This window comes from Oncorhynchus tshawytscha, linkage group LG12 (genome assembly GCF_018296145.1).
Source record: "Oncorhynchus tshawytscha isolate Ot180627B linkage group LG12, Otsh_v2.0, whole genome shotgun sequence".
NCBI lineage: Eukaryota > Metazoa > Chordata > Actinopteri > Salmoniformes > Salmonidae > Oncorhynchus > Oncorhynchus tshawytscha.
Window position 1 is genome coordinate 20,015,676 of NC_056440.1, and position 144,179 is coordinate 20,159,854.

General features: G+C 42.9%; 2 protein-coding genes across 4 annotated transcripts; one reads left to right on the top strand and one right to left on the bottom strand.

Moving 5' to 3' along the window:
• Positions 1 to 24,754: 24,754 nt before the first annotated feature.
• Positions 24,755 to 48,168, bottom strand: LOC112262670 (tetraspanin-15-like). 2 transcript variants are annotated; one of them, XM_024438350.2, is made up of 9 exons: positions 47,958 to 48,168; positions 47,795 to 47,910; positions 40,826 to 41,011; positions 40,453 to 40,527; positions 40,172 to 40,267; positions 38,619 to 38,735; positions 37,614 to 37,664; positions 36,806 to 36,922; positions 24,755 to 26,470 (listed from the first exon to the last, which is right to left on the bottom strand). In XM_024438350.2, the coding sequence occupies exons 2-9, from the start codon at positions 47,879 to 47,881 to the stop codon at positions 26,105 to 26,107; spliced, it is 1,095 nt and encodes a 364-aa protein (XP_024294118.1). In that variant the 5' UTR covers positions 47,882 to 47,910; positions 47,958 to 48,168; the 3' UTR covers positions 24,755 to 26,104. The 2 variants fall into 2 exon arrangements, with proteins under 2 accessions (XP_024294118.1, XP_024294117.1); XM_024438349.2 differs by having other exon boundaries at positions 47,795 to 48,167.
• An 8,207-nt stretch (positions 48,169 to 56,375) lies between these two features.
• On the top strand, positions 56,376 to 97,163 carry LOC112262672 (substance-P receptor-like). 2 transcript variants are annotated; one of them, XM_024438351.2, is made up of 6 exons: positions 56,376 to 57,210; positions 71,923 to 72,117; positions 87,631 to 87,781; positions 91,565 to 91,761; positions 94,339 to 94,547; positions 94,602 to 97,163. In XM_024438351.2, the coding sequence occupies exons 1-6, from the start codon at positions 56,801 to 56,803 to the stop codon at positions 94,715 to 94,717; spliced, it is 1,278 nt and encodes a 425-aa protein (XP_024294119.2). In that variant the 5' UTR covers positions 56,376 to 56,800; the 3' UTR covers positions 94,718 to 97,163. The 2 variants fall into 2 exon arrangements, with proteins under 2 accessions (XP_024294119.2, XP_024294120.2); XM_024438352.2 differs by having other exon boundaries at positions 94,339 to 94,521; positions 94,612 to 97,163.
• Positions 97,164 to 144,179: the final 47,016 nt, after the last annotated feature.

Sequence of the window (144,179 nt, forward strand, 5' to 3'; positions counted from 1 at the left end):
CTGTCTTGTATATATTCACTGATGCATCTAAGGACCCTAAAACAGGGAGGACAGGTGCAGCTTTTAGTGTTTCTGAGTTGAAGGGAACATTGATAAAAAGAGCAACAGATCGTTTATCTGTTTACACAATGGAGTTGTTATCTGCTCTGTCTCATCTGCAGCACTGATGAGTTTAAATGAATTTGTGTCAAAGGAGCATCCAAGATGTATTATATGTGATTATGCAGTGCCTGTTTAGGATGAGACAGCTGGGGGTAATGCTAGCAGTGGCGTGTATTCATGGGTGCCATGAGAAGCCATACTTCCCCAAAAAATGTACCAATATATAAATTCTATAGCATAAAATAATTGATCTTGCATCTCTCTGTGTTTCATAATTTTCCTTCAGTTTGCAAGAGGATGAATGTCTCTCACAGGAGAAAGCATCCGAGCGAGAAAAACAGCGCCCCTCTGTCTCTCTACGTGTAGGTCATCTAACTGATGCTGTCTGGTCCAAACCAGCATGACATCGTTGCCGCCCATAGCATTGAAGGCAAGGGAAGCAAGCTGAGCACTTGGCCACCCTTGATACATTTTTTTTTTAAATTGCCAATCAGCGTTGAGCTAAAGTGAGTGAGCTCAACTGTGAATTGTCCTGGCGCACCAAAAAAAAAGTGTCAATGGAAGCCAGCTTGGATTTAGCGTAAATCCTATCAAATCCCATTGAGAGCATATTTCATTGACAGAAAAAACTTGAATTGTTGCATTCCAGCTAGCTAAAATGGTCTGGTTCCTAAATTAGCCATGGATGGAGATAAGGATTTGGACTTGTGGTTTTACTTAATTCTCTGTACTGGCCAATATTTATAAAGGCAATTCTGATCCAACCATTAATTCATACATTGTTGTGCCCCTGGCCTGGGAGGATGGAAGTTCAGTATGTAGCTAGATATAAAAGGCTAATGTTAACAAGCTAACGTTGCCCATGAATGGAAGTTGGACTAGCGAGCAAGCATTTTAAACAGGTAGCCTAGGACAACAACAAATTAAAAGGTGTACTGTATGACAGAGTGATAGACCGTTCCTTACAAGTAGGGTGAGTCAACATGTTTTTCTACTTGCACGAACGTGCGCACACACACACACACAGAAATCAGAATCATGGACAGCCACACCATATTTAGTTTAAGTTGATTGGACTAAATCGTTTTTGGTATCTTGTAGTTGTCACTGTATTAGACTAAGCAGAGGTGATTTGATGATGTTGATATGTTAAAGTTGAAATGGTGCTGGAATAGTGGAGGCAGCTCCTGTTTTCTTTGTGACTTGTGGTGACTCTATAACTCTGTGTTGTCGTATGTTGCCATGCCATGCTATGTTGTTGTCTTAGGTCTCTCTTGTCGGGATGTGTGTTTTTTCCTATTTTTAAACGGTTTTATTAATTATTTATTTTATCCTAGCCCCTGTCCCTGCAGGGGGCCTTTTGCATTTTGGTAGGGCATCATTGTTCTTAACTGATATGCCTAGTTAAATAAAGGTTACATCTAAAAAAAAATTGTTATATCTCTGTAGTTCTAAATCAATAGTTGTTTAGTTGTCCGAAACTAAACAACTATGGTGGAAACATTAACTTGCTTGACCATGCTGTGCAATATGCTTTGTGGACTTCACTGGACAGAGGTCGCTATCCAGTTTTGTGATAAAACAAAGGTGTGGTGAATGTATTCTGCCATTGTGCCTTCTAATTGTCTCGGCCTTTAGGCCAATATATCACGGTCGCAAGGCAAATTAATTAACATGTTGTAAAGTAAACAAAGGGGGTGCCCGCTCCAAGCAGGCTCTCAAACATCCTAGTATGATATGATGATGTTGAAATCCTGATATGGAAATTTCAATCCTAGTATGATATGATGATGTTGAAATCCTGATATGGAAATATCAATCAGTAAAGCAGAAGCCAATGGGATAAAATTAACAGTGGTTAAAAACAAATGTCAAGAGTTGTGGAACAGGGAGGGAAAGGGAAGAGAACTGTTTAAGATCCAGGAAAAGGTGGGGGCAGGGACGTCCTCAGGTCGAGAGAGAAGGGAGAAAAGTGTCATCAAAAGGCTGAGACTGGGATACACAAGGCTCAACAGTATATTGAAATTGGTAGGAAAACATCTGACTGGGAGGAAAGATCACTGTCAAGAAGAAGGATGCCTTGGAACATCCAACTTTGACATCACCCCATTGAAATTGCGTTAAAATGGTTAAGGAAAGGGTGTCACACCCTGATCTGTTTCACCTGTCCTTGTTATTGTCTCCAACCCCTCCAGGTGTCGCTTGTTTTCCCCAGAGTATTTATCCCTGTGTTTCCCGTCTCTCTGTTCCATTTCGTCTTGTATGTTCCATGTCAACCAGCGGTTTTTCACGTTCTCCTGCCTTTGCTATTCTCCTTTTTCAATTCCTCTCGGTTTTGACCCTTGCCTGTTTCTGGACTCTGTACCCGCCTGCCTGACCATTCTGCCTGCCTTGACCTCGAGCCTGCCTGCCACTCTGTACCTCCTGGACTCTGAACTGGTTTTGACCTGTTTCTGGACTCTGTACCTGCCTGCCTGACCATGCTGCCTGCCTTGACCTCGAGCCTGCCTGCCACTCTGTATCTCCTGGACTCTGAACTGGTTTTGACCTTTTGCCCATCCACTTCAAATTTTCTTGCCTACTCATTTTAGGATTATTAAACATCTAAGACTCCAACCACCTGCCTCCTGTCTCACCTTGTGTAATGATAAAGGGTTAAGGTAAGGGTTTTGGTTGGGATTATGGTAAGGTTTAAGGTTAGGGTTTATGGGCGTGCCAAGGATGCCGGATAGCACTAACTATTTCGAAGGGTATATAAAATCTCCACTGATTTTAGTAACAAAACACCCCCAAGTAAAACTAACTTTTCCCTTTTTTATCAAAGCGCAGGTAGTCTGATCATTTCCGCAAACACTCAAGCTGAACAATTGTTGCATGAAAAATACAGGCCCCTTGATAGGGTCGACAAGTATGAAGGTAGGTCTACTTACCAGAATGCTTTTGAGCTGTCTGTCACTCCTCTCCCCATTCACATGGTGTCCTTAGTGACCATTGCTCAGTGGCCTACACTGATGGAGAGGCGGGCTGCATTGCAAGCATAGGCAAATAGAAATTGCCTAAGCATTAGATGTCCAATGCAGTTGTTTTTATCTCAATATCATTTCTGGCTAACAAGTACATTACTGTGATTGTTTTCTATTAAAATGGTAAAAACAAATAGCTTCTTAGCAAAGAGCAATTTCTTAAGCAACAATTTTGCTAGGACTTGATTGGGAGTGGCCTAAGTGGGGAGGGGAAAACTGTTGTCATGAATTCACATTGGAAGAACATCTCTATCCCACCAAAACAGACACCTGCTTGGAAATAGGCTACAATGACACCAACATTATGTGATAAGGAATAAAGCAAGATATGGCCTACTCAACTCAATTTTATTTCACCTTTATTTAACCAGGTAGGCCAGTTGAGAACAAGTTCTCATTTACAACTGCAACCTGGCCAAGATAAAGCAAAGCAGTGTGACAAAAACAACAAAGTTACAAACAAATGTACAGTCAATAACACAACAGAAAAATCTATCTACAGTGCAAATGTAGGGAGGTAAGGCAATAATTAGGCCATGGAGGCAAAATAATTACAATTTAGCATTAACACAAGCGATAAATGTGCAAATGATGTGCAAGTAGAGATACTGGGGTGCAAAAGAGCAAGATGATAAGTAACAATATGGGGATGAGTGTTACAGTTTTCTTCCGTCGAAGGAGAGTCGGACCAAAATGCAGCGTGGTATTCTCGATACATATTTAATGAAGATGAAAAAACATACAATACAAAAACAACAAACGTAACGCAAAAACCTAAACAGTCTATCTTGTGCAAACACACACAGAGACATGAACAATCACCCACGAAACACTAAAAGAATATGGCTGCCTAAATATGGTTCCCAATCAGAGACAACGAGAATCACCTGCCTCTGATTGAGAACCGCCTCAGGCAACCATAGACTTTGCTAGAACACCCCACTAAGCCACAATCCCAAAACCTACGAAAAACCCCCATACATAGACACAACACAAAATAAACCCATGTCACATCCTGGCCTGACCAAATAAATATAGAAAACACAAAATACTAAGACCAGGGCGTGACAATGAGGTAGTTGGGTGTGCTATTTACAGATTGGCTGTGTACAGGTACAGTGATCGGTAAGCTGCTCTGACAGCTGATGCTTAAAGTTAGAGAAGGAGATATCAGTAATTTTTGCAATTCGTTCCAGTCATTTGGCAGCAGAGAATTGAACCCTGTGGCACCCCCATAGAGACTGCCAGATGTCCGATTTGACACACTGAACTCTATCTGAGGCAGACATTTGAGAAGCCAAGGCTATTGAGTCTGCCGATAAGAATGCTGTGATTGACAGAGTCGAAAGCCTTGGCCAGGTCGATGATTACGGCTGCACAGTACTGTCTATTTTCGATGGCGGTTATGATGTTGTTTAGGACCTTGAGCGTGGCTGAGGTGCACCCCTGACCAGCTCGGAAACCAGATTGCATAGTGGAGAAGCTACGGTGGGATATGAAATGGTCGGTGATCTGTTTGTTAACTTGGCTTTCGAAGATTATAAAAAGGCAGAGCAGGATGGATATAGGTCTATAACAGTTTGGGTCTAGAGTATCTCCCCCTTTGAAGAGGGGGATGACTGTGGCAGCTTTCCAATCTTTGGGGATCTCAGATGATATGAGAGGTTGAAAAGGCTAGTAATGGGGATTGCAACAGTTTTGGCGGATAATTTTAGAAAGAGAGGGTCCAGATTGTCTAGCCTTGATGATTTTTAGGGATCCAGATTTTGCAGCTCTTTCAGAACATCAGCTCTCTGGATTTGTTGAATGAGAAGCAGGAGAGTGTGGGCTTGGGCAAGTTGCTGCAGGGGGTGCTGAGATGTTGGTAGGGTTAGCCAGGTGGAAAGCATGGCCAGCAGTACAAAAATGCTTATTGAAAATATTGATTATTGTAGATTTATCGGTGGTGACAATGTTTCCTATCCTCAGTGCAGTGGACAGCTGGGGAGGTGGTCTTTGAGTTTGAAGGTACAGTATCACGTTGAGTAAATCCCAAGAGAGCTGCTCTTATCTGCCCTTACTGCTTGAGAATAAGCGATTGAATGGAGCTCATGATTTAATATAATTTCCATATCTAATCTCAAAGGCTAATATGGAAGTATATCTCCTTTCATATGGATGACAAAAATGGCATTTATAATTTGAGTCCTCGGGAAAGGATACAATGACCTCTGCCTTTGCTGTGATAATATGTATGGCCATGCTTCAGTAGGAAATTAATTATTTTCTCTTATATGGACTGTCTCGCTACTTCAGAGGTAGACAAAAAGAAAGGGGATTCCTAGTCAGTTGCACAACTGAACGCATTCCACCCAACCCCTTTGAATCATAGAGGTATGGGGGGTGGCTTCCTCAATCAAGGTCCACATCATCAGCACCAGAAGAGATTTTGTTACCTCAGGGATTCAAACCAGCAACCTTCCAGTGACTGGCCCAAGGCTCTTAACCGCTAGACTACCTGCCACCGGCTGACTTTTGTTGGAGCAGATGGTTGGCTGGCCGAAACAACATAATTATAATAATTTGTACACTGCAAATTGACCACAACTAAACCCAAAATAGCGATTATATATGAACAATAAAACACGAATACAGTTGAAGTCGAAAGTTTACATACGCTTAGGTTGGATTCAATAAAACTTGTTTTTCTAATTGACATCCTTTGAGTCAATTGGAGGTGTACCTGTTGATGTATTTCAAGGCCTACCTTCAAACTCAGTGCCTCTTTGCTTGACAAATTGGGCATCAAGACGTCAGAAAAAAATGGTAGACCTCCACAAGTCTGGTTCATCCTTGGGAGCAATTTCCAAACGCCTGAAGGTACCACGTTCATCAACAGTAGGCAAGAATAAACACCATGGGACCACGCAGTCGTCGTACCGCTCAGGAAGGAGACGCGTTCTGTCTCCTAGAGATTAACGTACTTTGGTGTGAAAAGTGCAAATCAATCCCAGAACAACAGCAAAGGACCTTGTGATAATGATGTAGGAAACAGGTACAAAAGTTTCTATATCCAAATTAAAACAAGTACTATATTGACATAACCTGAAAGGCTCAGCAAGGAAGAAGCCACTGCTCCAAAACCGCCATAAAAAAGCCAGACTACAATTTTCAACTGCACATGGGGACAAAGACCGTACTTTTTGGAGAAATGTCCTCTGGTCTGATGACAAAAGAATAGAACTGTTTGGCCATAATGACTATCGTTATGCTGGGAGTAAAAAGGGGGAGGCTTGCAAGCCTGAAGAACACCATCCCAACCGTGAAGCATGGGGGTGGCAGCATCATGTTGTGGGTTTTTTTTTGCAGCAGGAGGGACTGGTGCACTTCACAAAATAGAAAGTTATATGGATATATTGAAGCAACAACTTAAGACATGAGTCAGGAAGTTAAAGCTTGGTCGCAAATGGGTCTTCCAAATGGACAATGACCCCACCCCAAGCATACTTCCAAATTTGTGACAAAATGGCTTAAGGACAACAAAGTCAAGGTATTGGAGTGGCCATCACAAAGCCCTGACCTCAATCCTATAGAAATTTGTGGGCAGAACTGAAAAAGCGTGTGTGAGCAAGAAGGCTACCCGAAACGTTTGACCCAAGTTAAACAATTTAAAGGCAATGCTACCAAATTCAAATTGAATGTATATAAATTTCTGACCCACTGGGAATGTGATGAAAGAAATAAAAGTTGAAATAAATCATTCTCTCTACTATTATTCTGACATTTCATTCTTAAAATAAAGTGGTGATCCTAACAGACCTAAAACAGGACATTTTTAGTAGGATTAAATGTCAGGAATTGTGAAAAATTTACTTTAAATGTATTTGGCTGAGGTGTATCTCAAATTCCGACTTCATCTGTATATCTTGACTACCTAGGTTTTCAAGCCCCTGTTAGAATCACCTGTGACAGCGATTACAGCGTCTTTCTGTTCACATCTCTAAGAGCTTTGCACACCTGAAATGTTCAATATTTGCACTGTAATGGGATATTTTTAAAAACCGTGTGAAACTGTCCTATTATAATGTCCTGTTCTTCTGAGTATAATTTGGTATTGAACACCAGCTTGCTCCTGTGTCCTTGTAGGAGAACTGAAAGTCCCACCCAAGAACAGGAAACTATAAAGATACGTGCTTATCACCCAATGCTTCGGAATTCAGACTATCTGCACTGCGCTGTGTAACTCTGTTCTCATGAGTTCACAAAAATAATGAATCTTTGACTTGGACTCCAGCAAATCCTTATTTTATAATATCCACCACAGCACGTTATTCTTTTTTAAATTCTTCAAACTCTGTCAATGTTTTGTTTTGTTGATCATTGCGAGACCGACATTTTCAAGTCTTGCTATAGATTTTCAAGATGATTTAAGTAAAATCTAACTGTGCACAGGAACATTCAATGTCGTCTTGGAAAGGAGCTCCTGAGTGGCGCAGGTGTCCATAGCTGGCCACAATTGTTAGGGGAGGATTTGGCCGGGGTCATTGTAAATAAGAATTTGTTCTTATTAACTGACTTGCCAAGTTAAATTTAAAAAAGTATATTTGGCCTTGTGTTTTAGGTTATTGTCCTGCTGAAAGGTGAATTAATCTCCAAGTGTTTGTTGGAAAGCAGACTGAACCAGGTTTTTTCAGATTTGTTTCCTGTGCTTAGCTCTATTCCGATACTTTCTATCCTAAAACACCCTCGTCCTTGCAGATGACAGACATAACCATAACATGATGCAGCCACCACATGCTGGAAAATATGAAGAGTGATGTGTTGTGTTGGATTTTTCCCAAATATAACACTTTGTATTCAGGACATGTTTTGCAGTTTCATAGTGCCTTATTGCAAACAGGATGCATGTTTTGGAAAAATGTTATTCTGTACAGTGTTCCTTTTCACTCTGTCATTTAAATTAGTATTGTGGAATAACTGCAATGTTGTTGATCTCTCCTCAGTGTTCTCCTATCACAGCCATTAAACTCTGTAACTGTTTTAAAGTCACCATTGACCTCATGGTGAAATCCCTAAGCGGTTTCCTTCCTATCCAGCAACTGAGTTAGGAAGGACGCCTGTATCTTTGTAGTGAATGGGTGTATGATACAGCATCCTAAGTGTAATTAATAACTTCACCATCTACCAATAGGCGCGCTTCTTTGCGAGGCATTGGAAAACCTCCCTAGTCTTTGTGGTTGAATCTGTGTTTGAAATTCAGTGCTCAAATGAGGGACATTACAGGTAATTTTATGTGTGGGGTACAGAGATGATTATAGTAATTCAAATCATGTTAAACACGATCATGCAACTCATTATGTGACTCAAATGTTTACTCCTGAAATGATTTAGGCTTACCATAACAAAGGGGATGAATACTCATTGACTCAATACATACTCAATTCAGTTTTTAATTTTTAATTAATTTGTACAAGATTCTAAAAACATAATTCCACTTTGACATGATGGGGTATTGTGTGAAGGCCAGCGACACAATATCAAATGTTATTGGTCACATACACATATTTAGCAGATGTTATTACGGGTGTAGCGAAATGCTTGTGTTCCTAGCTCCAACAGTAATATCTAACAATTCACAACAATACACACAAATCTAAAAGTAAAATAATGGAAATAAAGAAACATTAATATTAGGACAAAAAATGTCGAAGTGGCATTGACTAAAATACAGTAGAAGAGAATACAGTATATACATATGAAATGTCTAAAGAAGTATGTAAACATTAATAAAGTGACTAGTGTTCCATTATTAAAGTGACCAGTGATTCCATGTCTATGCATATAGGGCAGCAGCCTCTAAGGTGCAGGGTTGAGTAACTGGGTGGTAGCTGGCTAAAGGTGGCAATTTATTAACAGTCTGATGGCCTTGAGATAGAAGCTGTTTTTCAGTCTCTCGGTCCCAGGTTTGATGGCCCTGTACTGACCTCACCTTCTGGATGATAGCAGGGTGAACAGGCCTTCACTCGGGTGGTTGATGTCCTTGATGATCTTTTTGGCCTCCTGTGACATAGAGTGCTGTAGGTGTCTTGGAGGGCAGGCAGTGTGCCTCCAGTGATGGGTTGGGCGGAACGCACCACCCTCTGGAGAGCCCTGCGCTTGTGGGTGGTGTAGTTGTTGTGCCAGGCGGCGATACAGCCCGACAGGATGATCTCAATTTTGTATGGCGCTGGAGAAGAAGCCTGATGTTTTACATGTCTCCATCCAAATGTGTTTTTTTGCACGTTTATTTGTGTTGTTTTGTAACTTATTTTTTCACTCATTTTGTACATAATGTTGCCGCTACCGTCTCTTAAGACCAAAAATAATTTCTGGACATCAGGACTGCGATTACTCACCATGGACTGGCAGAATCCTTTTTTCCTTTAACGTGTCTGACGAGCCCGACGCAAATGATATACTGCTTTCTCGGGAACAGGCCCAGATCCCCGGGATTTGCGTGAAGAGGAGGTGAAGAAAAAGGGGCACAAGGGCGGGATGCCTTCTGAGAATTCGTAGGCGATCGAATAAACCCCCACTTCCTTCCATTCGGCTAGCAAACGTGCAATCTTTGGAGAATAAAATCAATGACCTACTCGCAAGACTAATCTACAAACGGGACATTCAAAACATTGAAATCTTATGCTCCACAGAGTCATGGCTGAACGGCGACACTATCAACATACAGCTGGCTGATTATACGCTGTATCGGCAGGATAGAACAGCAGCATCTGGTAAGACAAGGGGCATAGGACTACGTATTTTTGTAAATAGCAGCTGAAGTTTCGAGCTATTGCCCGCCTGAAGTAGAGTATCTCATGATAACCTGTAGACCACACTATCTACCTAGAGAGTTTTCATGTGTATTTTTAGAACTGTTTACAGAACTGTTTACATACTGTACCACCACAGACCTAGTAGCCGGGGACTGTAATGCAGGGAAGCTTAAATCTGTTTTACCAAAATTCTATCAGTATGTTAAATGTGCAACAAGAGGAAAAAAACTCTGGAACACCTTTACTCCACACACACATACAAAGCTCTCCCTCGCCCTCCATTTGGAAAATCTGACCATAATTCTATCCTCCTGATTCCTGCTTACAAGCAAAAATTTAAGCAGGAAGCACCAGTGACAAGATCAATAACAAAAGCGGTCAGATGAAACAGATGCTAAGCTAAAGGACTGTTTTGCTAGCACAGACTAGAATATGTTCCGGAATTCCTCCGATGTCATTGAGGAGTACACCACATCAGTCATTGGCTTCATCAATAAGTGCATCGACAGTGACCGTACGTACATACGTACCCCAACCAAAAGCCATGGATCACAGGCAACATCCGCACTAAGGTAAAGGAAAAACTGCCGCTTTCAAGGAGCGTGACTCTAACTCGGGAGCTTAACGAAATCCCGCTATCCCCTCCGACGAACCATCAAACAGGCAAAGCGTCAATACAGGACTAAGATCGAATCGTACTACACCGGCTCTGACGCTGGTTGGATGTGGCAGGACTTGCAAACCATTACAGACTACAAAGGGAAGCACAGCTGAGAGCTGCCCAGTGACGCGAGCCTACCAGATGAGCTAAACTACTTCTATGCTCCCTTCGAGGTAAATAACACTAAAACATACATGAGTGCACCAGCTGTTCCAGAAGACTGTGTGATCACGCTTTCCGCAGCCGATGTGAGTAAGACCTTTTAAACAGGTCAACATTCACAAGGCCGCAGGGCCAGACAGATTACCAGGACGTGTACTACGAGCATGCGCTGACCAACTGGTAAGTGTCTTCACTGATATTTTCAATCTCTCCCTGTCCGATTCTGTAATACCAACATGTTTTAAGCAGACCACCATAGTGCCTGTGCCCAAGAACACTAAGGTAACCTATCTAAATGACTACCGACCCGTGGCACTCACGTCTGTAGCCATGAAGTGCTTTGAAAGGCTGGTTATGGCTCACATCAACACCATTATCCCAGAAATCCTATACCCACTCCAAGTTGCAGCAGATCCACAGATGATGCAATTTCTATTGACTCCATACTGCCATTTCCCACCTGGACAAAAGGAACACCTATGTGAAAATGCTATTCATTGACTACAGCTCAGTGTTCAACACCATAGGGCCCTCAAAGCTCACCAATAAGCTAAGGACCCTGGGCCCAAACACCTCCCTCTGCAACTGAATCCTGGACTTCCTGATGGGCCGCCTCCAGGTGGTAAGGGTAGGTAACAACACATCCGCCACGCTGATCCTCAACACAGGGGCCCCTCAGGGGTGCGTGCTCAGTCCCCTTCTGTACTCCCTGTTCACTCATGGCTGCACGGCAAGTCAGGACTCCAATACCATCAGTAAGTTTGCCAAAGACACAACCGTTGTAGACCTGATCACCGACAACGACAAGACAGCCTATAGGGAGGAGGTCAGAGACCTGGCCATGTGGTGCCAGGACAACAACCTCTCCCTCAACGTGATCAAGTCAAAGGATATGATGGTGGACTACAGGAAAAAGAGGACTGAGCACGCCCCATTCTCATCGACGGGGCTACAGTGGAGCAGGTTGAGAGCTTCAAGTTCCTTGGTGTCCACATCACCAACAAACTAACATGGTCCAAGCACACCAAGACAGTCGTGAAGAGGGCACAACAAAACCTATTCCCCCTCAGGAGACTGAAAAGATTTGGCATGGATCCTCAGATCCTCAAAAGTTTCTACAGCTGCACCATTGAGAGCACCCTGATTGGTTGCATCACTGCCTGGTATGGCAACTGATCGGCCTCCATCCGCAATGCACTACAGAGGGTAGTGCGAACGGCCCAGTACATAACTCAGGTCAAGCTTCCTGCCATCCAGGACCTGTATACCAGGTTGTGTCAGAGGAAGGCCCTAAAAACTGTAAGACTCCAGCCATCCTAGTCATAGACTGTTCTCTCTGCTACCACACGGCAAGCGGTACCGGAGTGACAAGTTCAGGTCCAAGAGACTTCTAAACAGCTTCTACCCCAGGCCATAAGACTCCTGAACATCTAATCAAATGGCTACTCAAAGTATTTGCACGTCCCCCCCCCACCCCTTCTTTTACACCACTGCCACTCTCTGTTGTTAACATCTATGCATAGTCACTTTAATAACTCTACCTACATGTACATGTTACCTCAAATAACCCAGTGCCCCCGCACATTGTCTCTGTACTGGTACCCCCCTGTATATAGTCTCGCTATTGTTATTTCACTGCTTTTCTTTAATGACTTTTTACTGTTATTTCTTATTCTTATTCATATTTTTTAAAACTGCATTGTTGGTTAGGGGCTTGTAAGTAAGCATTTCACAGTAATGTAACAGTAAAGTTACCTGTGGTATTTAGCACATGTGACTAATAACATTTGATTTGATTAGTGGTCAAATTTCTTCAGCCTCCTGTTTGTGTGGGTGGACAATTTCAGATCATCAGTGATGTGTACACCGAGGAACTTGAAGCTTTCCACCTTCTCCACTGCTGTCCCATCAATATGGATATGGGCGTGCTCCCTCTACTTTTTCCTGAAGTCCACGATCAACTCTTTAGTTTTGTTGATGATGAGGAAGAGGTTATTTTACTGTCACCACTCATCCAGGGCCCTTACCTCCTCCCTGTAGGCTGTCTCGTCATCGTTGGTAATTAGGCCTTCTACGGTTGTCATCTGCAAACTTGATGATGGAGTTGTGTGAGAGGTGTCGTGGCAGAATCAGAATCCTTTAGGTAACATTTATAAATAAGATGTTTTATTAATTTTTATAGTATGCTTATGTGGGAAAAGTTACTTGGGCCCAGAGAGGGGAGAGGTAGGGTTAGTCTTATCTGTGAATGTGTCTAACTATTCCTAAACCATGTGAAGGGATGGTGTGATTAATGGGGAACCAGTTAGGTTCGCTCCACAATGTCTGTGTGCCAGTCACGTCTCTCTGTAAGCTTGTCCAGGAGGGGGTGTATATGCCATTGGATGAGGTAATGTTTTTGGTTCTAAGTGGTACCAAGAACGAGATAAGAGCTTTGGTTTAGGAGACCAAAAGGAACGATAATTTATAGCTAATGCTATAAATTATGGGATACTCCTTTTTCTGGTGTAGGTGGTGATACTCCTTTTTCTGGTGAATTTGTATAATGTTCCTAAGATCTGTTATTTGTCATGTGAGTTTTGATGAGTGTGTCTTGGCTATAAATGATACTAAGGACTGTTTTGTAAGCACTCTCAGAGAATTAATTTATAAACACTGAATTGATCTGAGAGTCACAGGGCTATGGTGAAGGTCATATAATTAAAGATGGACTTTATGATAACTCTGACTTGTGTGTGGTTTGCTCTCTCATGATTTGGTAATACAGGAAATTTCCACAACAGAGGTGTGTGTTGTCATGCAGTCATGGGTGAACAGGGAGTACAGGAGGGGGCTGAGTACGCATCATTGTGGGGCCCCTGTGTTGTTTCCTACTTTCACCACCTGGGGCCGACCCGTCAGAAAGTCCAGGATCCAGTTGCACAGGGCGGGATTCAGACCCAGGGCCCCCGAGCTCGATGATGAGCGTGGAGGGTACTATGGTGTTGAAGGCTGAGCAATAGTCAATGAACAGCATTCTTACATAGGTATTCCTCTTGTCCAGGTGGGACAGGGCAGTGTGCAGTGCAATGGTGATTGCATCATCTGTGGATCTATTGGGGCAGTAAGCAAATTGAAGTGGGTCTGGGGTGCAAGGTAGAGGTGATATGATCCTTAACTAACCTCTCAAAGCACTTCATGATGACAGAAGAGAGTGCTATGGGGTGATAGTAATTTAGTTCAGTTGTCTCTGCTTTCTTGGGTCCAGGAACAATGGCGGACATTTTGAAGCAAGTGGGGACAGCAGACTGGGATAGGGAGAGATTGAATATGTCCGTCAACACCGCAGCCAGCTGGGCTGCGCATGCTCTGAGGACGCGGCTAAGTGTGCCGTCTGGGCCGGCAGCCCTGTAAGGGTTATCACGCTTTAATGTCTCACTCACGTCAGCCACGGAGAAGGAGAGCCCACAGTCATTGGTTGCGGGCTGCGTCCATGGCACTGTGTTATTCTCAAAGAGGGCGAAGAAGGTGTTTAGCTTGTCCAGAAGCAAGACATCCTGGTCCACGACGGGGCTGGTTTTCTTTTTGTAATCCGTGATTGCTTGTATACCCTGCCACATGCGTCTCGTGTCTGAGCCGTTGAATTGCGACTCCACTTTGTCTATGTACTGATGTTTTGCCTGTTTTATTACCTTACTGAGGGAATAACTACAGTGTTTGTATTCGACCATGTTTCCAGTCAGCTTTAGCGTGAATGCTGACATCTTTTCACGGTTTCTGGTTTGGATAGGTTTTAATAGTCACAGTGGGAACACCATCCCCTACACATTTCCTGATGAACTCCGTCACCGTGTATACATCAATGTTATTATCCGAGGCTACCCGGAACATATCCCAGTCCGTGTGATCAAAACAATCTTGAAGCACGGATTCCGATTGGTCAGACCACCGTTGAATAGACCTTAGCATGGGTACGTCCTGTTTGAGTTTCTGCCTTTAGGAAGGGAGGAATAAAATGGAATCGTGATATAGTATGCCGAAGGGAGGGTGGGGGAGGGCCTTATAGGCATCCCGGAAGAGAGAATAGAAGTGGTCGAATGTTTTCCCAGCGTGAGTACTACAGTCAATGTGTTGATGAAACTTCGGTAGCATTTTCCTCAAATTTGCTTTGTTAAAATCCCCAACTACAATAAATACGACCTCCGAATATATGGTTTCCAGTTTGCATAAAGTCCATTGTAGTTCCTTGAGGGCCGTCATGGTATCGGCTTGGGGGGAAAATACATGGTTGTGACTACAACCGAAGATAATTCTCTTAGGAGGTAATACGGTCGTCATTTGATTGTGAGATATTCTAGGCCTGTTGAACAAAAGGACTTGAGTTTCTGTATGTTATCTCAATCACACAATGAGTGGTTAATCATGAAACATACACCACACCCTTCTTCTTCCTGGAGAGTTCTTTCTTCCTGTCTGCGCGATGTACTGAGAACCCAGCTGGCTGTATGGACGGGGACAGTATATCCGGAGAGAGCCATGATTCCGTGAAACAGAGTGTGTTACAGTCCCAGATGTCTCTCTGGAAGGAGATCCTCACCCTGAGCTCATCTACTTTATTGTCCAGAGACAATACTCGGAAGTGGTGGATAGTGTGTCCACCCCCTGAGTCGGACTAGAAGTCCACTCCGAATACCTCTTCTCCGCCGGCGGCATCTTGGAGCAGCCTCTGGGATAAGTTCAATTGCGTGCGAACAAAGGTTCCAATTCGGGAAAGTTGTATTCCTGGTCGCCTTGCTGGTGAGTTACCCCCGCTCTGATATCCAAAAGTTATTTCCGGCTGTTTGTAATAACACCAAAAACATTCTGGGCTAATAGTGTAATAAATAACACACACAAAAAAATACTGCAAAGTTGCTTAGGAGCTAGAAGCAGAGCTGCCAAGGCTGTCGGCACCATCTTGCTGGTTCTCTATATCTCAATTGAAGTCATTTTAAATTCAGGCTGTAACACAATTATTATTTTTTTAAAGTCAAGGGGTGTGAATACTTTCTGAAGGCAAGTATGTCTCTTATTTATTTGTAGGAATAGTTGTTGAACAGATTTCCTAAATAAAACTAATTTTTTGCTGAATTTCTGGTGATTGTATTATTTTTTAACCCAAAACTAAATTCCCCCCACCCCCGTACCTAGGCTACATAATCTATATTTCCATAACAATTATTTTGTTTCCAGTCTTACAAATGGTTTTATTCTATTTATAGGACTATATAATTTATTGCAAATGATGAGGCCATAATTGTCCACACAAGATGATGACAGCCTGTCTGTCTCTGTCATATGGGGCCTAACATAGAAACACACACCCACCCACACACACAGTCTATCTTCTCTATTAAAACTTAGTTAGCTGTAGTTTTTTTAAAGGTCTCAGAAATTATTTGATGTGAAGCATTTTATGAATACAATCAACGTCAAAAACAAGTGCAGTTTTAAAGCTGGGATCCGTGAAAGGTGAAACAGCGCCAGTGATCGCTCCCAGGTGATGTGGCAGTTTCACCGCTAAGGATTCCAGCTTCAACCCCAAAGACAGCTTTGGCAATAGCCAGTCACAGAGATAAATTAAATTGAATAGAAAAGCAGAACTAATTGCAAAGGAGAGGGGTAGGTTATGAGCAGTGGCCTAGCAGGATGCTAAAAGCTAGATGAAGACAGCAATAGTGAAAATGTAGAGAACTGTTTCAAAACACTGGATAACATTTCCATCATATAAGCTTCAAACTCTCATTAGTTTAGTCATTGTAAGAAATAATGATGGCCCGGTGTGCAACCATCCAGATACATTATGTCTGTGTCCCTACGTCTGAATCCAATTCCTTTCTTCAGCCGCGCCTGGCTCTACTGGACAATTACACTCACCTTCACCCTATGGCCAAGGTGCATCGACTCGACTATGAAATTGACTCTGGGTTAAATCCAGGTAAATACGAACCTGAAATGGATGACGGTGACATAGACCCATGGGTAATTGAATCATGAGTGCACAGACACTATTGGACACACCTTATGCCCCCTGGGACAGATTAAGCCAAGGGCTAGGCAGGGGTGGGCTGGGACCAGAAATTAGCCCTGGCATTTCTAAAACACCGGCCCATATTTTTCATAGAGGCCCCCACACAGGCCATTTTTTTTTCTCCCTGAAGCACCCATCATTAGCCAGATAATCCTCATTTTGCGCAGAAAAAAAACTAGTTAGACAGTTCCACTGGGCTGAAAATGGAAGAGCACATCTGGTATTTGCCTGAAATGCCAGATGGCCATTTCACCCCTGGACCAAAAAACAAGTGCTTTTTGGTCCAGGGACAGGTTTCATCTGTGTCCAGGGAAGGGATCAATTATTAAGCCAACCAGATGACAGATGCCATTGATTACCAGAAATAAATGAGTGAATGGGGAATTGTGAACATTATAAATTGTGTGCACAAATCACATAGAACAAAGGCCAAGATAAATAGCCATTGACCAGCATGTGACATATAGACCACCTGTTTCACACTGTGATGATCATGGCCTATCAATGGCATTAATTCACCTAAACATCAAATCAAGCTGTATTTATACAGCACATTTCAGACATGGAATGCAACGCAATGTGCTTCACAGGACAAAAGGAATTGAAAACAGAAATATTTCCTACACAACATAAGAGGATAGAAAATAAAATCAAATAACAATTGAACAACTAAAAAGCATCCTAAGGAAAAGCAAAGCTAAAATGGTGTGTTTCAAATGATGTGTCCACAGTTTCGACCCCCTTCAGGTTCTCTGGCAAACTATTCCAGAGGCTGGGGGCATAATTACTAAAGGCTGCCTCTCCATGTCTCTTGGTCCTAGGCTTTGGGATAGTTAAAAGGCCAGTGCTAGTTGACCTGAGGGACGTACTGGGTACATAACTCAAAAGCATGTCTGACATGTATTGGGGTGCACATTTGTGGATTGATTTAAAAACCAATAGAAAAATCTCAAAATGAATTCTAAAACTCACAGGCAGCCAGTGCAGAGACCTTAAAACTTGTCTTGGTCAGTACCCGTGCTGCAGCATTCTGTATGTTTTGCAGTTGACCAATGGCTTTCTTGGGTAGACCAGACAGGAGAGCATTTCAGTAGTCCAGCCTGCTTGTAAAAAAAGCATGGATGAATCTCTGTATCAGCTTGAGAGAGACGGCTACACCTTGGCAATGTTCCTCAGGTGGTAAAAAGCTTTTTTGGCGTGGTAAGATTGGACCCAGTGTCACGCCCTGGTCTAAGTATTTTGTGTTTTTCTTCATGTATTGGGTCAGGCCAGGGTGTGGCATGGGGTTTTTGTATTGTGGTGTGTTTTGTCTTGGGGTTTTGGTGTGTGTGTATTGGGATTGTAGCTAGTGGGGTTGTCTAGCAAGGTCTATGGCTGTCTGGAGTGGTTCTCAATCAGAGGCAGGTGTTTATCGTTGTCTCTGATTGGGAACCATATTTAGGCAGCCATATTCTTTGAGTTTGTCGTGGGTGATTGTCCTTAGTGTCTTTGTTCCTGTCGCTGTGTTAGTTGACACAAGTATAGGCTGTTTCGGTTTTCATTACGTTTATTGTTTTGTAGTGTTTTGTGTGTATTCGTGTTACGTTTGTTTGATTAAACATGGATCGCAATCTACATGCTGCATTTTGGTCCGACTCTCCTTCACACCTAGAAAACCGTGACAGAATCACCCACCACAAATGGACCAAGCAGCGTGTCAACAGGCAGGAGCAGCCCAAAGAGGAGATGTGTAAGAAGGATTTCTGGACATGGGAGGAGATCCTCGACGGGAGAGGACCGTGGGCTAAACCAGGGGAGTGTAGCCGCCCAAAGGTGCAACAGGAGAAGAGGCAACAGAGGCAGCACCAGCAGGGCAGCAGCAGCAGTGGGAGAGGTTGCACCACCTGGAGAAATGGACATGGGAGGAGGAACTGGACGGTAAAGGACCCTGGGATCAGCCTGGAGATTATTGTCGCCCCAAAGCCGAGCTGGAGGCAGCAAAAGCAGAGAGGCGGCATTATGAGGAGCTAGCACGGCAGAGCGGATGGAAGCCCGGGAGTCAGCCCCAAAAAATTCTTGGGGGGCTCACAGGGAGTATGGCTACGCCAGGTAGGAGACCTGCGCAAACTCCCTGTGCTTACCGGGGGGCTAGAGAGACCGGGCAGGCACCGTGTTATGCAGTGGTGCGCACGGTGTCCCCAGTGCGGGTGCATAGCCCGGTGAGGTATATTCCAGCTCCTCGGATCTGCCGGGCTAGAGTGGGCATCGAGCCAGGTAAGGTTGGGCAGGCTCGGTGCTCAAGAGCTCCAGTGCGCCTGCACGGTCAGGTCTATCCACTACCACCTCCACACCCCAGCCCTCCGGTAGCAGCTCCCCGCACCAGGCTTCCTGTGCGTGTCCTCGGTCCAGTACCACCAGTACCAGCACCACGCATCAGGCCTACAGTGCGCCTCGCCTCTCCAGCGCTGTCGGAGCCTTTCTCCTCTCCTGCGCTGCCGGAGTCTCCCGCCTATCTAGCGCTGTTAGAGCTTTCCTCATCTCCAGCGCTGCCGGAGTCTCCCGCCTGTTCAGCGCAGCCAGAGCCATCCTCCGACACAGCGCTGCAGGAGTCTCCCGCCTGTTCAGCGCAGCCAGAGCCTTCCTCCTCTACAGCGCTGCCGGAGTCTCCCGCCTGTTCAGCGCAGCCAGAGCTGCCAGTCTGCATGGAGCAGCCAGAGCTGTCAGTCTGCATGGAGCAGCCAGAGCTGTCAGTCTGCATGGAGCAGCCAGAGATGTCAGTCTGCATGGAGCAGCCAGAGATGTCAGTCTGCATGGAGCAGCCAGAGATGTCAGTCTGCATGGAGCAGCCAGAGATGTCAGTCTGCATGGAGCAGCCAGAGCTGTCAGTCTGCATGAAGCAGCCAGAGCTGCCAGTCTGCACGGAGCTGCCAGTCTGTACGGAGCTGTCAGTCTGCAAGGAGCTGTCAGTCTGCAAGGAGCTGTCAGTCTGCAAGGAGCTGTCAGTCTGCAAGGAGCTGTCAGTCTGTAAGGAGCTGTCAGTCTGTAAGGAGCTGCCAGTCTGCAAGGAGCTGCCAGTCTGCACGGAGCCGCCAGAGCTGCCAGTCTGTAAGAAGCCGCCAGAGCTGTCAGCCTACATGGAGCAGCCAGAGCCGCCAGTCAGCGTGGAGCAGCCAGAGCCGCCAGTCAGCATGGAGCAGCCAGATCTTTCAGTCTGCCAGGATCCGCCAGTCAGCCAGACTCTTCCAGATCTGCCAGTCAGCCAGACTCTTCCAGATCTGCCAGTCAGCCAGACTCTTCCAGATCTGCCAGTCAGCCAGACTCTTCCAGATCTGCCAGTCCGCCAGACTCTTCCAGATCTGCCAGTCCGCCAGACTCTTCCAGATCTGCCAGTCCGCCAGACTCTTCCAGATCTGCCAGTCAGCCACTCTTCCAGATCTGCCAGTCAACCAGACTCTTCCAGATCTGCCAGTCAACCAGACTCTTCCAGATCTGCCAGTCAACCAGACTCTTCCAGATCTGCCAGTCAACCAGACTCTTCCAGATCTGCCAGTCAACCAGACTCTTCCAGATCTGCCAGTCAACCAGACTCTTCCAGATCTGCCAGTCAACCAGACTCTTCCAGATCTGCCAGTCAACCAGACTCTTCCAGATCTGCCAGTCAGCCAGAACTGCCAGTCGGCCAGGATCCGCCAGTCGGCCAGGATCCGCCAGATCCGCCAGTCTGCTGAAACCACCAGCCAGCCAGGATCCTGTAGATCTACCTACCTGCCTGAGCTTTCTCTCACTCCCGAGCTTTCTCTCACTCCCGAGCTGCCTCAGTCCCAAGCTGTCCTTCAGTCCAGTGGGTTTCTGGGTGAGGACTACTAGGCCATGGTCGGTGGCGAGGGTGGACTATCCAGGGACGCGAGGAGAGGGGACTAAGACATTAACTGAGTGGGTTCCACGACCCGCGCCGGAGCTGCCACCATGGACAGACGCCCACCCGGACCCTCCCTATTGTTTTGAGGTGCGTTCGGGAGTCCGCACCTTAGGGGGGGGGGGTTCTGTCACCACCTGGTCTAAGTATTTTGTGTTTTTCTTCATGTATTGGGTCAGGCCAGGGTGTGGCATGGGGTTTTTGTATTGTGGTGTGTTTTGTCTTGGGGTTTTGGTGTGTGTGTATTGGGATTGTAGCTAGTGGGGTTATCTAGCAAGGTCTATGGCTGTCTGGAGTGGTTCTCAATCAGAGGCAGGTGTTTATCGTTGTCTCTGATTGGGAACCATATTTAGGCAGCCATATTCTTTGAGTTTGTCGTGGGTGATTGTCCTTAGTGTCTTTGTTCCTGTCGCTGTGTTAGTTGACACAAGTATAGGCTGTTTCGGTTTTCGTTACGTTTATTGTTTTGTAGTGTTTTGTGTGTATTCGTGTTACGTTTGTTTGATTAAACATGGATCGCAATCTACACGCTGCATTTTGTTCCGACTCTCCTTCACACCTAGAAAACCGTGACACCCAGGTGCAGAGAAGAGACCAGACGAGGAATCAATGGTTAAGGATCAACATAATACTTAACTGAGGAACGGTAGCAGCAGGATCACAGTATACTTGAAAAAACAACAAACACTATGTCTCGGAAACTCACTCAGCAAATGAACGCACACGGTAAACAATTCAAGCTTCTGCAAAAGACCACAGAAAAAATACCTCTTTTAACAGGGAAATCATTTTAAAGAATTGTTTTAAACCTTTATTTAACCAGGAAAAGCCCATTGATACCCAGTGTCTTTTTCAAGGGAGACCTTGCCAAGAAGTCAGCAACAATCAATACATTACAGAATTAAAACATACAACAACATGATCCAGCCTAGAAAAGGCATTAACACTCCTCTGTAACAGTCTCCCATCAATATTTTAAATTCATTCAGTGGCACTAACATATCTAGATGAAGCATGGATTGTTGATTATTCCATGCTTCTGGTGCACAAGAAGAGAAGGCAGTCTCAGACACCAACTGATCTGACATCATATTCTTTAAGTACCAACAGACACTTCCAACTGGTTGGATTACAGGAATATTGCTCCATTCCCCAACCTTTTGATGTTACCATACTCTCTCTATGTTACTCTCTCTATGTCTCTATGTCTCTCTATGGCTTTTCAAGAGTCCATTCTGTAGAGTGGAGAGAACGGGGGAAAGGTGTTTACGGGGGTCATAAACCTTACCCAACAGGGCAATGTCATGACACTGTGCTGTGGTGGGCACGAAAACAAGATTAGAATGAGAAAAAAAATACCTTTGGTGCTTAAATTTTTTTTTTGCTATTTGAAAACCAATTTCTCCAGAATTTTGCTTAAGAATGGAAGGTTGGAGATTTGCAGTAATTTGCTAAAAACTGAAGAATCTAGATTACTTTTCTTCAGAAGGGGTTTCACCATAGCAGTTTTTACTGCAGTAGAAAGTGCCTGTGAAGCGTGCACTTCTTCAGATATGCAATTAAAACCAATTTGAAGAAGGTGGTGGGGATAGGCAGGTTGAAGTCTTAAGTTATGATATCACCTTCCTGAACATGGCTGTCAACCAGGGAAAATAAATCCATAATGCCTTTGCGTGGTAGGCTGGGGCACATATCATCAAACTTCTCATCAGGTCTTGCTTGACTGATAGCCTGCCTAATGTTATCTTATCTTTGAAATCTGCCGCAAACTCATCATATTTAGATGTTGAGGAAAGTTCACATAGGTTTGGGGGGGTAAGACTTATCAGGCCATCAATGGTCGAGAAAAGGACTCTCGAGTTATTCTGATTACTAGTGATCAAGATTTTTAAAATGCACCCGTCTGGCATGTCGAATTGCCTTTGTGATGACCCTCCCACTCTGTCTGCTGAGTTCTTTCTCTTTGCTTTTGTTTCCCTTAATAGGATGTTGGTGGGCGGAGCCGGGAGTGTCGTCAGCGAAATGGGACACACCTGGGCCCGGGTGTGAGATGTAAATACAATAAATAAATAAGTAAATGAATCAAATGTAAATACTTCTTTCCCCCATTCATTGAGGAGACTCTCTCCATGCAGACACACTGTTGGATTTTGGTTGTGGACTGTTTGTTTTGTTTTGCTTTGCTTGCTTGGGCAACTTTCAACACCCCTCATTATCACATCTATGCACGCAACCACTCACTTACACTACTGACTACATACAGCATTGTTAATTGTTATACTGTAGTTTACTTTAGTTAATAAATATATTTTTGTTATTCCTTATCTCCACATTGTCTCCCTTTTTGTTGTGGGCTTCGAGCCGGTTCGTGACACCTTGTTATGCATGCCAAGTTGCTCTCTCAGAATATCATAATGAACCTGCAACTTGGACTTTCTCCACTTCCGCTCTGCCTTTCGAAACATGTAAGACTAAAAAAATCAAGTAATTTTGGCCTTCCATTATTGTTTTCTGTGATTTTCCCATCTGCCATCTTTCTCAAATTCTCGTATAGTCCTCGCTTCAGAACTACCACAGATAACAAGACACAAAAAGCCTTCTTTCCACCAAAGTTTGAACAGGCACTATCTGTACCAGCCATTGATTTTTCATCTGTTACATCTTAATCCCAGTCTAAAGCTCAGTCATAGATCAGCTCTAAGAGAGGGGATAGGGGACATGGGGGGTTTGTCCTTGAGAGGCTCCATGTCTGCTCTTGGTAATTACCAACAGCAGCATTCATGTTGTTATTATCATAATGGCTGTTTGGATGCGTCTCGTTCTTGCACTCAGCCCACCAAGTGTTATTTTGGCGACGCAATTCATTTCCTCCCATTGAGCCTCTCGCCTGTATATAATTATTCCACCCGCTTGCTCTTGATCACCATCACAGAGGTGAGAAGAGACACAGAGAGAGGTAGAATAGAGGTGGGTGGCACAGAGTCTCTTTCTCTCAGTCTGTCCCCCTCTATTCTAGCCATCTCTCTGCCCCTCTTAAGATATGTGTCATGTTCTGTTTGTAGAAATGAATTGACACATACCTGTATATGCATTTCATTGAAAGAGTCTTTCTTAGAATTCCATTATGATAGTAAAGTGTTTCCTTTTAATGTGATAAGCAGCAGCTCGGGAGAGTCGAACATGTCAAAGGGGATACCACTCTATGGCAGAGTCCAAAACAGCACCCTATTCCCTATATACTGTAGTGCACTGCTTTTGACCAGGGCTATGACTGACGATTCAAAATCAAATACAATTTGAAAGGTTGCGTTAACATATTTTGTATGTTTTCGCAGGTGCAGCAAAATGCCTACATTTCTAGCTCCAACAGTGCAGTAATACCTAACAAATACACACAAATCCCAAAAATGTTGAAGGAATTAAGTAATATCAGAATGAGCAATGTCAGAGTCCGGAATATATATATTTATATACTCATTCAAGGGTTTTCTTTATTTTTACTATTTTCTACATTGTAGAATAATAGTGACGACATCAAAACTATGAAATAACACATATGGAATCATGTAGTAACCAAAAAAGTGTTAAACAAATCAAAATAAATTGAGAGATTCTTCAAAGTAGCCACCCTTTGCCTTGATGACAGCTATGTACATAGGGCAGCAGTCTCTTAGCTGAGTACAGAGTAATGACTGATAATTAAAGCCAACAGATCTAGGATAGGCATTGGCAGTTACCCATTTCAGAAATGCATCTGTGAAATTACATTTCCCTTTTAAGTGAATGAAAAGTGCATAGGCTTCATATTAACTCTAAGCACATAGCAGCACATGCTACTGGTGGTGGTACTATCAATCTCTGGCCTGCTTCCAAGCATCTGCTGTAATTTGCCCTGTGTGCCAACCCAGGGTGTATCCCAAATGCCACCCTATTTCCTTTATAGTCCACTACCTTTGATCAGAGCCCATAGGGTTATAGTGCCATTTTGGGCACAACCATACTTTTCATGGGAGATGGTTGCATGCATCACATGTTTACAGGCAGAATACAGATGACATTACAGCAAAGAAATCAAGTTCAAAACGTCTTTATTAACAATGACAGTAGTGTTTATACAAGACCAGAGCTAAGATGAATCTAAAATAAATCAGATATGAAAAAAGATCCGAGCTAAACATGGATTGATATAATTTGGACTCATGGGCGGACAGGCCATCTGGCTATTCGGGCAAATGCCAGATGGGCTGGTCCATTTTTAGCCCAGTGGGCCTGTGTAACTTTTTTATTTTTGCGCAAAATGATAATTATCTGGGTAACATGGGGACCTCAAGGTGGGGGGGGATGGGCTGGTGTGGGGGCCACAACTAAAAAAATGGGCAGGTGTGTTAGAAATGCCAGGGCCGATTTCTGGTCCCAGTCCGCCCCTGTTTGGACTGGATTTGTTTTATCCCTTATAATGTATTATAAAAGTATAATAAATATGGAGGAAATTGTTTGAGAAGAGACTGAAAACCCCTGATGAGACCCTAGAAGAGCTGTAAACAGTTTGTTTTTTAAACTTCATTAAAATACAAAACACACATGCTTCCCACGTTGTTCCTGAATAGGCAGTTCATAGCATACATACCGGTACAAATGGAATCAAAGAGTTCATACTAAAAAAAGAAACATTAGGCTACACATCCTTCACAGACACGCAACGCAAGACAAGACTGACTATTCCTATTCCTCTGCTCTGACTAGAATGATCATCTCAAACTGATCATTTCATAAAGTCTGTATAGTAAATATACATGACGTAAATCTTCTTCTGACTACTGGGCTACATTTGAATACAGCCTGAGGTATGCTTTAACTTCAGCATTTGAGACGAAGCTCAAAATCAAAACCCCAAAAAATAGCTGGAACAAAATTATAGGAAATATTTAAATAATGCAGAGACGGCAGCTCCATTTGAAAGTTACATTTTAAAAACGACACACTTAAAGGGGTGCCTAAAAGCCACTGCAGCATCTTGTTCTTTTAAAGATTTGGATTTCAAAATAAAAAATATATAAAAACAGGAAAACGACTGCGCCAATAATGCCTTGCCAAAGTGCCATACCTCTGGTCGCTTTCCAGACCAACTACATGCATCGCATCAACCAATTGTTGTGTGCCACATCATCGACTGAGCAGTCGGGAATCAGATTGCTATATCATATGGTGCGGTTAGCTGATACGTTAAACACCTATCCAGGAATTGAGATCTGGCATGCATCTGCAATGTAGTCAACTAGGAACGTGACCATTATAACTTGTAATCCTGTCAGTTAATGACCATTGATTGGTCTGACCACCAAATAGAACCCCAGGTCTAACCTGTCCTTCAACAAACACAGTGACCAAAACAACAACAAAACAACTGAGAAAATTCACAAATCAATATTCCCTTCTTTTCTGCTTATTCTGCTTACGCCCAATGTCTACCTCATCCAGTCTAAGCCCAGATAGCTGGAGGTCTTGGAGGGATTGGGCCAGGGGCTTATGGACTTGGACGGGCAGGGGCCGCTGGACCCGGATGGGGATGGGCTTTAGGTCAGGGTCAGACAAGATGGGGTCTAAGGCTGGCAGAGGGAGGTAGCCTCCGTCTCTGGGCAGACACAGGCAGCATCCAGCACCAGCCAGGTCCAGCTCGCTGTACTCGAAGCCAGCCCTCTTGAGGATCTTGAAGTCCACCATGTCCATGGACTCACTCATCTCCACCAGAAGGTTCCAGAACATACAGCTCAGCATGATGCCCATCAGCTGCAGAGACACACAGGGAACAGAGCAGAAAGGCCAGTAGCATTTAGACTCTGACACTGGGACTAGTACACCACACAGCCCATCAGCTGGAGAGAGAAGGAACATAGAAGACCAGAGAGACCAGTTAGAGTTAGACTCTGATACCCTATTCACTTTATATTCCACTACTTTTGACCAGGGCCCATATGGACAGGTACCCACAGCCAGGGGGAAATATTACAGCTGTAGATACAAGGACCATGTAACTATGTACTTAAATATATTGCACTGTCATGTGTGTGTTTAATGTGCTTGTATGTACCTGACACTACAAAAGTTGCAGAGTCACACAAATATCCAACTTTTGAATTAATTAATATCTTACTTTGGTCCCAAGGTGAGCTATGCCTGGGCAAGCCAACTTGAGCGTGCTGTTGTCCATTCCCCAGTGCTTTAAAAATGGACTAGTTCACCTGAGCTGGCCTGATAAGAACCCCCAGTTTCCTTTTCCATTTGAGAAAGTTTTCTGCAGCCAGTCTGTGGTCTACTGAACCCTGGTGTACTGGACTGTCTGTCTGCTACTGAACCGGACTGTCTGTCTGCTTCTGGACTGTCTGCTTCTGAACAATCTGCTACTGGACTGGACTGTCTGCCTGCTACTGGACTGTCTGTCTGTCTGTCTGCTACTGGACTGTCTGTCTGTCTGCTACTGGACTGTCTGTCTGTCTGTCTGTCTGCTACTGGACTGTCTGTCTGTCTGCTACTGGACTGTTTGTCTGCTACTGGACTGGACTGTTTGTCTGCTACTGGACTGGACTGTGTCTGCTACTGGACTGGAATGTCTGTCTGCTACTGGACTGGAATGTCTGTCTGCTACTGGACTGGAATGTCTGTCTGCTACTGGACTGGACTGTCTGTCTGCTACTGAACTGTCTGTCTGCTACTGAACTGGACTATCTGTCTGCTACTGGACTGTCTGTCTGATACTGGACTGCCTGTCTGTCTACTACTCGACTGGACTGTCTGTCTGCTACTGGACTCATGACCTAATAGTGCAGCGGCTGCAGACTCAGTATGTGGTGTTATTACACGTCTCCAGGGGGGCTCGCATAGAAGTCTGGCTGCAAAACTTTCACAGCACAGGAGAGGAGTGAGGCCGGGGTAGGAAATGGAAGAGAGAGAATGGATGAAAGAGAAAGAGTAGAGGAAGAGAGAATGGGGGGACAAAATAAATTAGAGACAGACAACAGATAATCAAGGTAGATGGATTATTTTAAATATGTTATTGGACAATAAACAGATTTGGCTTATTAACCTATACGGTCCAAATAATGATGATCCAAGCTTCTTTGAAGATATATAAACTAATTTATCAACTCTACAAGCAACACTAGACTATTATTATGGTGGGGGATTTTAATATGGTTTTAAATACTTTCTTATGTCATTATCTCTGGCACCAAAAGTTTAAAAAGTGTTGATAGGGGACAGAATGCTGTCGGATCATCACATAATTGGCATAAATATATTACTCTTTCAGAAATTCTACGCGGGAGAGGATATTGGAAATTGAATCAAACCCTACTGGATGATAACTTGTTTTTAACTAGGACAGAATAATTTATAACTGACTTTTCCCGACATAACATACAGATCCTTACTGTATGGGACACTTTTAAATGTGTCTTTAGAGGCCATGCAATTCAGTACTCATCTATAAAACAAAAGCAATTTAGATCAAAAGAGTCCAAATTAACAAAGGAAATTGAAGGACTAACAGTAAAGTTAGATAGCAATAAAAACTGTACCATAGTGGCACAGAATATGATAGAGGAAAAATAAATGGAGGAACCTATTCAAGAAAGATCCAGTGTAATAAATTATAAAAATTAAGCAAATTGGTTGGAATATGGGAAAAATGCACCAGATTCCTTTTCAATCTTCAACATAGAAATGCATACCACTTTTTTGATATACTCAGAGGACCATTATTAGTATGTTTTAACCACTCCTATATAAACTGTAGATTATGGGACACACAACAGGGTCAGATTTCATTATTACTGAAAGGATCCAAATGGTATATATAAAGATCCAGTCCACAAAAAAAAAAAAAATTGGAGGCCTCTTACACTTCAGGGTTGTGAGGCAAAACTTTTAGCTAAATGCTTGGTGCATATAATTAAAAAGGTATTGTCGTATTATTCATCCTACTCAGACAGGTTGTTTTACATGGACGATACATTGGAGGTAATATAAGACAAATACTGGAAACAATTGGATAGTATGAAATATCGGGGAAACCAGGCCTGGTTTTCATAGCTTATTTTGAAAAGGCTTTTGATAAAGTACGACTGGTGTTAATATATACAGTGGGGAGAACAAGTATTTGATACACTGCCGATTTTGCAGGTTTTCCAACTTACAAAGCATGTAGAGGTCTGTAATTTTTTATCATAGGTACACTTCAACTGTGAGAGACAGAATCTAAAACAAAAATCCAGAAAATCACATTGTATGATTTTTAAGTAACTAATTAGCATTTTATTGCATGACATAAGTATTTGATACATCAGAAAAGCAGAACTTAATATTTGGTACAGAAACCTTTGTTTGCAATTACAGAGATCATACGTTTCCTGTAGTTCTTGACCAGGTTTGCACACACTGCAGCAGGGATTTTGGCCCACTCCTCCAGATCCTTCATGTTTCGGGGCTGTCGCTGAGCAATACGGACTTTCAGCTCCCTCCAAAGATGCTCTATTGGGTTTAGGTCTCCCAGCCTTGTGCAGGTCGACAATTTTATCCCTGATGTCCTTACACAGCTCTCTGGTCTTGGCCATTGTGGAGAGGTTGGAGTCTGTTTGATTGAGTGTGTGGACAGGTGTCTTTTATACAGGTAACGAGTTCAAACAGGTGCAGTTAATACAGGTAATGAGTGGAGAACAGGAAGGAAAAACTAACAGGTCTGTGAGAGCCGGAATTCTTACTGGTTGGTAGGTGATCAAATACTTATGTCATGCAATATAATGCAAATTAATTACTTAAAAATCATACAATGTGATTTTCTGGATTTTTGTTTTAGATTCCGTCTCTCACAATTGAAGTGTACCTATGATAAAAATGACAGACCTCTACATGCTTTGTAAGTAGGAAAACATGCAAAATCGGCAGTGTATCAAATACTTGTTCTCCCCACTGTAAATGCCTAGAATATTTCAATTTTGGAGAATCTCTTATAAAATAGGTTTAAGTTACGTATAGTAACCCTAGATATAAAATAGTAAATAATGGCTACATCTCAGAAAGTTTTAAACTGTCAAGAGGTGTAAAACAAGGTTGTCCACTATCGGCATATCTATTTATTATTTCCATCGAAATGTTAGCTGTTAAAATGAGATCCAACAATAATATCAAGGGATTAGAAATCCGTGGCTTAAAAACAAAGGTGTCATTGTACGCTGATGATTCATGTTTTCTTTTAAAACCACAATTAGAATCCCTCCACGGCCTCAGAGGATCTAGATACTTTTGCTAACCTCTCGGGATTAAAACCAAATTATGATAAACTTTTACATTATCGTGTAGTTTACCAATAAGATGGTCTGACGGGGATGTGGGCATACTCGGTCTACTTAGCCTGAAAGAAAAAAATTATTTCACTCCAAAAACTTTTAGTAGAAAGTGAGCAAAAATAGACAAGATCTTGCTACCATGGAAAGGAAAATACCTGTCTATTTGTGGAAAAATCACCCTTATTAACTATTTAGTCATTTCACAGTTTACCTATTTGCCTATGGTTTTGTCTACACTGAGTGACCTGCTTTTATATTATATGAACAAAAATTATTCAATTTAATTTGGATTGGAATGGCAAACCAGACAAAATTAAAAGGGCCTATTTATATAACAAATATGATTTTGGAGGGCAGAAATGATTAAATATTAAACCATTAGACCTCTCACTAAAGACATCAGTCATACAAAAGTTATACTTAAATCCAAAATGGTTCTCTAGTAAATTAGTAAGACTGTCTCACCCCATGTTCAAGAATGGCCTTTTCCCCTTTATTCAGATTACAACTGCTCACTTTCGTTATTTGAAAACGAAATCAACTCCAAAATATAATTATTTTCTAAACAAGCCCTAGAAAGTTGGTTGCAATTTCAGTTTAATCCACCTGAAAAGACAGAACAAATAATACAACAAATATTGTGGTATAACTCAAATATACTACCGTAATTAATTTTAAAAAAATGTATTTTTTGATATAATTTTTAAAAAAGGTCTAATTTTTGTAAATTATATCATAAATAAGACTGGTGGAGTTACATCACAGATGCAGCTAACACAGACATGGAAAAGCCTGCTCTACCCAAAATTACAACCAACTATCAAATCAAATCAAATCAAATTTTATTTGTCACATACACATGGTTAGCAGATGTTAATGCGAGTGTAGCGAAATGCTTGTGCTTCTAGTTCCGACAATGCAGTAATAACGAGCAAGTAATCTAACTAACAATTCCAAAAAAACTACTGTCATACACAGTGTAAGGGGATAAAGAATATGTACATAAGGATATATGAATGAGTGATGGTACAGAGCAGCATAGGCAAGATACAGTAGATGATATCGAGTACAGTATATACATATGAGATAAGTATGTAAACCAAGTGGCATAGTTAAAGTGGCTAGTGATACATGTATTACATAAGGATGCAGTCGATGATATAGAGTACAGTATCAACGTATGCATATGAGATGAACAATGTAGGGTAAGTAACATTATATAAGGTAGCATTGTTTAAAGTGGCTAGTGATATATTTACATCATTTCCCATCAATTCCCATGATTAAAGTGGCTGGAGTAGAGTCAGTGTCATTGACAGTGTGTTGGCAGTAGCCACTCAATGTTAGTGGTGGCTGTTTAACAGTCTGATGGCCTTGAGATAGAAGCTGTTTTTCAGTCTCTCGGTCCCAGCTTTGATGCACCTGTACTGACCTCGCCTTCTGGATGGCAGCGGGGTGAACAGGCAGTGGCTCGGGTGGTTGATGTCCTTGATGATCTTTATGGCCTTCCTGTAGCATCGGGTGGTGTAGGTGTCCTGGAGGGCAGGTAGTTTGCCCCCGGTGATGCGTTGTGCAGACCTCACTACCCTCTGGAGAGCCTTACGGTTGAGGGCGGTGCAGTTGCCATACCAGGCGGTGATACAGCCCGCCAGGATGCTCTCGATTGTGCATCTGTAGAAGTTTGTGAGTGCTTTTGGTGACAAGCCGAATTTCTTCAGCCTCCTGAGGTTGAAGAGGCGCTGCTGCGCCTTCCTCACAATGCTGTCTGTGTGAGTGGACCAATTCAGTTTGTCTGTGATGTGTATGCCGAGGAACTTAAAACTTGCTACCCTCTCCACTACTGTTCCATCGATGTGGATGGGGGTGTTCCCTCTGCTGTTTCCTGAAGTCCACAATCATCTCCTTAGTTTTGTTGACGTTGAGTGTGAGGTTATTTTCCTGACACCACACTCCGAGGGCCCTCACCTCCTCCCTGTAGGCCGTCTCGTCGTTGTTGGTAATCAAGCCTACCACTGTTGTGTAGTCCGCAAACTTGATGATTGAGTTGGAGGCGTGCATGGCCACGCAGTCGTGGGTGAACAGGGAGTACAGGAGAGGGCTCAGAACGCACCCTTGTGGGGCCCCAGTGTTGAGGATCAGCGGGGAGGAGATGTTGTTGCCTACCCTCACCACCTGGGGGCGGCCCGTCAGGAAGTCCAGTACCCAGTTGCACAGGGCGGGGTCGAGACCCAGGGTCTCGAGCTTGATGACGAGCTTGGAGGGTACTATGGTGTTGAATGCCGAGCTGTAGTCGATGAACAGCATTCTCACATAGGTATTCCTCTTGTCCAGATGGGTTAGGGCAGTGTGCAGTGTGGTTGAGATTGCATCGTCTGTGGACCTATTTGGGCGGTAAGCAAATTGGAGTGGGTCAAGGGTGTCAGGTAGGGTGGAGGTGATATGGTCCTTGACTAGTCTCTCAAAGCACTTCATGATGACGGATGTGAGTGCTACGGGCGGTAGTCGTTTAGCTCAGTTACCTTAGCTTTCTTGGGAACAGGAACAATGGTGGCCCTCTTGAAGCATGTGGGAACAGCAGACTGGTATAGGGATTGATTGAATATGTCCGTAAACACACCGGCCAGCTGGTCTGCGCATGCTCTGAGGGCGCGGCTGGGGATGCCGTCTGGGCCTGCAGCCTTGCGAGGGTTAACACGTTTAAATGTCTTACTCACTTCGGCTGCAGTGAAGGAGAGACCGCATGTTTCCGTTGCAGGCCGTGTCAGTGGCACTGTATTGTCCTCAAAGCGGGCAAAAAGTTATTTAGTCTGCCTGGGAGCAAGACATCCTGGTCCGTGACTGGGCTGGGTTTCTTCCTGTAGTCCGTGATTGACTGTAGACCCTGCCACATACCTCTTGTGTCAGAGCCGTTGAATTGAGATTCTACTTTGTCTCTGTACTGGCGCTTAGCTTGTTTGATAGCCTTGCGGAGGGAATAGCTGCACTGTTTGTATTCAGTCATGTTACCAGACACCTTGCCCTGATTAAAAGCAGTGGTTTGTGCCTTCAGTTTCACACGAATGCTGCCATCAATCCACGGTTTCTGGTTAGGGAATGTTTTAATCGTTGCTATGGGAACGACATCTTCAACGCACGTTCTAATGAACTCGCACACCGTATCAGCGTATTCGTCAATGTTGTTGTCTGACGCAATACGAAACATCTCCCAGTCCACGTGATGGAAGCAGTCTTGGAGTGTGGAGTCAGCTTGGTCGGACCAGCGTTGGACAGACCTCAGCGTGGGAGCTTCTTGTTTTAGTTTCTGTCTGTAGGCAGGGATCAACAAAATGGAGTCGTGGTCAGCTTTTCCGAAAGGGGGCGGGGCAGGGCCTTATATGCGTCGCGGAAGTTAGAGTAACAATGATCCAGGGTCTTTCCACCCCTGGTTGCGCAATCGATATGCTGATAAAATTTAGGGAGTCTTGTTTTCAGATTAGCCTTGTTAAAATCCCCAGCTACAATGAATGCAGCCTCCGGATAAATCGTTTCCAGTTTGCAGAGAGTTAAATAAAGTTCGTTCAGAGCCATCGATGTGTCTGCTTGGGGGGATATATACGGCTGTGATTATAATCGAAGAGAATTCTCTTGGTAGATAATGTGGTCGACATTTGATTGTGAGGAATTCTAAATCAGGTGAACAGAAGGATTTGAGTTCCTGTATGTTTCTTTCATCACACCATGTCACGTTGGCCATAAGACATACGCCCCCGCCCGTCTTCTTACCAGAAAGATGTTTGTTTCTGTCGGCGCGATGCGTGGAGAAACCCGCTGGCTGCACCGCTTCGGATTGCGTCTCTCCAGTTAGCCATGTTTCCGTGAAGCAAAGAACGTTACAGTCTCTGATGTCCCTCTGGAATGCTACCCTTGCTCGGATTTCATCAACCTTGTTGTCAAGAGACTGGACATTGGCAAGAAGAATGCTAGGGAGTGGTGCACGATGTGCCCGTCTCCGGAGTCTGACCAGAAGACCGCTTCGTTTCCCTCTTTTTCTGAGTTGTTTTTTTTTTTTGGCCGCTGCATGTGATCCACTCGGTTACACTGGTTGTAAGGCAGAACACAGGATCCGCATCGCGAAAAACATATTCTTGGTCGTACTGATGGTGAGTTGACGCTGATCTTATATTCAGTAGTTCTTCTCGGCTGTATGTAAAGAAACCTAAGATGACCTGGGGTACTAGTGTAAGAAATAACACGTAAAAAAAAACAAAAAACTGCATAGTTTCCTAGGAACGCGAAGCGAGGCGGCCATCTCTGTCGGCGCCGGAAGTACGCAGCTAATTACATCATTATCACAAAAATGGCCTACCATCTATAAGCTGTTAGTGTCTTAATGACCGTTCCACGGGTGCATGCTCATTCATGTTTATGGTTCATTGAACAAGCATGGGAAACAGTGTTTAAACCTTTTACAATGAAGATCTGTGAAGTTATTTGGACTTTAATTATATTTGAAAGACAGGGTCCTGAAAAAGGGACGTTTCTTTTTTTGCTGAGTTTATGTATGTACAGTTGAAGTCGGAAGTTTACATACACCTTAGCCAAATACATTTAAACTCAGTTTTTGACAATTCCTGAAACTTAATCCTAGTAAATATTCCCTGTCTTAGATCAGTTAGGATCAACACTTTATTTAAGAATGTGAAATGTCAGAACAATAGGATAGGGAATGATTTATTTCAGCTTTTATTTCATACATCACATTCCCAGTGGGCCCGAAGTTTACATACACTCAATTAGTATGTGGTAGCATTTCCTTTAAATTGTTTGACTGGGTTAAACGTTTCGGGTAGCCTTCCACAAGCTTCCCACAATAAGTTGGGTGAATTTTGGCCCATTCCTCCTGACAGAGCTGGTATAACTGAGTCAGGTTTGTAAGGCCTCATTGCTCGCACATGCTTTTTCAGTTCTGCCCACACATTTTCTATAGGATTGAGGTTAGGGCTTTGAGATGGCCATTCCAATATCTTGACTTTGTTGTCCTTAAGCCATTTTGCCACAACTTTGGAAGTATGCTTGGGGTCATTGTCCATTTGGAAGACCCATTTGCAACCAAGCTTTAACTTCCTGACTGATGTCTTGAGATGTTACTTCAATATATCCACCTCATTTTCCCATCTATTTTGTGAAGTGCACCACTCCCTCCTGCAGCGAAGCACTCCCACAACATGATGCTGCCACCCCCGTGCTTCATGGGTGGGATGGTGTTCTTCGGCTTGTAAGCCTCCGCCTTTGTCCTCCAAACCTAAAGATGGTCATTATGGCCAAACAGTTCTATTTTTGTTTCATCAGACCAGAGGACATTTCTCCAAAAAGTATGATCTTTGCCCCCATGTGCAGTTGCAAACCGTAGTCTGGCTTTTTTATGGTGGTTTTGGAGCAGTGGCTTCTTCCTTGCTGAGCGGCCTTTCAGGTTATGTCAATATAGGACTCGATTTACTGTGGATATATATACTTTTGTACCTGTTTCCTTCAGCATCTTCACAAGGTCCTTTGCTGTTGTTCTGGGATTGATTTGCACTTTTCGCACCAAATACGTTCATCTCTAGGAGACAGAACAAGTCTCCTTCCTGAGCAGTATGACGACTGCGTGGTCCCATGGTGTTTATACTTGCCTACTGTTGATGAACGTGGTACCTTCAGGCATTTGGAAATTGCTCCCAAGGATGAAACAGACTTGTGGAGGTCTACAATTTATTTTCTGACATCTTGATGCCCAATTTGTCAAGCAAAGAGGCACTAAGTTTGAAGGTAGGCCTTGACAGACATCCACAGGTACACCTCTAATTGACTCAAATGATGTCAATTAGCCTAACAGAAGCTTCTAAAGCCATGACATCATTTTCTTGAATTTTCTAAGCTGTTTAATGACACAGTCAACTTAGTGCATGTAAACTTCTGACCCACTGGAATTGTGATACAGTGAATTATAAGTAAAATAATCTGTAAACAATTGTTGGAAAAATTACTTGTGTCATGCACAAAGTCCTAACCGACTTGCCAAAAGTATAGTTTATTAACAAGAAATTTGTGGAGTGGCTGAAAAACAAGTTTTAATGACTCCAACCTAAGTGTGTGTTAACTTCTGACTTCAACTGTATATGGATATATATATATTCCCCAAAATGTTGAAATGATGCAGACAATTACATTGATAGAAGCAAGAATCTATCCGCAATATTAAAGCTGATCCACCCCCTTAAAAACAACGACAGACAGACAGACAGACAGACAGACAGACAGACAGACAGACAGACAGACAGACAGACAGACAGACAGACAGACAGACAGACAAAAGCTGTAAACTAGACAAAAACACAAACCAAGTGAATGGATAATAATAGTAAGCTACAAACCCTGAGCCATTACAACTGACTTTATAACACAATAAAATCATCCAGCTGCTTGTTGGTTATGAAAGCACTACAGAGGCATTAAGTGGAAGCTGGCTAAGATACATGTAGGATGGACCCTAATCAAGGATAGTACACTATATACGGTATAGGGTGCCATTTAGAACACGTCCATGGTTGAGATCTGGGTGAACGGAAGACAAAATACGAATGAAGTGGTGGACAGACAGAGACAGACTGGCTAGGAGGCTGTGAGAAACCTCTCAGGGATGAGGCGACTGGGTGACTAGACACACACACACACACACACCTGGGGCAGGTAAGTTGGTTGTCTGATTGGAGGCAGTTGAGCAAATGTGTGTGTTGGGTGTTTGTCTGTGTCTGTGACTGACCTGTGGCAGCCCTATAGCACAGCAGAGTCCAATAGTTGCTCCCACGTTGTCTCCCATCCACAGGTTGACAGCATGGATACAGCCCTGCACATGGATCACCTCATCCAGGAGCTCACGCTGACAGAGAAAGAGAGAAGACAGGTAGAATGAAAGAGAGAGAGACTACAGTACATGAGATGCATTTGACTGATTGTAGTTATGTTTTAAATATATGTCATCAAGGCAAAAGAAAGACAGTAATTTCACAGATGATGAGGCACTACAATGCTAACATGAACAATAGAAAAACAGTGGATTTTCTTTGTTTTTATCTACTACGACAAACTAATATTGTGCCTTAAACTAATAAACTATTCCCCACAAACACCTGAGATTTTCCATAGTACCAAAGAAAATATGGAGGTGAGAACATCTCAAGGACAGAAAACAGAGACAGCTGAATCAATATCACAACAACACCAGCCACTACCAGCTGGCACAATATATCGTGACTCAGTTAGTCTACCTTATTTTCAGCATGCTGCAGCTAGAGAAAATAAAATGTTTTGGGGCCATAAAAGTAAATGATCCTGCTGCTGCTCTTTTCCCTTTTGTAGTCTCTGAATGCGTCCCGATGCAGGCCCTGGTCAAAAGTAGTGTACTATGTAGGGAAAAAGGTGCCATTTGGGACGTAACTTCTGTCTCTGTGCAGAATGACAAACTCAGACTAATGAAAACACAGACTAATGAAGGCCAGAAAGTGAGCAGAACACTGGGGGGGGTTCACAGCCTATTAGGAGTGGAATATAGCAACTTATTTTACCCGTACCTGTTGGCTGAGAGTCTTGTAACCACAAAGAGTGTTGACAACCTCTCCCACCTGGGTAAAATGAGACAGGAAGAGATGAAGATCATGAAGAAGAGGATTCATGTATTGTCCATTCTTCTGTGCAAAGATAAGAAGGAGAAAAACTACAAACATTTCCTAAGTCAGATATGCTTGTAGTGGCCCAGTTAAAAATACATCTACGCACGTTGGACACACACACATCCCCTAATCTGTGTTTATAGCTGTTTGGTGCTTTGGAGTTGCCCTGCGTGGGCACTGACCAGACAGAGGAAGAGGAAGAGAGAGAGAGAGAGAGAGAGAGAGAGAGAGAGAGAGAGAGAGAGAGAGAGAGAGAGAGATACAAATAGATGGAGAGGAAGAGAGAAGGAGAGGAATAGATGAAGAGAGAGCGAGACAGAGAGGGAGAGGAAGAGAGAGAGAGATAAAGTGTGAGAGAAAAAGAGGGCAGAAAGAGATAAGCCAGAGCGTGAGTTAGACAGGGAGAGAGAGAATGAATCATGAGCTCAGTAAATTAATTTGATTAGCTCCCACTCTCTCCACTGATGCTGAGGTCTCGGGTCTCTTCCTGTGCCTGAGTGGCTTTACACATTTCACTGTAACCAATTCAGCCAGCGCTAATTACCTAGTAATGAACCATGAGGCCAGGGGAAGTACTGGCAGGTGGAGAGAGGCTTTACTGAGAGCTAAACATGGATCCCTCCAGTCACTGCATTCACACAGCCAGCCAATTCCGATCTTTTTCTGTTCCCTTGTTGCCATACAGTTCTGTGCGTGGGGAGCCTAGATGAGCACTAAATGAGATCCACAGAAACATGTCTCCCCCAGAGATGTGAGAGACTGATAGGCTGATAGGGAGGGCAGGTATAATATTGGATAAGGTTCATGTGTTATCGGATCCTAACTTTCAGAGCTCCTTTCATTCATTCACACACAGTCTAGATGAGAGGTGAAAAGTGAGGAGTCGAGAACAGTTTTAGCATTCACCTTGTGGGGGACACAGCATGTATAAGGGACGCCACAGGCCAGTGGCCCGGTGCCATTGCAGAAATGGTATTGATTGACACCCCAGTCCTTGTAGTCGTCCCCACCACAACAAGAGAACTAGAGAGAGAGAGAGAGAGAGAGAGAGAGGTTTAATAAAAAATCAGTTAAGTCTTGTTTTTTACTAGATCAATCACACTCTATCCATGTCAGTTAGGGCTGCAAAACTACAGGTAATTTACCGAAGTTACCAGAATCTTCATTACTTTTGGCAATTAAAGACGCACTATGCAGAAATCGCTTTGCCATTTGCTGGATGCAAAAATGTGACAAAACAAGCCATGTATAGTGTAGAGAATCATTGTACCATCTAAACCACTGTGAAATATCTTTTCCAGAACCAACAATACTGTATTTTCAGCTGTTTGAAACTGGTGTACAAAACTGAAAGTAAAAGACAGCAAAAAATAAACTTAAGAGCAGGAGGCATAGAAATTGAGCACAATAGAACAGATCTACCGCTTCTTGGACTTGCTTTCAATGAAAAGGACATAACACACATTTCTATGTGAATTTGGTCAGGTCGCCCAAAGTTACATAATGCAGCTTTAATAGAAAATCTATGGCAATCTATCGTAACGTTGGTCATTTATATTTAAATATATATATTTTATAAGTATTCATATACAGCGCCTTCAGAAATTGATTAAATACATTTTATTTTCTCACCCATCTACACACAATACCCCATCATGACAAAGTGAAAACATGTTTTTAGAATGTAATCAAATGTATTAAAAATGGAACACATAACTAACAGAACTTATATTTCACATGTGATAAGGCCAGAGATAATTACAGACACCTGTGATAATGTGAAGTACCCAAAAGGGCCACTAGATGTCTTGTGATAGGTTACATATAATCCTTGAAAATCCTGGTAGTTTACTGGTAAACATATACATCTTACAGTAATATACCTTCTCTTTGCAACCCTACCCACTGGGCACAGATGTCAATTCAACGTCTATTCCAAGTTGGTTTAACATAATTTCATTAAAATGACGTGGAAACGATGTTGATTCAACCAGTGTGTGCCCAGTGGGTAATGTGTGGGTGTGTGCCCAGTGGGTAATGTGTGGGTGTGTGCCCAGTGGGTAATGTGTGGGTGTGTGCCCAGTGGGTAATGTGTGGGTGTGTGCCCAGTGGGTAATGTGTGGGTGTGTGCCCAGTGGGTAATGTGTGGGTGTGTGCCCAGTGGGTAATGTGTGGGTGTGTGCCCAGTGGGGCAGCAGGTAGCCTAGTGGTTAGAGCGTCTGGCCAGTAACTGAAACGTTGCCAGATCGAATTCCCGATCTGACAAGGTAAAAATCTGTCGTTCTGCCACTGAACAAGGCAGTTAACCCACTGTTCCTAGGCTGTCATTGTACATCAGAATTTGTTCTTAACTGACTTGCCTGGTTAAATAAAAAACGGTCAGTGGCCTCTTCATTCAGTACACACCACTATTTCCGGTCTGTTGCTTCTGATAATGAAAAGGGAATCAGTCTTCTTACCTTCTGTTGCACAAAGTCCAGGATGTTTTTGAAGTCCAGATCATCGTAATAGTGTTTAATTCCCTCTCGTATACTGCTCTGGAACAGGGCTGATGTCTACAGGGAGAGAGAGAGAGGAGGGATGATAAGCCATGAAATTCCTCATCCATCACATTGAATGCTTCTTTGATGTGATCTTATCGTGACTGGAGGCGATGCCAGAGGCGACACTGGTGAACATGTGTTACAGCTGTGTGTGTGTGTGTGTGTGTGTGTGTGTGAGACAGAGAGAGAGAACTGACCTTTTTCTCAAAGATGAGCGCAACGATGAGAGCCACAGCCTGCAGGAACAGTAGCACACACAGCACACACAAAAACTGGAAGACAGATGGAGAGAGGGAGAGAATGCACTTAGCATGCCATGTACATATCAAGCCAGAGGGACCAGAGATTGCTGGGCTGAGATTGGCAACACCATCCTCAGGTTGACTGACATATCCCAGTCAGCAGAGTCCCCTTGTCCTGTCCCCTCCTCCTCCCACTCCATATACCTTGGGTCTCCTCAACCTAATCTCTCAACCCTCCTATTCTTTCCTTCATCCCTTCTCTTTTCCATCCTAACCTCCATCGCTCCTCATATCCCCCCGTCCCCCCTCCCATCCCTCCCTCTCTCACCATGTGTAGCAGGGTCTTGTTGTCCCTGAGGGAGCCCACCATGCCCACCAGGGAGACGGTGAACATCACCAGGCCCAGCAGGATTAGCACCACAGCGGGGGCCAGGAACACCCCCTCCAGGGTACGGTTCTTCTGACGCTCCACCTCCGCGTACACCCCCACGCACAACACACACAGGCCCAGGAGCTGGGGGAGGGAGAGAGAGAGGGAGAGGCAGGGAGAGGGGGAAGAAGAGAGGGTAGGGGTTGGGGTGAGATGGTCAGAGCTCTGCAGTGTGCCATCTTTCTGAATAAGCATCATTTCATGAGAGCAGTGTGCATAGAAAGCCTAACCAAGCAACGTTCAAAGCTACCGTTTCCCTTGGATTGTGTTGTAAACTCATAGCTGATGTCAAATAACATGGACTTCTTCAAAATAGCATGGATAAGTCCCAAATGGTACCCTATTCCATATAGTGCACTTCTTTTGACCAAAGCCCTGGATGTCTTCCTCTCTAGTGGTAGCATCCTGATGATACGACCCATTTTCCTTGTTCCTTGTAGTTAATTAGGAAACACAAAGGGCTTTAGTTTAAAGTTGGCAAATGACGACAGGAGATGGTGGTTAGAGAACTAGGCCAAGGCTAGCTGCTGTGTTGTTGTGGCATCAGCCTTGTTAGCAACAAACAAACCCCACTTGACTACCTCCTGCTGTGCCATTTGAGAGCTTTCAAAACCACGGCAGGGTGGGTCTCACGTTGTCTGCATCCCAAATGGCACCCTTTTCCCTTTATAGTGAATTAAAGGGACTATAAAAGGCACTAGCCTATATCGGGAATAGGGTGCCATTTGGAATGCAGACTGACTCATAATGATAGTCCTTTCTTTCTGCAACAAACAATCTTAACCCCATAGGCCTACCTATTGATTCTCAATTAGGAAGAGAGGCAATCTGCACTAAGAAAGCAAGCCTCATCACTCTTTCCCTACTTTAGTCCATTCACGACTGCCAGCACCACCCCGCCCAACATCGGAAAAAGTCCCTACCCAGCGGGGTGCAAAAATCAAGTTGAATCAACGTGGAATACTGATTGGATTTGCAAAAAGTCATCAACTTAAGGGAATTTCAGATTTTTTTCACCCAACTTCACTCAAAGTAGGGTCAAATTGTAGGTTGATTTCACACTGAATTCACGTTAGTTGACAACTCAACATGTAAATCAAAACTAGACGTTAAAACGACGCCTGTGTCCAGTGGATATTTTCAAAAGATGTAGGCCTACTTTTAGTCTCTCACAGCGGTTAGCTAATTTATCATTCATTCTGTCATCCACTGTAGCGTAAGGAGGCTACACACACACTGAGACTGAGAGACAAACCAATCATCTTACAAAATAACAAACTTCAGACTGATAAGAAGCAATGCAAATAGGCTACACAGTACACATACTCTCTCAAAGGATTAGTCGACTGACTCTCTCCTTCCCAAAGGAAACCTACACACAAAACTGTGTGAAATTACACAAAGCAGATTGAACAGACAAGGAGAAGAAATAGCATTCATTAACAATGAGTGCTCCTGCATGGCTTTGGGCCAGGGGAGCTCTTGGGGGAACACTAGCCAAGGCATTACATCTGAACACGGCAGAGGAGGCAGTGCTGAAAGGAAAAAGGATTAACGAAAGAAGTTAGAAAGAATGGAGAAAATAAAAATCAAAGCGGGGGAAGTTCCTGACATGTTGTACTTAGTTCATACTCAGCAGCAGTATGGCTGACGAAGGGAGAGAGAGACAGGCAGAGAGACAGAGCTACAGACAGAAAGGTGGTGTGAAAATTGAACATGAAATTGACTGCAATTTCCTGTGAGGTGAGCGGGAGAGTCATGGACTGTGAGAGAAGGTGAGAAAGCAGAGAGGGAGATGGCTGAGGAACGCTCAACTCCGTTCTCTTATATCGAGGTGGAGTTGAGTAGTGATAACTGGTCGCGTGATTTGGTCGCGTGACTAAAAACAACATTGAGTCACCATCAGTCGTTACTTGTAAAAATGTAAATACTGAACATGCTTACCGGTACCTATGTTTGACCTGTGCTACTTTGGTCCTTCCACATTAAAACATGTATTGAAGAAAACCACAAACTTTTCCCTCATTTGTGTCGCACAACTCAGCGTGAATGTGAATGTACCAACTGAATCCCAGCTCACATAGTACGTCAAGGCCGCTACGTCTCCAGTTGAGCAACACAAAGGAGCACGGTTGTACAGGTCAATCATAGGTACAGGTAAGCGTTATCAGAATTGACATTTTTACAAGTATCAACTGATGGTGACTTAATGTTGTTGCTAGCAAATAGCGAGACCAGTTATTAATAGTCAACTCCGCATTGATATAAGAGAACGGAGTTGAGCTTTCCTGAGCTAAGAGGGAGAGAGAGAGGGATTCATTATACCCGCTGATTGATTCCAGGATGACGAGTATTCACTAAAAATGGTGGCGGAAAGAGAGAATGATGGCAGGACAGGGTTACATTTAACTGATAAAGTAACTGGATGAGTAAAATAGACTCACCATCTAAATCTGCTGACTCATCCATTAGCTTAGGCTATGGTTTGAAGTTCAAATTTGACAAATAGAAAAGAGGCGGCGAGCACTAGGATCTGTTCAATAGTCTGCTTTAAAGACTTTCTATTCTACCACCTTTCAGGCAGCAACTAGAGGCCTAACTATAGGGGCACACAATGGAGCTAGCACTCAAAAGGTTGTCTATGGTGACTCATAGAGATGGGCGAATCAAATTAAATTGTATTTGTCACATACACAGTTTACAGCAGGTATAAAAGTTGCAGTGAAATGCTTGTGTGCTAGCTCCCTCAACAATGCAGTACATTAGTCAATATGTATCATAACAATAATACGTGTAAAATTTAAACAATAACAAGTATGAGTGTGGGTGCTTGTGTGTTTGTGTGTAAGGGTTAAATGTGTGGAGACTGGAGAGTGCAAATAATAATAATAATAATAATCTAAATTGCAGATAGTCTCTGAGGTCCAGATAGTCTCTGAGGTGCATGTCTGTGCAGGGAGAAAGCTAGTTCAGCATTCTGATGGCCTGGTGGTAGAAACTGTCTCGGAACCTGATGCTCCGAAAAAGCTTGCCAGATGGTAACAGAGTGAAGAGTTTGTGGCTCGTGTGACTGGAGTCCTTGACAATCTTACTCAAACATCGCCTGGTGTACAGTGGCAAGAAAAAGTATGCAAACCTTTTGGAATTACCTGGATTTCTGCATAGGTTTGTCATAAAATGTGATCTGATCGTCATCTGTCACAACAATAGACAAACACATTTTGCTTAAACTAATAACACACAAACAATTATACGTTTTCATGTCTATATTGAACAGACTGTGTAAACATTCACAATGTAGGGTGGGAAACGTGTGTAAACCCTTGGATTTAATAACTGGTTGACCCTCCTTTTTGCAGCAATAACCTCAACCAAACATTTTCTGCAGTTGCGGATCAGACCTTCACAACGGTCAGGAGGAATTTTGGACCATTCCTCTTTACAAAACTGTTTCAGTTCAGCAATATTCTTAGAATGTCTAGTGTGAACTGCTCTCTTGAGGTCATGCCACAGCATCTCAATTGGGTTGAGGTCAGGGCTATGACTGGGCGTATTTTCTTCTGTTGAAGCTATTCTGTTGTTGATTTACTTCTGTGTTTTGGGTCGTTGTCCTGTTGCATCAACCAACTTCTGTTGAGATTCAATTGGCGGACAGATAGCCTTACATTCTCCTGCAAAATGTCTTGATAAACTTGGGAATTCATTCCATCGATGATAGCAAGCTGTCCAGGCCCTGAGGAAGCAAAGCAGCCCCAAACCATGATGCTCCCTCCACCATACTTTACAGTGGGGATGAGGTTTTGATGTTGGTGTTCTGTGCCTTTTTTTCTCCATACATAGTGTTGTGTTCCTTCCAAACAACTCAACTGTAGTTTCATCTGTCCACAGAATATTTTGCCAGTAGCGCTGTGGAACATCCAGGTGCTCTTTTGCGAACCTCAGATGTGCAGCAATGTTTTTTTGGCTTCTTCCATTGTGTTCTCCCATGAACATCATTCTTGTTTAGTGTTTTACGTATCGTATACTCGTCAACAGAGATGTTAGCATGTCCCAGAGATTTATGTAAGTCTTTAGCTGACATTCTAGGATTCTTCTTAACCTCATTGAGCATTCTGCACTGTGCTCTTGTAGTCATCTTTGCAGAATGGCCACTCCTAGGGAGAGTAGCAACAGTGCTGAACTTTCTCCATTTCTAGACTATTTGTCTTACCGTGGACTGATGAACATCAAGGCTTTTAGAGATACTTTTGTAACCATTTCCAGCTTTATACAAGTCAACAATTCTTAATCTTTTGAGATCTCTTCTCTTCAAGGCATGGTTCACATCAGGCAATGCTTCTTGTGAATAGCAAACTCAAATTGTGTGAGTGTTCTTTATAAGGCAGGGCAGCTCTAACCAACATCTCTAATCTCGTCTCATTGATTTGAATCCAGGTTAGCTGTCCTGACTCCTCACATACTTTTTCCAACCTACACTGTGAAAGTTGAAATGATGTATTCAATATAGACAAGAAAAATACAATAATTTGTGTGTTATTAGTTTAAGCACACTGTTTGTCTACTGTTGTGACTTAGACAAAGATCAGATCAAATTTTACGACCAATTTATGCAAAAATCCAGGTAATTCCAAAGGGTTCACATACTTTTTCTTGCCACTGTACATGTCCTGGAGGACAGGAAGCTCACCCCCAGTGATATATTGGGCCGTCCACACCACCCTGTGTAGAGCGTTCCAGTAGAGGCGGTGACGCAGCCGGTCAATATGATTGTGCAGCTATAGCAATTCTTGAGGATCTGAGGGCCCATGTCAAATTTCTTCAGTCGCCAAAGATTGAAGAGACACTGTTACGCCTTCTTCACCACAGTGGTGGTGTGTATGGTCCATGTCAGATCCTCTGTGATGTGCACATCGAGGAACTTGGAGCTTTTGATCCCCCGCTCCCCCTGTTTCCTATAGTCCACAATCAGCTCCTTAGTTTTGCTGACATTGAGGTTATTTTCCTGGCACCGCTCTGCCAGGGCTTGTCACCGTCGGCGATCAGGCCCACCACCGTCGTGTTGTTGGCACTCATATACGTTCATAAAGACATCACTTAAACACTGAGTCACTAATCAAGGTTAGGTTGCATTTCGTTACATAAATTATCGACCATACCGATCAATTTTATCCCAAGCATTTTTGCTGATATCCTTCATGACGATATGTAGCCTATTCTAGAGAAATGTGACGTTTGAAATTAAATAGGTTTGCTAATATGGGTGATTGTTAATGGGATAATCGATGGCTACTACCATCAAACTGGTAGTAGTAGTTTACAGGATCATTAAAAAATAATTGTGGTAGACATTAAATGTTAGATGATTATCATTCTACTTATCATATCAATTCATGCAATTTATCGCAACTTTTGTCCATATTGCACAGCTCTATACTGATGTATAAGCAAAGAAAATGAATTGAAAGCAAGCTAAAGTCATCAAGCCACCCATCCTTATCTCTTACTAACTTTCCCAGTTCCCTTCCTTCTCTCTTTCAGCTGTAGCATCCTCACTGCCTGGTGGTGGGATGACAGTAAAGACTGACATTGCAGCATCCTACTGGATTAATGCATAATCTTCACAGACCTTTCTAGGGAGTTGTGCCTAACCACTGTGCTTCTACACCTGCATTGCTTTTAGGCTGGGTTTCTGTACAGCACTTTGAGATATCAGCTGATGTATGAAGGGCTATATAAATACATTTGATTTGACAAAGCAGAGCAGAGAGTACAGTTCATCCCTCTTAGGAGCAATGGGACAGGGGGCTCTCAATCTCAAGCCCTCACTCTCAGAGTAAAAGCCTCTCAACACACAGCATGTCCAAATGGCAACCTATCCCCTATGTAGTGCACTACATTTGACCAGGGCCCATAAAGCACTGGTCAAAAGTAGTGCACTATGTAGGGTATAGGGGACACACAACAATATTACTGCACGCAAAGCTTATCACCAAAGTACAGCTGGTAAAGCAAATGACAGTCTGTAACTTGTGCCACATGGTACCCAGAGATAGGTATATGGTGCTGTGTTGCGTGTGGGTGGGTTGGTTGCATGCCCTTCCTGAAAAGGCTGTGTCAGAAACCCCAAATCATGTGACACTGGTAGACAAAGTGTACACACAGTAGTATTTCCTTGACATTATTTGTTCTTCTGGCAAGAAATTTGATGCCAGAGAGTTAGCTAGCGTACTAGGAAGATGCAGTACAGATAGCTATACTCTGCAAAGACAAAGCAGAGCAGAGCAAACGGTTCATCCCTCTTGGGGATGGTTGCTCTCAATCTCAAGCCCTCACTCTCAGAGTAAAGGACTCTCAACACACAGTTATTGTCCCAATGGCACCCTATGCCCTATATAGTGCACTACTTTTGACCAGGACCCAGATAGAGCTCTGGTCAAAAGTAGTGCACTATGTAGGGAATAGGGGACGCACTCCACCCCTTTCACTGTATCACTCAGTAGTCCCACGCCCTGCCCTATACCACAAAGCAGAAAGGAGAGTGTAGCCTAGTGAGGTAAATGAACAACTAACATTATATCAGACAGAGTGTACACACAGTAATATTTTCTTGGTATTATTCGATCTTCTGGCAAGCAATTTGGCACTAGAGAGTTAGCTAGCGAGCTAGGAAGATACCGATAGCTATACTAGCTAGCTACTACACTGGCTAGCTAGCTAAACAAAGGTAGTGGTTTTCTGACAGCCAACAATGTGGTCCCCCCTAGCCCATTCAAATAGACGGCCATTTCCTGCTTGGGTTCTTGAGAGCTAGCTAGTGGTCACCAACCCTGTCCCTGAAACCAACAAGTCCATATTAACAACACTTACCGAGAAGAGCATTGAGTAGACATTTAAGGTGAATTTGATGAAATAATAGAAGCGGTTGCTGTTTCTCACTTCTTTGTATGAAGGCATACTGCTTGGTAGCTGAAGAAGCTAGCTAGCTAGCCAAGACACTAACGTTAGCTAGCTAGCTAGCTAGCTATGCTAGTAGAAGAATATCAACAACACTGCACTGATTAGCTATTTCAGCAAATTAGCTAGCTATATTATCGGATTTAATTTTCAAAACGTCTCAATTTTGCACAAGGACTTGAACGCTTTAATTTATCTCAAATAGCTACTCCCGTTAAATTTTGTCTCACACACACAAATCCCCCTCTATTCCCACAAACAATAACTTCCGTGCACGCTCTGATTTGGCCACATAATTTAAAGGGCCAGAGCGGTGAAATACATTGTACTAACGAAGTAATTAACGTGTCATCTCACTCTATCTTTTAAAAATAATTATCGAAATACATAGCAATTTCGTTTTTTTTGTTTTTGTTGCTATTTATAGCAATTATACAACAACACTCGATTATTACAGTATGATCACGTGCAACAGCCCAGATGGTAGACAAAGGAGCTTGCTTTCATCATCCAGACATGCATTGCTTGCTTTCCTTTGGAACGAACATCTTAAAGGAAATGGGTCACATCCAAGGTTCCCCTTAGCCGCTTAATAGGCTGTGTCACTACCCGAAAAATGTCACTGTTACTGGACAATGAGCATTTAATCCCTGCTATTGCTCATTATTGCATCAGCTCTTGTTGGTGTATTTTTGGCACACATGTATGTGATGTAGATACTGGATACTAGGCTATTACTAGGTCAGTAGTCTTTGTTGTAACTTACATTTTAGAAGCCGCAGGTAGGCCTACAGTGAACACATCTAAATAGCATGTGTGGGAATACCGGCTTGTGCCCTAACACAGCTCACATACATTCAGCACCATGGACAGCACCGCGAACCCGATTCAGCACCAGAGCCGCTAAACAGCGCAGCGACCAGGCTACTCATTCCCCCTTTTCATGGACTTTAGAATTGAAGATTCAACGCATCTGTATGGTGGCGCTGCAGAAAGGCCTGCAGAAAGACTCTGCCATGCTTTTGCTATTTTTCCCATTCCTTTCTTCGCTGGACATTAGAATTGCAAACCTATAGGCAATATAATATTTCTTACAGGAAACAGAAGATACAGAACAGTATTTCAATAGCCTAAGACTACTGCTTTCAGACTCTTTTAACATTTAGGCTACATTTTATTGAATGAATACTGTATTAGCAAACTGACTCTAAGAATAGTGAGTCCAATTAATCAATCAATCAATCAAGACATGCCCATTAATTATTATCCACATAAAAATTCACATTTCCTGTTGTTTCAGGATTATTTTCCTGCTCTAGCCCCACACCTGTATTAGATTTTAAAGCCCTTGCAAGGTCTAATCAATAGCCTATGCCTTTGGATCTACGAGTCATTACACACCATTGATGTGAACAGGATTTAGGTAGCTAAGTAGCTAAGGTAGCTAAATCCATCTACAGCTAAATGCACGTTTTGGGGATTTGAAGCCCTCTTGCATTTCAATGGATAACAAGCTGCTCCTCGCTGCCACTCACACATACACCAGAGCGTGCCTGGAATATGGGTGGCTTGTTTATTGCTTAATATTCAATAATGGATAATTCATGAATTATAGATGGTTGTGCTGAGGGCATTGGGGATCACTGAATGAATTACTGGCCAGATGCACGTTGGGGTCAGTCAATTGGATGCCAACTCACATAACCAGTGACCGACTGATGGACTGACGAAATGAATGACTGTCACAGTGGTTGTCATGTCATTGTGAGTGAAAGTGGGAATATACACTACCGGTCAAAAGTTTTAGAACACCTACTCATCCAAGAGTTTAGAATAATAGTGAGGACATGAAATAACACACATGGAATCATGTAGTAACCAAAAAAGTGTTAAACAAATCAAAATATATTATTTATTTGAGATTCTTCAAATAGCCACCCTTTGCCTTGATGACAGCTTTGCACACTCTTGGCTTTCTCTCAACCAGCTTCATGAGATCACCTGGAATGCATTTAAATTAACAGGTGTGCCTTGTTAAAAGTTAATTTGTGGCATTTCTTTAACTTCTTAATGCGTTTGAGCCAATCAATTGTGTTGTGACAAGGTAGGGTTGGTATACAGAAGATAGACCTATTTGGTAAAAGACCAATTCCATATTATGGCAAGAACAGCTCAAATAAGCAAAGAGAAACGACAGTCCATCAGTACTTTAAGACAGGTCAATATGGAAAATTTCAAGAACTTTGAAAGTTTCTTCCAAGTGCAGTCGCAAAAACCATGAAGCGCTATGAAGAAACTGGCTTTCATGAGGACCGCCACAGGAATGGAAGACCCAGAGTTACCTCTGCTGCAGAGGATACATTAATTAAAGTTACCAGCCTCAGAAATTGCAGCACAATTAAATGCTTACCTGAGTTCAAATAACAGACACATCTCAACATCATCTGTTCAGAGGAGACTGTGTGAATCCGGCCTTCATGGTCAAATTGCTGCAAAGAAACCCCTACTAAAGGACTCCAATAAGAAGAGACTTGTTTGGGCCAAGAAACACAAGTACATTAGACCGGTGGAAATTTGTCATTTGGTCTGGAGTCCAAATTTGAGATTTTGGGGTTTTATGAGACACAGTGTGGGGCAATGGATGATCTCTGTATGTGTATTTCTCACCTTAAAACATAGAGGCAGAGGTGTTATGGTGTGGGGGTGCATTGCTGGTGACACTGTCTGTGATTTAGTCAGAATTCAAGGCACACTTAACCAGCATGGCTACCACAACATTCTGCAGCGATACGCCATCCCTTCTGGTTTGGGCTTAGTGGGACTATCATTTGTTTTTCAACAGGACAATGACCCAACACACCTCCAGGCGGTGTAAGGGCTATTTTACCAAGAAGGAGCGTGATGGAGTGCTGAATCAGATGACCTGGCCTCCACATTCCTCTGACCTCAACCAAATTGAGATGGTTTGGGATGAGTCAGAGTGAAGGAAAAGCAGCCAACAAGTGCTCAGCATATGTGGGAAGTCCTTTAAGACAGTTGGAAAAGCATTCCAGGTGAAGCTGGTTGAGAGAATACCAAGCACGTGCAAAGCTGTCATCAAGGCAAAGGTTGACTATTTGAAGAATCTCAAATATTGTAACAGCTCTCTTCTATCTCCTCCTCTGACAAAGAGGTAGAACAAGGATCGGACCAAAATGCAGCGTGATGATGATTCATGATATATTTTAATGAAGGAAAACCTATACAAGCAGAAACTACAAAACTAACGAAATGAAAACCGAAACAGCCTATCTGGTGAAATACAAAACACTAAGACAGGAACAATCACCCACAAACACACAGTGAAACCCAGGCTACCTAAATATGGTTCCCAATCAGAGACAACGAGAATCACCTGACTCTGATTGAGAACCTCAGGCAGCCATAGACTATGCTAGACACCCCTACTCAGCCACAATCCCAATACCTACTAAAACCCCCAATACCACAACACAAAATAACCCCATGTCACACCCTGGCCTGACCAAATAAATATATAAACACAAAATACTAAGACCAGGGCGTGACAAATATGAAATATATTTGGATTTGTTTAACACTTTTTTGGTTACTACATGATATCATATGTGTTATTTAATAGTTTTGATGTGTTTAAAAATAAAGAAAAACCCTTGAATGAGTAGGTGTGTCCAAACTTTTGACTGGTACTGTATTTTATTGCCTGACTGAAAAAAAGGCACTTCCAACCTTTGACCGGTAGTGTAGCTTAACAGGATATTATATGAATTCTCAACTTTTTATAATCCCCCATTAGATATACATTCCACAAAATCTGCCCTTTCTATCAGAATAGGGTGACTCAGAGTGACTATTTAGAAATAACGAAACACCAACCCTCCCACCCCCAAAAAACTGTGGATGAAGAGTTGTCAAAAACAAGAGGAGAAAAAAGTCAGCTTTTGGCATTCAAAGCAGGTTGCAAAAATGTCATAACAGAAGAGCTCATTTGACCAGAAAGCACTTTGAATTCTGAGGTGTTCTCATGTAAATCACCAGGACAAAGGTCAGAGAGCTAAGGACTAAGCTCATTCTTATTAATGTTTTGTCTATTGAATCTGTCCTTTAAACACTGGTGTAAATATTCCAAAAGGGAATTAGACAATTAGCATCTTATCTGAACCACCATCCTTCATTGTGAGAAAGTGCTGGACTGAAACTACTCTGACATAGATCAGGATATTAGAGCCCAAAGACACAATATTAGAGTCCAAAGACATTTACTGCGTCATTGATTATTACTGTGTAATATCTACACCAGATAACAGGAGTTTGGTTCTGTTTCTGGACATCGCTATATTAAACATTTATTTTCTTCCTCGTCTCTAAGGTGACAGGATAATCTAGTTTTCCTCTACCTATACTGTGAGCCATTAACATTGTGCAGGTTGCCATGCTAACAATAACATGCATGTACTGTGCCAAAATGAATATCATGAAATTAATGTGAAACAATGTTGTATATGATTCAATCATCTCTCTCCCATTGCCTATAGGGGAACTGGTGAGAATGTTGAATTGCTGACATGTTTTAAGCCGTCCCGATGATTACCTTGGAGCACTGATTACTTATTTCCCCCTATAGGAAAGAAGTGATGTCATGCAAAAAATAGAAGGTTTAGTTGAGAGAGAATGGAATTTAAGAAGGGCGTATTAAAGAGGATGAGGGAGAGGATAGAGGACAGTGATCAGGAAACAAAGGCTGTGTGTGACTCACAAGGCGGGGAGCATGGAGAGGAGAGACAGGTAGAGAGAACCCCCAATATTCTGGACCATACATTTCATGACCACCCTTTCGTCCTCAAGTTCATAGCTAGTAGTTAGATGAATACCATATTTTCTCTCCAATAATAGATGATTCTGTAGATCTTAGAGATAACGTTTACAGTAATAGGAGCTCACATTATGATGAAACCTACTGTTATCCAAGATAATGACATACTGTACTGTATGGCGGTACAGATGTAGGATCTTCATTTGACCACTCTGTTGCAGGAGAACTCTTCTGCAATGCAGGACATTTAAAACTTGTATTGTATTTGCGGTTTTAAAAGGCTTCATCAGGTATGAAGGTAAGACCCAGATGCAAACAATGTCGATTTAACAATGGTTTAATAATCCATCATGGGTGGCAATAGACAGGTCAAGGCAGGCAGGAGTCAGTAAACCAGAGGTGGGGCAACAGTACTGGACAGCAGGCAGGCTCAGGGTCAGGGTAGGCAGAGGTCAATGATCCAGAGGTGGGGCAAAGGCACAGGTCGGCAGGCAGGCTGAGCGTCAGGACAGGCAAGGGTCAAAACCAGGAGGGCGAGAAAAAGAGAGACTGGAAAAAACAGGAGCTGAGGTAAAAACGCTGGTTGACTCGACAAAGACGAACTGGCAACAGGCGAACAGAAACCACAGGTATAAATTCACAGGGGATAATGGGGAAGATAGGCGATACCTGGAGGGGGGTGGAGACAATCACAAAGACAGGTGAAACAGATCAGGGTGTGACAGGCTTCTGAAGTTTGTAATTTCCACTTTGAAATCTAGACTTGATTTTCTCTTACAAAAAATCTATCGACCCCTGCAAAACTTTCCATGAATTACAATCCACATAATAATTCAAATTTCCTGTTGCTCCAGGATAATTTCCTACTGTAACTGGCTCAATTTAAGTTCATACAAATTTAAGATCATACATCTGTACAGTAGTTACACCGTAGCATCCACTGCACTTGTGAGCTTTTAAGCAATCCTATGGATGATAATCAATAGACAGTCCTCATTGCAAGGGCTTCCAGCTGTTTAGTGATGTATAACCGCGTTGGTCCTACTGTATAAGTGCACACTTAATGATGTTACCACTATGCTGTCAGGCATGTCAATCGTTGCTCTATGTGGAATAATATTTTAAATTCTTCTTCTCAATTGTAATAGGTACATAACACATCCATCCGGGTTGACGCCCCCCCTTGGGCTGTGCCGTTGCGAAGATATTTGTTATATCCTGCCTGTTTGGCCTTGTCCGGGGGTATCGCCGGATGGGGCCACAGTGTCTCCCGACCCCTCCTGTCTCAGCCTCCAGTATTTATGCTGCAGTAGTTTATGTGTCAGGGGGCTAGGGTCAGTCTGTTATATCTGGAGTATTTCTCCTGTCTTATCCGGTGTCCTGTGTGAACTTAAGTATGCTCTCTCTAATTCTTTCTTTCTCTCTCTCAGAGGACCTGAGCCCTAGGACCATGTCTCAGGACTACCTGGCATGATGACTCCTTGCTGTCCCCAGTCCACCTGGCCATGCTGCTGCTCCAATTTCAACTGTTCTGCCTGCGGCTATGGAACCCTGACCTGTTCACCGTACGTGCTACCTGTCCCAGACCTGCCGTTTTCAACTCTCTAGAGACAGCAGGAGCGGTAGAGATACGCTGAATGATTGGCTATGAAAAGCCAACTGACATTTACTCCTGAGGTGCTGACTTACTGCACCCTCGACAACTACTGTGATTATTATTATTTGACCATGCTGGTCATTTATGAATATTTGAACATCTTGGTCATGTTCTGTTATAATCTCCACCCGGCACAGCCAGAAGAGGACTGGCCACCCTTCATAGCCTGGTTCCTCTCTAGATTTCTTCCTAGGTTCTGGCCTTTCTAGGGAGTTTTTCCTAGCCACCGTGCTTCTACACCTGCATTGCTTGCTGTTCGGGATTTTAGGCTGGGTTTCTGTACAGCACTTTGTGACATCAGCTGATGTAAGAAGGGCTTTATAAATAAATTTGATGGATTGATTGAAGTAAGACACATGAATCAACCTCCATTATTTTCAGTGATGGGATTACTACAGCATATGATGCTAGTAGTACTATGACAGGCTACCGTTGTGTGGTCTTTTCTCAATTCTGAAGAGGATATTCCAAGAACTGCAATGCCCTAGCCTCGGCTCCCAGGCTGAGCTCACGTCATGTGACAGCCTGTGACATTAAAATAACATCAAATTGATCAGAAATACAGCGTAGACATTGTTAATGTTGTAAATGACTATTGTAGCTGAAAACGTCTGTTTTTATATGGTATATCTACATAGGCATACAGAGGTCCATTATCAGCAACCATCCCTTCTGCGTTTCAATGGCATGTTGTGTGAGCTAATCCAAGTTAATCATTTTAAAAGGCTAACTGATCATTAGAAAACCCTTTTGCAACTATGTTAGCACAGCTGAAAACTTTTGATCTGATTAAAAAAGCAATAAAACCGGCCTTCTTTAGACTAGTTGAGTATCTTGAACATCAGCATTTGTGGGTTCGATTACAGGCTCAAAATGGCCAGTTTTTCTTCTGAAACTTGTCAGTCTATTCTTCTTCTAAGAAATGAAGGCTATTCCATGTGAGAAATTGCCAAGAAACTGAAGATCTCATACAACGCTGTGTACTACTCCCTTCACAGAACAGCACAAACTGGCCCTAACCAGTCACTTAGACATTCAGACACAGAAAATCCCACAGAAGCATTTATCCCTGGGCCTCTAGGGATGTATCTCTCTCTCTCTCGCTGTCTCTCTCGCTGTCTCTCTCTCCCTGTCTCTCTCACTCTCTGTGTTACTCAAGCACATTGACTGATCTGCCCCAATTCCTTGGGTACAACATTTATTCAGTATGACCATTATAGTGCAGAGAGCGCCACAGAGCATTGGGTGGTTGAGGCAGAAAAGGCCACCAGATGGAGAGTGAGCAAGAACATGTGACAGACAGTCAGTTGTGATAACTGACTTAAAATGAATTTCCCTGCTCTTTCAGGTTTCAGGACCTGATTTCAGTTATGCTTGACATAGTACTCTATCTATCCCCTTATAGCGCATGCAATAGAAGCCCATCAGGCACGTTTTCAGAGGCCTATAAAAAACACCTCAGTATAAATATCTTCTACACTTTTTATACCAATTTGGGGAAAGGAAAACAGAGCAACATTCATATTAGTCTCTCTCTAATCTAACCCTCTCTTTCCCCTTTTCCAATTTTTTGGCACCATGTCTTGTTTCCCCAATGTTGTCAGAATATGTGGCCTATGTTAGCTGATTGGAAATAGTGGGGTAGAGCCTATAATGAAATACATTCAGTTTATATACATCACTCATTCACTATACGTATCCCCATATCCTACAGTAGCCATATGTATTTTGTCGGCTACATATCTCTCTATTGTCTAAATTTAGACATTTATGAATTTGCTAAACTATGCTGGGCTCGTTGAACAAGTTGTCCAGTCCATGAACGTTTCCCGTTACCATATACAATTGCTGAAAATATCTGATATTTGCTTACGCGTGCTAAGTATGAGAGAGACAGAGAGAGAGAGAGAGAGAGAGAGAGAGAGAGAGAGAGAGAGAGAGAGAGAGAGAGAGAGAGAGAGAGAGCGCGCACCTCAATGAGCCAAGAGTATAGGGTACGGAGTAGAGCGCTGGAGAGTGGAGTCAAGTCTAGGAACAGCTTCTTTCACGTCCTGTGTCTTTTTGCAGCGGTGGAGAAGAGGTGCTCCTTTGAACGCCATGTACCAGGGAACACCTACATTTTACGCGGAGTGGAGTCAACATAAATACACATTAATTTTCTTATCCAAATTACATGTTTAATAACTGCGGCTTATTCTAAATGTTCTCTGTGTGAGCTGCTTTTCAGTGATCATTGAATCATGTTACCAGTCTAATTGAGGGGTCCCAAATTCGTCAGGATGGCAATGACGAAGAAAGTTTAAATTGAAAGACAGCATTCTCCAAGATGATTTCTTACCATTTATTCAATCAGTAACTGGTTGATTAGTGTACATTTCATAGGTGTTGCATGGACTAATTATATTATTGTCACCAGCAGAACACCAAAAAAATGGATCCCTTGTTCACCACAACTGATTTAAAATTGCCAAGCAATTGGACCAACTCTTCAGGGGTCAATGGAACTGATCAGGACTGGAACCAGTTTGTGCAACCCGTTTGGAGAATTGTGCTATGGGCATTCGCCTACAGTTGCATGGTTACTGTGTCTCTGGTGGGTAACGTCGTAGTAATTTGGATCATTATGGCGCATAAACGAATGCGAACTGTGACCAACTATTTTCTGTTGAACCTCGCGTTTGCTGAAGCGTCTATGTCTGCCTTCAACACCGTTATCAACTTCATCTATTCCGTGCACAACGAGTGGTACTTCGGGCTGATGTACTGTCGCTTTCACAACTTCTTCCCCGTCGCTGCTGTCTTCGCTAGTATATACTCTATGACTGCGATAGCGGTGGACAGGTGAGTTCTGTTTGGGGAAACGTTTCAATGCGCAGCTTCTTATGTTTCACACTGATGTAACAAATGTGAATTTAATCCAAAGGCTAGAATGTATGTTTATGGTGGCAATAAATCAAACAGAACAAAAATGCACTTTAATAATAACAATAATGCACATGAATCCAGTCACCAAGTTATTAGTAGCCTAATAACTATGTTATAACATATTAGGATTAAGACAATAACATTTATACATAGGTTACACAGACATGTTATATAGCTAGTAATGTATTCATTAAAAAAAAATGGTTCTGGAGTTATGCTACTGCCGCTGCTACTACATCCGTCATCAAATCGATCATCAAACCAACCAATCAATATATATTTAATTTGTGCACTGCAATTCAAACGGTTATTTAGGGTATGTCAATCAGCAACTGCCATAGATAATTGATGTTAATAATAATGTATATAGTAGATGTGTTCATGTTATGTATTGATGTAAGGTGACAGAGGCTGTGGTGTTAGAGTGCTGTGATATGTTGTGTGTGTGTGCATGCATGTGCGTGCGTGGATGCTTCGTGTGTGTGCATGCATGTGCGCATGTATATGTGTGAATGTGTGTTTGACCTCACTGTTTTGTTTATCTCCAGGCTTTTGTTTTTAAACAGACTCACCCATCACATGGCTGTTATAATTAACCTAAATTTATGTTTGTGAGATAAGCCCTTCTCATGTGAATGCTGCTGTCTGATTTGTCCTCTGACTTCATTCTCCAGCAGTAATAGTCTGTAATGCCTGGATATCTCTGCTTTTCTACCAGTAGAGTCTGCATGAACTTGACCTTTGCAGTGTTTTAAAATTAAATGACCCCAGAGAGGAATTGGAGTAGGGAGAGCAGGCTTCATGTCAGGTGCTGAAAGGTCACAGAGAGACACGCTCCAAACACACACTGATCTGAATTTACCTCCAATGTTGGCCAAAATGGCACCCTATTCCCTATATAGTGCACTATTTTTGAGCAGGGTCCGTATTTTTCCCCCTGACCTGTATGCACTCCTGTATGCAAAACGTAACTGGTAAGGTCTATCATGTAGCGTCTCTGTTACCTCCTTCCTCCGTCTGTCAATGTGTGTGTGCCTGCATGCATTTGTGTGTATTTGTGTCTGTTTGTCAGTGCATGCGTTTGCCTGTCTGAGTATATCTGTATGGGTGTGTGTCGACGATGGACAATATCTCCAGCAGCTTGTGGTGGGTGCTAAAACATTCAGTGTTGCAAAATTCAAAAATGCTGTCTGACTCTCCGTCTCCCAGTGAAGACACCCTGGTAAGTATGTACACACAGTCAGATCCTCAGCCTGCCAAACCAAAACACACTGACAAGCCCTGCCACCTTTTTGTGTGTGTATATATTTGTGTGAGAGAGCATGTGTGGGTGATACTGTGTGTGTGTGGGTGATACTGTGTGTGTGGGTGATACTGTGTGTGTGTGTGGGTGATACTGTGTGTGTGGGTGATGCTGTGTGTGTGTGGGTGATACTGTGTGTATGTGAACATGGGGTAGGTACTGCAAAGCACTTTAAAGCACATTAAATTGCATGTTAACCCAATTGTACCAAATGCTTTGGCAGTCAGACTACTGTGTCCGTGATTCTTCATTCACTTTCCACTCATCTAATCCTGACTCACTGTGATTTGGCAAATCACTGAATCTGCATCTCTCTCACCCATCTTCATCTTATTGCTTTATATAGAAAAGGACAACAGCATTCTGTATGTGTTAATTTGAAGGAATGAAATAGGGAGAGTTAGAGGGAAGTGAATGGAGATAAGTAAGGAGTATGCAGGGAATGAACCCCCAGTGCTGGGGGTCAAACGTATAAAGTCTGGGATCAATGCGGCAGCGCTACCTCCAGACCAGACCCTGGTGGACCATGTGATTGCTGACTTTTTTTATTGATCTGCGGTTGGACTATTTGATTAGTGACTCTTAGGGCTATAAACCAACATGTTGCTGTTGTTCATTTTTCTGTTGTCTACCCTTGGCTTTTACAATGTTGACGATACTTTTAGAGCCTGTTGCTCTGTGAATGAGGAAATATATGACTGTTTTCCCTCAAGTTTTGTGAGAAACCACACGCTTGCTCTGTAAATACACGTGAGAACTATGCACATTTCTCCCAAACAATATGGGAGAAATGGGACTCTTGCTCTTAAATGTCAGGACTGTTCTCTTGGTACCATGTCTCTGAACTTCACACATCTGAAATATGTGGCTTTAAAGACTCTGGTGACTCTGGATTCTCGTTCAAGTGCTGTCTGTAAATCCAAATGTTGCAACCCTCGATCTAGACATTATCTTGCTGCTTCTACTGTCTGGAAATGTGCAATCTAACCCAGGTCCTGACCTTTGTACCCCTGCCGAATTAAGTAGTCAGTGGCCTGCAGTTTTTGCATAGGAATGTAAGAAGTCTTCTGCCGAAGCTTGATTTTGTGAATATATGGATAATAACTGCCGACCCTGATGTATTTATGCTTTCTGAAACCTGGCTCAAAAAATATTTTACAGACAAAAATATTGGCATAAATGGTTACAATGTTTTTCGTACAGATGGTAAATCTAAGGGTGGTGATGTTGCTATATACATAAAAGACAAGTTCTCGGTGGTTGTTCTGACTTCTGTTACTAAACCTAAGCAATTTCAATATCTGTCTTTGAACCTAAACCTTGGCTCATCTTTAAATATTGTTGTATCTTGTTGTTATAGACCTCTACCGGCTACTGTTGGCTCTCTGGATTGTATTTTCAAATTGTTATCACAGAATGTTCGTCCTGATGGGTGATCTGAATCAGGACATGTTAACATCTAGCTCTGATCATCTCTAAATTCTATGCAATACCCATAATCTCACTCAGTTTGTCAACAGTGTAAGTAGGTTGAATATAAAATATCCCCTGAAATCCTCTTTGATTGATTTGATCTTAAACAATACTCCTCATTATTTTAATGCTTCTGGTATTTTAGCAAATTACATAAGTGATCACTGTGCTATTGTCTGTGTGAGAGATGGTAAAATTCTTGAGAAATCTCCACTTGTCATTAATAAGAAAATAAATTAGAAGCGGTTTGATTTTCAAGGTTTTCTACATGATGTATCTATCATTGAATGGAATAGACTGGAATTAATCCCTGATGTTGAACTAGCCTTTTCTTATTTCCATAACGCATTCCAGGATGTATGCAATGGGCCCCTTTCAAAAAAATCAGGATTAAGGTCAGAGAGAACCCTTGGTTTACTAAGGAATTTACAAAAATCATAAGGGAACGAAATGCTATGTGAGCTAAAGCAAGAGGGACTGGTTAGGAAGATGATTGGATGGCTTTTAAATGTCTTGGCTATGATCCGTAAATTGAAAGCAGACCACTACCTGAAATCTACTTCAGATAATTTAAATAATCCATCCACATTTTGGCAAGTAGTGAAAGGTTTGTAGTGCAAAAAAAGATACACAGCCTCCCAAACAATTGTTGGTAGACACACAGATTGTAAATGGGAGAACCTCCATTCTGAAAACCTTGATTCAGCATTTTTTAGATGCAGGGAGTTTATTTGAAAAGGTCAAAGGTGTAATTGAGCCCCCTATGAATTTACCTGACACCCCTGTGCACTCACTCTTTCACCAGATTCTCCTTTTCATCCTTCTCTGTTTCAGACGTGCATAAAGCCCTGAAAGAAATTTATGGAAAAAAATCCCCTGGCCCTGATGAACTAGACCTCTGCTTCCTATACCTAGCTGCAGACATCATTGCTCCCCCTTAACATGTATTTTTAACCTTACGCTTGATGTTAAGGAAATCCACAAGATATGGAAATCTAATTTTGTACTGCTACTCCTGAAAGGTGGAGATCCTTCGCTACTTGACAACTATCGACCCACATCAAGATTGTCTGTATTGTCAAAGGTACCGGAGTACTTAGTTAGTAGGCAGCTAAAGGCCTACTTCCAAGAAAACAACATCTTAAATGGAATGTAATCAGGTTGTAGGACATCCACTGTGCTCTTGACAAGAAGTTACATTGTGTGTCTGTCTTTATTGATTTGTTGAAGGCATTTGACATTGTGGACCATGCTGTGTTAGTGCAAAGATTAAAATGTTGGGGAATTACTGGTCATGCTCTAGATTGGTTTATAAATGACCTAACAAATCGTACACAATGTGTAATGGAGTCCATAGAGGTATGCTCAGGTGTTCCGCAAGGTTCTATTTTGGGCCCACTGTTGTTCATTTTGCATATCAACAACATTGGGGATCTTATTGAAACAGCAGATGTTCATTTTTATGCAGATGATACTGTTATTTATTCAAGTGGTAGTAGTTTATCTTTAGCTTTTGAAAATGCCCAAAGAGCATTTAACATCATACAACATAACCTGTATGATTTAAAGCTGGTTCTAAATTTGGGTAAAACAAAAGGCATGGTATTTTCAAATACCAGGCATGTTAAAAATCATGTAATTGCTACATTGGCTGGACATACTATGGAGCAAGTAAAAGTGTAAAATATTTGGGTGTGTGGGTGGATGACTAGCTGAGCTTCACTGTTCATGTAGAGAACTTGATAAGGAAGCTCAAGCTGAGAATAGGTTTTTATTACCGGCATCAGGCTTGTTTTTCTTTGGAGGCCCGGAAGGAGCTGGTACGATGTACATTTACTGAAGGTTTTAGATTTTAGAGATGCTATATACAGTTGAAGTCAGAAGTTTACATACACCTAGGTTGGAGTCATTAAAACTCGTTTTTCAACCACTCCACACATTTCTTGATAACAAACTATAGTTTTGGTAAGTCAGTTAGGACATCTACTTTGTGCGTGACACAAGTCATTTTTCCAACAATTGTTTACAGAGATTATTTCACTTATAATTCACTGTATTACAATTCCAATTCCTTTGCTGATGGGGAACCATACCAGGCCAAACACATAGAAATAGAAAACATAGAACACAAAACATAGAATGCCCACACCAACTCACGCCCTGACCAAACTGAAACAGAGACATAAAAAAGGAACTAAGGTCAGGACGTGACAGATATAGAAACTTTTGTACCTGTTTCCTCCAGCATCTTCACAAGGTCCTTTGCTGTTGTTCTGGGAATGACTTGCTCTTTTCGCACCAAAGTACGTTAATCCCTAAGAGACAGAATACGTCTACTTCCTGAGAGGTATGACAGCTGCTTGGTCCATTGGTGTTTCTACTTGCGTACTATTGTTTGTACAGATGAACGTGGTACCTTCAGGCATTTGGAAATTGCTCCCAAGGATGAACCAGACTTATGGAGGTCTATAATGTTTTTTCTGTGGTCTTGGCTGATTTCTTTTGATTATTCAAATCAAATCAAAATCAAATCAAATTTATTTATATAGCCCTTCGTACATCAGCTGATATCTCAAAGTGCTGTACAGAAACCCAGCCTAAAACCCCAAACAGCAAGCAATGCAGGTGTAGAAGCACGGTGGCTAGGAAAAACTCCCTAGAAAGGCCAAAACCTAGGAAGAAACCTAGAGAGGAACCAGGCTATGTGGGGTGGCCAGTCCTCTTCTGGCTGTGCCGGGTGGAGATTATAACAGAACATGGCCAAGATGTTCAAATGTTCATAAATGACCAGCATGTTCGAATAATAATAAGGCAGAACAGTTGAAACTGGAGCAGCAGCACAGTCAGGTGGAAGTTGAAACTGGAGCAGCAGCATGGCCAGGTGGACTGGGGACAGCAAGGAGTCATCATGTCAGGTAGTCCTGGGGCATGGTCCTAGGGCTTAGGTCAGTTGAAACTGGAACAGCAGCATGGCCAGGTGGACTGGGGACAGCAAGGAGTCATCATGTCAGGTAGTCCTGGGGCATGGTCCTAGGGCTCAGGTCCTCCGAGAGAGAGAAAGAAAGAGAGGAGGAGAGAATTAGAGAACGCACACTTAGATTCACACAGGACACCGAATAGGACAGGAGAAGTACTCCAGATATAACAAACTGACCCCAGCCCCCGACACATAAACTACTGCAGCATAAATACTGGAGGCTGAGACAGGAGGGGTCAGGAGACACTGTGGCCCCATCCGAGGACACCCCGGACAGGGCCAAACAGGAAGGATATAACCCCACCCACTTTGCCAAAGCACAGCCCCCACACCACTAGAGGGATATCTTCAACCACCAACTTACCATCCTGAGACAAGGCTGAGTATAGCCCACAAAGATCTCTGCCATGGCACAACCCAAGTGGGGGCGCCAACCCAGACAGGATGACCACAACAGTGAATCAACCCACTCAGGTGACGCACCCCCTCCAGGGACGGCATGAGAGAGCCCCAGTAAGCCAGTGACTCAGCCCCTGTAATAGGGTTAGAGGCAGAGAATCCCAGTGGAAAAAGGGGAACCGGCCAGGCAGAGACAGCAAGGGCGGTTCGTTGCTCCAGAGCCTTTCCGTTCACCTTCCCACTCCTGGGCCAGACTACACTCAATCATATGACCCACTGAAGAGATGAGTCTTCAGTAAAGACTTAAAGGTTGAGACCGAGTTTGCGTCTCTGACATGGGTAGGCAGACCGTTCCATAAAAATGGAGCTCTATAGGAGAAAGCCCTGCCTCCAGCTGTTTGCTTAGAAATTCTAGGGACAATTAGGAGGCCTGCGTCTTGTGACCGTAGCGTACGTGTAGGTATGTACGGCAGGACCAAATCAGAGAGATAGGTAGGAGCAAGCCCATGTAATGCTTTGTAGGTTAGCAGTAAAACCTTGAAATCAGCCCTTGCTTTGACAGGAAGCTAGTGTAGAGAGGCTAGCACTGGAGTAATATGATCAAATTTTTTGGTTCTAGTCAGGATTCTAGCAGCCGTATTTAGCACTAACTGAAGTTTATTTAGTGCTTTATCCGGGTAGCCGGAAAATAGAGCATTGCAGTAGTCTAACCTAGAAGTGACAAAAGCATGGATTAATTTTTCTGCATCATTTTTGGACAGAAAGTTTCTGATTTTTGCAATGTTACGTAGATGGAAAAAAGATGTCCTTGAAATGGTCTTGATGATATGTTCTTCAAAAGAGAGATCAGGGTCCAGAGTAACGCAGAGGTCCTTCACAGTTTTATTTGAGATTTTATTTTTATTTTTTATTCCATGATGTCAAGCAAAGAGGCACTGAGTTTGAAGGTAGGCCTTGCAATACATCCACAGGTACACCTCCAATTGACTCAAATTATGTTAATTAGCCTAACAGAAGCTTCTAAAGCCATGACATCTTTTTCTGGAATTTTCCAAGCTGTTTAAAGTCACAGTCAACTTAGTAGCTGTGATACAATGAATTATAAGTGAAATAATCTGTCTGTAAACAATTGTTGGAAAAATTACTTGTGTTGGAAAAATGACTTGTGTCTTGCACAAAGTAGATGTTCTAACCAACTTGCCAAAACTATAGTTTGTTAACAAGAAATTTGTGGAGTGGTTGAAAAACTAGTTTTTATGACTCCAACCTAAGTGTATGTAAACTTCTGACTTCAACTGTATGTGCTTGACTGACCTTGCTGCTTAATTGACCAATAGAATTGTCCCAAAACTGTAAACCCCATCCATTTGGTACTCCAAACAGGCTATAGCCAATGTTTTGTTTCAAGTTTTATTGTCACGTGCACGAGTACAGCGCAATGCTTTTCTTGGAAGCTCTTTTCACAACAGTGCTGTAATCAATATCAATATATAGTACTATAAAATAAAGTAAAGTAGAACAAAAACACAAGAAAAATAAATAATAAGAACACGAGAAGTAAGTAAGCTATATACAGGTTCAGTTCCAATACCATATTTATATTATGCAGGAATACTGGAGTGGTAGGGATTGATAGGTATAGGGGTAAGTTGACTAGGCATCAGGAGTAGCAGCAGTGTGTGTGTGTCGTGTTAAATTATACCAAAAGTTATTTGCCACAAGCTTCGTAAACAACAGACAAGTTATCCTTACTCATGGTGTATTTATTATTACTTTTATTATTTCATTCTTTACTTTTCTATTTTCAATTTTTTCTTTATTTTCCGTATTGTTGGGAAGGACCTGTAAGTAAACATTTCACTGTTAGTCCACACGTGGTACCAGTACCAAGATGATGTGCAGGGGTATGAGGTCATTGAGGTAGATATGAACATATAACTAGGAATAGAGTGACAGATAGTAAACAGTAGCAACAGCGTATGTGATGAGTCAAAAAGGGGTCAATGCAGCTAGTCAGGGTAGCTATTTGGTTAACTACAGTGCCTTGCGAAAGTATTCGGCCCCCTTGAACTTTGCGACCTTTTGCCATATTTCAGGCTTCAAACATAAAGATATAAAACTGTATTTTTTGTGAAGAATCAACAACAAGTGGGACACAATCATGAAGTGGAACGACATTTATTGGATATTTCAAACTTTTTTAACAAATCAAAAACTGAAAAATTGGGTGTGCAAAATTATTCAGCCCCATTAAGTTAATACTTTGTAGCGCCACCTTTTGCTGCGATTACAGCTGTAAGTCGCTTGGGGTATGTCTCTATCAGTTTTGCACATCGAGAGACTGAAATTTATTCCCATTCCTCCTTGCAAAACAGCTCGAGCTCAGTGAGGTTGGATGGAGAGCATTTGTGAACAGCAATTTTCAGTTCTTTCCACAGATTCTCGATTGGATTCAGGTCTGGACTTTGACTTGGCCATTCTAACACCTGGATATGTTTATTTTTGAACCATTCCATTGTAGATTTTGCTTTATGTTTTGGATCATTGTCTTGTTGGAAGACAAATCTCCGTCCCAGTCTCAGGTCTTTTGCAGACTCCGTCAGGTTTTCTTCCAGAATGGTCCTGTATTTGGCTCCATCCATCTTCCCATCAATATTAACCAACTTCCCTGTCCCTGCTGAAGAAAAGCAGGCCCAAACCATGATGCTGCCACCACCATGTTTGACAGTGGGGATGGTGTGTTCAGGGTGATGAGCTGTGTTGTTTTTACGCCAAACATAACGTTTTGCATTGTTGCCAAAAAGTTCAATTTTGGTTTCATCTGACCAGAGCACCTTCTTCCACATGTTTGGTGTGTCTCCCAGGTGGCTTGTGGCAAACTTTAAACAACACTTTTTATGGATATCTTTAAGAAATGGCTTTCTTCTTGCCACTCTTCCATAAAGGCCAGATTTGTGCAATATACGACTGATTGTTGTCCTATGGACAGAGTCTCCCACCTAAGCTGTAGATCTCTGCAGTTCATCCAGAGTGATCATGGGCCTCTTGGCTGCATCTCTGATCAGTCTTCTCCTTGTATGAGCTGAAAGTTTAGAGGGACGGCCAGGTCTTGGTAGATTTACAGTGGTCTGATACTCCTTCCATTTCAATATTATCGCTTGCACAGTGCTCCTTGGGATGTTTAAAGCTTGGGAAATCTTTTGTATCCAAATCCGGCTTTAAACTTCTTCACAACAGTATCTCGGACCTGCCTGGTGTGTTCCTTGTTCTTCATGATGCTCTCTGCGCTTTTAACGGACCTCTGAGACTATCACAGTGCAGGTGCATTTATACGGAGACTTGATTACATACAGGTGGATTGTATTTATCATCATTAGTCATTTAGGTCAACATTGGATCATTCAGAGATCCTCACTGAACTTCTGGAGAGAGTTTGCTGCACTGAAAGTAAAGGGGCTGAATAATTTTGCACGCCCAATTTTTCAGTTTTTGATTTGTTAAAAAATGTTGAAATATCCAATAAATGTCGTTCCACTTCATGATTGTGTCCCACTTGTTGTTGATTCTTCACAAAAAAAATACAGTTTTATATCTTTATGTTTGAAGCCTTAAAAGTGGCAAAAGGTCGCAAAGTTCAAGGGGGCCGAATACTTTCGCAAGGCACTGTATTTAACTATTTAGCCGTCTTATGGCTGTTCAGGGTCCTGTTGGTTCCAGACTTTGTGCATTGGTACCGCTTGCCATGCGGTAGCAGAGAGAACAGTCTATGACTTGGGTAGCTGGCGTCACAATTTTTAGGGGCCTCCTCTGACACCACCTTGTATAGAGATCCTGGATGTCAGGGAGCTCAGCCCCAGTGATGTGGATGGGGGCGTGCTCATCTCCCCCATTTCCTGTAGTCCAAGGTCAGCTCCTTGTTCTTACTGAATTTGAGGGAGAGGTTGTTGTCCTGGCACCACACTGACAGATCACTGACCTCCTCCCTGTAGGCTGTCTCATTGTTGCCGATGATCAGGCCTACCACCGTTGTGTCGTCAACAAACTTGATGATGGTGTTGGAGTTGTGCATGGCCACGCATACGTGGGTGAACAGGGAGTACAGGAGGGGACTAAGCACACACCCGCCTGGTAGCATCATTGGGCAGATCATGGCTGTGTCTTCCTTTGTAATCTGTAATAGCGTGTTGCCCCTGCCACATGTGGTTGGTGGCAGAGCCTATGTAATAGATCCTACCTTGTTCCTTTATTGTCCTTTTGCTTGGTTGATGGCTCTGGGGAGGTTGGAGTGGGACTTCTTGTACTTGTTCATGTCCTCAGCCGTAGCCTCAGGGTTGTCTGCAATACCCTTGTGTGTGGTAGCCCTTTCCTTTAGCTTAGCGTCAACTTCTGTGTTAATCCTGGGCTTTTGATTGGGGAAGCAGCGAACCTTCACTGTGGGGACAACGTCGGTGATGCAGTTCCTAATGAAGCTGGTGACGGCGATGGTTAGCTCATTGATGCGCTAGCAAAGCAGTCCTGTAGCATAGCCTCTGATTCGGAGGAGCATTTCTCAACAGAGTGTGTCAAGGGTACTTCCTATTTGAGGTACTGCTTGTAGACAGGAAGCAGGAGAATAGAGTCATGATGTGATTTGCCAAAGGGGGGGCGAGGGAGTGCCTTGTATGCTTTCTTATGGGTAGAGTAATAGTGGTCTAGAACTTTATCGCCCCTTGTGGCAAAGGAGACATGTTGATGGAAGTTTTCATCACGTCTTAATGACGTGGAATTAAAATCACTGGCAAGAAGAAAAGGCCTTTGTGTGCATGATTTCCTGCTTGTTTATAGCCTCGTACAGTTCATTCAGTGCCAGCTTGTTGTTATTTTTGTTATGATGTGGAATGTATAACAGTCACGATAACAGCAGCACACAGTTGAGATGTAGAAGGGTTGGCATTTGACCATGAGGTATACCAAGATGGGTTGAGACATCCACTGCGTTAGAGTCAGCACACCATTTGCTGTTGATGAAAAGGCAAACCCCTCCCCTTCTCGATTTCCCTGAATCCAATGTCCTATCCGCTTGGTGAATGGAGAATCCATTGAGTTGGATAGCCATGGGGGGGTATCTTGTCCCAAAGCCATGTTTCATATTTACTATTTGATATAAGTATTGGAACCCAGGTCTGCCACCGGGACACATCTCCTCCCATCTGTTGATGTGGATATTATGCAAGGGTGTTGGCCCCTCTGCAGAAGGACCCTATTCCATGGCGAGCTCTCTATGAGATGAGAGCACCCTGACAGCAAAATCTTCCTTTTGCTTGATTGCATTTTTCCTTGTATTGTAGGGGGCTTTGGTGGTTTAGATGTTATTGCCGGATCATTGGATTTGTGCCTCTCTAATTCATTCATACCATCTTCCAGTGTTGCCTACTATTGCCTAAAGACATTCACAACAAAGGCAGGTAGAACACAGAGAAAGAAAGTGAGGTGCGAAACAGGTGTGAAAGAAATTGAGACAAAGAGCGAGGCTATAGACACTCGGGGCAAGTAGTAGCTACAGAATACAGATCAAATTTCCCCTTGGAAAATAAGAAAAGGATTCGCTAAACAATGATTCCATGATGTAGTAAGGGTATGAAAATAAAAAATAAAGACAGTGGTTATGTGTTTGTTGTTTGTTCATGTAGACATACAGTATGTAAATCTATGCATTTGTATGCCATTGGTGAAAAGTAAACAAACTGACATCAGTCACCAGTATCTAACCCACACTAGCCTCAAAAGCCATTACTCTATAGCATCTACTGTATATAGGCTCTTCAAGTAGTGTTGTCAGAGACACCTCTAAACTAAACTCATACCATGGAGAAGCAGCATTGCAAGTCTCAATTGGAACAAGATACAAGTTTCCTAGCCATGTGGTAGTGGAACGAGCCGAGCATAGCAGAGAGTCAAAATGGGACAAATAGTTGTGTCGACTGCTGGGAGTGTTTTGAAATCAACTATCATCTCTCCCCCAATTTGGTTATAAGCAGAAATCAAATTAGCAGATTAAAAGGGGCTATTATTTGGATTACGATGTTGATTAGATCTCCCAGTATAATCCCTAGTGTCTAAGCCTCTAGATAGCGATATCTACTAAGCTAACAGATGAGTTTTTGTTGAGATGGTCATACCATATACCATCTAGCTATTTGATTTCACATTTTAGGATCCCTGTAGGTATCAGCAAAAAAATAGTTTTTTTTATTTGATGAAACATTGAATTTGGTCTTACTGCTATTAGCCCATAGAAACACTTTGAATAACACATTCATACATGGCAAAGAAAAGACATTGCAAAACCAGTCTGACATTGCTCGTTCTGATATTTTTTATTTGTATGGATTATGTGCGTATTGTTTATTGTATTATTGCTAGGTATTGTGAGGATCAATGCTGGAGACAGGAAGCAGGTACAAGGAGAAAATTTAATGAACAACGGACATGAAACAGGACAGGAACAGCGTCTGGACGAGGGAAAAATAACCACACCAATGCTGACACAGGGAATAACGTGAGGAGCAGACAGATAAAGAGGGGTAATTAACAAAGTAATGGTGTCCAGGTGAGTCCAATATTGTGCAGCGGCGGGTAATGATTGTGACAGGTGTGCGTAATGAAGGGCAGCCTGACACCCTCGAGTGCCAGAGAGGGGGAGTGGGAGCAGGCGTGACAGGTATTAAACACAAGCATTTTGCTGCACCTGCGATAACATCTGCAAATCTTTTTACATAACCACTAAACGTTGATTTGAGTTGAGATAGTCCAAAAATAAATCAAAAGGAAGTATGTTTTGAAGTATGTTTCCTGTATTTTAGAAATATAGGAAAGCTCAGGGACATTTTTTTGGTTGAAAGATCCTATTCACTTCCAGTTACCAGATGACCTTGGGACCAGTACTGTGAAGCTTGTGTCTCCGCTTTTCAGAACTGTGTCCAAATCGTTTCTAGCTCAAACTGTTCCGACTTTACAGACTTTTTGTGAGAAGACCTGTACAGAGTTAGTACGCCGATGGACCAAAATGGATGACACGTTCGTATTAGTGAGAGTCTCAGCTTTACAAATATTTACTAGCTCAAAACGTTCTGACTTTACGGACGTTTCCATGAGAAGACCTGTGTCCTGGTCTCACAAACACGTTGTAAGTCTGTCGTTTTCCACTGCAGAGCCGAACGGTCAACACCGGCGCAGTCAGTGGATTGAGATGCGCAGCCCATGCAAAAACCCAGAAGTCTCTAGCTTAAAGTCAGCGATTAAATTATTGTGCTAATTAGATTTCAGCGCAGATATCGACTCCAGGGGGAAGAATTTGCATTTTCTCTCAAGTGCCGCTTGATATGCTGCTGTCGAAGTGTGAGATACTGTCACGTCAGTAGCCTATTGATGGAATGGGACTTAGTGGGTTTGCATCCCAAATGGCACTTTATTCCATATAGTGTACTACTTTTGACCAGGGACTCAAAGGTAGTACATGATATAAGGCAGGGGTATTCAACTCTTTCCCAATGAGGTCCGAAGCCTGCTGGTTTTCTGTTCTACCTGATAATGAATTGCACCCACCTGGTGTCCCAGGTCTAAATCAGTCCTTGATTAGAGGGGAACAATAAAAAAGCATTGGACCTGGCTTCCATGAGAAGAACAGGGTGCCATTTGGAACATATTCATGCACTCAGTACAGTATGTGCTCCGACTGAAATTAGGTGCTGCATGATTATCAATCTAAGAGAGAATGATACTAAAGTGGTGGTGAAAATAAATACTTTGACTTCCATAGAGCCTCTTTTCATTTCAAAGGTCTGATAATGTCTGGATTAATTATTATGTTGGTATGATTCAAAGGAGACCAATTTACAGTATGATTTTCTCTTATCAGAAAAATGTATTCACAGGATGACGATACATTTTTACTCTGTCAAAAGGCAGACGTAGTCTATGAGTCGAACTGAAATTGTAACATCCACATTGCATTGTTGGAGACCCTGAAGCTCAGAGGAGAATAATAGAAAATGTTTTATCAATACCTTCAGTGTGTGTGTTTATGTGTGTGTGTGCGTGCGTGTATGTGTGTGAGGACACAGAAGGGAGGATATTTTACCGGTCTTCATTTAAGAAAATTGCTATTTTAGGATTAGGTTAATGGTAAGAATAAGGGTAAGGGTAAGAGTAAAAGTTAGGGTTAGTTTTAGGGTTAAGTTTAGGGTTGGGGAAAATAAAATGTTTGAATGGGAAATAATTTTGTCCCCTCAAAGTACTCAGAAGTATAGTAAGACATAGTTTGTGTGTGTGTGTGTGTGTGTGTGTGTGTGTGTGTGTGTGTGTGTGTGTGTGTGTGTGTGTGTGTGTGTGTGTGTGTGATCATTTGTGTGTGTGTGTGTGCTTGTAGATCTTCCCATTGTATCTTCCCCCAGGACTGAACATGTGTTTGCCCCTGCTGCCTCTACTCCCCTCCTAGGTACACTGCCATCATCCACCCCCTGCAGCAACGCATGTCATCCACAGAGACCAAGGTGATTGTGGGGGTGATCTGGGTGCTGGCTCTGCTTCTGGCCTTCCCTCAATACTACTACTCAGTGACCGAGGAGCTCCCTGGACGAATCATCTGTTACATCGAGTGGCCCGAATACACCGGCTGTGACTACAAAATTCTGTGAGTTTCATTTATAAGTGTGTTTGAGAGAGAGAAAGAGAGAAAGAGAGAGAAAGTCAGAGAGCGAGAGAGAGAGTCAGACTGAGTGTGTGTGTGTGTGTGTGTGTGCGTGTGCGTGTGCGTGTGTGTGTGTGTGTGTGTGTGTGTGTGTGTCACGCCCTGACCTTAGTTATCGTTGTTTTCTTTATTATTTTGGTTAGGTCAGGGTGTGACGAGGGTGGTATGTGTGTTTTTTGTCATCTCTAGGGTTTTTTGTACATCTATGGGGTTTTGGTTTGTCTAGGTAAATGTAGGTCTATGGTGGCCTGAATTGGTTCTCAATCAGAGGCAGCTGTTTATCGTTGTCTCTGATTGGGGATTTCATTTAGGTTGCCATTTTCCATTTTGGTTTTGTGGGTTATTGTCTGTGTATTTGCATGTCAGCACTTGGTTTAGTATAGCGTCACTTTGTTTAGTATAGCGTCACTTTGTTTGTTTAAGTGTTGTTCGTTTATTATAGAAGAATGTTTTCTTATCATGCTGCGCCTTGGTCTCATCATTACGACGAACGTGACAGAGTGTGTGTGTATTAGTGATTAAAAGCAACATGGAACAAAGATACTTTGTTTCTTTATGTGAAAAGAAAGGGGAGAGTAGGGTGTTGAGCCATTTTCTACATTCAGCGTCACTCCAAAAAGGGAAATCTAGTATTCTTTCTAACAAAGATATATATTTCAGGAAGTTGTGTATCCCTGGAAATAATCAGAATTAATGTAAACATTACGGTTTTGAAAACAGCTTGCCTGAAAAAAGTGGTCTATGGGGTAAGTTGAGCTGCGGGACACAATAACTTGAAACCCCTTGGGGTAAGTGGGTGACGTGGTCCTGTGACTGGGTGATGGTGCTGGTAGGTCAAAGTTTAATTCATGGAATGGGAGTGTGGCATATTGTATGTCTTAAATGTAATCTCTCTAGTTTCTTAAAAAATTCTATTCTGAATGAAATATTACCACTACCTTTTTAAAACCATGTTAATATTTCTTTCCCAAACACAATTCAACACAATCACAATGGCTTTTTTTTTCTCTTTTAATAATTTTAAGCATCTTTTAACACAGGCTTAAAGGACGCCTCTATTTCAACATAATTTCCTGTCCAATAGAGGAAATGCATGTTTAGGTTCCACCTCCAAAGAATAACAATGGCTACTTATACATATGCACGAATTGGGAATTTCCACATGGAGTGGATAAACCTCAAGTAATAGGGCACTGACAGCTGTCAGTGTAGCTAGCTAGAAGGTTAACCGTATCTAGTTAGGTAATGTTATTAGCAGTTTTCTTTTTGACCACACCATATTCAAAAGATTAGCCAGCTGGCTTTATGGCTGGTTCCGGAGCTGGATTTGTCTTATGTATTGGTTTTAGGGATAACTTTGCCTCAGATGGAAACCACTGGCCCATCTTTGACTTTGCCATCTATTGTTATCTTAATCTTTTGTCATCTTCCATAAATTGCAGCCGTGAATCTGCCATAGAAATAGTTAGAAAGAATAAGATGAAGCTCCAGCAAAATGGATAACTTTTGAAAGATAGCTGATATGCGTTATTCTACATTGCAATGGACACCGTGCAACCGTAGGTAGGCGGCTGGCAGGCTTTGGCTGAGGTACAGCAAAGCCAAGTCAGCCCATGCTCATGGTTCTCACAGGGGAAGTGAAATGATAGGCTACAATTACTTTGCTCATGATCATGCACGCCGTAAATGACGTGTAACTATAAGTTCCATGAATTCTCTTTCACAGGAGCCTTTTCATTATCTGGATAGACACTTGTGGGTTCTAGCTAACATTACACCAATCAAAACAGTGGAGCATGTAGGTAGCCTAGTGGTTAGAGTGGCAGGTAGCCTAGTGGTTAGAGTGGCAGGTAGCCTAGTGGTTAGAGTGGCAGGTAGCCTAGTGGTTAGAGTGGCAGGTAGCCTAGTGGTGGTTAGAGTGGTGGCAGGTAGCCTAGTGGTTAGAGTGGCAGGTAGCCAGGTAGCCTAGTGGTTAGAGCGGCAGGTAGCCTAGTGGTTAGAGCGGCAGGTAGCCTAGTGGTTAGAGCGGCAGGTAGCCTAATGGTTAGAGCGTTGGACCAGTAACCGAAAGGTTGCTGGATTGAATCCCCGGGCTGACAATGTAAAAATCTGTCATTCTGCCCCTGAACGAGGCAGTTAACCCGCTGTTCCTAGGCCGTCGTTGTAAATAAGAATTTGTTCTTAACTGACTTGCCTAGTTAAATAAAATGTAGTGAACTAAAATTTTAGTTGTGTAAACCTCATCTCAGTCACGAAGAGAAATAACTTTGTATCTGTTTCTGATTAATAAACAATGCCAACCTGGTGGATGGTAATATTGCCTTGCATTAAGCCTTGGAAGAAAACACTCCAATTTGCTCAACTTGCCATTGGCTCAAATTACCCCAAGGCAAACATTTGTAGCTATATTAGCCAACACAGATACAAGGATGCACTTTCATGCTAGGTTTAGGACCTCATATTGTAGCTTATAGAGACCCCCAGCTGATGTATAGAACAATCTTAAAATGATCAACTTTGGTTCAGACACTAGCATCATGAAACCTCTAACACAAATTAATTTGACTTGGTGAAATTCCTTTTTTGCTTGCCACTTTTTCCATGTGGTTTCTTCCTTCACATACTCCATAAAATGATGACCTCTTCCCAAATGTTGTCAAATTGTTACTTTTTGTGTACGGTTTCCTAGAAACAAGGTTGGGTCAACTTACGCTTTTGGCTCAGTTTACCCCACTCTCCCCTACAGTTTACTATTCTCTCAATATTTATTAAAGCTAATGTACCCTTTTTAGAGGAATTTAATTCCTATATGTTCATTAATCAATTCAATTATAACAAAGCAAAACACTTTGTCCGTTTCAAAGAATTTGTAAGATTATTATTTGCATAAAATAGACAAAGATCAGTCTCCAAATCAATTAATAGTGTTTATTCCCGAGAGCTCTCCTTAAAAAACCATGTACATCAGTTTATATATCACATATAACGTGATAGCCGTTTAAATGTCCCTCCTCCTCTCCGACAAGGACAAAGCATCTTCAAAAGTCCATTCCAACCCACTAAAGCACATACATTACACACTATATCTGGATTATCACCTGAAGTCTCACCACAGTTTATTACCACTTAGCTGACAGTTCCAGTCCCTCCCAGATACGGAAAACCTGGAGGGGTTCTCGCTGTCTTATTTAATCTCCACAGAGTTATAGCCGGGTCGGTTCAAAAACAGGTTAATGATTCTCTTTGCTTACTTTAAACACACACATACATTCCTTCTTCCACAATGGTTATCATTTCCAAATACCCCTTGTCCATGCTACATAACCTCTTTCTTATGAACTAACACCACCAATCAGATACAATAAAACAGGGTAGAATTCAACCAGTTATAGTTCTAGTTAAATGTATACATCATTATTCATACAATTCATAACAACCCTAAAGCAGCAAAGTCTAACTATGTTTTAAATGTAATGGAAATTATCAATGTTATTCCAGAGCAGCGGAGACTTAAGGCACCGCCTGTGTTGACCCCCTGGGTTGACCGATGCATGTCTTCAGCAGAGTAGATAAAACACAGACAAAGACATTCTACTGTTTATCGTTCTGTTGCCTAACAGAGAAAATCCCTTATTTACCTTCACTATTGATTCCAAGTTTCTTCTAATTGTGTCTCCACTCAAGAGCAACTTTGGTTAAATATTAAAGAAAATTCCATTGTCTCACAACTCGAGGTTATTCCATATTCTCCTCTTAGCGCCAACCACCAGAAGCAACAAATGACCTTGGGGGGGACTAAGTGCGTCCCAAATTGCCCCCTATTCCCTTTATAGTACTTTTGACCAGGGCCCATAGGGGCTTTATGTCATTTTAGATGTTATTGTATAGATTATTCTTTGTATTGTAGTGATCTGTAGCAGTTTAGATGTTATTGAACAAGTTATTCCTTTTATTATAGGGGGCTTTGGAGGTTTACATTAATTGTATTGCTGGATCATTGGATCTGAGCCTCTCTCATTCATTAACACCATCTCCCAGCGTTGTCTGCCATTCTTAAACATTGTCAAGGGCATTCACGACTCAACCAGCTAGGAAACAGAGAAGACGGATGATGTGAAAGAGTTACATTAATCTATGATCTGTTCTGGAGAGTTGTGAAAGGACGGGGTGCAGCACCTTAATGGCTGAGTTGGAGTTGTGCGAGTTAGATCTGCTCTCCTAAGTATATACTGTATATACACTTGAGTGTACAAAATATAAAGAACACCTCTTTCCATTACATAGACAGACCAGGTGAAAGCTGTGATCCCTCATTGATGTCACTTGTTAAATCCACATCAGTCACTGTAAAGAAGGATTTTTAAGCCTTTAGACAATTGAGAAATGAATTGTGTATGTGTGCCATTCAGAGGGTGAATGTGCAAGACAAAGTCAAGTGCCTTTATACAGCAAGGCAATAATATACAGTACCAGTCAAACGTTTGGACACACCTACTCATTCAAGTGTTTTTCTTTATATTTACTATTTCCTACATTGTAGAATGATAGTGAAGACATCAAAACTATGAAATGACACACATGGAATCATGTATAAACCAGAAAAGTTTTTATATTTTTAAGATTATTCTTGAGATTCTTCAAAGTAGCCACTCTTTGCCTTGATGACAGCTTTTCACACTCTTGGCATTCTCTCAACCAGCTTCATGAGGTAGTCACATGGAATGCATTTCAATTAACAGGTGAGCCTTGTTAAAAGTTAATTTGTGGAATTTCTTTTCTTTTTAATGCGTTTGAGCCATTCAGTTGAGTTGTGTCAAGGTCGGGGAGGCATACAGAAGATAGCCATATTTGGTAAAAGACCAAATCCGTAATATGGCAAGAACAGCTCAAAAAAGCAAAGAGAAACGACAGTCTATCATTACTTTAAGACATGAAGGTCAGTCATTCTTGAAAATTTAAAGAACTTGAAATTGTACAGTGCAATTGGAAAGTATTCAGACCCCTTGACTTTTTCCACATTTTATGTTACAGCCTTATTCTAAAAATGATTAAATGTGTTTTTTCATCATCAATCTACACACAGTACCCCATAATGACAAAGTGAAAATGTTATTTATTTATTTTTTGCAAATGTATAAAATTTAAAAAAACGTAATACCTTATTTACATAAGTATTCAGACCATTTGCTATTGAGCTCAGGTGCATTGTGTTTCCGGCCAAACTGAGCAATTGGGGGAGTAGGGCCTTGGTCAGGGAGGTGTCCAAGAACCCGATGGTCACTCTGAACGAGCTCCAGAGTTACTCTGTGGCGATGGGAGAACCTTCCAGAAGGAAAACCATCTGTGCAAGCACTCTACCAATCAGGCCTTTATTGTAGAGTGGCCAGACGGAAGCCACTCCTCAGTAAAAGGCACATGACAGCCAGCATGGAGTTTGCCAACAGGCACTGAAAGGATTCTCAGACCATGAGAAACAAGATTCTCTGGTCTGATGAAACCAAGATTGAACTCTTCAGCCTGAATGCCAAGCGTCACGTCTGGAGGAAACCTGGCAACATCCCTACAGTGAAGCATGGTGGTGGCAGCATCATGCTGTGGGGATGTTCTTCAGGGACTGGGAGACTTATCAGATTTCTGGATTTCGATAATTAGCAGGTATCGGCCTAATTCTGCTCTGCAAGCATTATTTGGTGTTTCACGTATTTTACGTAGGATAGGTTTGCAGAATTCTGCATGCAGACTCTCAATGTGGTGTGTCACATTTTGTGAATTCTTGGTTGGTGAGCGGACCCCAAATCTCTCGCTCTCTCTCTCTCTCTCTCTCCCTCTTGATCTATCTCTCCTGCGTGTCTCTCTCTCTCTCTCTCTCTCGCTCTCTGTCTTTCTCTCACAGCAGCTACATTGTGAGGCGATAGGAGGATTTACACCTTCAGCTGAAGCTGCCATTCATTTTCACGGCTCTCTCTCTCTCTCACACACACACATCTTCACAGCCTTTGGTTTGATGTACATCATCAGGTGAAGGGGACCAGAAAAAGAATTGGGGAGCAGTGCTGTTGACGGCCTTCCTATTCTATTCCCCACAGCAAAAATGTATACTGTAGGTGACATTATTATATAGGTGACATTACTATATACAGTGCATTTGGAAAGTACTCAGACCCCTTGACATTTCCCACATTTTGTTATGTTACAGCCTAACTCTAAAATTGTTTTTTTTTCAAATTCAATCTACACACAATACCCCATAACGACAAATTAAAAACAGGTTTTTAGACGTTTTTGAAAATGTATAAAAAAACTGAAAACACTTTTAGAAAAATATTCAGACCCTTTTGTTGAAGCTGGGCACTGGCTGGGCCACTCAAGGGCATTCATAGACTTGTCCCGAAGCCACTCCTGCATTATCTTGGTTGTGTGCTTAGGGTCATTGTCTTATTGGAAGGTGAACCTTTGCCCCAGTCTGAGGTCCTGAGAGCGCTGGAGCTGGTTTTCATCAAGGATCTCTATGTTCTTCTCTGTTCATTTTCCCCTCAATCCTGACTAGTCTCCCAGTCCCTGCCACAGAAGAACATCTCCCAGAGTATGATGCTGCCACCTGCTTCACTGTAGCGATGGTGCCAGGTTTCCTCCAGACGTGACGCTTGGCATTCAGGCTGAAGAGTTCAATCTTGGTTTCATCAGACCAGATAATCCTGTTTCTCATGGTCTGAGAGTTCTTTCGGTGCCTGGGGGCTGTCGTGTGCCTTTACTGAGGGGCTTCCGTCTGGCCACTCTACAATAAAGGCCTGATTGGTAGAATGCTGCAGAGATGGTTGTCCTTCTGGAAGGTTCTCCCATCTCCACAGAGTAACTCTGGAGCTCTGTCAGAATGACCATCGGGTTCTTGGACACCTCCCTGACCAAAGCCCTTCTCCCCCGATTACTCAGTTTGGCCGGAAACATGATGCACCTGAGCTCAATAGCAAATGGTCTGAATACTTGTGTAAATAATGTATTTCTGTTTTTAATTTTTATACATTTCCACAATGTTTTCACTTTGTCATTGTTGCGTCAAAAAACAGAACACTCAAAACATGAGCACAATGGCAGCTCTTCCTTTTAAAGAACTCCAGGCCTCAAGAGGGCAGATAACCCAAAAACACAGGTGGAACTAAAAAATTGAACCAACTGTCAAGTTGTCTAGGTGTTATAATTATTTCAGCTCTGCCCAAACTTGAAAACGGCTTGCTCAACACGTGAAGGATGCAAAGGGACAACTCCATTCCTTTTTAGTGTTTTATGGTTATGATGCCTTTTGTTGAATATGTTGAAACAGTTGATTTGTTGAATAGAGTAGTTGAATGACAGAGGAATAGGGAATAGGAATAGTTTGATAACCTTTAACAGAGAATAAACATGCATTATTTTACATAATAAACAATGCATGAGACAGCAACAAAGCATGGCTTTGAATAAAGTAAACATTTAAACAGTTTAATCTAGCACTTCAAGCAATTACTTCTGCAGTCAGAAAATATCCACAAAAAAGAAGTTACCACTCCTACCAGAGTTAAACATGTAAATTGTGCTAAGCACTGGATGCAACATAATAAATAATTCCAAACATTACATACCAGTTGCGTCTTTAGGGTTGAACAATGAGCTGTTTGTATGTTGAGGACCCAAGCAAAGCTAAGCCCAAACATTTTATACCCATGCTTATCTGCCAGGTGCGCATGTAAAAGTAGTCCCTCCAGAAATCCTGGCTCAATTTCCTAGTTCCACCCGTGTTTTGGGGTTATCTGCCCTCTTGAGGCCTGGAGTGCTTTAAAGGAAGAGCTGCCATTGTGCTCATGTTTTGAGTGTTCTGTTTTTTGACGCAACACCTCCCACTTGACCTCCTGGTTCTTGAACCCAAGGAGGTCACACGGACCTTGCTGTTGGGGCAGGTTCGATTTCAGCTATCAGGTTTTTTCCTTCTTCAACAGGAAGTAAAACAATGATGCGTCTGACATCCCTATGAAGAACTCTAGCAGGTATTTTAGTTGAGAGATTCTTTGACTTCTCTTGAGCAGGCTTCACAGTTGGGACTGGGTAGCTGGGAAAAGTTCTGAGATGCACATATCTGACAATGCCCTTCTTGTCATTGTTGACACTGACTCTGGCTAGTTTGTAGTGGCCCCTCCAGGCATTTTGGTCAGCCAGCCAGACAACATCTCCAACAGCCACATTCCTATGTGTCGTGTGCCATTTACTCCTCACGAATAGATTGGGCCCAGCTAACTGACTCCACTTCCTCCAGAACTGGTCAACTTCTGTTTGGATAGCTCTCAATCTTTTGTATGTGTAGCTTTCAAAATCAAAGCATCCAAGATCTCCTCTGGGTCCAATCCGTCCAAGCAGAAGGGAATTTGGGCTGATGTATTCTATGCAGTCCTCCCGGCTTTGAGTTCTTGCATCTATGGGCCTCTCATTGGCAAGGTTAGCAGCCGTGTAGAGAAATGTTTGAAACTCACTCCATGTGAAGAGTCCTTCTCCTCCCAGGTTGTGCAAAGCCCGCTTCACAGTACGAACAGCTGCTTCTGCAGCTCCATTCCTGTGAGGGGAGTCTGCTGGGTGCATTTTCCAGCTCCATCCTGTCCCATGCTTGGAAGCTTCATTTTCAAGCTTAGATTTACTTAGTTGATCCAAGAAGAGGTAGAGTTCTTTGAGGGCAGGTCTGGCTCCCATAAAGTTCTTTCCAGGATCTGACCACAATTTCTTTGGATGCCCTCTCAGTGCCGTGAATATTTGGTAAGCCAGTAGGAAGCCTTCAGTCGACTGGTCACTGACAACATCTGTGTGTATAGCTCTGGATACCATGCAGCAGAAACAATACCCCACACCTTGTGCTTGGTTTTCTTTTTCACCTCATCCTTGACTTCATACGGTCCAAATAAGTCCACTGTTGTGTACTCAAATGGTCTGGCTGGTGTTATCCGCTCGGATGGAAGGTCACTCATGATCTGTTGGCACTTTCTGGCCCTGGCCTTTCTGCACACCACACAGTTGTCTGAGGCTGAATTCTTGGTCAACATTTCTTTCCATCTCGTTGCGGCTCGCCAAACCCAGGCAATGACTCGGATCAGCCTGGTCAGACTGCTGAATTTCCTGATGTCAATCAGTTTGGTTTGGTCCTTACCTCATTCCAAATACGATCGTTACACCAACCAAAAACATAGAGACCCAGGTAACCTGAGCCTACGCCTTCACTATGGTGTGAGCCCACGCCTTCACTATGGTGAATCGCTAAAACAATTCAGAAATACACTATCGAAAAATAAGGAACTACACGTCAGAAATCAGCTCAATGTAATTTCAAGAATCCATAGAATCTAACCACTTCTGGGAAGAACTCAAAACAAACAACACAAAGAGTTATCTTTTCAAAATGGAGATATATGGATAAACCACTGCTCCAATCTTTTTGGCTATTTAACAAGAAGCAAATGGCAAAAACATATACATGATCAAATACAAATCTTAGAATCAACTATTAAAGACTACCAGAACCCACTGGATTCTTCAATTACATTGAATGAACGACAGGACAAAATACAAACCCTCCAACCGAAAAAGGCCTGTGGGGTTGATGGTATCCTAAATGAAATGATAAAATATACAGACCACAAATTCCAATTGGCTATACTTAAACTCCGTAACATCATCCTCAGCATCATCCTTATTCCCCAAAATTTGGAACCAAGGACTGATCACCCCAATCCACAAAAGTGGAGATAAATTTGACCCCAATAGCTACTGTGGGATATACGTCAACAGCAACCTTGGGAAAATCCTCTGCATTATCATTAACAGCAGACTGATACATTTCCTCAGTGAAAACAATGTACTGGGCAAATGTCAAATTGGCTTTTTACCAAATTACCATACGGCAGACCATGTATTTACCCTGCATACCCTTATTGACAACCAAACAAACCAGAACGAAGGCAAAGTCTTCTCTTCAAGTTTCTTTCCACAGGGCTGGGGGGTGAGAAAGGGATGCAGTTTAAGCCCCAGCCTCTTCAGCTTATATATCAACCAGGAAGCGATTCCCTAACCTTAACAAACCCATCACCTACAGAGAGATGAACCTGGAGAAGAGTCCCCTAAGCTAGAAGGTCCTGGGGCTCTGTTCACAAACTCAAACAGACCCCACAGAGCCCCAGGACAAGCAACACAATTAGACCCAACCAAATCATGACAAAAACAAAAAGGTAATTACTTGACACATTGGAAAGAATCAACAAAAAAACTAAGCAAACTAGCATGCTTCTTGGCCCTAAACTGAGAGTACACAGTGGCAGAATACCTGACCACCGTAACTGACCCAAATTTAAGGAAAGCTTTGACTATGTACAGACTTAGTGTGCATAGCCTTGCTATTGAGAAAGGCTGCCGTAGGCAGACCTGGCTCTCAAAAGAAGACATGCTATGTGCACACTGCCCACAAAATGAGGTGGGAACTGAGCTGTACTTCCTAACCTCCTGCCAAATGTATGACAATATTAGAGAAACTTCTTTCCCTCAGATTACACAGATCCACAAAGAATTTGAAACCAATCCAAATTTTGATAAACTCCCATATCTGCTGGGTGAAATACCACAGTGTGCCATCACAGCAGCCAGATTTGTGACCTGTTGCCACAAGAAAAGGGCAACCAGTGAAGAACAAACATCATTGTAAATACAACCCATATTTATGTTGATTTATTTTCCCTTTTGTACTTTCACTATTTGCACATCTTTACAACACTGTATTTTGAAATCTATTTTTTCTTTTGGAACTTCGGTGAGTGTAATGTTTACTGTACATTTTGATTGTTTATTACACTTTTGTTTATTATCAACTTCACTTGCTTTGGTAATGTTAACATATGTTTCCCATGCCAATAAAGCCCTTGAATTGAGACACAGAGAGAGAGACAGTGAGAGAGAGAGAGAGAGAGAGACAGTGAGAGAGAGAGAGACAGTGAGAGAGAGAGAGAGAGACAGCGAGAAAGAGAGACAGCGAGAAAGAGAGACAGCGAGAAAGAGAGACAGCGAGAAAGAGAGAGAGAGAGTGAGAGAGAGAGACAGCGAGAGACAGTGACAGAGGAGAGAGACGGAGAAAGAGAGAGAGAGTGAGAAAGAGAGAGACACACACACAGAGAGAGAGAGAGACACAGCGAGAGACAGTGACAGAGAAGGAGAGAGAGAGAGCGAAAGAGACAGACTGAGAGAGAGAGAGAGACACACACACAGCGAGAGAGAGAGAGAGGAGAGAGAACCTCCTGGAGCTGTTTAAGTCTGGGGTTATGAAAACGAGGAATGATTCTAGTACGTGTAAGGTCCATTTACTCTCACAGCTGGAAAGTGCTCCCCATACCTGTGGCCCTTAATGTATTTGTTTGTTTGCAGTCATTACCTCCCGCCATCCAGCAGGCTGATAAACACAGATCGGCCAGCTCTGCTCTGTTCACAGCAGTCCCTCCGCTCTCAGCACATCAACACCCCAGTGTTTTAGGAGCTGCTTTCTTTGTCTCCAAATGCTATTGTCATTCAGCCTGGCTGTCCAGGCTCCCACCCTCCCACATTGCAATCATTTGTAATGAATAGGACGATGACAATGTTCATGTCAGAATTGCTGCGCCACTCATTACTTTTTTAATGAAACTGTAATCACTGACACATCTGGCTAAGTGATCAGAGCCTTGGTGTGGTTGTAATTCAGCCAGCCTGCCTGCTGCTGTAAATGACATCTAATTATGGCTGACCCCTGGTCAGATCTTCCAGTCCCAGTCTGTGTGTGTGTGTGTGTGTGTGTGCTGTTCCTGCCTCTCTGCCACCATCGTTGAGGCCCCCGCTCAGCCAGCAGGGATTAGGGAGCAAGGCAACAGGGGAGGGTATAATTAGCGTTGTCACAAACTAACTGCAGTTTCAGTTCCTGAAAGTATGATCACACACACAGACAATTACAGCCAACACAAACAGCTGCGCGCAGACCTACGTAAATTCACACATAAAGAGAGAGAGTTTTAGACACACATTCTCACACACACACACACACACACAGTGAAAGAGAGAGAGAGGGAAATAGAAAGCTACGGACAGGGAGTAATAGAGAGAGAAAAAGAGACACAAATTGACGCACACACAGACCATCCCATTCAAGCACACCCTGTACTCTCTGCCCCTGCCCCCCCCTTCCCCTAAATTGAGTACCTTCCCTTTGCAGAAAGCTTGTCTGTGATGAGTAAGCCAGCAGTGTAAGGCTGTGCAGGGTGATTCATAGGGTTACACTCAGCCACAGACACTGAGATTCATCTCCCTTTGCAGACACCCAGGTCAATAGACATGAGACCCAGGCTCTTTTCCCAGAATAGTCAAAAGAATCAAGGGCTTGGCTGGACATCAGGCAGCAGCCCAGACAACAGAACCCAGACACGGAGATGCAGGCTAAGGCTGGACACTCAGGCAGGAAGTCAACAGACACTGAGATCCAGGCTAGGGCTTGGCTGGACACTCAGGCAGGAAGTCAACAGACACTGAGATCCAGGCTAGGGCTTGGCTGGACACTCAGGCAGGAAGTCAACAGACACTGAGATCCAGGCTAGGGCTTGGCTGGACACTCAGGCAGGAAGTCAACAGACACTGAGATCCAGGCTAGGGCTTGGCTGGACACTCAGGCAGGAAGTCAATAGACACTGAGATCCAGACTAGGGCTCAGCTGGATACTCAGGCAGGAAGTGAAGCCAGAAAAGTCATGAGCAGTAAGTACATGGTGAATATTACTGGATGGGCTATTGGGCTTTAATGCACTGGGTATTATTCTGCCCCAATTTGACTTCCTCTGACAGGGTTTTTATTTATATCAGTCGTGTGACAGTTTGGTGACAGAGTACAGCCTCTGATTCCTCCAAGTCCCCATCCATCAGAGGGATGTTTTTCTAGACACTTGAAGGCTCCCAGACACTCTCTTTTGTTTTCTGCCAGATCAGAGAGCAGGAGGCACAGGGCAGGTGGGAGGAGAGAAGAGGAGAGGAGAGGCCAAGCAGGAGGCAGGCAGCTGCCCGGCTCATTGCATATTCTGGGAGTGTATACTCAACGCCACAATGATTTTTGTAAATTGCCTCAAATATCCACACAAGTCTCATCTGGAAGTATTGACAGTTCTTCAGACAGACAAATGTTTGGGGTCACTTAGAAATGTCCTTATTTTTGAAAGAAAAGCACATATTTTGTCCATTAAAATAACATCAAATTGATCATACATACAGTGTAGACATTGTTAATGTTGTAAATGACTATTGTAGCTAGAAACAACTGATTTTTAATGGAATATCTACATAGGCATACAGAGGCCCATTATCAGCAACCATCACTTCTGTGTTCCAATGGCACATTGTGTTAGCTAATACAAGTTTATCATTTTAAACAGCTAATTGATCATTAGAAAACCCTTTTGCAATTATGTTAGCACAGCTGAAAACTGTTGATCTGATTAAAGAAGCAATAAAACTGGCCTTCTTTAGACTAGTTGAGTATCTGGAGCATCAACATTTGTGGGTTCGATTACAGGCTCAAAATGGCCGGAAACAAAGTGCTTTCTTCTGAAACTTGTCAGTCTATTCTTGTTCTGAGAAATGGAGGCTATTCCATGAGAGAAATTGCCAAGAAACTGAAGATATCATACAATGCTGCGTACTACTCCCTTCACGGAACAGCGCAAACTGGCTCTAACCAGAATAGAAAGAGGAGTGGGAGGCCCCGGTGCACAACTGAGCAAGAGGGCAAGTACATTAGTGTCTAGTTTGAGAAACAGATGCCTCACAATTCCTCAACTGGCAGCTTCATTAAATAGTACCCGCAAAACACCAGTCTCAGCGTCGATAGTGAAGAGGCGACTCCGGGATGCTGACAGGGTGAGAATAGAAAACCTGGCCTGATATACACATTATGTTTACGTGTCCATATTTACATGGCCGTCCGAATGTGTCCCACGTGGTATCGTATTCCCTATGTAGTGCACTACATTTGACAATTTACCAAAAGTAGTGCACTATATGGGAAATAGGTTGAGATTTGGAACACAGGCACATTCTTTCATGTTGAGAGAGAAAGGGAGAGAGAGAGAGAGAGGGAGAGATGGAGGGAGAGGGAGATGGAGGGAGAGAGAGTGGGAGAGGGAGAGATGGGGAGAGAGAGAGAGAGAGAGAGGGAGGAAGGGAGGGAGGGAGGGATATATGACAATGTTGTTTGTTATTGTCTTATTTTTCTCTCTGTTTGACATGTGGTCACAAATGAAACAGGTCTTTATCTGAGAAATATAAATGACATACAAGTGCTGCCTACCTGTTCTCCTTCTAATGTAATTAGTTGCTCCCTCCTAGTGTGTTATTTACAAACAGAAAGCGGTAAACTGTGACAACCAATTTCACACATCCCAGACAACAAAGTCAGTGGAAGTCTTTACAGGAGCCCAGCCATTACCAATGTACTGCATGTACTCTCTCATGCAATTCCCAAACATTTCACTGTTGTAACCACTCCAAATAGGCTGTGAATACCTCTAATATTGGATTACTCAGCAAACACAAACAGATGCTTTCCACAATCCCTTAAAAATGAAAACACTGCATGCATCCATGGAGAACAAAAAGGTACAACAAAGGTTTTTGGAAAATAAAAACATTTTGGAGGAAAAAGGTGCATGAAAAAGTTCAGCCTCATAGTCAATTGGTTGAATTACAGCTTCTCTCTCTTTGAGCTCATTTCATTTGCCTTGTGTGCTGTGTGGGCCATGTTTGATCTTCATTTGGCTCAGTAGGCAGGTACTGTATGAGTGCCTGAAGGCTGATGTGTCCCTGTCCTCCTGGGCGTTCTATCTGATTATCATAATTGTAGTTAATTACCAAGGAAATGGCCTGTGAGTCTCAGACATGCTGTGTGCAGCGAATTAAATGGAAGTTCACTGGAGATGAGGGGTGTCCCCTCTCCACATGAACAAGCACACACACACACACACTCATATTTAACATTTTATTGGACAATTCCAACCATCAAAAATCTTTAAGTATTTATTTCATTAGTCCATTGTTGATATAGTCCCAAAATGTTTTGCATGTCAGCAATCAAGTCCTCAATATTTATAACTTTCAAAAATATAGAAATATAGCTGGTATGATGCATAATGGGCTGGGGTTTGTTTCTTTCCCATTTAAATATCTAAAAATGAGCACAGAATATTTGCATTTGATGTATTTGCTTCCTAAAGGAAGCCCTTATTTATATTGTATTATTGTTACACCTTACATAAAGATACAGTTACCCCATCTGTATCCCATCGGACCCCACACACCTGCCTGATCTCTGCTTTTGACTGTATGTCATCATCCACGGCTTTCCTCGGTGTCTGCCTTCCTCTCCCCCTGTCTCCCCTGTCCTGTCTTGTAGGTACTACGTATGTGTGACTGTGCTGATCTACTTCCTGCCTCTGCTGGTGATGGGCTGTGCCTACCTGGTGGTGGGCCTCACCCTCTGGGCCAGTAACATACCTGGAGACTCCTCTGACCGCTACAAGGAGCAGCTCACTGCCAAACGCAAGGTACAGTACAGTATAAAGATACTATAAGCCTGGGTGTACATGCTCATAGCCAAATGCAAGGTTCCAATTATGAGTTTTGTAGGGTAAAGATATACTGCGGGGCTTGGTAAGAAGCAGGCTGTGACATCATTCAGTACAGTGCTTTGAGAGACTAGTAAAGTATCATATCACCTCCACCTTACCTGTCACCCTAGACCCACTTCAATTTGCTTACCACCCCAATAGGTCTACAGACGATGCAATCACCATCACACTGCACACTGCCCTATCCCATCTGGACAAAAGGAATACCTATTTAAGAATGCTGTTCATTGACTATAGCTCAGCATTCAACACCATAGTATCCTCTAAGCTCATCATTATGCTTGAGGGCCTGAGTCTCAACCCCGTCCTGTGCAATTTGGCCCGTCAAGAAGTCCCGGACCATTCCCAGGTGGTGAAGGTAGGAAACAACATCTCCACTTCGCTGATCCGCAACACTGGGGCCACACATGGGTGCGTGCTCATTATGGGTGCGTGCACATTATGCTTGAGGGCCTGAGTCTCAACCCCGTCCTGTGCAATTTGGCCCATCAGGAAGTCCCGGACCATTCCCAGGTGGTGAAGGTAGGAAACAACATCTCCACTTTGCTGATCCGCAACACTGGGGCCACACATGGGTGCGTGCTCAGCCCCCCCCCCCGTACTCCCTGTCCACCCATGACTGCGTGGCCATGCACGCCTCCAACACAATCATCAAGTTTGCAGATGACACAACAGTAGTGGGCTTGATTACCAACAACGTTGAGACAGCCTACAGGGAGGAGGAGAGGGCACTCTGAGTGTGGTGTCAGGAAAATAACCCCTCACTCAACGTCAACAAAACAGAGGAGACAATCGTGGACTTCAGGAAACAGCAGAGGGAGCATCCCCCCTATCCACATCGATGGGACGGCAGTGGAGAAGGTGGAAAGTTTTTCAATTTCCTTGGTGTGCACATCACGGACAAACTGAAATGGTCCATCCACACAGACAGTGAGGTGAAGAAGGTGCAACAGCACCTCTTCAACCTCAGGAGGCTGAAGAAATTTGGCTTGTCACCTAAAACCCTCACAAACATTTACAGATGCCCACAACCGCAAGTCTCTCCAGAGGGTGGTGCGGTCTGCACAATGCATCACCGGGGGCAAACTATCTGCCCTCCAGGACAACTACAGCCCCTGATGTCACATGAAGGCCAAAAAGATCATCAAGAACAACAACCACCCGAGCCACTGCCTGTTCACCCTATTAACATCCAGAAGGTGAGGTGAGTACAGGTACATCAAAGCTGGGGCCGAGAGACTGAAAAACAGCTTCTATCTCAAGGCCATCAGACTGTTAAATAGCCATCACAGCCAGTTACCTTAGCTTTCTTGAGAACAGGAACAGTGGTGAACCTCTTGTGCGAACAATAGACTGGGATAGTGATTGATTGAATCTGTCTGTAAACACACCAGCCAGCTGGTCTGCGCATGCTCTGAGGACGCGGCTTGGGATGCCTTCTGGGCCGGCAGCCTTGCGAGGTTAACACGTTTAAATGTTCTACTCACGTTGGCTGCAGTTAGATATTGCTGCACTGTCAGAACTAGAAGCACAAGCATTTCACTACACTTGCAATAACATCTGCTAACCATGTGTATGTGACCAATAAGATTTGATTTGATTAACCTTGCATGGGTTTACATCATAGAACACATGTATCCTATGGTTTACATGCTCTGCCAGCAACTGTACATCAATGAGACCCAAGGGAATTTTGTAGTATCAGTATCTTGGGTTTATGGGGCTAGCTCTATGCCTCTATGTTTATCTCCCACTTTAACTTGGACTTCTACTTTGACTTCTAAGTGTAGCATGTGTACCGCATGCTAGAGCTCTCTCCGACTGAGCCATTCATTATAGACACATAGTTAGCAGATATGTTTGGTTAAGAGCTAGGGTCTATTTTCCTGAATTTCCGCCTGACTGACGTGCCCAAAGTAAACTGCATGTTACTCAAATCAAATCAAATCAAATCAAATCAAATTTTATTTGTCACATACACATGGTTAGCAGATGTTAATGCGAGTGTAGCGAAATGCTTGTGCTTCTAGTTCCGACAATGCAGTAATAACCAACAAGTAATCTAACTAACAATTCCAAAACTACTGTCTTATACACAGTGTAAGGGGATAAAGAATATGTACATAAGGATATATGAATGAGTGATGGTACAGAGCAGCATAGGCAAGATACAGTAGCTGATATCGAGTACAGTATATACATATGAGATGAGTATGTAAACAAAGTGGCATAGTTAAAGTGGCTAGTGATACATGTATTACATGTATCAGGCCCGGAGGCCAGGATATGCATATAATTGGTAGCATTGGATAGAAAAGACTTTATACAAACACAAGTTTGTTGAAATGTAAAATAATGCATGAGACTATAACACAATTGATATGGTACGCGAAAATCCAAACCAGAATGTTTTTTTTTTGAGGTCCCAGGCTCTTATAATGGAAAGCTATATGTCCTATGCAATTCTAGCTCCCAGATTGCAATTCCTAAGGCTTCCACTAGATGTCAAGAGTCTTTGTTTAAGGTTTCTGGCTTGTTTCTTCCAACACGAGCCTGGTCCCAGTGGAAAATCAGTCTGTCGCTGTGTGACGATTTTACTTTTCTATTGCACATACTTCTTTCTGTATGAAATATTGTAGTTTATTTACAGTTCAAGATACCTGAGGATTACATAGAAATATAGTTTGACTTGTTTGAACAAAGTTTAGCGGTAACTATTTGGACTCCTTTGTCTGCATTTTGAACGAGTGGATTACTGAAATTGATGGCGCCAACTATACAGACTTTTCTGGGATATAAAGAAGGATTTTATCTAATAAAAAGACCATTCACATTGTAGCTGGGACCCTTGGAATTGCAAACAGAGGAAGATTTTCAAAAGTAAGTGGTTTATTTAATTGCTATTTGTGATTTTATGAAGCCTGTGCTGGTTGAAAAATATGTTGATGTTAGGCGCCGTCCTCAAACAATCGCATGGTATGCTTTCGCTGTAAAGCCTATTGTAAATCGGACAATGCAGTTAGATTAACAATAATCTAAGCTTTTAAACAATATAAGATACTTGTATGTTCATAAATGTTTAATATGACGGTTATTTATTTGAATTGCGCTACCTCCAATTTCACCGGATGTTGTCGACAGGTGTCCCGCTAGCGGGATGCCTTGCCTTAAGAAGAATCATGAAGGGCAATCAATGAACTAAAAGACACTTTAAATTAGAAATTTCCTCAGAAATGTACACATTCTCATGTCATGTTTGTAAATAATTTGCTTCCAGGAATACCTGCTTCCAGGAATGCTTCCAGGAATAATTCCTGGAATAGCACTATAAAAGGAACATGGTTCCATTTGGAACGCATCCTAAACAGCTCTGCTGCATCAAGTCAGAGAAACAGAGGGAGGAGTTGAAAGTTGGTCAATGTTTACTTCTTCCTCCATGACTCATGAAATAAACACAATGACACCCTGAGCTTCAAGCTCTTTCTACTCCTCTCATCATTCCCCAAAGGACAGCTACATGTCTGATTGTTTCTTATTGCTCTAACATACACCATCTTCCACTTTCTTTCTGCTGTCTTGTCCCCTTTCTGAATGACTGAATTGAACACAGAATTACATTTAGAACGAATTAAATAGAATACCTGTGGAATGGATTAATTGAGGCCCACCCTTTGTGGTATCTGTGTCTGTCTGTGTTAGGTGGTGAAGATGATGATCGTGGTTGTGTGTACGTTTTCTCTCTGCTGGCTGCCCTACCACGTGTACTTCCTGCTCCACCTGTTCTTCCCCCTCCTGTTTGAGACGCTCTACATCCAACAGGTGTACCTGGCTGTCATGTGGCTGGCCATGAGCTCCACCATGTACAACCCTATCATCTACTGCTGTCTCAATGACAGGTAGGTAACACTACACTACACTACACACAAGTACACACACTACACACGAACACACACAAACACACACAATTGTTTATCATTCTCTTTAACACCTGTTTTTATTATGTACATAGATTATTCATTGCATTATTTTTAAGTTATGGACTGTTCAGCACGTATTATTCATAACTTTTACCACTGTGGTGAAGGCAAAATGAAAAATACTTATTTGAATTCCTGCATGAAAAACAACCACTTGCTCTCATATGACTTGTTGACATCCTGGGTAGGGCATAATAATAGTAAAACATAATAGTAAAACCTCTATGAGTTACTTTTTTAATGATTTAAAAATTGTTTTGGAAAGACCGATGTCTAATATTGCATTTGTAACCAAGTGGGAAGTGGGAATTTACCACCATAGAGTTAGATGGTATGGACACTGTCATTGAGTGCTTCACCATTTTAAAGTAGTCAGCTGGGTGGGATGATTCCATCCGGTTCATCAGGAGGGATCCGCCAATAAATTCTACTTGTGAGCAAACATTCCATAATTGTAGGTAGCAGGAAATCACCAACCATGGCTTTATACATGTTCAAACAATACACTCTAGATGGCAGGCAGTATGTACCCTTTTAGTTTGCCAATTAATAGAAGTAGAAGAAAATGGACTACTTCAAAATGGAGATGCGCTCACAGACACCATAATGGAGCATATATAAAGATGATCTCTATCATTCTATATGTTTATCACATATGACTGGAAAAAATACAATTGAACGGCCCTCCAACTGGTAATTACTAGCAGGAAACTGTCCTGTATTGACCCAGTCTGTGTCAACAAGCTGTGTCAACCATAAACTAAAAGTACAGCTATCAGGCTCGTAAAGAAATGATGGTCTTCAAAAACTATATTAATAAATAGCTTTTTAAAAATACTGTTTCATAGTTAAATACTGAAAATGTTGAAATCAAGGTAATTTCCTTAGTAGGTGACGTCAGAGGTCACCATTTGGGAGAAGTCAGAGCTCAAGGAGGATAGAGAGGTTTCTCACTAGTAATTACCAGTTAGTATCATGTTTTACGGTATGACCCAGGTGCAGACAGTGTTGAAGAAATTAAAGTTTATTCTTTAAACAGGGGCATGCAAACGACAGGTCAAGGCTGGCAGGGTTATATAATCCAGATTGGGTATAAGGCACCGGAACAGCAGGCGGGCTCAGGGTCAGGACAGGCAGAGGTCAGTAATCCAGAGTAGTGGGGCGAAGGTACAGGATGACAGGCAGGCTCAGGGCAGGCAGGAATGGTCAAAACCGGGAAACTAGAAAACAGGCACTAAAGCACAGACAGGCGCAAGGGAAAAACGCTGGTAGGTATGAACAAACAAATTGAACTGGCACATACAGGTATAAGTACCCAGGGGATAATTGGGAAGATGGGTGACACCTGGAGGGGGGTGGAGACCAGCACAAGGACAGGTGAAACATATCAGGGCGTGACAGTTAGAGGGCAGTTCAATAGATTTTTCACAGTGGTATGTTGTAAACATATAGAAGGATAGCAATATCAACTTTATACATGTCCCATTATGGTATCTGTGAGCGCACATGCAGCACCATTGAGGCCATCTTCCTTTTGAAGTAGTCAATTACATTTTTGTACTACCTATATGAGTTGGCAAACCAACTGAAAGGGTGCATACCGCCAGCTAGAGTGTGTTGTTTGAACAGGTTTAAAGGCCAGGTTGCCGATGTACTACCAACAACAGTTATGGAATGTTTGCTCACGAGTAGAATTAATTGGCTGATGACCCAGATGGAATCATGTGATCCTTCCTTCACCCAAATGAAGGCCCACCCAGTTAACTACTTTAAAATTCTGTAAGCCCTCAAAGGCAATGTCCATGCCAAAATGGGTTTTATCCATCTAGAGTCCAAAACTTTATGGTGGTAAATTCCCACTTCCGACTTGGTTACGAACACAGAATAATTCACTGTGGTGGTAAAGTTTTATGAAGAGCCAACTTTCAATTGGTTTTCAGAATAACAAGCTGGTGTCCAAAAAAAGTCTGAAAAGTCTTTGAAATATGTTTCTGAAAGATGCCTATTTCATACTCTTGAGTGTCGTTACAAGACAAAATTAAAATGTGAGAGTTAGTTGCACTGCTAGAGAACTGTTAGGGTCTAAGTCATGAATCATTATACAGTGCTCTTCTCTCCACAGCAATATCCATTCGAAGTTTTAAAATTCATAACCACATCTGCCTCTCCACTCATTTTCCAACAAATTCTTGCCTCTTCGTCTGTCTTCAGCCATTTTACTTTCCCTTTTTTGAACATCTCTCCTGTCTGTCTGTCTGTCTGTCTGTCTGTCTGTCTGTCTGTCTGTCTGTCTGTCTGTCTGTCTGTCTGTCTGTCTGTCTGTCTGTCTGTCTGTCTGTCTGTCTGTCTGTCTGTCTGTCTGTCTGTCTGTCTGTCTGTCTGTCTGTCTGTCTGTCTGTCTGTCTGTCTGTCTGTCTGTCTGTCTGTCTGCATGTCCTCTGTTATCTATCCGTTTGTCTGTCTGTCTGTACTGTATGTCTCTCTGTCCTTCCCTAGGTTCCGAGCTGGCTTCAAGCAGGCCTTCAGCTGCTGTCCCTGTGTCCCCACCGGCTCCTACGAGGGTCTTGAGCTCAAGTCCACACGTTACCTGCAGACCCAGGCCAGCATGTACAAGGCCAGCCGCATGGAGACCAACGTGTCCTCCATGATGCATGTGGCCGACGACCTGGAGCCTCCCAGGTTTGGGGCCCTATCTGTGGCCGGGTGTGGGTCCGAGGTGCAGGGGGTTAGCGGAGGGGGAGGGGGGTTGTGTGCAGTAGCGGCACCCAGGTGCTCCTCTCTGGACCTGACCTCTAACGGCTCCTCGTCCCGCAGTGTCTCCAAGAATGTGTCGGAGACCTCCAGCTTCTACTCTAGCAACAACCTGCCTGAGTAGAGAGGGGAAAGGAGAATCAGGCACCGCTAAACACTCTATCTCACTATACCTGCCCATGGGGGCTGTGTTTGTGTATGTGTGTGCATGCATGCGTGTGCACATATATTCCATCCATGTTTGTCTTTGACCATTTACATAATGTCCTTTTTTTTAATGTTGGGCATCAAGTCTACCACCTGTGGCTGAGGCTTGGTTGGTTCCCCTTCAGAGGGCAGTGCGCTTATCCAGTGGTCCTTGGTTTAAACTAAGGCAATGAGGCATATCTAGGGCACACTGCCTGGTACCTGCTATAGCCCAGAGAGATACTGTAAGGGCTGGGTTCATGACTGGGTAACAAGACTGGGTCAATACGGGACAGGACTGGGTCAATACAGGATAAGACTGGGTCAATACAGGATAAGACTGGGTCAATACAGGATAAGACGGTCAATACAGGATAAGACTGGGTCAATACAGGACAAGACTGGGTCAATACAAGACAGGACTGGGTAAATAAAGGACAAGATTGGGTCAATACAGGATAAGACTGGGTCAATACAGGACAAGATTGGGTCGATACAGGATAAGACTGGGTCAATACAGGACAAGATTGGGTCAATACAGGATAAGACTGGGTCAATACAGGATAAGACTGGGTCAATACAGGACAAGATTGGGTCAATACAGGACAAGATTGGGTCAATACAGGACAAGATTGGGTCAATATAGGATAAGACTGTGTCAATACAGGACAAGACTGGGTCAAAATAGGATAAGATTGGGTCAATACAGGACAAGATTGGGTCAATACAGGACAAGACTGGGTCAATACAGGATAAGATTGGGTCAATACAGTACAAGACTGGGTCAATACAGGACAAGACTGGGTCAATACAGGACAGACTGGGTCAATACAGGACAAGACTGGGTCAATACAGGACAAGACTGGGTCAATACAGGATAAGATTGGGTCAATACAGTACACGGTTAATACAGGACACAGCACTAACTGAACCCGATAACATTCACAAAATCCACACACCTTCAACTATCAGAATGTATCCAATACTTATCTAGCAGTTGACATTTGCTTCTAAGGACCCACTCACCACACATACACAGTGGTGTATGAGTTCATATTACCACCCGTACTTCTGAATGGTGCATTAATGTTTGATTGCCGCCCCCGTGCTGGAAGCACAGTCAGTCCTCACAGTATAGTGGTTTTCTCAGCTTGTCAGAAACATATGATAAGCCTGCCATTCCTGTAGCATCTCCTCAGCCCCTATAGTGGAGCCCAGGGTTAACAAGCCCACACTCCATAGGACACACACTTGGAAACAGATTATTGTGGCTGAGGTGTGTTTAGCTGGTGTCCTGTCAGCATGTAGACTTCCGTGGAATAATGTGGGATAGAGCTGAACAAACAGACCCTAACCTGAACAGTGATAGTCAGCTGTGTACAAGACAACAGGAGAGAAAAGTGGTGTGATTACAGAGGCAGAGAAACTGCACTGTGAGGACTTCCTCTTATACAGCATGCTCTTATTGACAGTAAAGGCTAGATGGATTGTGTTTTCAGGGATGATGTTAGTTCTTGTAACTAGTGATGGGAAGATGTGCCTGGATACTTAGCATAATGCAGATATGAGAGGAAGGGAGGCAGCTTAGAGGCCATGCTCTCTTTATGAGACCTCTGGGTCTCAAATGGAACCCTATTCCCTTTATAGTGCGCTACTTTTGACCAGAGTCCTATGGACCCTGTTCAAAAGTAGTACACTAAATAGGGAATAGGGTGTCATTTGGCATGTGTGAGTCCAGCAGGAAGGAGCTATTTTAGCTGTGTATAATGATTCTTGATGTGTCACAGCAGTTCCTGTCTACCCTGCCATCTGAAACCCCAAATTGACACATTGTATGATGTTCAGCACACACATCCCCACACAATCACACATTCTCAAATAGACACACTGACACCCACAGTTGTTCTCACATCAGACAGAGGCACACTCACCCTCCAACACACACATGCACATGCATGCACATGCACACCCCCACACACACTTTGACCAGAGTAAAATGAGCACTGTAGTCATCTCAGATCTCTGGCAGGTTTGATGTGGAGTTTCAGCCTGTTCACACTAGGTCAACATGATCTGGAGGACAGAGAGGACAGGAGGGGTAACAGAGGGTCAACATGATCTAGAGGGCAGAGGGGACAGGAGGGGTAACAGAGGGTCAACATGATCTAGAGGACAGAGGACAGGAGGGGTAACAGAGGGTCAACATGATCTAGAGGGCAGAGGGGACAGGAGGGGTAACAGAGGGGCAAGTAACACCTGTTACTTCACATCTCTGGGCCTTGTAAGAGTGAGTTTATCGGTAGTGTGGAATATACACCGAACAAAAATATAAACACATCATGTAAAGTGTAGGTCCCATGTTTCATGAGCTGAAATAAAATATCCCAGAAATATTCCATACTCACAAAAAGCTTATTTCTCTCAAACTTTGTGCACAAATGCATTGACATCCCTGTTAGTGAGCATTTCTCCTGGGCCAAGATAATCCATCCACCTGACAGGTGTGACATATCAAGAAGCTGATTAAACAGCATGATCACTATACAGGTGCCCCTTGTGCTGGGGACAATAAAAGGCCACTCAAAAATGTGCAGTTTTATCACACAACACAATGCCACAGATGTCTCAAGTTTTGAGGGAGCATGCAATTGACATACTGACTGCAGGAATGTCCACCAGATAATTGAATGTTCATTTCTCTACCATAAGCTGCCTCCAACATTGTTTTAGAGAATTTGCCATTACGTCCAACTGGACTCACAACAGCAGACCACGTGTATGGCTTTGTGTAGGTGAGCGGTTTGCTGATGTCAACATTGTGAACAGAGTGCCCCATGGTGGGGTTATGGTATGGGCAGACATAAGCTACGGACAACAAGCACAATTGCATTTTATCGATGGCAATTTGAATGCACAGAAATACTGTGACGAAATGCTGAGGCCCATTGTGCGGCTCATTTTTTTTAAGGTACTGTATCTGTGACCAACAGATGCATATCTGTATTTCCAGTCATGTGAAATCCATAGATTAGGGCCTAATGGTTTTATTTCAATTGACTGATTTTCTCATATATGAACTGTAACTCAGTAAAATCGTACAAATTGTTGTATGTTGCGTTTATATTTGTATTCACTATATAATCTACAATATAATCTACTATATCTAATATATCTACCGGAGACAGTAACTGAGGAGTGACAGTGTAGAAAGAATAGTTATCTAATTATAATGGGATAAGTAGATATTCTACGCACCCAATGATTTACATTTTAATGGGATGATTTGTGTGTGTGTGCGTGTGTGCGTGCGTGCTTGTGTGCGTGCGTGTGTGTGTGAGTTTGTGCGTGTGTGTGCGTGTGCGTGTTGACAGTTACATGTCTCAGTGGGCCCAGTAATCTGTAAAACAGAGGCCAGGATACACCAGACATTCCATTACTCCTGTAGACAGCAACTAAATGAAACACGCCTTGCAACTGATTAATTTACCATGGGGAACCAGGCAGGCTGTGATTCTCTGCAAACAAGCTCTCCCAGGCACAGACACTAGTCTAGCTAAAAAGGCATTGCTCTCTTACAGTTAGTCAGACAACATACGGACTGAATACTAAAACCAAAAATAGACCAAACACTCAGTTTCAAAATGCTGCAGAATGTTTTTCCATTTCAGATGGCAGGTTCAAGTGGGGATTTTGTCAAAGACAGGCAACTGAATGCGTAATCAACCGCATTCAAAACCCATCTGTTAATTGACAATGTTCCAGGTTGGATGGTAGGTTGTTTAAGAAAGCAGTGTTGGTTTTGATCACTGTAGTGATGGAGACAATAAGTTTGCCTTGTTCCTGAAAGAGCTGGCGCCAGGCTGACTACTCAACTGGGTGAATGTCCTCATCAGTGCCATCACTCCTCAATCACACTAATTACCCACAAGAAAAGAGAGCGAGACGGAACAGAGAGAGAGACAGAACAACTGCACACACACATAAAGAGAAGCACACAGGCAAAGACACAGGGTAAAAAGAGAAGATATCTCTTTTGTCGTAAGAGTAATTCTAAAATGGTGTGTCTGTTGCAGAGGTAGTGTTTGTATTCATTAAAACGTGATGCCCAGTTAGGTAAAAACAAAAAAAAGATGGTTGTAAGTGTGTGCATGTGTGTGTGTGATGTGTTTTTCACTTACCTCTATGTAGGAGTCTACCATCTACATGATGGACCCTGGCTGCTGCAGCGCACCATGAGATGTGCTTATCTCTGCTACAGTGACCTGAGTGGTTACTGCTTTGATGGTCCCAGCTGTACTGCTAGACAGCAGCTCACACACAGCTTATAGTATACCACAGTTACAGTTGCGTTCCAAATGGAACCCTATTCCCCACATGGAATAGGTAGCCATGGGACGCACACACAGTGCTCTCTGATACAGTGCTCTCTGATACAGTGCTCTCTGATACAGTGCTCTCTGAAACAGTGCTCTCTGATACAGTGCTCTCTGATACAGTGCTCTCTGATACAGTGCTCTCTGATACAGTGCTCTCTGATACAGTGCTCTCTGATACAGTGCTCTCTGATACAGTGCTCTCTGAAACAGTGCTCTCTGATACAGTGCTCTCTGATACAGTGCTCTCTGATACAGTGCTCTCTGATACAGTGCTCTCTGAAACAGTGCTCTCTGATACAGTGCTCTCTGAAACAGTGCTCTCTGATACAGTGCTCTCTGATACAGTGCTCTCTGAAACAGTGCTCTCTGAAACAGTGCTCTCTGATACAGTGCTCTCTGATACAGTGCTCTCTGATACAGTGCTCTCTGATACAGTGCTCTCTGAAACAGTGCTCTCTGAAACAGTGCTCTCTGATACAGTGCTCTCTGATACAGTGCTCTCTGATACAGTGCTCTCTGATACAGTGCTCTCTGATACAGTGCTCTCTGAAACAGTGCTCTCTGAAACAGTGCTCTCTGATACAGTACTCTCTGATACAGTGCTCTCTGAAACAGTGCTCTCTGATACAGTGCTCTCTGATACAGTGCTCTCTGATACAGTGCTGAATGAGCAGTTCATATCTTGTGTGGACCTCTTTGTACATAGTTGTACATGTTTGGGATGTTCTTTATGTACAGTATAACATTGTTGTTTCTTTGAAATGTAATTGTCAATCATACCAGTTCACTTCCTACTGTAATGTTACAAACACTTGCTTGTTTGCTACTATACATGGCTTGGCTTGTGAGGTCTGTGTTGATCTCTGTTGTACATTTTGTTTTGAATGTAACTGTCAAGCTAGACATCCCATGAAAGCGGTTGACAATATTCAACTATTACAGCTGCTGTGATGGGGTTTTACAAGCTGTCGGAGGGAGAAATGGCACGATGCAACTTTGATCTCTCTATTGCATTAATCTATCAAATGGATTTCTCTTGTCAGGCGGTTGACTTCTCTGAGGCACTCTTGAACATTTCTGATACTTTGTCTGACAACTACACTGACTGAACTATTAGCCCAGTAGGCAGCATCCATGGAGGGAGATCTCTGTTACAACACAACATGTATCACAGGCCAGTGCCACATTACTGCCTCTAGCGGAGTCTCCTCCTCTGGCTACTATCAGAAACTATATCCCAAATATCGAGAACCCTCTTGCAGTACATTTTTTAGTGGCTGGGGGAGGATTCTAAATGTTGCACTGAATGTTGCACTGTATTAAAGTATCACTTTGATATTTCATGCTTTCATATGTGTTATTATGTGTTATTATGTGTTATTTCAGACGTGTTTCCTGTGTATATCTTACTCTTGTTGGGAGTTATTATGTCAGCATTGTGAACAGTACTTATTACAGTATTATCCATACATTTTTTAGCAGGATTCATTAGTAAAACAATCGAAGGTATTTACAAAGTCAGTATTATTTTACACTCAACCACTATCTCTGATCTACATTATCAGATGTTTATTGGAGTTTGTTTGCCTTTTAAAGTGTAACTATATTGTTCGTTGTTTTCAAGGTACAGCTCAATATTGTGTTAATGTTATAAATAAATGTTACCTTTTATTGTAGCTACCATTTTAATTCACCATCAGTTTGGCAGGAATAGTGTATCCTGTAGTATTTATTATGGCTTCACACAAATAGTCTAACAATGTTTCAATTTAGATCAAGTTTAAACATCAATTCATAACGAATAAATCGAAAGCAAACCTGCGGACCTTAGGAGAGAAACAGCGCCTTTAGCTAAATAATGTTTGGGAATCACTAAAACATCACAGGCAAGTTAGCTCTGGGAGCAGCACGGTCTGGTCTCTACCTCATTGCCATTCCTGACCTTCAGTGGAGCCCTCACCAGACAGAGGAGAGGAGAGAAGAGGGAGAGGAAAGGGAGCAGTGAGCGAAGCGCCTCGTCAGATGAAGCATATTTGTGTTTGGACTGGACCTTTGTTGTCTGTCTGTAAAAGGAGAGTAGAGGACAGTCTGTGCGTATTAGACTCCAGTCTATCTGCATGGGCCTGGCCAGAGTCTGGCTGTCCACATCTCTGTTGACCCGTCTGAAAAGGAATGACTCATAGGCCATGTACTGTATCTGTAAGTAAGGGTAGGTTCCAAATGGCACCTTAGTTCCTTCATAGTGCACTACTTTTGACGAGACACTAATGTGCCCTGGTCAAAAGTAGGGCACTATAAAGGGAATAGGGTGCAAATCACAGACTGGGGCTTGGCTGTCCGGAAGCAGTTTGTCTTAGAATCATCTGACCATAACAAAGGTTTCCATCCTATTTCAAGGAAAATATAAGAATAAACCTGTAAGAGCAGTCCTGCATGGTTGTAGAGCGACCAAGCCGCAGCCCAATACTTCAATTGCCTTGGTGACGAATGCATTAGGAGACAGAAGTGAAGTTGACAAATATGAGCAGAATAGGCAATGAGATACAAAATGATATTGACAGCATGAAGAGATTGAAAGAGAAGAGGGAGACAGAGAGACTGACAGAGGGGAGGAGACGGTGAGGGAGTATAGAGGAGTCCATGCTGAGATTGATTATCACGTTGGGCCCCAACACGGTGGCTCCCGACGGATCTGCAGCTCATGTAAATAAATCCAGATTTTCTTCATTCACTCATCTCACGTCTTCTCAGAAGCATATCACCTCACTCAAAGAGAGAGGCGGGATGGGGGGGGGGTGGTCTGATAGAGAGAGATAGCCAATAGACAACTTGAGTGCACTAGCTAGATTCTTCAACGATCACCCTTAGAGAAGGAGTGTGTGTGTGTGTATGTCTTTAGCGGCCTGAGCAGCCGTGGAGTGATTAGTGTCGGTGTGAGTGGCAGGTGGTAGGAGAGCAGTAAGGGGATTGTGAGAAGCTGCTCTCAACTGAGACTTTGTTTCACTCCACTACATGACTGTTGCTTGCCAAAAGATACCGATACTACCGTTCCGCTTGTATACACTGAGCTGCACAGAGGTCGGAACCAATCATGGTTACATTAACACACCGTGGAGCCGGCATGAGATATGATTCGGAAAACGTACCTCAATGCAGGGAGGGATATGGCACTGTTCTCCAAATTTGACCTTTATCCACACTGCTCCATTGAGAAGATTGAAATACTGCTTGTTTTCCTGGAAAATGGCCCTTTCGGCCTCATGCTAGCTTGCAGTAGCCACTGGAGCCATTATGGAATGGCACATCGCGTTGAACAACAAAAGAGTTGGCTGACACTGCCATTCCAAAATTGCTGAGGTGGCTACTGCTAGCTAGCATGAGGAAGTAAAGGGCAGTTTTCTGGGAAAATGTTCAGTATTTCAATCGCCTCGATGTATCAGTGTGTACAAAGGTAACATTTTGAGTACAGTAGCATATCCCATCCCTGCATTGAGGTACATATTCCAACCCATATCTCGTGCTGGCTCCACAGTAATGTAACCATGATTGCGTTCTGACCCCAGCACAGTTCAGTGTAAGCAGAACTGTCACCATCTGCTTGCCTGCTAGGCTTCTCGTGCTGCTTTCCCTTATCATCTCCCATTATCATACATTATTGTGTGATCACACAGTGTAAGTGGATCTTCTTATGTTCTTACCAGTGTCCGCCCTTCCTTCCTCTCTCTTGTCTTGATGTGCATAAGATGGAACTTGATCCGAGGGTCAAAGGTTAGATGGTATTCCTCTCTTCAGATGTTCTGCTTTGATTGTCATAAGGGTTTCCCCTGTTGTGGTTCACTCAAGCGATGTACATACTGTACATTTACATTCAACAACCCCCAATAAAGGCTCCTTTTGTTGGGACAAACTGTGTCTGTCGTTCGACTATTGACCTTCTCTTATTCAGGATTTATTCATATGATTTATATGTTGTTTTTTCATCAATAGTTCGACTTCCTTTCTCACTATTACTGAAATGACCTGTCTGCTTCTGCTCAGGTTAAAAATATCTAACAACATGCCAGTAGTAGTACATCTGCATGTGATGGTGGTTTTACAAACCTAACCGTCTGTACACTTCACCCTTCCTCAGTGGGAAGGGAAGGGGAAGTCACACCGTTCAGATGTCTTAGAAGGTCCATCTGTCTTAATGGCAGGCATAGGGAACCTATACACCTATATACTATAGACACTAGATTTCCCTCTCTCACACAAACGCCAAGAGACAGATTAAGAAAACTCTTGCTCTCAAATACACATGGTACCAACAACAACAAAAAGCAGATACATGTATGTAGGCTGCTCTATGGCTGTGTTTACACGTGCTGCCCAATGTATTTGTATTTATTTTATACAATAATGTGCATTCGGAGAGTATTCAGACCCCTTGATGTTTCCACGTTTTGTTACGTTACAGCCTTATTCTCAAATGGATTAAAATAAAAATGTTTCTTCATAAATCTACACACAATAACCCATAATGACAAAGAGAAAACAGGTTTTTAGATTTTTTTGCACATGTAAAAAAAAAAAAAAAACAGAAATACCTTATTTACATATGAGACACAAATTTGAGTCCAAATCATCCTTGAGATGTTTCTACAACTTGGAGTACACCTGTGGTAAATTCAATTGATTGGGCATTATTTGGAAAGGCACACACCTGTCTATATAAGGTCCCAAAGTTGACAGTGCATTTCAGAGCAAAAACCAAGCCATGAAGTCGAAGGTATTGTCCGTAGAGCTCCGAGACCGGATTGTGTCGACTCACAGATCTGGGGAAGGGTCCCAAAAAATTATGCAGCATTGAAGGTCCCCAAAACACAGTGGCCTCCATCATTCTTAAATGGAAGAAGTTTCGCACCACCAAGACTCTTCCAACAGCTGGCTGCACGGCCAAACTGAGCAATCGGGAGTGAAGGGCCTTGGTCAGGGAGCAATCAGGGGCGAAGGGCCTTGGTCAGGGAGGTGACCAAGAACCCAATGGTTACTCTGACAGAGCTCCAGAGTTCCTCTGTGGAGAACTTTCCAGAAGGACAACCATCTCTGCAGCACTCCACCAATCAGGCCTTTTTGGTAGAGTGGCCAGAGGGAAGCCACTCCTCAGTAAAAGGCACATGACAGCCCTCTTGGAGTTTGCCAAAAGACACCTAAATCAAATCAAATCAAATTTATTTATATAGCCCTTCGTACATCAGCTGATATCTCATAGTGCTGTACAGAAACCCAGCCTAAAACCCCAAACAGCAAGCAATGCAGGTGTAGAAGCACGGTGGCTAGGAAAAACTCCCTAGAAAAGCCAAAATCTAGGAAGAAACCTAGAGAGGAACCAGGCTATGTGGGGTGGCCAGTCCTCTTCTGGCTGTGCCGGGTGGAGATTATAACAGAACATGGCCAAGATGTTCAAATGTTCATAAATGACCAGCATGGTCGAATAATAATAAGGCAGAACAGTTGAAACTGGAGCAGCAGCACGACCAGGTGGACTGGGGACAGCAAGGAGTCATCATGTCAGGTAGTCCTGGGGCATGGTCCTAGGGCTCAGGTCCTCCGAGAGAGAGAGAAAGAGAGAATTAGAGAGAGCACATGTGGGGTGGCCAGTCCTCTTCTGGCTGTGCCGGGTGGAGATTATAACAGAACATGGCCAAGATGTTCAAATGTTCATAAATGACCAGCATGGTCGAATAATAATAAGGCAGAACAGTTGAAACTGGAGCAGCAGCACGGCCAGGTGGACTGGGAACAGCTAGGAGTCATCATGTGAGGTAGTCCTGGGGCATGGTCCTAGGGCTCAGGTCCTCCGAGAGAGAGAGAGAAAGAGAGAAAGAGAGAATTAGAGAAAGCACACTTAAATTCACACAGGACACCGAATAGGACAGGAGAAGTACTCCAGATATAACAAACTGACCCTAGCCCCCCGACACATAAACTACTGCAGCATAAATACCTGAGGCTGAGACAGGAGGGGTCAGGAGACACTGTGGCCCCATCCGAGGACACCCCTGGACAGGGCCAAACAGGAAGGATATAACCCCACCCACTTTGCCAAAGCACAGCCCCCACACCACTAGAGGGATATCTTCAACCACCAACTTACCATCCTGAGACAAGGCTGAGTATAGCCCACAAAGATCTCTGCCATGGCACAACCCAAGGGGGGGCGCCAACCCAGACAGGATGACCACATCAGTGAATCAAGCCACTCAGGTGACGCACCCCTTCCAGGGATGAGAGGGCCCCAGCAAGCCAGTGACTCAGCCCCTGTAATAGGGTTAGAGGCAGAGAATCCCAGTGGAAAGAGGGGAACCGGCCAGGCAGAGACAGCAAGTGCGGTTCGTTGCTCCAGAGCCTTTCCGTTCACCTTCCCACTCCTGGGCCAGACTACACTCAATCATATGACCCACTGAAGAGATGAGTCTTCAGTAAAGACTTAAAGGTTGAGACCGAGTTTGCGTCTTTGACATGGGTAGGCAGACCGTTCCATAAAAATGGAGCTCTATAGGAGAAAGCCCTGCCTCCAGCTGTTTGCTTAGAAATTCTAGGGACAATTAGGAGGCCTGCGTCTTGTGACCGTAGCGTACGTGTAGGTATGTACGGCAGGACCAAATCTGAGAGATATGTAGGAGCAAGCCCATGTAATGCTTTGTAGGTTAGCAGTAAAACCTTGAAATCAGCCCTTGCTTTGACAGGAAGCCAGTGTAGGGAGGCTAGCACTGGAATAATACGATCAAATTTTTTGGTTCTAGTCAGGATTCTAGCAGCCGTATTTAGCACTAACTAAAGGATGCAGACTATGAGAAACAAGATTCTCCAGTCTGATGAAACCAAGATTAAACTCTTTGGTCTGAATGCCAAGTGTCACATCTGGAGGAAACCTGGCACCATCTCTATGGTGAAGTATGGTGGTGGCAGCATCATGCTCTGGGGATTTGCAGAGAAGGGGAGAAACTCCACAAATACAGGTGTGCCAAGCTTGTAGCATCATACCCAAGAAGACTCAAGGCTGTAATCGCTGCCAAAGGTGAAAGGTGGTTCAACAAAGTACTGACTAAAGGGTCTGAATACTTATCTAAATGTGATATTTAAGTTTTTTTTTAATACATTTGCAAAAATCTAAAAACCTGTTTTTACTGTCATTATGGGGTATTGTGTGTAGATTGATGAAGAGGAAAAAAATGATTTAATCAATTTTAGAATAAGGCTGTAATGTAACAAAATGTGGAAAAGGTCAAGGGGTCTGAATACTTTTTGAATGCACTGTAATTGGGAAAAATACCAGAATTGGGCTGCCTGTGCAAATGCAGCCTACATGTTTTAAAATATTATTGTTAACTATAGTCCATAAAATAAGGCTGGATGCAAGGTACAGGTACTGTAACTGCCAAAATAAAGAAAATACCAACATAAAGCGTCATAATAGGGCGTTGGGCCAGAACTGCAAGAACAGCTTTAATGCACCTTGGCTTAGATTCTACAAGTGTCTGGAACTCTATTGGAGGGGTGTGTCACCCTTATTCTGTGAGAAAATCCATAATTTGGTGTTTTGTTGATGATGATGGAAAATGCTGTCATAGGTGCCGGTCCAGAATCTCCCATAATTATTCCATTGGGATGAGATCTGATGACTGAGACCCAGACACACACATACACACACACACACCCTTTAAACCCCCTCCTTTGAGACCCCCTCTTTCAAAGTCACTGAGATATCTTCTTCTAGCCATGGTAGACGAAATAATGCGTAACTTGGCGTTTTAATTCATGATCCTAAGTATTATGCAATGTTTATTGCTTAATTAACTCATGAACCACATCTGTGTGGAAGCACCTGCTTTCAATATATTTTGTATCCCTCATTTACTCAAGTGTTTCCTTCATTTTGCCGGTTACCTGCAGCTCCCACAGTGGATCGAGTTCAAGTAATTGGTAGCCTAATTGCCAACACTTATTTGACATTCAACCTGGATTTCTACTGTCACTCATGTGGACTTAAGTTACAGTGGCAAGAAAAAGTATGTGAACCCTTTGGAAATACCTGGATTTCTGCATAAACTGGTCATAAAATTTGATCTGATCTTTATCTTTTTATTTATTTTACCGTTATTTTACCAGGTAAGTTGAATGAGAACACATTCTCATTTACAGCAACGACCTGAGGAATAGTTACAGGGGAGAGGAGAAAAATTACTAGGTCACAACAATAGACAAACACAGTCTACTTAAACTAATAACACACAAATATAAATGTTCATGTCTTTATTGAACAGACCGTGTAATCATTCACAGTGCAGGGTGGGAAAAGTATGTTAACCCATGGATTTAATAACTGGTTGACCCTCTTTTGGCATCAATAACTTCAACCAAACGTTTTCTGTAGTTCAGACCTGCACAACATTCAGGAAGAATTTTGGACCATTAATCTTTAAAAAACTGTTTCAGTTCAGCAATATTCTTAAGATGTTTGGTGTGAACTGCTCTCTTGAGGTCATGCCACAGCATCTCAAATGGGTTGAGGTCAGGACTATGACTTGGCCACTCCAGAAGGCGTATTTGTTTGTCACGACTCCTACCGAAGGTGTCTCCTCTTCCTGTTCGGGCGGCGCTCGGCGGTCGTCGTCACCGGTCTTCTGTGCGCTCGGTATTGGCGTGTATGATTTTCTCTGTGCCAGAATAAAAGCATTTTTCTGTACCTTCTGCCTCCTGCGCCTGACTCCACACCCACTACGCCTAGTGCGTCACAGAAGCCCGCACCAAAGAATGGAGTCAGCAGGAGCAGCGGCCACCACCCTTCCATCGATGGAGGAGCGAGTCCTCCATCATACGACCATCCTCCATCGGATTGGGTCGGCGATGGACCAGATGATGGAGAAAATGGACCGATGGGAGAGGAGTGGTCTCCCCACCTCACCTCCAGTCAACCCACTCCTCCGGCAGCGTCCGGCTCCAGCTCACTTCGTCGTGCGTCCCCGAGGGAGTACAATGGAGTGGCGGCTGGGTGCCAGGTGTTTTTACTCCAGCTCGAGTTGTACCTGGCTACCGTGAGGCCGACTCCCTCGAGCTAGGAGAGTGTGAGCATCCTCGTCTCCTGCCCGACGGGCTGAGCCCTGGAGTGGGCCAACGCTGTCTGGAATGGTCCAGACTCGGCGAAGGATCACTATCCAGAGTTCACCTGTCATTTCCGGGCCGTGTTCGACCATCCTCCAGAGGGCCGAGCGGTGGGTGAGGGGCTATTCCACCTTAGGCATTAGACAAGGAGCGCTCAAAACTTTGGACGTTGGAGTTCCGGACCTTGGCCGCTGGGGCTGGGTGGAATGACAGGGCCCCGATGGACCACTACCGCTGCAGCCTACGGGAGGACGTCCGCATGGGGCTAGCTTGTCGGCACGCCACTCTCTACCTCGACGAACTCATAGACATGTCAATCCGGCTGGACAATCCACTAGCTGCCCGCGGCCACCTCCTAGCCCTCCCGCTCCCATTCCTATGGAGTTAGGGGGGACTGCTTTGAGGGGTACCGGAGGAGGAGGCTCCTCCTGCACCAGTTGTGGTCGGAGAGGACACACTTCCGACCGGTGCTGGAGGAGCCCGTCTGGGAGTCGAGAGGGCAGGCAGAACACTTCTCGGTCACCCCAGATGAGTCAGCATCAAACTCACCCAGAGCCCCCTGTTGGTCACATGTTTGTATTAATTTTTTTCCTTTAATTTTCTCCATCTCTCAAGCATAAGGCGCTAGTCGATTCAGGCGCAGCTGGGAACTTTATGGATCGCGAACTCGCCCGTAAGCTGGGAATTCCGCTGGTGCCGATAGATCCCCCCTTCCCGTGCACTCCTTAGATAGCCGACCATTAGGGTCAGGGCTGGTCAGGGAGGCCACGGTTCCACTGGACATGGTAACGCAGGGGGATCATAGGGAGCGGATTAGTCTCTTCCTTATCGATTCACCTGCGTTTCCAGTGGTGCTGGGGGTTCCCTGGCTGGCCAGTCACAATCCCAGGATTTTGTGGAAACAAGGGGCTCCCCAGGGGCTCTCCAGAGGAGTGTTCAGGTAGGTGTATGGGAGTTTCCATCGGTGCCATGTCGGTGGAGAGTCCAGGCAAGGTTTCCACTGTGCGCATTCCCTCTGAGTATGCCGATTTGGCTTTCGCCTTCTGGAAGAAGAGAGCGACCAAATTACCACCTCATCGACAGGGGGATTGTGCGATAAACCTCCAGGTAAACGCTGCGCTTCCCAGGAGTCACGTGTACCCATTGTCACAGGAGGAGACGTTGGCTATGGAGACATATGTCACGGAATCTCTGGGACAGGGGTACATTCGGCCCTCCACGTCACCCGTCTCCTCAAGTTTCTTTTTTGTGAAGAATAAGGAGGGAGGTCTGCGTCCGTGCATTGATTATCGAGGTCTCAATTCCATCACAGTGGGGTTTAGTTACCCGCTACCTCTCATCGCTACGGTGGTGGAATCATTTCTCGGAGCGCGTTTTTTCACGAAACTGGATCTCAGGAGCGTGTATAATCTGGTGCGTATTCGGGAGGGAGACGAGTGGAAAACCACGTATAGTGCCACATCTGGCCACTATGAGTACCTCATCATGCCGTATGGGTTAAAGAATGCTCCAGACGTCTTTCAATCCTTTGTAGACGAGATTCTCAGGGACCTGCACGGGCAGGGTGTGGTGGTATATATCGATGATATCCTAATCTATTCCGCCACACGCGCTGCTCATGTGTCTCTGGTGCGCAAGGTGCTTGGTCGACTGCTGGAGCATGACCTATACGTTAAGGCTGAGAAGTGTGTGTTCTCCAAACGAGCCTTCTCCTTCCTGGGTTATCGCATTTCCACCTCGGGGGTGGTGATGGAGTGTGACTGCATTAAGGCTGTGCGTAATTGGCCGACTCCAACCACGGTAAAGGAGGTGCAGAGGTTTTTAGGGGTTGCCAGTTACTACCGGAGGTTTATCCGGGGTTTTGGTGAGGTGGCGGCTCCCATTACCTCACTGCTGAAGGGGGGGCTGGTGCATTTACGGTGGTTGGCAGAGGCTGACAGAACCTTCAATCGGTTGAAGGCGCTGTTCACTGATGCGCCCGTGTTGGCGCACCCGGGCCCCTATTTAGCATTCATTGTGGAGGTGGACGCATCCGAGGCTGGGGTTGGTGCCGTGCTATCACAGCGCTCAGGTACGCCACCGAAGCACCGTCCCTGCACTTTCTTTTCGAAGAAGCTCAGTCTGGCGGAGCAAAACTATGATTGGGGGGACCGGGAGTTTTTAGCTGTGGGAAAGGCCCTGAAGGTGTTGAGACGCTGGCTTGAGGGGGCTAAGCACCCTTTCCTCATCTGGACTGACCACCATAATCTGGAGTATATCCGGGCAGCAAGGAGACTGTATCCGCGTCAGGCAAGGTGGGCCATGTTTTCACCAGATTTAGGTTTATGAACTCGTATAGACCAGGTTCCCTGAACACGAAGGCCGACGCGCTGTCCTGTCTCTATGACACGGAGGATCGGCCCATCGATCCTACTACCATCCTTCCAGCTTCTAGGCTGGTGGCACTGGTGGTATGGGAGGTGGACGCGGACATTGAGTAGGCGTTACGGTTGGAACCTGCGCCTCCACAATGTCCTATGGGTCGTAAGTACGTGCCGCTTGGTGTTCGTGATCATTGGGCTCAGGTTTAGGTTTTTAGTTGGGCTATTTAAGCCGGTAAGGCCCGCCTGCTCTTTGTGCTTATTTTCCTCTCTGTTTATTGTGGGGTAGTGTGTTACATTGTGTTTTTTCCTCCGGACTAGTTGGGTCCTGGTTTTGGGCCAAACGTTTATGTGCGCCCGGTATTGGTGTGTACGATTTTCTCTGTGCCGGAATAAAAGCATTATTCTGTACCTTCTGCCTCCTGCGCCTGACTCCGCACCCACTACGCCTTGTGCGTCACAGTATTTTCTTCTGTTGAAGCCATTCTGTTGTTGATTTAAAAATCAGTAATGCAGTAATAACCAACAAGTAATCTAGCTAACAATTCCAAAACTACTACCTTATAGACACAAGTGTAAGGGGATAAAGAATATGTACATAAAGATATATGAATGAGTGATGGTACAGAGCAGCATAGGCAAGATACAGTAGATGGTATTGAGTAAGTATATACATATGAGATGAGTATGTAAACAAAGTGGCATAGTTAAAGTGGCTAGTGATACATGTATTACATAAAGATGCAGTAGATGATATAGAGTACAGTATATACGTATACATATGAGATGAATAATGTAGGGTATGTAAACATTATATTAGGTAGCATTGTTTAAAGTGGCTAGTGATATATTTTACATCATTTCCCATCAATTCCCATTATTAAAGTGGCTGGAGTTGAGTCAGTGTGTTGGCAGCAGCCACTCAATGTTAGTGGTGGCTGTTTAACTGTCTGATGGCCTTGAGATAGAAGCTGTTTTTCAGTCTCTCGGTCCCAGCTTTGATGCACCTGTACTGACCTCACCTTCTGGATGATAGCAGGGTGAACAGGCAGTGGCTCGGGTGGTTGTTGTCCTTGATGATCTTTATGGCCGTCCTGTGACATCGGGTGGTGTAGGTGTCCTGGAGGGCAGGTAGTTTGCCCCCGGTGATGCGTTGTGCAGACCTCACTACCCTCTGGAGAGCCTTACGGTTGTGGGCGGAGCAGTTGCCGTACCAGGAGGTGATACAGCCCGACAGGATGCTCTCGATTGTGCATCTGTAGAAGTTTGTGAGTGCTTTTGGTGACAAGCCGAATTTCTTCAGCCTCCTGAGGTTGAAGAGGCGCTGCTGCGCCTTCTTCACGATGCTGTCTGTGTGGGTGGACCAATTCAGTTTGTCTGTGATGTGTACGCCGAGGAACTTAAAACTTACTACCCTCTCCACTACTGTTCCATCGATGTGGATAGGGGGGTGTTCCCTCTGCTGTTTCCTGAAGTCCACAATCATCTCCTTAGTTTTGTTGACGTTGAGTGTGAGGTTATTTTCCTGACACCACACTCCGAGGGCCCTCACCTCCTCCCTGTAGGCCGTCTCGTCTCACAGAATTTTAGTGTCGTTCCGTCATCATGAAGTGCTTTGAGAGACTAGTCAAGGACCATATCACCTCCACCCTACCTGACACCCTAGACCCACTCCAATTTGCTTACTGCCCCAATAGGTCCACAGACGACGCAATCGCAACCACACTGCACACTGCCCTATCCCATCTGGACAAGAGGAATACCTATGTGAGAATACTGTTCATCGACTTCAGCTCAGCATTTAACACCATAGTACCCTCCAACCTCGTCATCAAGCTCGAGACCCTGGGTCTAGACCCCGCCCTGTGCAGCTGGGTACTGGTCTTCCTGACGGGCCGCACCCAGGTGGTGAGGGTAGGTAACAACAACTCCAGAGAGTAGTGAGGTCTGCACAACGCATCACCGGGGGCAAACTACCTGCCCTCCAGGACACCTATGCCACCCGATGTCACAGGAAGGCCATAAAGATCATCAAGGAAAAAAACCACTGTCAAGGACAACAACTGCCTGTTCACCCCGCTATCATCCAGAAGGCGAGGTCAGTACAGTTGCATCAAAGCAGGGACCGAGAGACTGAAAAACAGCTTCTATCTCAAGGCCATCAGACTGTTAAAGAGCCACCACTAACATTGAGTGGCTGCTGCCAACATACTGTCTCAACTCCAGCCACTTTAATAATGGAAATTGATGGGAATTGATGTAAAAATGTATCACTAGTCACTTTAAACAATGGCACTTAATATAATGTTTACATACCCTCATCTCATGTGTATATGTATATACTGTACTCTATACCATCTTCTGCATCTTGCCTATGCAGTTCTGTACCATCACTCATTCATATATCTTTATGTACATATTATTTATCCCTTTACACTTGTGTGTATAAGGTAGTAGTTGTGGAATTGTTAGGTTAGATTACTCGTTGGTTATTACTGCATTGTTGGAACTAGAAGCAGAAGCATTTCGCTACACTCGCATTAACATCTGCTAACCATGTGTATGTGACAAATACAATTTGATTTGATTTGATTTAGAGATGTTAGCATGTTCTAGAGACTTCTGTAAGTCTTTAGCTGACTCTATAGGATTCTTCGTAACCTCATTGAGCATTCTGCGCTGTGCTCTTGCAGTCATCGTTGCAGGATGGCCACTCCTGGGGAGAGTTGCAACAGTGCTGAACTTTCTCCATTTATAGACAATTTGTCTTACTGTGGACTGATGAACATCAAGGCTTTTAGAGATACTTTTGTAACCATTTCCAGCTTTATGCAAATCAACAATTCTTAATCTTAGGTCTTTTGAGATCTCTTTTCTTCAAGGCATGGTTCACATCAGGCAATGGTTCTGGTGAATAGCAAACTAAAGTGTTTTTTATAGGGCAAGGCAGCTCTAACCAACATCTCCAATCTCGTCTCATTGATTGGGACTCTAGGTTAGCGGACTCCTGACTCCAATTAGCCTTTGGAGAAGTCATTAGCCTAGGGGTTTACATACTTTTTCCAACATACACTGTGAATGTTTAAATTATGTATTCAATATAGACAATACTATAATGTGTGTGTTATTAGTTTAAGCACACTATGTTTGTCTATTGTTGTGACTTAGATGAAGATCAGATCAAATTTGATGACCAATTATTGCAGAAATCCAGGTAATTACAACGGGTTCACATACTTTTTCTTGACAATGTATATTGCTGCTGTCTGGCTCACCTATTGTTGCCACTTGTTTAATTCACATCAGGTCCCCCTGAATGGCTAAAGGACTGGCACACTAACATTCAATACCCTGCTAGATTCTTTGCACATAAAATTACATAGAGGTGTTGGGTCAAAGAAAGTATTCACACTACTTGACTTTTTCTACATTTTGTTGTGTTACAGCCTGAATTTAAAATGTATTACATTGAGATTTTGTATCACTGGCCTACACACAACACGCCGTAACATCAAATTGGAATGATGGTTTTAGACATTTTTAGAAAAACTGAAAAACTGAAATGTTCAACTCTTTTTTTTTATGGCAAGCCTAAATAAGTTCAGGAGTAAAAATGTGCTTATCAAGTCACTTAATAAGTTGCATGGACTCCCTCTGTGTGCAATAACAGTGATTAACATGATTTTTGAAATGACTACCTCATCTCTGTACCCCACACATACAGTTATCTGTAAGATTCCTCAATCGAGCAGAGCATTTTAAACAGATTCAACCACAAAGACCAGGGAGATTTTCCAATGACTTGCAAAGAAGGTAGATAGGTATATATAAAACAAATATATAACAGACTTTGAATATCCCTTTGAGCATGGAGAAGTTATTAGTTACACTTTGGATGGTGTATCAATACACCCAGTCACTACAAAGATACAGAGGTCCTTCATAACTCAGTTGCCAGAAACCGCTCAGGGATTTCACCATGAGGTCAATGGTGACTTTAAAACAGAGTTTAATGACTATGATTGGAGAAAACTGTTAATGACTGTGATTGGAGAAAACTGTTAATGACTGTGATTGGAGAAAACTGAGGATGGACCAACAACTTTGTAATTACTCCACAATACTAACCTTAATGACAGAGTGAACAGAAGGAAGCCTGTACAGAATAAAAGTATTCTAAAACATGCATCCTGTTTGCAATAAGGCACTAAAGTAAAACTGCAAAAAATGTGGCAATGAAATTAACTTCATGTCCTAAATACAAAGTGTTATGTTTGGGGCAAATCCAACGCAACACATCACTGAGTATCACTCTTCATATTTTCAAGCATGGTGGTGGTTGCATCATGTTTTTCTAGGACAAAATTAAACAGAATAAATCTAAGCACAAGCAAAATCCTAGAAGAAAACCTGGTTCAGTCTGCTATCCAACACTGGGAGACAGATTCACCTTTCAGCAAGACAATAACCTAAACCACAAGGCCAAATATAATATGTACTGGAGTTGCTTAACAAGATGGCCTAGTTACAGTTTTCATTGTACATATTGTTCATTGTAATATTGTACAAACCAGGTGTGCAAATGATACTAAGAATTGTCTTGTAATCACTCTCAGAGAATTCATTTATAGACACTGAATTGATCTGAGTCACAGGGCTATGGTGAAGCTCATATAATTAAAGATGGACTTTATAATATAACTCTGACTTGTGTGTGGTTTGCTCTCTCAATGTTTAGTAATACTGGAAATTACCATGACAATATTGTGTTATCTTATCTGACTCCTCCATATTCAGATTCCAACAGTGTTTGAGACTGACTTTTTGGAACAACAAAAACAGCAGAATAACTGAGCTCGGAGAGTGAAGGGATCTCCAGGGGTTAGACATCCCGGAGTCTGGTAACTTATGTCTGAAGGTTAACAGTAAGGTATGGCAGGAGTTAATGCAAGAGGGCTTTATAGACAAGCAGTGCAATGCATCGATCTACGAGACTTCAAGGAGGGCCAGCCTACTTTCTGACGCAAAATGCAGTGATGTTTCATGTTTTTAATGTCACATGCACAAGTACAGTGAAATGCCTTTCTTGCAAACTCACAACCCTACAAAATAATAATCAATAGCAATAATGTGTACTGAACCTATTGCCCTAGCTATATATTGTGTATACAAACCCAGAGCCAAATGAAATTAATTTGGATGATTGCCTTTGCTTTCATGAGTGCTTCCTGTCAGTGGTTTTATTTACTGGTTTAATAAAACGTATTTCACCCAGTTATAAACTTTTCCTAGAAGGAAGTTTGAAGTGAATAATTCCCTGACAAGCCAACATGAAGGAATGGACTTAAGCTTATAGAGCCATTTTTTGCAAGCAAACATCACTTTTGAGTGACGCATGTGCAGGCTCGGGACAAAAAGCCCTATAGCACATAGCTATGCACTGATGTCAGGACCTTTACAAACCTAGCAGTGAGTGAGTAGTGACCAATACTGATGGCTATAGCTATGCTCTATAAGTAATATTTAAAGCCTGATAAATATCCTATCTAACCTTGCATCGCTAACTTGCTAGGTAATCAATCTTCCGAAGACAGCTGTGATGTTGTAGACAATAACCATCTGATTGTGTTTGCTATCTTGCAAAGTGGATCTGGAGGGAAATGGGCACTTGAGACATGTCTCAAGCACACTTCCAAACTTGTTTCACTGACTTTGGATTAGGCCACATTGTCCCTTCTCTCATCCTTTCAGAGCATCCCGACCTGTACACGGATGAAAAACAGACCTGCAGGACACAGGGAAACACTGGCCATTTAAATGCAAAACTCCGCCCCAGTAACAGGTAAAACCTGGAAATAATTACAATTAAATGAGGCATGTCACATAAACAAACCGGTTTCTGATTCAGAACTGTGCATGCAACTTCATGAAGCGGACAGGAAATGGGTCAATATTTTTGTAAAATTCATGTTGATGAGAAAAGAGAATGTTAACATCTTTTTTTCCCTTACATATATTCCCAAATCATTTTAATTAGGCATTCATTATTTTGGTAAGCGGCATCAAATATTCGTAAAAATAGTCTCGAATAGCATCTGGCAGCCATGATTGACATATTGTCATAAAAACTGGCAAACTGAAGAACATATAATTAATTGAGGTGTTGGACACAATGTAATCCCCCATGTTTTCTTCAGTGGACAGACTGAAGAAAAACAGCAGCAACAATGACAAGGGCTGTCACTATTCATTCAACAGATGGCTACGACTACAGTACCACGTCCATCACAAAATAAACAACCAAGATAAATGGAACCAATTTGTAAGGAGATTTTTGTATTTGATTAAGGGACAGTGCCGGTTGGTAGGTTGGTCCGCGTTTAGAGTAGCATACAGCATCCTCTCATTATATTCTTATGGAAAGGAAACCATCCTTGTGGCTGTTATCACATGTGAGCTCATTACGATGGACAGACAGGGGTTCTCATTCAGTTTCATGTATTGTGAAAAGGCAGTAGCCAAGGAAAGGGCAAAACGTTGCTCTGTGGCCAGCCGGTATTTAGAAAGCCACACAGTAGGGTCAGTCTCTACGGGAGCTCCCTTCTTGTGACATTCAATTGAACTATGGAGAGGGTGAGAGAGGGCAAGCGAGAGAGAGGGAGTCCATTGCTTTGGCAATGCAAACACAGTTTATTAGGTACACCACCCCTTTCATGAAAATAGATTGCTCCTACAGACACTGAGTGACGTGGCTTGTTATATAAAGCAGGCAGACAGGCATCAAGGCATTCAGTTACTGCTTGATTGAACATTAGAATGAGCTGGTTCCAGTATCTCAAAAACCTCCTGGGCTATTCACGCACGACAATGTCTAGGGTTTACCGAGAATGGTGCGACAAACAAAAAACATCCACTCAGCAGCAGTCCTGTGGGCGAAATGAGAGCGGTCAAAGGAGAATGGCAAGAATCATGAAAGCTAACAGGCGGGCCACAAACAGACAAATAATGGCGCACTACAACAGTGGTGTGCAGAACGGAATCTCGGGATGCACAGCTCTTCAAGCCTTGTCATGGATGGGTTATTTCAGCAGACGACTACACCAGGTTCCACTCCTATCAGCTAAAAACAAAAAGACACACAATTCATTTTTTTTCTCACTTTCACTTACTGTACTTAGCTAGCGAATGCAGCTAGCTAGTTTAGCCATCTCAAATAGAGATGGATGCTATGTTAGCTAGCTTTCAATGGCTATCCAACACTGGAACTCTTCCAAGTCAAGGTAAGATTTTGGTTTTATTAATTTATTACCACCGGGGCCCACCAGTGTAACTGAAACTGCTTGCTGCTGACTGTACATTGTACTCCATGATTGTAGTGGGTTTACTAGTGCGTTAGTTAAAAAATCTATGTTAACTATGACGTTAATATGGTGACAACAATGTAGGCTGTGTGTAGCGGTTAGCAGTTATGATTTTTTTTTGACTGGTCACAGACAGCTGATTTGTTGTGCACTGAAGTCCACAATGAAGGGAGAATGTCAGAGTAGGAGAGCGTGTAGATGTGAGAAGGAATTCTACAGCAAACAAAATGAGCATGCTGTTTGTATGTGGCTGCTATGAAAGTGAACTGTGTTTTAATGTGTGATCAGGGGTGTATATATTCCGCCAATTCTGTTGAAAAACGTTTCTTAAACTGAAGAAAACGGAATGAAACGGAGCGAAACATCTGAATTTGTCCGATAGAAACTCTTGTTTGCAACCGTTGGACTAATGATTACACCCTAGATCAGCTAGATGCAGGCAAGTGTGCAAGGCAGAATTTAATGTGTCAATGTCTGTCACCTTGATTACCCAAATTTCTCTCGACATGTGCACCTACTTCATAAACTTTGATTTGTAGGCTAGGTTGGAGCAACCTCATGATGGGTAGAGGACAAATTTGAGTATCATGTATAAGCCTAAACCTTTCGATGATACATTGAGCTGGGTGAATGGAATATGAATGACAGTCATCCAATGTGTTGTAATAGAAATAAGGCCATGCTCATAAAAAAATAATGTGGTCGCTCGTCCCATATGGATAAATAAATGGTTCAAATCTGGGCTGGTGAGACAGACAGTAGGTCAAAGTAACTACAGAGATAATAGTTATAGTTAGATAGTGTTATTGCTCTGGTTGGTCGTTCCAGTGGCTGTCCCTACATGTGTGTCAGGAAACTACATATTTTGCAGCTATAGGAGCATGGGTCCCCAGATCTTCAAAAAGTTCTACAGCTGTGCCATCGAGAGCATCCTGACCGGTTGCATCACCGCCTGGTATGGCAACTGCTCAGCGTACGGCCCAGTACATCACTGGGGCCAATCTTCCTGCCATCCAGGACTTATACACTAGCCGGTTTCAGAGGAAGGCCCAAAGAATTGTCAAAGACGCCAGTCACGCAATTCACAGACTGTTCTCTCTGATACCGCACGGCAAGCGGTACAGGAGCGCCAAGTCTAGGCCCGAAAGGCTCCTTAACAAATTCTACCCCCAAGCCGTAAGACTGAGGAACAATGAATCATATGGCCACCTGGACTGTTCACATTGACACCCCCTACATGTACAAATTACCTGGACTAACCTGTACCCCCGCACATTGACTCGGTACCGGTACCCCCTTTATATAACCTCATTATTGTTATTTTATTGTGTTGCATTTTATTCTATTTTTTACTTTAGTTTATTTAGTAAATATTTTCTTAACTCTATTTCTTGAATTGCATTGTTGGTTATGGGCTTATAAGTTAGCATTTCATGGTAAGGTCTACAGTACACCTGTTGTATTCGGTACATGTGACAAATAAAATTTGATCTGATACGATTTGATTTTCATTTAATGTGGCAGAAAGTCTTTTTCTCCCAATAGCTATTGGATTTTCTCCTTTTCTGTTTTTGTTTCAAAATGTGTTTTTAATTTTGGGGAAGAAAACTCTGTATAGTTCTGGCAGTGTTGGAGAAAATGCAGGTTTCTAAGACCAGTCTGTGGTCCTGTGTAGCTCAGTTGGTAGAGCATGGTGCTTGCAATGCCAAGGTTGTGGGTTTGATTCCTATGAGGGACCATTATAATAACATATGCTTTCACTGCTGTGAGTTGCTTTGAATAAGAGTGTCGACTAAAATGTAAATGTGCTCAATGAGTCTGTACATAGTCAGTGTTTTTCTCAGTTTTCAGAGTTTCTCTGTACTGTGTGAATTCCACATGCAGGGTTTCAATTGGGTGTTTGTCCCATTTGTCAAATTCTTGCTTTGTAAGCAGACCCCGCACTTCACTGATATTGCAATTGGTTCTATTATTGGTTCAAATATTTTGAGCTCGTTCCTAATTGGTATGTCTAATTTAATAGATATTTTATTGGCGTAGAAAGCCTTACAAAGCAAGTATCTTAGTTAATTCACGGCCAGGTTGAAGTTCCCTGTGGAGCAAATTTCTGTCCCAAATATGTGTAGGTGCAATGTAAAACTTTCCCCTGTAAATTTACAGCATTATACTGGCCCCACTGTTGCCAGAGTAATACTGTAATTGTGCTTTACAGCAGAGATGCTGTAATGTTTTACAGTAAGGAAAATAGTACTGTAAAGCAAAATTACAGTATTAACCTGTTAACTCTGGTGACATGATAATGCTGTAACTTTACAGTGAAATTCTACCTGAAGTCTAAATGTAAGAAAAACAATACATTTGTACATAAAATACATTTATTAGAATTGGTAACAACATTAAAAATGAATTGACAATGGAAGTAACAAGAAGTTAACCTGTTGCGACGAGCAATCCCGTATCCGGGATCTTAAGTATAGCCTCAAGCTCATTAGCATAACGCAACGTTAACTATTCATGAAAATCGCAAATGAAATGAAATAAATATATTGGCTCTCAAGCTTAGCCTTTTGCCAACACTGTCATCGCAGATTTTCAAAATATGCTTTTCAACCATAGCAAAACAAGCATTTGTGTAAGAGTATTGATAGCTAGCATAGCATTAAGCCTAGCATTCAGCAGGCAACATTTTCACAAAAACAAGAAAAGCATTCAAATAAAATCATTTACCTTTGAAGAACTTCCGGATGTTTTCAATGAGGAGACTCTCAGTTAGATAGCAAATGTTCAGTTTTTCAGTTAGATAGCAAATGTTCAGTTTTTTCCAAAAGATTATTTGTGTAGGAGAAATCGCTCCGTTTTGTTCATCACGTTTGGCTGAGAAAAAAAACAGAAAATTCAGTCATCAAAACGCCAAACTTTTTTCCAAATTAACTCCATAATATCGACAGAAACATGGCAAACATTGTTTAGGATCAATCCTCAAGGTGTTTTTCACATATCTATTCGATGATAAGTCATTCCTGGCAGTTTGGTTTCTCCTCTGAATCACATGGGAAAATACATGCAGCTGGAGATTACGCACCAATTTCGACTGGAGGACACCAGGCGGACACCTGGTAAATGTAGTCTCTTATGGTCAATCTTCCAATGATATGCCTACAAATACGTCACAATGCTGCAGACACCTTGGGGAAACGACACAAAGTGTAGGCTCGTTCCTGGCGCATTCACAGCCATATAAGGAGACATTGGAACACAGCACCTCAAAAATCTGGCTCACTTCCTGTTTGAAGTTTAATCTTGGTTTCGCCTGTAGCATTAGTTCTGTGGCACTCACAGACAATATCTTTGCAGTTTTGGAAACGTCAGAGTGTTTTCTTTCCAAAGCTGTCAATTATATGCATAGTCGAGCATCTTTTCGTGACAAAATATCTTGTTTAAAATGGGATTTTTTTTAATCCATAAATTAAAAGAGTGCCCCCTATATCCAAGAAGTTAACATATACAGTACAATCACCTAACCTCAACCCAATTGAGATGGTTTGGGATGGGTTGGACTGCAGAGTGAAGGAAAAGCAGCCAACAAGTGCTCAGCATATGTGGGAACTCCTTCAAGATTTTTGGAAAAGCATTCCAGGTGAAGCCGGTTGAGAGAATGCCAAGAGTATGCAAACTATGTAGAATCTAAAATCTAAAATATATTTTGATTTGTTTAACACTTTTTTGGTTACTACATGTTTCCATATGTGTTATGTCATAGTTTTGATGTCTTCACTATTATTTTACAATGTAGAAAATAGTATTCATAAAGAAAAACCCTTGAATGAGTAGGTGTGTCCAAACCTTTGACAGGTACTGTATGTAACCAAATAAGAGAATCATTACAACACTTATCTAAAAACTATATTGAGTGCCTGTGCGTGTTGACTGTGGGGAGAGAGAGACAAAGAGAGACAGAGGGTGACGTAGTTAAAATTGGGATTGGGTTCAATCCTAGATCTTCTAATTGAGAACTCCGAGCTCCAACATGGAAGACTAAGTGTTAGTGTGTTAATGCAGGGCGAGAGTTCCAGAATTAAAAAATGTAGCAGTAGTCAACTTCATCACTGCCCCTTCTGCACATATAAGGCTGAACAATATATGCTCAACAACCACATCAAAGGTCATGCTGCAGTGAGTCACAGAGGTACTATTTCTTCCGTTTTATTGAATATATTTGAAGTTCGCGTTTTTTGATTTGCCCTATTTTTTCAGTTACATCAGTGTATTTAATTAAATGTTATAACCTACTTTATTGCTATTCCTGTCTTTCAGAGTTCACAATCATAAAGTTTGGCTTCAGTTGTAGAAATGCCACACACTTTCATTGTTGCTATTGCCTGGCAACAACCCCTCAAAAGCACCCAGTGGCCCTTAACCTCTCTAGGGTAGGGGGCAGTATTTTCACCTCCGGATGAAAAGTGTACCTAAAGTAAACTGCCTGTTACTCAGGCCCAGAAGCTAGGTAGATTTGGTAGATTTGGATAGAAACACTCTAAACACTCTAAAGTTTCTAAAACTGTTAATATAATGTCTATGAGTATAACAGAACTGATATGGCAGGTGAAACCCCGAGGACCAACCATCCAGGGGGAAAAATTGAGGTCATAGGATTTTCCAATTGGTGTCTATGAGATACCCTATTTATGAGGAACCTGGTTGCAGTTCCTATGGCTTCCACTAGATGTCAACAGTCTTTAAAATCAAATCAAATCAAATTTTATTTGTCACATACACATGGTTAGCAGATGTTAATGCGAGTGTAGCGAAATGCTTGTGCTTCTAGTTCCGACAATGCAGTAATAACGAGCAAGTAATCTAACTAACAATTCAAAAAAAAAAAAAAAAAAACTACTGTCTTATACACAGTGTAAGGGGATAAAGAATATGTACATAAGGATATATGAATGAGTGATGGTACAGAGCAGCATAGGCAAGATACAGTAGATGATATCGAGTACAGTATATACATATGAGATAAGTATGTAAACCAAGTGGCATAGTTAAAGTGGCTAGTGATACATGTATTACATAAGGATGCAGTCGATGATATAGAGTACAGTATCAACGTATGCATATGAGATGAACAATGTAGGGTAAGTAACATTATATAAGGTAGCATTGTTTAAAGTGGCTAGTGATATATTTACATCATTTCCCATCAATTCCCATGATTAAAGTGGCTGGAGTAGAGTCAGTGTCATTGACAGTGTGTTGGCAGTAGCCACTCAATGTTAGTGGTGGCTGTTTAACAGTCTGATGGCCTTGAGATAGAAGCTGTTTTTCAGTCTCTCGGTCCCAGCTTTGATGCACCTGTACTGACCTCGCCTTCTGGATGACAGCGGGGTGAACAGGCAGTGGCTCGGGTGGTTGATGTCCTTGATGATCTTTATGGCCTTCCTGTAGCATCGGGTGGTGTAGGTGTCCTGGAGGGCAGGTAGTTTGCCCCCGGTGATGCGTTGTGCAGACCTCACTACCCTCTGGAGAGCCTTACGGTTGAGGGCGGTGCAGTTGCCATACCAGGCGGTGATACAGCCCGCCAGGATGCTCTCGATTGTGCATCTGTAGAAGTTTGTGAGTGCTTTTGGTGACAAGCCGAATTTCTTCAGCCTCCTGAGGTTGAAGAGGCGCTGCTGCGCCTTCCTCACGATGCTGTCTGTGTGAGTGGACCAATTCAGTTTGTCTGTGATGTGTATGCCGAGGAACTTAAAACTTGCTACCCTCTCCACTACTGTTCCATCGATGTGGATGGGGGTGTTCCCTCTGCTGTTTCCTGAAGTCCACAATCATCTCCTTAGTTTTGTTGACGTTGAGTGTGAGGTTATTTTCCTGACACCACACTCCGAGGGCCCTCACCTCCTCCCTGTAGGCCGTCTCGTCGTTGTTGGTAATCAAGCCTACCACTGTTGTGTCATCCGCAAACTTGATGATTGAGTTGGAGGCGTGCATGGCCACGCAGTCGTGGGTGAACAGGGAGTACAGGAGAGGGCTCAGAACGCACCCTTGTGGGGCCCCAGTGTTGAGGATCAGCGGGGAGGAGATGTTGTTGCCTACCCTCACCACCTGGGGGCGGCCCGTCAGGAAGTCCAGTACCCAGTTGCACAGGGCGGGGTCGAGACCCAGGGTCTCGAGCTTGATGACGAGCTTGGAGGGTACTATGGTGTTGAATGCCGAGCTGTAGTCGATGAACAGCATTCTCACATAGGTATTCCTCTTGTCCAGATGGGTTAGGGCAGTGTGCAGTGTGGTTGAGATTGCATCGTCTGTGGACCTATTTGGGCGGTAAGCAAATTGGAGTGGGTCAAGGGTGTCAGGTAGGGTGGAGGTGATATGGTCCTTGACTAGTCTCTCAAAGCACTTCATGATGACGGATGTGAGTGCTACGGGGCGGTAGTCGTTTAGCTCAGTTACCTTAGCTTTCTTGGGAACAGGAACAATGGTGGCCCTCTTGAAGCATGTGGGAACAGCAGACTGGTATAGGGATTGATTGAATATGTCCGTAAACACAACGGCCAGCTGGTCTGCGCATGCTCTGAGGGCGCGGCTGGGGATGCCGTCTGGGCCTGCAGCCTTGCGAGGGTTAACACGTTTAAATGTCTTACTCACTTCGGCTGCAGTGAAGGAGAGACCGCATGTTTCCGTTGCAGGCCGTGTCAGTGGCACTGTATTGTCCTCAAAGCGGGCAAAAAAGTTATTTAGTCTGCCTGGGAGCAAGACATCCTGGTCCGTGACTGGGCTGGGTTTCTTCCTGTAGTCCGTGATTGACTGTAGACCCTGCCACATACCTCTTGTGTCTGAGCCGTTGAATTGAGATTCTACTTTGTCTCTATACTGACACTTAGCTTGTTTGATAGCCTTGCAGAGGGAATAGCTACACTGTTTGTATTCGGTCATGTTTCCGGTCACCTTGCCCTGATTAAAAGCAGTGGTTCGCGCTTTCAGTTTCACGCGAATGCTGCCATCAATCCACGGTTTCTGGTTTGGGAATGTTTTAATCGTTGCTATGGGAACGACATCTTCAACGCACGTTCTAATGAACTCGCACACCGAATCAGCGTATTCGTCAATGTTGTTGTCTGACGCAATACGAAACATCTCCCAGTCCACGTGATGGAAGCAGTCTTGGAGTGTGGAGTCAGCTTGGTCGGACCAGCGTTGGACAGACCTCAGCGTGGGAGCTTCTTGTTTTAGTTTCTGTCTGTAGGCAGGGATCAACAAAATGGAGTCGTTGTCAGCTTTTCCGAAAGGGGGCGGGGCAGGGCCTTATATGCGTCGCGGAAGTTAGAGTAACAATGATCCAGGGTCTTTCCACCCCTGGTTGCGCAATCGATATGCTGATAAAATTTAGGGAGTCTTGTTTTCAGATTAGCCTTGTTAAAATCCCCAGCTACAATGAATGCAGCCTCCGGATAAATCGTTTCCAGTTTGCAGAGAGTTAAATAAAGTTCGTTCAGAGCCATCGATGTGTCTGCTTGGGGGGATATATACGGCTGTGATTATAATCGAAGAGAATTCTCTTGGTAGATAATGCGGTCTACATTTGATTGTGAGGAATTCTAAATCAGGTGAACAGAAGGATTTGAGTTCCTGTATGTTTCTTTCATCACACCATGTCACGTTGGTCATAAGGCATACGCCCCCGCCCCTCTTCTTACCAGAAAGATGTTTGTTTCTGTCGGCGCGATGTGTGGAGAAACCCGCTGGCTGCACCGCTTCGGATTGCGTCTCTCCAGTTAGCCATGTTTCCGTGAAGCAGAGAACGTTACAGTCTCTGATGTCCCTCTGGAATGCTACCCTTGCTCGGATTTCATCAACCTTGTTGTCAAGAGACTGGACATTGGCAAGAAGAATGCTAGGGAGTGGTGCACGATGTGCCCGTCTCCGGAGTCTGACCAGAAGACCGCTTCGTTTCCCTCTTTTTCTGAGTCGTTTTTTTGGTCGCTGCATGTGATCCACTCGGTTACACTGGTTGTAAGGCAGAACACAGGATCCGCATCGCGAAAAACATATTCTTGGTCGTACTGATGGTGAGTTGACGCTGATCTTATATTCAGTAGTTCTTCTCGGCTGTATGTAAAGAAACCTAAGATGACCTGGGGTACTAGTGTAAGAAATAACACGTAAAAAAACAAAAAACTGCATAGTTTCCTAGGAACGCGAAGCGAGGCGGCCATCTCTGTCGGCGCCGGAAGTACTTGACAGTCTTTAGAAATTGTTCGGTGTTTTTCTTTTGAGAAAAAAAGAAGTAGTGCTATTCATTGTAAGTGTCACTCCATGTGGACTCTACTGTTTTGTGCGAGTGAACTGGAACTCGCTTCACGTTGTCTTTATCTGGTATTCTGTCTTAAATTTGATTGATTATTTACATTTTAGGGTACCTGAGGTTGGATCAGGAACGTTGTTTGAAATGCTTGGACCAAGTTTACAGGTAACTTATTAGATACTTTGTAGGCATGTTGGGCGAGTTGGAACCGGTGTATTTCTGATTCAAACGCGCCAAATAAATTGACATTTTGGGGATATAAAGAAGACACTGACACTGCGGCAAGAAGTGAAGATTTATTTTGATGTATTACACTTATTTTGGTTATCTTGAATATTGATATTTCTGTAGTTTGAATTTGGGGCTCCGCAATTTCACTGGATGTTGTCAAATCGATCCCGCTAATGGGATTGGCGCGGGAAGGGATCACTAACAGGTTAAATAAAGGTGAAATAAAAAAATATTTAAAAAACACACAGTAGACTACATACCAGACATTTTGGGGACATAAAGAAGGACATTATCGAACAAAAGGACCATTTGTGATGTTTCTGGGACATTTTGGAGTGCCAACAGAAGATCTTCAAAGGTAAGCCATTAATTATATCGCTATTTCTAACTTTTGTGGTGCACCTGCCTGGTTGAAATATGACTTTCATGTGTTTGTACGCGGGGTCTCTGTCCTCCGATAATCGCATGGTTTGCTTTCGCCATAAAGCCTTTTTGGAATCTGACACAGTGGCTGGATTAACAAGAAGTTAAGCTTTATTTTGATGTATAACGCATATATTTTCAAGAATGTAAAATATTTGAATTTGGTATTTTTGAATTTTGTGCTCTGCAATTTCATCGGATGTTGGCCAGGTGGGACGCTACCGTCCCACCTGCCCATAAGAAGTTTTAAACATTTGGTGTGGATGATGTTCAGGTTAGATATTTCTTTAAATAATTCCACTGAACTGTACCATTTGATTGTCATTCCTTTATTGAAAATTGTACCTTGTTCACACCACAGGACCTACGAAAGCAAGGTTTCTCAAACAACTGTGGGGTGTTTGTTTTGATGGTAAGATGCTGGCTATTCAGTATATTATATTAGTCCTATTTTCTGTTGTTATAACATACACGTTATTATTGTTTCTGTGCTGGCATCATGCAAAGCACTCTATATTGTTATTGCTCATACTTTTTCTTGTTTTTTATTCTTGACACTTTTTGGGACCTATTTCCTACCGTTTTTAACCCACATACACAATTCATACATCAAACTCTGATGGGACATGCTGTGACTTTGGGGGGGGATGTCTTCTACATCCTGAAATTTATTCCTGGAGGGGGGTGGTACTATTATTATTATTTACTATTATCATTATTGTTGTTGTTATCATAACCATAAAAGTTAACAACCTACTCTTACAGTACACTCTGTACATTGCAATGGAAGCACAGTGTGATTTCACTGAGATATGTATAAATTATGAAATCTCCATCACTATTGGAAATAAGCTTTTTTGGGATACCCATCCAATTGTGTGATTTTCTTTTTCAAAGGAAAGCATGCAGCAAATTAGGCGATGGTGGTGCTTAGTTCTCCTGCAGAACTTTCCCATGCAGTAAGTGTTGAACATTATAAAAACATTTCATTTGCATCTTTGAAATCACTTGTTCCACTGTAGCCAGACTGACGTGAATATATTCTCATATTGAATGTATGTAATGTATGTCATTGAAATCAAATCCAATTTTATTTGTCACATACACATGGTTAGCAGATGTTAATGCGAGTGTAGCGAAATTATTGTGCTTCTAGTTCCGACAATGCAGTAATAACCAAAGAGTAATCTAACCTAACAATTTCACAACAGCTACCTTATACACACAAGTGTAAAGGGATGAAGAATATGTACATAAAGATATATGAATGAGTCATGGCACAGAACGGCATAGGTAAGATGCGTAATGTAGGGTATGTAAACATTATATTAAGTGGCATTGTTTAAAGTTGCTAGTGATACATGTATTACATAAAGATGGCAAGATGCAGTAGGTGGTATAGAATACAGTATATACATATGAGATGAGTAATGTAGGGTATGTAAACATTATATTAAGTGTCATTGTTAAAAGTGGCTAGTGATACATTTTTACATGTATGGCAGCAGCCACTCAATGTTAGTGGTGGCTGTTTAACAGTCTGATGGCCTTGAGATAGAAGCTGTTTTTCAGTCTCTCGGTCCCTGCTTTGATGAAGACACTCACTAAGGTCTGAAGAAGGGAGGTTGAAAGATGGAAAAAGGCGGCGAAAATAAAACACACTACAGGTAGGAGGTGTCATATGATGAGTGGTTGTTACGACTACCCAAGTCGATGCCTCTCCTTGTTCGGGCGGTGCTCGGCGGTCGGCGTCACCGGTCTTCTAGCCATCATTGATCCATTTTTCATTTTCCACTGGTGTTGTCTTGTCTTCCTACACAACTGGTTTCAATCCCATTCATTACCTGTTGTGTAGTTAACCCTTTGTTTCCCCTCATGTCTTTGTCAGAGATTGTTTGTTATTCAGATTTCGTGCTGTTTGTATTGGTGCGCGATGGGTCCTCGTACCCACTTTGTTTAATATTATTCATAGTTTTGGAGTTATGTTTTGTTTAAAGTTATTAAACAACTCCATTCCACTAAGTTTGATTTTCCTGCACCTGACTTCCCTGCCATCTATACACACGACTCTGACAGTGGTAGTCTTAAACCAATGTTTAAAGACCTAAATCCCACCTCTCATAGGATGAGTGGTATAGTCATAAACCAATATTTAAAGACCTAAACCCCCCTCTCATAGGATGAGTGGTATAGTCTTAAACCAATGTTTAAAGACTTAAGCCCCCCCCCTCTCCAATATATTTCAGGATGATGTAGAAGATGTCCCCCCCAAGAAGTCACAACATGTCACATCAGCATCCAGCTCTGCAGGATCAGATACTGTATAGGCTATTAGCCAAAGTAAGGTGGTTCCCTTACATTACTTAATGACCACAATCTGTTTTCTTTCTAGACGATACTGAAAACAAAACGCACGGTGGACTGGGAGCTGTGAACTGGGTATGTAGTCTACTGTGAGTTTTTAAAGTTTTTTTATTTCACCTTTATTTAACCTGTTAGTGATCCCTTCCCGCGCCAATCCCGTTAGCGGGATCGATTTGACAACATCCAGTGAAATTGCAGAGCGCCAAATTCAAACGACAGAAATATCAATATTCAAGATAACCAAAAATAAGTGTAATACATCAAAATAAAGCTTCACTTCTTGTTAATCCAGCTGCAGTGTCAGTGTCGTCTTTATATCCCCAAAATATAATTTATTTGGCGCGTTCGATTCAGAAATACACCGGTTCCAACTCGCCCAACATGACTACAAAGTATCTAATAAGTTACCTGTAAACTTGGTCCAAACATTTCAAACAATGTTCCTAATCCAACCTCAGGTATCCTAAAACGTAAATAATCGATCAAATTTTAGATGGAATATACTGTGTTCAATCCCGGATAAAAACCAAGGTGAAGCACGTCCAGCTCACTCGCACCAAACAGTAGAGTCCACTTGGAATGACACTCACAAAGAACAGCTGTACTTCTTAATTTCTCAAAAGAAAAACATCAACCAATTTGAAAAGACTGTTGACAACTAGTGGAAGCCATAGGAACTGCAACCAGGTTCCTATTAAGTAGGGCTTTCAATAGAAAACCAATACTATGACCTCAATTTTTTCCCCCCCTGGATGGTCTGTCCTCGGGGTTTCATCTGCCAAATCAGTTCTGTTATACTCACAGACATTATTGTAACAGTTTTCGAAACTTTAGAGTGTTTTCTATCCAAGTCCACCAATTGTATGCATATCCTAGCTTCTGGGCCTGAGTAACAGGCAGTTTACTTTGGGCACAATTTTCATCCGGAGGTGAAAATACTGCCCCCTATCCCTAAGGTAGGCCAGTTGAGACCAAGTTCTCATTTACAACTGCGACCTGGCCAAGATAAAGCAAAGCAGTGCAACAAAAAACAACAACACAGACTAACACATGGAATAAACAAACATACAGTCATTAATACAGTAGAAAAAGTCTATATACAAATGAGGTACGATAAGGGAAATGTGCAAATGAGATGCGATAAGGGAGGTAAGGCAATAAATAGGCCATGGTGGCGAGGTAATTACAATATAGCAATTAAACACTGGAATTGTAGATGTGCAGAAGATGAATGTGCAAGTAGAGATACTGGGGTGCAAAGAAGCAAGATAAATAAATAAATACAGTATGGGGATGAGGTAGTTGGATGGGCTATTTACACATGGGCTATGTACAGATGCAGTGTTCTGTGAGCTTCTCTGACAGCTGGTGCTTAAATCTAGTGAGGGAGATATGTGTCTCCAGCTTCAGTGATTTTTGCAGTTTGTTCCAGTCATTGGCAGCAGAGAACTGGAAGGAAAGGCGGCCAAAAGAGGAATTGGCTTTGGGGTGACCAGTGAGATATACCTGCTGGAGCGCGTGCTACATGTGGGTGCTGCTATGGTGACCAGTGAGCTGAGATAAGATGGGACTTTACCTAGCAAAGACTTGTAGATGACCAGGAGCCAGTGGGTTTGGCGACGAGTATGAAGCGAGGGCCAGCCAACGAGAGCATTCAGGTCGCAGTGGTGGGTGGTATATTGGGCTTTGGTGACAAAACGGATGACACTGTGATAGATTGCATCCAATTGGTTGAGTAGAGTGTTGGAGGCTATTTTGTAAATGACATCGTCGAAGTCGAGGATCGGTAGGATGGTCAGTTTTACGAGGGTATGTCAGGCAGCATGAGTGAAGGATGCTTTGTTGCGAAATAGGAAGCTGATTCTAGATTTAATGTTGGATTGGAGATGCTTAATGTGAGTCTCAAAGGAGAGTTTACAGTCTAACCAGACACCTAGGTATTTGTAGTTGTCCACATATAAGCCAGAACCGTCCAGAGTAGTGATGCTGGACGGGGGGGCAGGTGCTGGCAGCAGTTGAAGAGCATGCATTTAGTTTTACTTGCATTTAAGAGCAGATGGAGGCCACGGAAGGAGAGTTGTATGGCATTGAAGCTTGTCTGGAGGTTAGTTAACACAGTGTCCAAAGAAGGGCCAGAAGTATACAGAATGGTGTCGTCTGCGTAGAGGTGGATCAGAGAATCACCAGCAGCAAGAGCGACATCATTGATGTATACAGAGAAGAGAGTCGGCCCGAGAATTGAACCCTGTGGCACCCCCATAGAGACTGTCAGAGGTCCGGACAACAGGCCCTCCGATTTGACACACTGAACTCTATCTGAGAAGTAGTTGGTGAACCAGGCGAGGCAGTCATTTGAGAAACCAAGGCTGTTGAGTCTGCCGATAATAATGTGGTGATTGACGGAGTCAATGTCTAGCCTTGCCCCAGAGAATGGGGCAAGGTAAAGATGGAGAACAAACAGCTGGATTCCACTGGGCCACCTATCCACTAATTTGTATTTGTTCAATGCCTCAATTGATTTCATAAACTGTATTGCATATATGCTGTAGGTTCAAATCAACCCAAGATGATGAATCCTGAAGATGGGACAAAGCACTTTGTCCCATCTTCAGGATTCATCATCTTGGGTTGATTTGAACCTACAGCATATATGCAATACAGTTTTATGAAATCAATTGAGGCATTGAACAAATACAAATTAGTTTATGTAATCAATTGAGGCATTGAACAAATACAAATAAGACAACTAGATACACCTACTTCAAAACCTAGCAAACTAATACAACATTGCTATAGCCCACACAATATCACAGATTATTTTACCAGACTCACAACATTTTGCTTTCTAGCTGTGCCACCAAATGTTCACATACTACTGACGAAGTGAACAGGTTTAGCTAATACTGTAACATTATGGAACATTGTTTTTAAGTTAAACAAATGATTAGCGGGAGAGGCTATATGGAACGTCCTTGCCTTCAAAACAATGATTTATGTTGCGCAGATGAGAACCAAGTGAACCGAATCCCACAGGGTTGTGACAGCTAAGGAGGACACTGTTTCCCAGTGTTTTTGCCATTTATGCTCTCCCATTGAGTAGAATATATCACAGTGACATCTAGATGGCTACCAATATTTATTATTTTTTTGTGTAGGCTGCTATCCTACTTGAAATACTGTACAATCCTGGGAGGGGGAAAAATTTGCCACGTTACCAGTTTCCGCCGTCGGCAATGTGTCAGGCTACAGCTGACCAGTAGCACTGCACCTTAGGTTGGCGGGCACCTCGATACAACATGGTGCACTGGTCATCAGCTTTAGTGGCTCACGAGTACGGCCCACAACGTGGTTTATCTGTAAAATGCGGCCTGTCAGTCCGTACTGCTAGAAACAAGCCATTTTCTCTGTAGTAATGCTGGAAACATAATGGTCACCAATCTGTGCTCAGTGTATTCTCTATGGCACTCAGAGGCTGCCATTCAGCCTACAATCACAATATCCTCTGGGTGATGTTTTTCTAGGTCGCACAGCTAGATATTTACGAGCAATTTAGAGCAGAACAAAATGGCTTTTTTCAACTTGAGCTACCTAACTAGCTAGCAAACTTTAGCCAGCTATCTAGCTAGGTTAGCTAAGGAAACATGCAGTAACTGAGCCAGATGTCTATGTGTCAGGGGAGAAGCTCCAGGTGTTATCCGATTTTAAGTACCTTGGCATCATACTTGATTCCAACCTCTCTTATAAAAATCAGGTGAATTGGGTAACTCAAACAACCAAATTCAACCTCGCTAATTTACGATTCGTACGAAATTGTTTGACTACAGAGGTAGCAAAACTGTCCTTCAAATCTATGACACTCTCCCACTTAACATACTGCTTGACTAGTGGGGCCCAAGCTTGCTGCACAACATTAAACACCTTCAGTCTGTCTACAAACAGGCTCTCAAAGTGCTTGATAGAAAGCCCAATAGCCATCATCACTGTTACATCCTCAGAAAGCATGAGCTCCCGAGTTGGGAAATTCTTCCTCAATACATTGTATTCAAGATCCTAAATGGCCTGGCTCCCCCTCCACCAAGTACTTTTGTTAAACAGAAAACCCAAACCCATGGCAGCAGATCCACAAGGTCTGCCCTGAGAGGTGACTGTATAGTTCCCTTAAGGAAAAGCACCTTTCGTCAATCTGCTTTCTCTGTGAGAGCTTCCCATGTCTGGAACACACTGTCATCAGACACACACAACTGCACCACCAATCACACCTTCACAAAAAAACATAAAGACATGGCTAAAGGCCAATCAGATTTGTGATCATAATCCCTAGCTGTGTATTGTCGCTTTCTATGTTGTCTGTAGCTTGTGAGGTGTGGAAACTGTTGCTTTTATGCATTTTGTTTTGTTGCTTTTTGCGCAATTGCTCTGTCTGCATGCTACATTTTGCTTGTCCTAACTCATTGCTCATTGTTTTTCTGTATTGTAATTGTTTTTAATAAACTGCACAGGAACTGCGGTTGAAAATTAGGTGGCAGGCTAAAACCGGCACTTTTACTGAAACTTTGATTAATGTGCACTGTCCCTGTAAACTCAATTCAAAGCTGGCTAGCAATAAATATACCTACCTACCCAGCAGCTTCACAACCGCTTCAAGAAGATATTTACTAAAATAGTCTGAGCTTCACGTTTCTCACCCAACAACATGAGGATGGCGCCTGAAACTGATCATTTCAATCTACAGTAGGCATAAACTATTACTGTAAAAAAATGCAGTATGTTAGAGTCATTTTTACAGGAGGTTTCCGAATTAGAGTTAATAACAGGATTTTTCTGTATTTCACCCATAATGTAAAACACATTTCTGGTATTATACTGTGCATCCTACAGTGTGTGTGTTGTATGTGAGTGGAGTCCAGTAAAAATTATATTGGTTTCCCTGACATCTGGACCTTTTCTGGAATATCATAATGTTTGTCTTTTTTTTAGATTGACAGTCAGTGCTCAGGTCTGACAGAACTGATGCAGATTATCTAATTGTTTCTGTAGCCTCTGTTTTGTGGAGGACAGCAGTACCGGATCGTCTGCATACAGGAGGCATTTTATTTCTGTGTAATTAACAGTGAGACGGGGGCTGTTGATTGCACAAGCGCTTTGTCCAATTCATTTAAATATATATTAAATAGATTTCAGTTCAAGTTGTTCCCCTGTTTTACTCCACTCCCTTGGGAAAATAAATCTGTATCTTAATCTCATTTTGACTTGACATTGATTTTGTTGAGGAAAAACTCGTTCCAAGGACCAGGCAGAGTTAATTTTCCAGTTTATAAGAGTTTTTTCAGGCAATTGCAAGGAAGTTCCCTCTCATAATAAAGTCAGAGAGTAACTTGATTATTTACAAGTCACGCCGTCTTTATATACTTCATCTACACAAAGAGCTGTTTACCCCTCCTAGAGGGAGGTAAGCTTACAAAAGAGATAAGGGATAATTGGCTCCACTCCCTTAGAAGAATAGTATAAACAAGAACAGGTTCTAACCAGTTCTCACAGCCTATGTGTGTAAGAAAGAAGTGTGATAAGATCTTTAGAGCCTAAACAGACAAAATGAGAATTGAGCCTGGCTTGGTGTTTACTGCCCTAATATATGGAGCCAGTAATAAATCACTCCTCTGTGCAGTATGTAAAGGACAGCTGGACAGCTGTGGAAAATGACCAGTTGAATAGTATTATTCTCAAGCATTTTCAAAGCATTAGAATATAACAAAATAATGTTGCTTAAATCATTTGATGACATATGTTTTTCCACCCACACCACTTTCAATTCATTTCAGTAAAAGGCCTTCATGCCAAATTTAATTTTTTAAATTTGGGACATCTACAAAGCAGGATAATTTTTTTTGTTTGTTTGTTTTTTAAAATGTTTATTTACATGTTTATCAGTTGGATATAAATATGGTCAGATGTTCGATAATGTGGTAGGAATCCAATTGGACTTTTTTTTACTCAGGACATTGTGTTCACTGACAAAGTGCAGTAATCTGCTGTTCATGATGGCGTAGAATATTTTCCTGGTGTATGGACACAAATTATGGATGCTCTCTGATAATTTTCTCTTCTCCCCATGATGTTTTTTTAGTATTGCGGGAAATAAACTTTAAAATGTAGCATTTTCTCTACACCACCAAGAGGGGGGGCAATAAAATGTTTTGCAAAAAATCATAAAAAAATAAAAAATCTTGCTTAGGGCTCCCAAAAAGCCATGGCTACTGGCATAATGCATTTAGTTAAGAGAGTTAAAGTCCAGATAACAGATAATGGAACTTGTCTGATATTTATGTAATTGGTGCTGTATATTAACTAATATACATGGGTTCTAACTTGAATAATTATTTGTTAGTTTACAATTGTACAATTTAGGCTCCCCACATATAAAACCACAAAGACTGCCGGAAAGCCCAAAAGCAAGATCGTAATTTCTATGACTCATATGGTGGAGGAACATATTGTCTGTAGCCTAATATACTGTATGTACATATTAAGATAGTGGCTTTTTAATTTATTTTTAAATTTCACCTTTTATTTAACCAGGTAGGCTAGTTGAGAACAAGTTCTCATTTACAACTGCGACCTGGCCAAGATAAAGCGTAGCAATTCGACATGAACAACAACACAGAGTTACACATGAATAAACAAAACATGCAGTCAATAATACAGTAGAACAAAAGAAAACAAAAAGTGAGTGCAAATGAGGTAAGTTAAGGAAATAAATAGGCCATGGTGGCGAAGTAATTACAATATAGCAATTAAACACTGGAATGGTAGATTGGCAGAATATGAATGTGCAGGTAGAGATACTGGGGTTCAAAAGAGCAAAATAAATAAATAAATAAATAAATACCAGTATGGGGATGAGGTAGGTAGATAGATGGGCTGTTTACAGATAGGCTATGTACAGGTGCAGTGATCTGTGAGCTGCTCTGACAGCTGGTGCTTAAAGCTAGTGAGGGAGATGTGAGTCTCCAGCTTCAGAGATTTTTGCAATTCGTTCCAGTCATGGGCAGCAGAGAACTGGAAGGAAAGATGACCAAAGGAGAAATTGGCTTTGGGGGTGACCAGTGAGATATACCCGCTGGAGCACGTACTACAAGTGGGTGCTGCTATGGTGACCAGTGAGCTGAGATAAGGCAGGGCTTTACCTAGCAGAGATTTGTAGATAACCTGTAGCCAGTGGGTTTGGCGACGAGTATGAAGCGAGGGCCATTCAACGACAGCGTACAGGTCGCAATGGTGGGTAGTGTATGGGGCTTTGGTGACAAAACGGATGGCACTGTGATAGACTGCATACATTTTGTTGAGTAGAGTGTTGGATGCTATTTTATAGATGACATCACCGAAGTCAAGGATCGGTAGGATGGTCAGTTTTACAAGGGTCTGTTTGGCAGCATGAGTGAATGATGCTTTGTTGCGATATAGGAAGCCGATTCTAGATTTAATTTTGGATTGGAGATGCTTAATGTGAGTCTAGAAGGAGAGTTTACAGTCTAACCAGACACCTAGGTATTTGTAGTTGTCCACGTATTCTAAGTCCAGAGCCGTCCAGAGTAGTGATGCTGCACGGGCAGTGATCGATTTAATAGCATGCATTTAGTTTTACTTGCGTTTAAGAGCAGTTGGAGGCCACGGAAGGAGAGTTGTAAGGCATTGAAGCTCGTCTGGAGGTTAGTTAACACAGTGTCCATGGAAGGGCCAGAAGTATACAGAATGGTGTCGTCTGCGTAGAGGTGGATCAGAGAATCACCCACAGCAAGAGCAACATCATTGATGTATACAGAAAAGAGAGTTGGCCCGAGAATTGAACCCTGTGGCACACCCATAGAGACTGTCAGAGGTTCAGACAACAGGCCCTCCGATTTGACATACTGAACTCTATCAGAGAAGTAGTTGGTAAACCAGGCGAGGCAATCATTTGAGAAACCAAGGCTGTCGAGTCTGCCAATAAGAATGTTGTGATTGACAGAGTCGAAAGCCTTGGCCAGGTCGATGAATATGGCTGCACAGTAATGTCTCTCATCGATGGCGGTTATGATGTTGTTTAGAACCTTGAGCGTAGCTGAGGTGCACCCATGACCAGCTCGGAAACCCGATTGCATAGCTGAGAAGGTATGGTGGGATTCAAAATGGTCAGTAATCTGTTTGTTAACTTGGCTTTCGAAGACCTTAGAAAGACAGGGTAGGATATATATAGGTCTGTAGCTGTTTGGGTCTAGAGTGTCACCCCCTTTGAAGAAGGGGATGACCGTGGCAGCTTTCCAATCTTTGGGAATCTCAGACGATACGAAAGAGAGTTTGAACAGGCTAGTAATAGGGGTTGCAACAATTTCGGCAGATAATTTCAGAAAGAGAGGGTCCAGATTGTCTAGCCCGGCTGATTTGTAGGGTCCAGGTTTTGCAGCTCTTTCAGAACATCTACTATCTGGATTTGGGTGAAGGAGAAGCTGGGGAGGCTCGGGCAAGTAGCTGCGGGAGAGGCGGAGCTGTTGGCCAGGGTTGGGGTAGCCAGGTGGAAATGGCCAGCCGCAGAGAAATGCTTATTGAAATGTTCAATTATCATGGATTTATCAGTGGTGACCGTGTTACCTAGTCTCAGTGCAGTGGGCAACTGGGAGGAGGTGCTCTTGTTCTCCATGGACTTTTCAGTGTCCCAAAACCTTTTGGCGTTAGAGCTACAGGATGCACATTTCTGTTTGAAGAAGCTAGCCTTTGCTTTCCTGACTGACTGCGTGTATTGGTTCCTGACTTTCCTGAACAGTTGCATATCGCAGGGACTATTCGATGCTATTGCAGTCCGCCACAGGATGTTTTTGTGCTGGTCAATGGCAGTCAGTTCTGGAGTGACCCAAGCTCTACATCTGTTCTTAGTTCTACCTTTTTTTAAAGGGGCATGCTTATTTAAGATGGTGGGGAAATTACTTTTAAAGAACGACCAGGCATCCTCGACTGACAGGATGAGGTCAATATCCTTCCAGAATACCCAGGCCAGGTCGATTAGAAAGGCCTGCTCACAATACCCAGATAATGTTACATGGCGACAGGTGTGGAACCAATTTTGGGGTTGGAAGAATCTATGCGAAATGCCAGGAGAATGGATTCTAAAAGGTAATAAGTTAGAATTGGCACGGCCAAACACTCCTTGCAAGCTCAGGTTTTTTTATTTGTTTTATGTCGTGAGACATTTTATTTTGTCTTATTCTGAAATATATTTCTAGAATTGACGAAAGGGAGACGGGGTCATGAGATATTAGAGTGAAGTTAATATTGTGAGTAATTGTTCGTAGAGTTTTGAGAAAGCTATTCTGTCAAGCGAAAGCATTGGGGTTATCATTCGGACTCTCCATGAAGGGCACGGTAGTACAGTGTATTTTATAATGTAGCATAGTGAATACTAATGAAATGTACACTTTCTCTTACAGGAGAGGATAAGGTGTCCTTATCTCTCTCTTTGAAGTGTTTCACATAACCCAATGGTTATGAATATTTTATAGTGGTGTTAATACCGTGTTTGATTTATTGTGTATTATCTTTTTTAATTAGGTTGTAAACTGTGTACGCAGAAGGATGGAAATGTTTGAATGGTTTTTAAAAAGGTTTCTGAAGTTGTTATTTATTTAACCTTTATTTAACTAGGCAAGTCAGCTAAGAACAAATTCTTATTAACAATGACTGCCTACACTGAAATACAGGGAAAGAAAATAATGAATGGTGTTGAATGACCTTTGTCCTGACATTCTGGTGAGACCTGATCAACCTCACTAGACATGATAAAGACACTGAGTGAGATTTATGTACAAAATTAAGAAGTGCATTGATGTTCTTGGTTATTTTTGTTATTGTTTTTGTATCAACACAAATCTCACCAGATTGGGTCTGCTGTATGGTCAGGGTTAGCTCTCTGAACTCCCTGACCCTATAACTCTGCAGCGAGGTCGCCAGTATGATGAGGGAGTATAAGCCCATTTGGAAATGGTTTCAACAGTGTGTTGGTATGCTCTTCGACATTTGTGTTAGGAATTTTGTAAGAAGAAAATTGGGAAGGTAATAAGTTGTCATACGGTAAATAGTTGTTTCGATTTTCTGAATCAGAAATGCCTTAAACTTTTGTTTTGGTCTGTCCTCTCTCGAAGTTATGGCGATAGTGACTACCGCTGGTATCTATACGCATGGAAGGAATAATATGACGAGTGTGAGCTTCACCATCCCTAACTGGCTGAAGGAATGGCTAAAATGGGTTTCAATACGGCCCTGTCCTGCACCACCTCTACTGAGACCTGAGTCCAAGCCAGCAACCTGTGTACGAGCGGCAGGAGTGTGGCATGAGTCCTGAGACCATGCATGTGAAGTGAGCACGTAGAGAGATCACGTCCAAACTTCTCTTATGCTGCTGGTGCACTGGTGGGGAAATGGACCAGACAGAATGGACTGTACAGAATGGTGGTGGCTGCTCAGGTGAGAGATTCGGGTGCTTGGGAAAATCAGATTATTCCCCAGATATTGTTAAGGGCCATCAACTGTGACAGCCATGAGTTACATATGTTGGGAAGATGAACTGTAATGCTATCTGAAGAAGAAAATGAAGATACGCCAGAAGACGAGTGACGGAAAGGGGAGGGGGGGTCAACTGTGCCCGTAAATTGATTTAGGGTTTCCCTAAACTGTTTATTTGGGGTATCAGGTTGATTATGGAGGTCTGCACACTGGGAAATGTATGGTAATAGATATACCGATCTGTCATTAACATGTGACGACCCTCCCACTCTGTCTGCCGTATTCTCTCTTTGTTCTTGTTTCCTTATTAGGATGCCGGTGGGCGGAGTTGGGAGGGACGTCATCTACATGGGAAACACCTGGGCCTGGTGTGTCCCAGGATAAATACACCACTTCCCCATTCATGGAAGAGACTTTCTCCATGCAGACACCTTTCTAGATTTTGTTGTGTATCTTGGTGGTTTTTGGTTGTTTGCTTTGGCACCTTTCAACACCCTGCATTATCACACTCATGCATGCAAAACACTCACTTACACTACTGATTACTGATTACACACACCATTATATATTGTACTTAGTATATGTATATTGTACTTAGTTTTCTTTATTTAATAAATATATGTTTTGTTACTCCTTATCTCCACGTTGTCTCCCTTTTGTTACAGGCTTTGAGCCGGTTCGTGACAAACATGACACTCGCGACAGTGTAAGACAGGGATAAACGGGCCGTAATGAGAAAAGGTAATACTGGTAAATGAGTAGTATATACTGTCTATATATTTTCCCTGTCTGTAAATGTACATACTGTGTGCTAAGTGTCTGCTAAGTTGAGGGTCTCGAATTAGGGTGATAGACTCAACGTGAAGCACTAAGGACTGTCATTCTAAATTTGGGTTTGATAAGTTATCAAGTGTTTTAATTATGATTTGAAAAGGAGAGAAAGAGAGAGAGAGCGCTGCCCCTAAACTGTGAGGAGAACACAAATGAAGCTGAGGGTGCACTGCTCGAATTTATTGAGTCTTGGGAGGGTTTCCTACCAGAAAACCTTATCTTTTAGTGTCCTCCGAGAGGGAGGTTATTAGAGAACCCACTAGACGGTAGCTTGGGCTAATCTTGAGGGGGACATTGATAGTAGGGGTTGTTGTTTTACCATGTCATCGGATGATACAGTACAATTCATTATGTACAAGGCTCACAGTCTGTGTCTTGCTTTGACACCAGAGGATGAATATGAAGGAGACTGGCATGGAGACTAGCATTCCATTGGCATTAAACCGATGGACGGTTCTTGCCCAACCTCATTTTCAAGGGTGGTGTGAAATTATTAAACATGTATTTTCCTGTTCAAGTCAATGTTTTCTAGGTTTTTATTTTTTTATTTCACCTTTATTTAACCAGGTAGGCTAGTTGAGAACAAGTTCTCATTTGCAACTGCGACCTGGCCAAGATAAAGGTGTTGTGGAACGTGTGAGGGATCCTTGTTCCAGAGGAGGGATTGTTGGAAATTGACTAATTGACTGGAGCATGTTTTAGTATGTTTACAATTATATAGGTGGACTAGCAGTAGTGATTAACGTGTTATGGGTTAGATGGAATGATGCATGTACAAATGTATTTGTGGCCAGAGGCGAAGTACATACGGGGCATGTGTGCAAAATTATTCAGCCCCCTTAAGTTAATACTTTGTAGCGCCACCTTTTGCTGCGATTACAGCTGTAAGTCGCTTGGGGTATGTCTCTATCAGTTTTGCACATCGAGAGACTGAAATTTTTTCCCATTCCTCCTTGCAAAACAGCTCGAGCTCAGTGAGGTTGGATGGAGAGCATTTGTGAACAGCAGTTTTCACTGGCAAAAGGTCGCAAAGTTCAAGGGGGCCGAATACTTTCGCAAGGCACTGTATATATCCCTTCGTACATCAGCTGATATCTCAAAGTGCTGTACAGAAACCCAGCCTAAAACCCCAAACAGCAAGCAATGCAGGTGTAGAAACACGGTGGCTAGGAAAAACTCCCTAGAAAGGCCAAAACCTAGGAAGAAACCTAGAGAGGAACCAGGCTATGTGGGGTGGCCAGTCCTCTTCTGGTTGTGCCGGGTGGAGATTATAACAGAACATGGCCAAGATGTTCAAATGTTCATAAATGACCGCAGCACGGTCAGATGGACTGGGGACAGCAAGGAGTCATCATGTCAGGTAGTCATGGGGCATGGTCCTAGGGCTCAGGTCCTCCGAGAGAGAGAAAGAAAGAGAGAAAGAGAGAATTAGAGAGAGCATACTTAAATTCACACAGGACACCGGATAGGACAGTAGAAGTACTCAAGATATAACAAACTGACCCTAGCCCCCCGACACATAAACTACTGCAGCATAAATACTGGAGGCTGAGACAGGAGGGGTCAGGAGACACTGTGGACCCATCCAATGATACCCCTGGACAGGGCCAAACAGGAAGTATATAACCCCACCCACTTTGCCAAAGCACAGCCCCCACACCACTAGAGGGATATCTTCAACAACCAACATACCATCCTGAGACAAGGCTGAGTATAGCCCACAAAGATCTCCGCCACAGCACAACCCAAGGGGGGGCCGCCAACCCAGACAGGAAGATCACATCAGTGACTCAACCCACTCAAGTGACGCACCCCTCCTAGGGACGGCATGAAAGAGCACCAGTAAGCCAGTGACTCAGCCCCTGTAATAGGGTTAGAGGCAGAGAATCCCAGTGGAAAGAGGAGAACCGGCCAGGCAGAGACAGCAAGGGCTGTTCGTTGCTCCAGAGCCTTTCCGTTCACCTTCACACTCCTGGGCCAGACTACACTCAATCATATGACCCACTGAAGAGATGAGTCTTCAGTAAAGACTTAAAGGTTGAGACCGAGTTTGCGTCTCTCACATGGGTAGGCAGACCATTCAATAAAAATTGAACTCTATAGGAGAAAGCTCTGCCTCCAGCTGTTTGCTTAGAAATTCTAGGGACAATTCGGAGGCCTGCGTCTTGTGACCGTAGCGTACGTGTAGGTATGTACGGCAGGACCAAATCAGAGAGATAGGTAGGAGCAAGTCCATGTAATGCTTTGTAGGTTAGCAGTAAAACCTTGAAATCAGCCCTTGCCTTGACAGGAAGCCAGTGTAGGGAGGCTAGCACTGGAGTAATATGATCAAATGTTTTGGTTCTAGTCAGGATTCTAGCATCCGTATTTTGCACTAACTGAAGTTTATTTAGTGCTTCATCCAGGTAGCGGAAGGTAGAGCATTGCAGTAGTCTAACCTAGAAGTAACAAAAGCATGGATTAATTTTTCTGCATCATATTTGGACAGAAAGTTTCTGATTTTTGCAATGTTACGTAGATGGAAAAAAAGCTGTCCTTGAAACAGTCTTGATATGTTCGTCAAAAGAGAGAACAGGGTCCAGAGTAACACCGAGGTCCTTCACAGTTTTATTTGAGACGACTGTACAACCATTAAGATTAATTGTCAGATTCAACAGAAGATCTCTTTGTTTCTTGGGACCTAGAAAAAGCATCTCTGTTTTGTCCGAGTTTAAAAGTAGAAAGTTTGCAGCCATCCACTTCCTTATGTCTGAAACACAGGCTTCTAGCGAGGGCAATTTTTTTTTTCTTCACCATGTTTCATTGAAATGTACAGCTGTGTCATCCGCATAGCAGTGAAAGTTAACATTATGTTTTCGAATGACATCCCAAAGAGGTAAAATATATAGTGAAAACAATAGTGGTCCTAAAACGGAACCTTGAGGAACACCGAAATTTACAGTTTATTTGTCAGAGGACAAACCATTCACAGAGACAAACAGATATCTTTCCGACAGATAAGATCTTAACCAGGCCAGAACTTGTCCGTGTAGACCAATTTGGGTTTCCAATCTCTCCAAAAGAATGTGGTGATCGATGGTATCAAAAGCAGCTCTAAGGTCTAGGAGCACAAGGACAGATGCAGAGCCTCCGTCTGATGCCATTAAAAGGTAATTTACCACCTTCACAAGTGCAGTCTCAGTGCTATGATGGGGTCTAAAACCAGACTGAAGCATTTCGTATATATTGATTGTCTTCAGGAAGGCAGTGAGTTGCTGCGCAACAGCCTTTTCTAAAAAAAATTGAGAGGAATGGAAGATTCGATATAGGCCGATAATTTTTTATATTTTCTGGGTCATGGTTTGGCTTTTTCATGAGCGGCTTTATTACTGCCACTTTTAGTGAGTTTCGTACACATCCGGTGGATAGAGAGACGTTTATTATGTTCAACATAGGAGGGCCAAGCACAGGAAGCAGCTCTTTCAGCAGTTTAGTTGGA

Excerpts from the sequence above, each read along its gene's own strand:
- LOC112262670 (XM_024438350.2), bottom strand. The coding sequence starts at position 47,881 with ATGCCTTCATACAAAGAAGTGAGAAACAGCAACCGCTTCTATTATTTC. Across the intron at positions 40,268-40,452 it reads CGCTCATCTTTGAGAAAAAG|ACATCAGCCCTGTTCCAGAG; the intron begins GTCAGTTCTCTC and ends CTCTCCCTGTAG. Across the intron at positions 37,665-38,618 it reads CATGCTGTGTCCCCCACAAG|GTGGGAGAGGTTGTCAACAC; the intron begins GTGAATGCTAAA and ends CATTTTACCCAG.
- LOC112262672 (XM_024438351.2), top strand. The coding sequence starts at position 56,801 with ATGGATCCCTTGTTCACCACAACTGATTTAAAATTGCCAAGCAATTGG. Across the intron at positions 72,118-87,630 it reads GGCTGTGACTACAAAATTCT|GTACTACGTATGTGTGACTG; the intron begins GTGAGTTTCATT and ends CCTGTCTTGTAG. Across the intron at positions 94,548-94,601 it reads GGCCCTATCTGTGGCCGGGT|CGGCACCCAGGTGCTCCTCT; the intron begins GTGGGTCCGAGG and ends TGTGTGCAGTAG.